This window comes from Myxocyprinus asiaticus, chromosome 7 (genome assembly GCF_019703515.2).
Source record: "Myxocyprinus asiaticus isolate MX2 ecotype Aquarium Trade chromosome 7, UBuf_Myxa_2, whole genome shotgun sequence".
In the NCBI taxonomy this organism is placed as follows: Eukaryota; Metazoa; Chordata; class Actinopteri; order Cypriniformes; family Catostomidae; genus Myxocyprinus; species Myxocyprinus asiaticus.
The window spans coordinates 22,398,786-22,542,964 of NC_059350.1; the positions used below are offsets into that span (position 1 = coordinate 22,398,786).

The 144,179-nt window shown below is 40.3% G+C and overlaps 1 protein-coding gene across 2 annotated transcripts; it reads right to left on the reverse strand.

Moving 5' to 3' along the window:
- Positions 1–17,471: 17,471 nt before the first annotated feature.
- Positions 17,472–100,594, reverse strand: LOC127444316 (cAMP-dependent protein kinase catalytic subunit PRKX-like). 2 transcript variants are annotated; one of them, XM_051703605.1, is made up of 8 exons: positions 99,911–100,594; positions 72,438–72,606; positions 71,001–71,264; positions 44,927–45,046; positions 37,952–38,047; positions 27,421–27,478; positions 20,247–20,324; positions 17,472–19,769 (listed from the first exon to the last, which is right to left on the reverse strand). In XM_051703605.1, the coding sequence occupies exons 1-8, from the start codon at positions 100,065–100,067 to the stop codon at positions 19,644–19,646; spliced, it is 1,068 nt and encodes a 355-aa protein (XP_051559565.1). In that variant the 5' UTR covers positions 100,068–100,594; the 3' UTR covers positions 17,472–19,643. The 2 variants fall into 2 exon arrangements, 1 of the variants encoding a protein (XP_051559565.1); XR_007897796.1 differs by lacking the exon at positions 27,421–27,478.
- Positions 100,595–144,179: the final 43,585 nt, after the last annotated feature.

Here is a 144,179-nt window from a genome sequence, read left to right on the forward strand (position 1 = left end):
ATATAAGTATACTATAAGACTTGAACAAAGCTAAGTTAATCTTATTCTACCGTGGCCAAATGGTGAGGTTAGAAAAACGTGGTCTCTTTGTTCTCAGTCCAAACGGAGGGAAAACTCCTTCAGTACGTGCACAGTACAGATGTCCCTTAACAGCCAGGCAGAGCTTAGCACAGAGAGGCCGAACTTCATCTGTCCGCTGGTTTTATTGACAAGATGACATCATCGGTCGTAGGCCGCTTTCGACCAATGGCGATTGAGACTGGGTCCATGGGCGGGACTTCGCATCCAGTTGTGAATTTGTGAAGGATCCTGGGAAACTGAGTTCAATGTCTCTCCTTTGATCATAGAACAAAGGGCCATGCGGTCTCTGTTGCCATTTTGAGTGGGCCAAGGCCCTACAATGCCTGTCTGTGAGTGAGAGCACGTGCACGAAACAAGATCGGTAGGCCTGTTTATTTTTTCATTATTACAAACCTGAACCCAACACAAAACCTGTCGGGTTCTCGGGTCCCGTCGGGCCCGGGTCGGTTGCAGACCTCTAAATCTGCCTAATAAACCTTATATCTAGAGGGGTCCACCGTGAGATTATTATTATTTTTTTTTTATATAAAAAACAACACCACCAATGTTCAATTCTGGTGACTTTGAGATAAGCATTTATTTATTTTCTCGAGTATGAGTAGCATTCATGTAACTACTGGCTAAAGCATTTTTTCCAGTAACCGTTCAGACAGACGTGTTTTTGCGCTAAAAAAGCAAACGACACAATGAATAGAGCAGAACGTAGGTGTCTTAAGATGCGTTTTTATCAGTTGAAGATGATTTTTAACTTGACACAGCATCTAAAAATGCATCGCTCCCGTGAGAGATGCTTAAAAACACAGTGAAACGTGATGCGGTTGTCAAAAGACATCCATCTAGCAAATGTTTACATGGAAAACAATTGAAAAACACGTTCAGTTTGAACAGCTCATTGTTCACATGACACAGCACTAGCTGAAGTTTCTCAAAGTTACCTCTCAAAAAACAGCCTTTTGTTTCAGTTGACTGTAAGTAAATTTACACTGCATCCAGCACTGTATTTTACATTTTGCAAGCCCGTTTGGTCAATTCACTGAAAAGAACTGACTCAAAAGAATTATTCATTCGCAAATTGGGCATTGTTAGTTCTTTTAAAGAGCCAATAGAAATACGGGACACATTTCATGATTGGTGAAACATTCTGAGAGTAAATATTTCTCATGTCAGTCAGAGCGCTCATGGTACGCACAGTGCATACAGCCGTACAGCTGCAGGCACCCCCGTGTTGGGCCTCATGTATTCAGATAGAAGACAAAGGTAGGTCTAACACAGTCGTAAAACCTGACTGAGGCCCACAAACAGTTATAAATCTTACTGATAAAAATCCGTGCCAAAATCAAACAAAGGGAGTCCAAAACAGACTACAAAGCCCATGAAGCCTTGCTCACTAAATGATTGAACTCTCAGCTCCTATTGGATGAGGCACACAACAGAACGGCCCCCAACCATGACGTCATCAGGAGTAGAAATAACTCTGAGACCCTTCCGGGCATTGCTTCCAGCAACTTTGCTCACCGTGTGTAGACTCAGCTCATCTCTGCTCTCAGGTGTAGCCTCGTGGCACAAGGAAGTAACATCCGACTTGAAACTGTGGCCATACAATCTCCATTTTGCTGGACGAGTTGAGATTACTCTGTGTTCCACCGAACACTCAAACGGATCTGAAGGAGACTGCCGAGCAATCCACATCTTCATCCGTTTGCCTGCAGAAGTGAAGAGAAAAAGATTTCTCTTCCCTCTTCAATCAAGTCGACGTCGCTGATTTCTCCGCCAGCCCGCCGAGAATCAGCAACCGTACCGCCCACCGACAGAGCGAGGAAACAGCCTCCCGTCATCACCCGAGCCTTGAGGAACTGAGCCGGAGTTAAAGGATGGATGAACACACATTCTACCTGCGTCCTCATACGATTCAAGTAAGAGGTTTATGTCTGGGCAGAGATAGAACATTATAGCGTGTTATTCTTGTGTTTCAAGGTTATTGCTTGTACAGTTTACGGACCGCCGAGTCTGCTCATTGCTGCTAATAATACTCAAGGTATTACTGTAATGTACTGTTATCATGAATGAGATCTGCTGTGTTGTAGTCCAACCACATTGGACTGTTGTGTATTTCCACAATCACGGGTGAGACCGGCACACTGAGTTTATCCATTAAAGAACCAAAGACCACGGGACGGTTTACGAGCAGTCCACCGTGTCTCTGAGTGATAAACTATCAGCTGCTTTCTCTCCCACGATTGCGAAACCGGCTTTGGTGCTGCCACTTTATTCTCTCTCTCTCTCTCGTACTAACCACACACACACGCGACCCCTCACAAACATTCTCAAACACACTTTTGGCTAGTAGATAACTTTGTGATAAAGCTCAGCTTTGTCCCTAAGTTATCGCACAAGCGGAGACACGCGGTAAATGGGCAGACGCCATTAACCGGCTTCACTCCACCCACATTCGCGGCCATATTCTCTGGCCGGAAATCTCGCGTGACGTACTCTCCACGAGGGTCACGTCCGCCATTTTGTGCACGTCACACCTTACACACACACACATTCACACACACACACACACACACACCTACCTTCCTCTCATGTGTTATAGGCTTATTTTGGTTACCATATCTAATCATGTCACTGTTTAGTTTGTAGTTGGAAGTTGGAAGTTTATTGACTGCATTGTATTGATTATTAATTGATATTACTGCATAAATAAACTTTGTTATATTTCAAATAGAAGTGTTTTGGTTTGTTTTGCATACAACTGTGTCCAATGCTGGCAGGGGATGTCAGTGCTCGGATTCAAGTTGGCATTACTGTATATAATGATATTACCTAAGTAGCGGCATACGCAGCATGTGGCCGGTGGATCTTATCCATGAGGTGCTGGAATGTGGCGGGGGCCCTGAACAAACCGAACAGAAGAGTGACAAATTGGTGTAATCCGAACTGTGTTCACCTCCGTGAGCTGGTACGGTGAGAGGTGGTCTCCACAAGGGACCAGGGTGAATGGATCAGCTTTGAACTTCACCTCTGGCCTGAGCTCTGCCCTCTCCAGAACTACCGTCGCCATGGACACGGGGACTGCCTCTCTCCACAATTTAAAGTGGTTGAGGTGGTAAATTTGACGTGCTCCGCCTCTATCTGTTCATTTAACTTCATAATCGAGACCCCCGACTCGCCGTGTAACCTCAAAGGGTCCTTGCCACTTGGCGAGTAATTTGGAGCTTGATGTGCAAAAGGAAAAGGGGAAACAGAGCCGGCGTTCTCATCAGAGCAAGACGTCGCGCAAATCGACCCCCGCTACCCAGTATTCTACTGGCAAATGTTCAGTCTCTGGACAACAAGCTCTGCGAGCTGAGAGCGCGGATTTCTTTCCAACGAGAGACGACAGACTGCTGCATTATCTTCCTTACAGAAACTTGGATGTCTGCGGAGATTCCAGACTCCAGCCATTCCAGCCACTGACCCCGCAGGGTTCTCCGTGCACCAAGCGGACAGAGCGAAAGACCTCTCAGGTAAAAGCAGAGGTGGTGGTGTATGTTTTATGATCAACAAATCCTGGTGTGATCAGAGGAATGTACATTCTATCAAGTCTTTCTGCTCTCCTGATCTGGAATTTCTCATGCTTCTGTGTCGACCATTCTGGCTACCGAGGGAATTCACAGCGGTCATTATCACTGCTGTGTACATCTCGCCACAAGCCGACACAGACCAGGCACTCAAGGAACTGTATGGGATTATAAACAAGCAGGAAACCGCGCACCCTGAGGCCACGTTCATTGTGACCGGGGACTTTAATAAAGACAATCTCAAATCAGTCGCACCAAAATACCACCAACACGTTAGTTTTAACACACAATGGGACCAGGTTTTGGACCATTGCTACTCTCCCTTCCAGGATGGCTACAAATCCCTCCCCCGCCCACCATTTGGCAAATCGGACCACTCTTCCATTCTGCTTCTGCCCGCTTACAGGCAGAAACTGAAACAGGAAGCACCCACCCTCAGAACGATCCAGAGCTGGTTGGACCAATCAGACTCTAATGCTACAAGACTGTTTTGATCACAACATGTCCTGATGACGACATCGAGCTTTACGCTGATAGCGTAACATGTTTCATCAGAAAGTGTGTAGAGGATGTTGTTCTATCTGAACCAGAAACCTTGGATTAATAGCAATGTTCGCGTGGCACTTGATGCGCGGACCTCCGCTTTTAATTCCGGGAACGTGGAGGAGCATAAACAAGCCGGTTAAGCCCTTGTATCAGAACAGCAAAACGTCAGTACAGGAACAAGATTGAAGGACAGTTTAACACCACCAACTCTAGAAGCATGTGGCAAGGAATTAACATCATCACGGACTTTAAAGGGAATTAAAAACTCCACCGTGAACACCGCTGCCTCTCTCCCAGATGAGCTAAATACTTTTTATGCTCATTTCGAGGGAAATAACACCACCCTCGCGGAGAGAGCTCTTGCAGCCGAAGCTACAGAGGTTAGGTCACTCTCTGTCTCTGTAGCGGATGTAACCCGATCCTTCCGACGGGTGAATATCCGCAAAGCCGCGGGTCCAGACGGCATTCCGGGCCGCGTCATCAGAGTGTGTGCGAATCAACTGGCTGGTGTTTTTACAGACATTTTCAACCTTTCCCTCTCTTTGTCTGTAGTCCCCACATGCTTTAAAATGTCTACCATTGTGCCTGTTCCAAAGCAATCCAAAATCACTTGTTTAAATGACTGATGTTCTGTTGCTCTGACCCCCATCATCAGCATATGCTTTGAGAGACTAATCAGAGATTACATCTGCTCTGTGCTGCCTCCATCACTGGACCCATTGCAGTTTGCTTACCGCAACAACCGCTCCACTAATGATGCCATTGCATCTACAATACACACTGCTCTCTCCCACCTGGAAAAAAAGAACACTTATGTGAGAATGTTGTTTGTAGACTACAGCTCAGCGTTCAACACCATAGTGCCCTCCAAGCTTTATGTGAAACTCCGGGCTCTGGGCTTAAACAGCTTGCTGTGCAGCTGGATCCTGGACTTCCTGTCAAGCAGACGCCAGGTGGTTAGAATGGGCAGCAACATCTCCTCATCACTGACCTTCAACACTGGAGCCCCACAGGGCTGTGTTCTCAGCCCACTCCTGTATTCCCTGTACACACATGACTGTGTGGCAACACACAGCTCCAATGCCATCATTAAGTTTGCTGATGATAAGACGGTGGTAGGTCTGATCACTGACAATGATGAAACAGCCTACAGAGAGGAGGTGCACACTCTGACACACTGGTGTCAGGAGCACAACCTCTCCCTCAATTTCAGTAAGACAAAGGAGCTTGTGGTGGACTTCAGGAGAAGAGATAGAGAACACAGCCCCATCACCATCAATGGAGCACCACAGGGGAGAGTCAGCAGCTTCAAGTTCCTGGGTGTCCACATCACTGAGGAACTCACATGGTCCATCCACACTGAGGCTGTTGTGAAGAAGGCTCATCAGCGCCTCTTCTTCCTGAGATGGCTGAGGAAGTTTGGAATGAACTGCCACATCCTCACATGGTTCTACACCTGCAGTGTAGAGAGCATCCTGACTGGCTGCATCTCCGCCTGGTATGGCATAGCACCACCCACAACCACAAAGCCCTGCAAAGGGTGGTGCGAACTGCCAGACACATCATCGGAGGTGAGCTTCCCTCCCTCCAGGACATATATACCAGGCGGTGTGTGAAAAAAGCTCGGAGGATCATCAGAGACTCCAGCCACCCGAGCCATGGGCTGCTCTCGCTGCTACCATCAGGCAGGCGGTATTGCAGCATCAGGACCCGCACCAGCCGACTCCATGACAGCTTCTTCCCCCAAACAATCAGACTTTTGAACTCTTGATCTCTCACAATCAAAATACATCAGCACTGCACTTTATTACTCTTATATCTCACACAGGACTGTCATAAATTATATTCTCTCTTAACAACACACTGGCAACTTACTATCAACCGACAGCCTGAATGTCAATACAGTACAATACAACCTACTGTACATTTTATATATACTATATATACTATTTTTATTGTATAATGTGTATTCTATATTGTGTGTATTGTATAATGTACATTGTATGTTATTATTTGTATATTGTGTTATGTGTAATTATGTGTATATTAGATTTTAAATTGTGTTGTGTAAATTTGATGTTTATTGTAAATTGGTATATGTCTCATCACTGTCACGACTACTATGTTGCTCAGAACTGCACCCAAGAATTTCACACACTATTGCACTTGTGTATATGGTTGTGTGACAATAAAAGTGATTTGATTTTGATTTGATTTAAAACCACTAGATAATGTAAAAATATTGGTATCATGCTTCCTATCAAATTAATCCTTGTGTGATGCCCTAAACACTGGAGTATAGCACCCCTTTCTAGCATGCATTGTATGCTTGTTATATTAATCAGAGCATAAAGGGGCACAAACTGCTAGCTTACTCCAATGATGCAAATGAATCAGCTTTCAAACAAAGGAACTTTTTCTGCTGGAAAATTGCACCTTTCTCATTGGTCATGCCAAACTCGAGAGGAGTGACCTCCCTCAGGAGTTAAAGGGCATTGTCGGAGTGACCTCCCTCTCTCCCCCTCTTCCCTCTTCTCTTTCTCCCTTCTGCTCATGGTTGCTGTTCGTGTGGGACCGGAAACACTCGGTCCGACTGCGAGGTCGCAGGCCGGCAGGCCTCAAACACGTCAAGCCATGTGTAACTTCCTCAACCATAACGGAGTCAAACTAACACCGCAAGTTCATAATTTCTTCATTCAGCGCGGAAGAAATTGATTGCAACTTCAACACCATCAACTCAAGGAACCATCAAGACTTTCTCCTGAGACTGCATCTGGGCACTCTCTCAACAGCCAAGGCATTGCAAGTATCATACAATTAACTAACTAAACAGAGGTTTAGTATAAGCTGTGAACCCCTTTGTTAACAAAGGTGCTTTGAAGTAAGAAACTGATGATTCTTTCAGATGGTTAAATTACTCTTGTCATAGCTTCTTTCGCCTGTTCTGTTCCGGTTTCATTCACTTTCACTTTTCCATTTCCCATGTATGCGTGATTTGTGTGTATGTGTTTGTTTAGATTAGTTATGTGTTCGTGATTTAGTTAAATAAAGCTTTTGTGTACATTCTTGCGAGTTGATTCTGGTCTGCTTGTACATCAATGTCAATTTAACAAGTTGATCACAGCTACATGCTAAGAAAGAGTTATTTTTCTGTGGCCACGAAAAATATACTTTTTGAGAGATTGACAGACAATCAATACTGAGTGTTCGCTGGACGAACAGATTAGTTGATTGTAATATTAATTCAGCTACATCAAGTTAATTCTATTGACTGATCCAAATATTTATAATTGATTATTACGAGTTATGATTAATTATTCATATTCCCCTTTTAAAGATAACTTGACTGTGGTATATTCTGATAAATAATCTCATCCCTGTTTTTAAAAGATGTCGCTTCAAAGCTGTACCTAAATATGTGTGTGTAACACTTTTCAGTGGAAAGGAGGAGGCGAGAAGCGAGGTTTCCCGGTTCAGGTAGGTGTTTAATTTATCCACCCTGATGCTTACAGTTTCACAAACTCAACAGCTTCACAGGCAAATATTTATTTAAACACTTTAACTTCATTACATAATCATCACAATAGCTTGTAGCACCATGGCCTTCCTTGTGCCAGTCTCTCTCTCTGCTTGTCTGCTGGCGGTGTGGCTCTTTTATGCCGCTCTCCCCGTGCTCACTGAAATTAGAGACAGGTGTTAGACATAATCTAGCTCAGGTGTATGTGCCCTTACCACTTTCTCTCTCTCCGGAGAGATGCTTGACCATGCCCCCACTGCCACATATCCCCACCACTCGAATCAAGCCGGGGAGGCATCCGGCCTGCCTACCACTCCCCCCCAATTTCTGGAAAGGAAGTCGGCGACAGCCCCGGTCTGTGGACCACCTTGAACTTAAACGGCTGAAGAGCTAGATACCAACGGGTGATCCGCGCGTTGGTGTCTTTCATGCAGTGGAGCCATTGGAGCGGGGCGTGATCGGAACAGAGGGTGAAGGCCCACCCCAACAGGTAGTATCGGAGAGTGAGGACCGCCCACTTGATGGCGAGACACTCCTTTTCCACGGTGATGTACTTAGTTTCCCTCAACGTGAGCTTACGGCTAATGTACAGCACCGGGCGCCCCTCTCCCTCCACCACCTGTGAGAGTATGGCCTCCAGCCCTCTGTCTGAAGCATCTGTCTGTAAAACAAAAGGGAGAGAGAAATCAGGTGAATGTAAAAGCGGCCCCCCGCAAAGTGCAGCTTTAACTTGTGTGAACGCCTGCTGACACTGCTTCGTCCACTGGACCGGGCCTGGAGCTCCCTTTTTAGTGAGATCAGTCAGCGGGCTGGTGACGTCCGAATAGTTAGGCACGAATCTTCTATAATAGCCAGCCAGCCCCAGGAACTGTCTCACCCCCTTTTTGGTCGCCGCTGTCTTGTCAATTTGCCTGTGGCCCAAGTGAAACCCCAGATACCGTACCTCCACCCGCCCAATCACTCACTTCTTTGGGTTTGAAATGTAGCCGGGGCTCCAAACAAACCAAACGGAAGTGTCACAAACTGGTGTAATCCAAACGGTGTGGAGAAGGCGTTTGTTTTCATAGGAAATTGGTGTCAAAGTGATCTGCCAATAACCCTCGAATAATCCAATGTCGAATAAAACCGAGCAGTGCCCAACCAATCGAGCAACTCATCAACGCGAGGCATTGGATACGCGTCAAATTTAGACACCGCATTGACTTTCCTATAATTCACACAGAATTGTACAGACCCATCGCTCTTAGGCACTAGAACAACTGGGCTGGACCAGTCGCTGTGGGATACTTCTATTACCCCCATATCGAGCATTGCATCCAATTCTTCCCAAACTATTTTCTTTTTGTGTTCGGGTAATCGGTAGGGGAGGCTACGTACCACGACCCCCGGCTCGGTCTTGATGTGGTGTTGAATGAGGGTCATATGACCTGGTAGAAGGGAGAATACATCCGCAAAATCCTGTTGCAACCTGGCAACCTCGGCGAGTTGACTCGGTGAGAGGTGGTCTCCGAAATTGACCGGGGTGAACTGTTTATGTTTTGAATTCACCTCGGGACTGAGCTCCGCCCTCTCCGGAACTACCGTAGCCAGCGTCACAGGGACCGCCTCCCTCCACAATTTCAGGAGGTTGAGGTGGTATATTTGATGTGTGCCCCCTCTATCGGTTCGTTTAACCTCATAATCGAGATCTCCCACTCATCGTGTGACCTCAAAGGGCCCTTGCCACTTGGCGAGTAATTTAGAGCTCGATGTGGGAAGTAACACAAGCACTTTATCTCCCGGTGCAAATTCCCTTAGCTGAGTTCCCCTGTCATACAGTCGCTGCTGTTGTTCTTGAGCTTGGAGCAAATTATCCTGTGTTAGCTGTCCCAAAGTGTGGAGTTTTGCTCTAAGATCAAGAACGTATTGAATTTCATTCTTACTATTTGAAGGTCCCTCCTCCCAGGCCTCTCACAGTACATCAAGCACACCGCATGGGCATCGCCCATACAGTAGCTCAAATGGGGAGAAGCCAGTGGAGGCTTGCGGGACCTCTCATACTGCGAATAACAGGGGGTCGAGCCATTTATCCCAATTTCTAGCATCGTCATGCACGAACTTACGAATCATGTTTTTGAGGGTTTTATTAAATCGTTCCACCAGGCCATCTGTTTGAGGATGGTATACGCTGGTGTGAATCGATTTAATGCTCAATAATTCGTACAGCTTGCGTAGTGTCCATGACATAAACATTGTGACCTGATCGGTGAGGATTTCTTTCGGAATCCCCATCCAGGAGATTATTTTGAAGAGTGCCTCCGCAACACTGCGTGCTGAGATGTTGCGAAGAAGCACTGCTTCTGGATATCGCGTTGCATATTCCACTAGGACCAATACAAAGCGATGTCCGTGTGCTGACCGTTCTAATGGCCCGACGAGGTCCATTCCAATTCTTTCAAAGGGGACCTCGATCAATGGAAGAGGGCGCAACGGCGCTTTTGGGGTGGCCGGTGGGTTAACCAGCTGACATTCACGGCATGCCGCACACCACCTGCGGACATCGCCACCAATGCCCGGCCAATAGAAGCGGGCTATTAGACGGTTCAGTGTTTTCCTTTCTCCTAAGTGACCCGCCATGGGATTATAATGAGCCGCCTGGAATACCATTTCCCGACGGCTCCGTGGTATCAAAAGTTGGGTTGTATCTTCTTTAGTCTGAGTGTCCTGTGTCACTCTATACAACCGCTCATTTATAATTGCAAAATAGGGGTATGAAAGGGCGATGTCCGTCTGGAGTTGTTGACCATTGATGACTCTCACTTGGTCGAAGGTGTATTTGAGGGTTTCGTCTCGCGACTGCTCCAAAGGGAAATCTCCCTCAGGGAATTCCATGAGAAGGGGAGGGGCTGCAGCCTCTCCCCCTCTCTCGTCATTATGATGTGGAGCTGTTGAGGACGGCCCCGGCTTCGCCTCCCCTGCCAGAGCATCGCACATTGCACATCTCCTTAATTTAATACAGGACCCATCCGCACAAATTCCCTTTAATAAATCTCTAAAGCCAGGCCAGTCCGTCCTCAAAATCAGCGTATGGGTGAGTCGGGAACTAACTGTGGCCTCCACTCTATGCTTTTTCCCCCAGAATTTAATCGTCAGAGTCACCACCGGATACTTGTGAATATCCCCGTGCACACATTTCACCCTCATCATTTTAGCTGTGCCCAAAGCCTCGGGTTGAACCAAGTGTTGGTGGATAGTGGTTTGATTACACCCGGTGTCCACCAATGCATGGTGAGTACCCCCTTGACACTTACCAGTGTCCGGTATGCTCTGGCCCGGTCAGGGGCAGTCTGCGGGAGGTCAGAGACCCGCCCAACCGTCCCCGGAAGTGGTCCAGGCCCCCGCACCTACAGCAGGCTGGCCCAGGTGCTATACCCGCACTTGCATCGGTGGGCGCCCCCACCTGAGAGGGAGAGCGGCAGGGCATCGGGGTAGGGGGAGGTGTCGCCTCCCATGCCCTGGGAGCTGGTCTCAGTGGCTGAAGTCCTCCTCGTCTGCACGGGGCAGGAACGGGCCCTGGGGAGAGAGCAGAATGAGAGGAGAGATGGGAGGGGGATGAGACGGGGGAAACACAGGGGTAGGAGAGAGAGAGTAGGAGAACGCCGCCACGGGAACGCCGCCACGCGGTCCTCCGCAAGCCGGACGGCTTCCTCCAGCGACGCTGGGCGGTGGCACTGGACCCACTCCACCGTCCCTTTTGGCAGTCGATGTATTAATTGCTCCAGTACCACCTGGTCGATGATCCTGTCGACGCCGCGGTCCCCCGCTAGCAGCCATCTTCGGCAGGCGTCGCGGAGCCGTTGGGCGAAGGCAAACGGGCGGTCAGAGTTCTCCAGCTTCAGGCTCCAGACGAGTTGAAGACTCTCTTCCGGACTCTGACCAACCCGTTGCAAGATGGCTTTCTTCAGGTCACCATAAGCCAGGAGGCTCATCACCGGCAGTTGTTGAGCCGTGAGCTGGGCTTCCCCGGACAACAGAAGAATAAGTCGGGCTGCCCATTGGCCGAGCGGCCAGCCCCAGATCTTGGCGGTGTGCTCAAACATGTTCAGGAATGCCTCGGGGTCGTCCGCCGTCCCCATCTTCTGTAACGCAGGCGGGGGCAATGGCGTGTGGGTGTCCGGAGTCGCGGCTGGGGATGCCTCCTGGCTGAGGCGGCTGCGGATCGCCTGCCGGTCCTCTGCTTGAGCGCATAAGAGCTCCACAAACCGGCGATCTTGATCTTGCCGGAGCTCAAGCAGGGTTTGCTGGTGGTTCCGATATAAGCCAGCGAGGGCTTGGAGGATCTCAGCCAACTCTGAGGACTCTACGGGGTGACTTCCGTCCATCTTCAAGCAAACTTTTCCCAGGTTTCGGCACCAGTGTAACACTTTTCAGTGGAAAGGAGGAGGCGAGAAGCGAGGTTTCCCGGTTCAGGTAGGCATTTAATTTATCCACCCTGATGCTTACAGTTTCACAAACTCAGCAGCTTCACAGGCAAATATTTACTTAAACACTTTAACTTCATTACATAATCATCACAATAGCTTGTAGCACCGTGGCCTTCCTTGTGCCAGTCTCTCTCTCTGCCTGTCTGCTGGCGGTGTGGCTCTTTTATGCCGCTCTCCCGTGTTCACTAAAATTAGAGACAGGTGTTAGACATAATCTAGCTCAGGTGTAAGCGCCCTTACCGCTTTCTCTCTCTCCGGAGAGATGCTTGACCACGCCCCCGCTGCCACAGTGTAATATTATTTTCAATAAGCCATGAGAATAATATTACTCCAATAAGAGAATTAATCATAATTCCCTTATTAAAGCTATTTCCTTACAATAGAAATTGTGAGTGGATACAACGAGACGGAGAATTTTATTCAGACAAAGAATCTAGTTATTTGTAATTTATCTAATTTATAATGGTTGTCGAACGTGACTAATTCCATTATAAATTTCCTTACATAATAATGTAGAATAAGGACAGTTTAATTTAATTCCTAGCTCACACAAATTTGCTACATATAATGGTGAGACAATGCGTATATATATATATATATATATATATATATATATATATATATACACACATACACATACACATAAAAAAAGGATTAAGAGAGGGCAGCAAAATGGTGGAAGTTAGGAAAGCAACTGAAATCATCATCAACATTTTGAATTGCCAAGAAGAACCTACTGACAACTGCACTTAATACCTGCACATAATACCTAGAAGGAAAGTAATGATAAATCTCGCTGTGCAACTTAAACAGTGCTGAAATGCATCTCTATAGATGCATTCATATCCCTAAACAATGTTGGGTATGTTACTGTACCAAAAAAGTAATCCATTCAAATTGCTATTTACTTCTCAAATGTAATTAGATTACTGATTACTTCATCGAAAATCTAATTACATTACTAAATGCTTTACTTTTAAGTTACTTTCTAAAATTCTTTTCACAGAATTGTTTGTTTTTCCATGCAATAAATTCAAAATAATGTCTGTGCAGTATTGCCTTTTGTTCTTTGTCACACATACACTCAGCACTGCATGATTCTCCCTTATAATGACTCAGCTGTCACAGAAAGGCAAATGGATGTACATAATAACACCATTCATTTTTTAAATGTATTCAACATAATGTATGTGTAACCCATGTAATGTATTTTAAAGTAATGAAAACACTTTACAAAAAGTTTGTTAACATTAGTTAACTGCATTAGCTTACATGAACTAACAATGAAAAGTTATTTTAAAGAATTCATTAACCTTGGTTAATGTTAATTTCAACATATACTAATACGTTTAAAAAAGTTGCTTAGGTCAACATTAGTTAATATATTATGAACTAACAATGAACTATGTTTTTCATAAATCGACATTAACCAAGAAAATAAATGCTTTAAAAAAAGAATATTTATTGTTTATTTATGATACGTTGTCTAATTCTAACAAATACAACCTTATTGTAAAGTATTTCACTTAATCAAAGTTCAACTGTTCATCATTTTAAATTTAAAATGTAATGTGCAGGGTTGGGAGGGTTACTTTTGAAATGTATTCCACTACAGATTACATAATACATGCTGTAAAATGTAATTTGTAATGTATTCCATTAGATTACTCAAGGTCAGTAACATATTCTAAATACTTTGGATTACTTCTTCAGCACTGGTAGATTTTTTCACTTGTTTTCACTTGTTTATTTTTTATGTTTGGGGGAAAATTAACCTATTATTTTCCCTTAAAGTTCTTTTAATATGTTCCACTGATCAAACAAAAACCCATTAGACAGATATTACACCCTCAGTTTTATCCCGAAGTAGCCATACATGTTTCAGGAATCCTGGCAGGGCTCAATTTGTACCCTGCAAAAAAAAAAAAAAAAAAAAAAAAAAAATTTATATAAATAAAATTACAACATATTGCTGACCAATTAGAAAATGTAATCATGTTAAAATTCATAGCATTTTTAATGTTTTTGTATATTTGGGATCCTAAGTAATTAACACTGTTTAAGGTGGATGTATGAAGCATGTAAAGTTCAGTATTTTCAGTATAATAATTTCTCACATGATTACGCAGGTAAAGTCATAAAATAGCAATCTGATACTTCAATGTTAAAGATGTTTTCTAAGCTATATGGGGTCTCTTAGACCCCCCCAAAATATGAGTGTTAATAAAGAGTTGAAGGATCAAGTGGTGCTGGATCTGAACAATGTAAAGCTCCTCCAGGAGATGGACTTTCAGCCAAATCTGTGATTAACCATCAGTGTTTTCCTGTGGACTGACATAAACTCTCAGATGGTGAGTTTTCCTAAGTACTTAAAGACATGTGTCAGTGAAAAACCTGCACATGAAACAGCTGCACAGAAAAAGTAGTGATTGGAGCCAAAGACAGACTTGAGTCCAGTATATGCAGGCAGCACGATCACGCACTACTCTCTTTCATTTGTCATGGGGGAACCCCTTTGTCAAAGACTGGAGTGTAGGGTGGGCTGAAGAAGATGAGGGCTGGTGTTAGTTCTGGGGTCTAATTGTGTTAGAAAGGTATAATTTGATAGAAAGGAATGCATGTATATAGTGTATGATTTTATATATTTGTGATGTGTATAGTTTGACATATTAATGTATAAGTGGTGTATGTGTTGGGAATGTTGGGAAGACAGTATGTGTGTGTGGTGTGTGTGGCAGTTAATTTGTCTTTCATGTCAAGTCATATGTCAGGTGTATAGACCTTAATCCAGAATAACAACATATTACATTTTTTACAGGCTTGAAAACGTGGCTGTGAGGGATAATCTTGCTGGCTGCTTGGCCAGCTGATGACAACTGGTGTCCTTTAAAAGAGACTGCTTTGTGTAGCCCACTGTGGCTTTCTTTAATGGTGTCCTGATGACAAGTTCTCTCATATATGTGTAATTCTGTGAATGAACTCTGTTATTGTAAGCAAAGCAGCATCAAAATGTATGTATAAATATTCTGGTTCTTATGAGTCAAGCAGCTCACACAGCCAGCTATAATATAGAATTTGTTTCTTCCTTTTATATCATGATGAGTTCAGCATTATGGACAGGAAAGCTTGTGATATATAATGGTTAGGTTAGGCCAGGTGGGGTTTCCTCTGTTATAGTATCTTATTGTGGGTGTGGTGTTGGTCTGATGACAGGACTCTTTGATGAAATCAGAACCTATAGCCGTTAAAGTGCACCAATCACTGCAGTTACCTGTCATTACAAGGTGTATGCCAACAGTTTTGTTTCTAAATGGAGGTACTTGGGGTGTTTTTTGACCTGTTCATTTTAGGAGGTGAGGGGTTGAGTGCGTGCCGTTTGGGTGAATAAGTTAATACTGGTAGGCTTTTCTCTCTGTTAGGAGGTAGATTCCACCACACTTAGCACAGCATTATTCTGGGTTCAATAAAAGTTTACCTGCTCAATCAACAGCATTTTTGAAATAATGTTGATTATCACAAAAAATTATTTCGACTTGTCCGTTCTTTTCTTTAAAAAAAGCAAAAATCAAAGTTACAGTGAGACACTTACAATGGAAGTGAGTGGCTTTAGGAGTTTTGGAGTTTTTTCCAGTTTTGGAGGCTTTAAAGAAATGTGATGCTTATAATTTTATAAAAACACTTTAATTCTTCTGTTAAAACTTGTGTATTATTTGAGCTGTAAACTCATTTAAATCATAATTTTACAGTCATTTAAGGGTTTGTTGACATGACATCGTAATGGCAAATTTTTTTTCTTTTTCTTTTAAAAAATCAATATTTTTATTCACTAAGGTTGCCTTAAATTGATCAACAGTGCAGTAGATAAGACCGTTTTAATGATATAAATTACTATTTCTGTTTCCAATAAATGCTATGGCATATTTACGTCATCCTGCTTTCTATTTATCAAAGAACCTGAAAGGATCTGTATACCATCTGTTTTTCAAACTAGAGACTTTGATGTACTAGATCCAGTTTGCTTTCTTCTTATTGTCTTATTGAGTTTCAAAGTTAGATATTTTTGGCCATTTTTTAAACTGAAATTGGACTTCAGAAATGCAAATGTATTCGATATTTCAACTCAAGCAGAAAAAAAAAAAAAAAACACTTCATTAAATAGTACATACATTTTCAACTGTAGTGTACTGTCCATTATCACCATCTGAAAGTCCATGTCAAGTTCCAATACAGCAGCACTGACTATGAAATATATTTTTCTATTAGCTAAACTCTTAAAAGTCTTTTTTACCCACAGTTCCACCACTATGGAAAAAGGGAAAATAGAGGAAATAATTAAATGCCACTGTCTGAGCCAAACAGTGTCAGCAGGTGAGTGCTGCATTAACAGTCCTAAGATTAAACAACAGCCTTAACATTTCCACTTTGCTGCTCCAGAAAATATATTTCAACAGTTTGTATTGAAATTCTGTTCGATATTTAGCAACACAAACATACACATATGAATGTCCACATGAATGATGAATATACACCAGATTACAGTCTAGTCTAGTGGTTATTGTTGTTTTCATTTTAAGAGAAAGGTATTTTTCTGCTTTCCTGTCACATGTGGAAATCTATTATACAGAACTGGGAATGTGCGGATGTGTGCGCACACATTCATGCCATACATTAAACTATTTCAGGTTGGGGACAGACGGCTATTGCAGGCATTCAGAACACCGTAAGGGAACTATTAAGTAAAATGAGTCTGTCCCAGCAGTGTGTCTGACAGGACTAAATGTCATTAAAATGTTTAAACTAGTCAATTTTTCAAGTAGCAAAGTGAAGAAAGAAAGTTATGTCTGAACACTTGTAGGGGTGAAGTCTGATCACAGGGGCTAGTGAGTGAAATAACCTTTTTAAAATGGAATAGTCTCATGGCACATTAATACATGAGATCATTCATCCACTTTTGCAGGGATGGAGTGACACCAATTTATTCTGTAAACTGCTGAGATTACATTAATACTTTATAAAAATAAACTGTAAAGGGCCCATTGCAGAGGAATACAAGCATATGAAAATTTGGCAAAATAGAATAACTCGAATACTTAATCGTGGGTATATAGGAAAATGAGAACACATTAAACTCTTTGAATCTTACAGTAAATGGTTTAATAATTTCCAGTAAGCCTGTCCTGTAGATTAAAAGGCCCCAGAGGCTAGTGTGAATCAGTCTACTTGGAGTGTATGGCCTAGTGCCATTAGACTGAGAGAAGTCCAAAGGTTCTCAACAAGTTTGGTCAGAGAAGTTATAACAAGTTTTGCCCACATGGAAAGTTCCATTTATTTTCATGGTTACAGGGAAGACTGCACTTGTACAATCTTAAATACTATCAATGTTCAGAAAGGAAAGGTGCCTACTAATAAACTAAAAAGTAAAATTAAAAATCAGTATAAAAATCCTATGCTAGGTTTGTGTCGATTTGTAAGTTCATAGAACTTCATTTCCGTTTTTGCTGTTGCAAATTATATAAAATATATTTTCTCAAAACAGTAAAAAAAAAAAAAAAAAAAAAAATCTAAAAATTGAGAATACAGCAAAATTATTCATACAGGATACGACACAAACATCAGAAAAAAACTCCCACAAAAAAAATCTTTACATGTACCACTGACTGTAGATGATAAAAGACAGACAATGCATCAGCTTTAAAGGATCATACTAGTCCATATGAAATCTGCAAGATGGTTTCCTTAGTATTAAATTGCATCTGCAATTTAAAATCAACAGTGTTCTAACAAAGCCATATTTTAAAGAAATTACCCCAAAGAAATGAATTTCAGTAGACAAATTACAATGTTATATCACTGATTCAGACAAACACAGTCAGGAAAATGAGAGCGGTTAGGAAAGAGGAAGAATTGGTTTAAACATACACAACGAAAACACGGGTGCAACAATTTTAAAGCATTTCACGCAATATTCAGTTCTCATCCCTTTACACAAAGCTTTGAATATGCCAAAAAAATTTCACATGTTTTAAAGGAATAGTTCACCCAAAAATGAAAATTCTCTCATCATTTACTCACCCTCATGCCATCCCAGATGTGTATGACTTTCTGTCTACTGCTGAACAAAAACTAAGATTTTTTAGAAAACATCTCAGCTATGTAGATCCTCACAACGCATGTGAATGGTGAATTTTGAAGCATCAAAAAGCACATAAAGGCAGCATAAAACTAATCTATAAGACTCCATTTGTTTAATCCATGTCTTCAGAAGCGATATGATAGGTGTGAGTGAGAAACAGATCAATATTTATGTCCTTTTTTACTATAAATTCTCCTCCCTGCCCATAGTTGGCGATATGCATGAAGAATGTGAATCACCATACACAAATGAAGAAGAATGTGAAAGTGGAGATTGATAGTAAAAAAGGACTTAAATATTGATCTGTTTCTCACCCACACCTATCATATCGCTTCTGAAGATATGGATTTAACCACTGGAGTCTTGTGGATTATTTTTATGCTGCCTTTATGTGTTTTTGAAGCTTCAAAGGTTTGGTACTCTTTCCCTTGCATTGTATGGACCTACAGAGCAGAAATATTATTTTCAAAATCTTTGTTTGTGTTCTGCAGAAGAAAGAAAGGCATACATATCTGGAATGGCAAGAGGGTGAGTAAATGATGAGATAATTTTCATTTATGGTGAACTATCCCTTTAAATTCCATTACATCATACTAAATAATGTAAACTGTGTGCTGAATTATCCCATTATCAATGCAAGGCAACCGTAGACAAGCACCGGTTTAATAAATCTGAAGTGTTTAAGCATTTTAACCAACTAGAAAATGCATACTTAACGAGATGCATCTTACAGAACAACAGACAACGTTTTTGAACCAAAACCAAACATTAATGCTGATTCATTGAAGTAATCAATACGTTTTGTGAGGTAAATCTTGATTAGGTAGGCGCTACCTCTACTTTACCTAGCATTCTGAGTCCAAGATCCTGGCAGGAATCTGTTCGAAAGCTCTTTGGATTCTTAAGTTTTGATATATAAAGAGACATACTGTAAGAGTTTTATGTGGTAAAAAGATTGGGGATCAACAAAACAAGTTCAGATAAATAATATTTTCTAGAAGAAACAAAAATAGTCAGGCTAAAAGCACTGATTCAGTAAGCTTTTCAAGCTATAAAATCATCACAAAAACATGACCATACACTTCAGGTAAGCAAAGACATTGTCTTGACCCACCACAAGGAACCTCGAACAGAACCTTGTTATTGCTGATTTAAACTTGATATTTAAAAACATTATATTTGCATAATATAAATAGAAAAAATGAAGTTATTCATTATTTAGCAGACACTGAAGCAGGCAACACATGCCTATATTGATGAAACCATGACCTTTAACTTAAAACTTCAGCTCTTTTTCATTTTTTTCCAGCCTTGTATTTTTACTCATTAAGAAAATCCTTTCAGAAGTTCTTGAAAATTTCCAGATCCTTAGATGGTACTGGCATGTCCTTCTTCCACTCATCCTCAGGATAGGTATCAAAGTTTGATGTGTCACCTTCGTGAGATACCTTTGGAAGAATAGGTGGCTGTCACAGGAGAAATTGTGAGTTAGTAAAGATGGTTCAGAGATCTTTGATGACAAAAGAAAACTTATAAATGTATGAATTTCATTGCATTATTGTGCTTGTGTTATCCATCTTTAAAATAAATGCCACTTGGTTTCGTATTTTGTTATACAATGCAAAGACTACATATTTTTAAGAGTGGCTTAAGTGTCCAAATATCTTTTTAGGTACCATGTTTATGCTTCCTACTATCCAGCCAGTATATATATCTCTGGGAAACAATAAAATATGTGCAATAGACCTTGTTGAATGTTCTGGTTATATAACAGAAAAGTATGTAAAATATTTAAAGAGATCACTTTTTAATGAGGCTTTAGCCATTGATGCCTGGTTGAGTTTTTATGATATGAAATTTTATGATAATGACAATTGGTATAAATATAATTTTAATTACAGGGCATATTCCATGATTCTACACAACATTATGATTGTACTTACCTTGAGTCTTCTACAGGGCACAAACTCCCAGTCTATAGACTTAAACCATCTGTGCTTTTTCACATCATCTGCTCCATTCTGGAAGAAAATAATACGAAAGAATGTGATGGCTTACTGCAACCATCTTAACAGAAATTTAGTGGGGACACAATCACCACATCAAATTTTAAAACATACATCTTGATTTTAAAACTTAAAATTGTGCTCCAAGAAATTGTGCTTTAATGAATAATGCTTATCAATAAAGTATACTATTTAAAATGAATAATTCCAACTCCAAATTCTTACTGGATCAGCCACATTCCAAGTAGTTGTAAAATGACAATAAATGCTCATTTTTGAGTACACATTCTATACAACAAGCCAAAGTTGCTACATTGTTTGTCAACCACAAACTCCTACAGTTAGAATAATGAACTACATTACTTGGCAGAAGAACTGTTTAATAAGATTATTATAACTTTACCTGTTTATTTTAAATAAAAAAAATTATTTATTCCCTTTTCTCCCCAATTTGGCATGCCCAATTCCCACTACTACTTACTAGGTCCTCGTGGTGGCACGGTTACTCACCTCAATCCGGGTGGCGGAGGACAAGTCTCCGCTTCTGAGACAGTCAATCCACGCATCTTATCACGTGGCTCGCTGTGCATAACACCGCGAAGACTCACAGCATGTGGAGGCTCATGCTACTCTCCGCGATCCACGCACAACTTACCATGCGCCCCACTGAGAGCGAGAACCACTCATTGCGACCACGAGGAGGTTACCCCATGTGACTCTACCCTCCCTAGCAACTGGGCTAATTTGGTTACTTAGGAGACCTGGCTGGAGTCACTCAGCACACCCTGGATTCGAACTCGGGACTCCAGGGGTGGTAGTCAGCGTCAATACTCGCTGAGCTACCCAGGCCCCACTTTACCTGTTTATTGAACATTAGTGTATTTTATCATATTGATGTTGCCATTATTTTATTAAAAAAATAAGCAACTCAACTGAGTAACAGTCATTTAACCACAGGTAAGTAGGTTTGGGTACCAAGAATCTGTTCTTATTCGGAAATGGTTCCATAAAAGAAAATTCAGTAAAAATTCCGTTGACTGTTCTTAAACATTAATTTTCCCTCCAATGCGGGCGGAACACCATACTAAAATACTCTAGCAGTGCTTCCTTCTGCGCAATTCAGCAACAGCGCTGCCCTGTATCTACTGTATCTACTGCACGAAACACACACTCCGACCAGTGTTGTCTGATTCCCAAATGAATGACTCTAACAAGCCGATTCTTTTGAATCTATAGCACGACCAATGCGGTTCCCGAAGGAATTACTGTTATGAGCCTGTTCTTTTTAAGGCCCGTGTATAATTTGTTTACTATGTTCCGGAACGGATTGCGCCATGCATAGTCTTTTGACTGCGAGCGAAAATATGAATGCGTTCAACGCATGCACACTTCGACTGCTCTGTGATACTCTTTTAGTACAGTCAATGGCTGGTGCATGTGCCGACGACGTGCACAGACAAGGACTGTCCACATGTCGAGAAAATATGGTCCACACGTGGACAGTCCACTCAGACTGTGCTGCTGATGAAATCTGCGTAAAGCATACTGTGTGTGGAGCAAACATCAACATGGACAAAGTAGTATACTTTGGCCTTTAGTGAATAAGGCAGTGCCGTCGTGACTTTGACAATGTTTAGTTAAAGATAGACCTACACATTTTTTTGGGTAATCTGTGGAGCTTTATAAAAATAAAAAATAAATTATGAATATATGAATTTAATTAAATATGTTAACACATGTTTTGTTTAGAATTTTTATTAAACTGTGTTAGAGTAGGGCCAATTATTTGATTGAATTTACAACCCCAATTCCGAAAAAGTTGGGACAGTATGAAAAATGCTAATAAAAACAAAAAGGAGTGATTTGTAAATTATATTCACCCTTTGCTATATTGAAAGCACTACAACTACACATTATATGTTTTACCTTGTTTTTTTTTTTTTCCAAATGTACAGTAATTTCAAATCAGATGACTGCAACAGAGACAGGGGCAATTTAAGACTAATAACAATTTGATGAGTTGAAATAAGACGATGTGAAACAGGAGATTTTAAACAGGTGAAAAAATAGCCTAGTCCTTCAAGAGTAAGGATCGTTCAAGACTTGTCAATTTGCCAACAGATGTTTCAGCAAATAATCCAGCACTTTGAGAACAATGTTCCCCAAAGACAAATTTGAAGGATTTTGGGCATTTCACCCTCTACAGCAGTGTTTACCAACCACTGTGCCGCGGCACACTAGTGTGCCGAGAAAGATTGCCAGGTGTGCTGTGGAAAATTATAAAATTCCACAAAATAAATAAATGTATGAAAAAAAAAAAAATAATAATAATTTCAGGGATCCAAACTCCTCACCTTTCGGAGAAATTCGCCATTTTGAAACCATAATCGGTCACTTTTGTGATTGTGAAGAGCAATGATTAATGTGCAAAAGTGACACTTACAAGTGATATTTATACGCGTTAAGGGTCTTTCACATGCGCTGCAGAATACATTGAAGTCTATGAAGTGACGCCACTTTACACCAAAGTGCTTTTCACACACACGTTTTTGCTTCACCAATAATGTCTTTGAGAGTACTAAGCAACAAGAAATATTTAAAAACTGTCCAAATTTGTGAAGACTTTGAATGTCTCATAATTTCTTTTAATTAAATATTACCTTATCGTTTACGAATATCAGAGACCCCAGTTATTGAACTAATTTAAATTCACCAAGAAAACACTTAGACCTAAACATAAACGAGTCCTTTTATTACTTTCTGCTATCAAAGCAACTGCAAGCTTTTTTCTCTCTTCCAAATACATGTTTTCAATGTTTATTGTGTGCACACCTCCTGTTTTTTTATGTGGCAAAATCGTAAAATCGCCCCTCTGTGACGCTTCCTGCAACTCTTGTCATGTGGAGGGCAATGTGGCGTTTGACGCTGGCGTTGAACGGAGCATTGACACCTCGACTCAACTCATGTGAAATGCGCTTTACAATGATGAAAGAACATTATTGAAACTCAAAATTATTATTATTTGTCTATTATTGTGGTCTTTTCTGATAATAGCCATGCTCAGCAGTTTAAATAGGCTACTGTAGGAAAATGATATTGTAGATCTGCTTTGTGTTTATAATTCTTATACTGAAATCAGTAGATTTGTAGCCATGCAAGTTTTAATAAAGGAGAAGGTAAGGACGTTATTGAAACTCACTATTATTAGACTATTATTGTTGTCTTTTTGGATGAAAAATAATGCTCAGACTGAAGGAAGACTATAGATCTGCTTTGTTCTTTTAATGCTTAAACACTATAAAGTCTCTTGGTAGATTTCGGTCATGAATGACTCAAAATGATTCACTGACTCACTCATAGCACATAAGACGCTCATTTGTCGCCACCTAGTGACATTTCCAGAAGGGGTCACTGCACTAATCAGTTAATAAAATTGAACAAATTTGTGAAACAGAAGCAAGCCTTACCAAAATACTCTTTATTTTGCAGCTAAATTAAGCACTGCTGACTTCTCTGGGCTCGGTCTCATCTTAGATGGAAAATAGAACAGTGGAACCGTGTTTTTTGGTCCGATGAGACCACATTTCAAATAGATTTTTAAAAACACAGACGTTGTGTTCTACGGGCCAAAGAGAAAAAGGACCATCCAAGTGGTTATCAGTGTCAGGTCCAAAAGCCAGTGTCTGTATGGGCCAGGGGTGTGTCAGTGCCCATGGCATGGGTAACTCACACATCTGTGAGGGCACCTTTAATGCAGACAGATATGTACATATTTTGGAGCAACATATACTGCCATCCAGCACCATCTTTTCCAGGGATGTCCTTGCATTTTCCAGCAGGACAACTTCAAACCACATAATGCCCGGATTACAAGTGCATGGCTGTGTGGGCAGAGAGTGCGGGTGCTAGACTGGCCTGCCTGTAGTCCTGACCTGTCTCCAAACGAGAATGTGTGGCGCATTATTAAGCACACCATCCGGCAATGAAGATCCCATACAATTGTGAATGGGGTTCAATTCAATTTCTAAACTTAATAAACTTGTGTCTTCATTGCCCAAATGCTTAGTAAGTGTTTTTAGAAGAAATGTTTATGTTTCACAGTGGTAAACACTCGACTGTCCCATCTTTTTGGAGCGTGTTGCAATCATCTGATTTGAAATTACTGTACATTTAAAAAATAAACAATGAAATTCACAAGGTAAAACATATAATGTGCAGTTGTAGTGCTTTCAATATAGCAAAGGGTGAATATAATTTACAAATCACTTTTTCTTTTTTTTTATAAGCATTTTTCATACTGTCCCAACTTTTTTGGGATTGGGGTTGTATGTCTGTAAAAAAGTCTAAAATTTTTCATAGCTGTTGAAATCTGATATTATCAAATTTTTTGGCAAAAGACTGCTGAGTGCAGTAAATGCAATAAAAATGGGATTTCTTATTTTCAAATATTTCTTCCTCAAAAGTAAGAACTGTTAATAGAACTGATAAAGAATCAGAATCATTAAGTGGAATCTGAATCAGAATAATTAAATTCCTTACAATTCCCATCCCTACAGGTAAGGGGGTTTTAGGCACTCCGATCAATAAGTCCTCTTGTGACTTGCTAGTTCACGTACATTACCTCAGAAGACCATTACTTCATTTAAGCAAAGAAAAAAAAAAGGCTTAAATTACAATTTATACTAAACAGCTGTTTCAGACACTTTATTTTCTGTCTTCTTGTTTCTTAGAGAGTAAAAAGAAAAGTAGGGCAGCACTGCTGACCTACTGAAGTCCTCTACAAACCTCTGAGTTTGGGCTGCGCATTACACTTTGGGACTATGAGAAATACATATTCACTTAAGTGAAATAACAGATATCTACACTTGTGAATGAGTGCTGCCAACAGGGCCTGGCTTGCCTAGGAAACAGTGCAAACACAGCTGTTACTGGGCTGCCTGCTCCTAAAAGTCAGAGGAGAACAGAGCATATAGGAATATAGAGAGCGAAGAGAATGAAAAAGAGAAAAGTGCTAAATTAACAACATTCAGCTTGAGAACTCCACCCAAAAGTGACATCGTCTGAAAATGGCTTGCCATATTTTTCTCTGACTCTGTTATATTGGAATGAAAGAATCTGAACTAAAAGAAAATGAGAAGAAATCATAAATTTGATAAAATGAATAATAAATAATAATAATAATAATAATAATAAAAATAGAAAATGCTCTTATTATTTATTTATTATATATGATTGCATTAGCATAAAAATGTAAGTGGAAAAAATATTTTACAAAATAAACATGAATTTCAGAATGCCTTAGTTAGTGGTATGATCCCCTTTTGCTTTAATGACAGCATGCACTCGTTTGTGCACAACCTGATGATCCATGTTATCCCAGCACTATATGAGAATGTTCCAAAGAGCATCTCGTGTGCTTAAATGGAAGCAAGGAAATTCAAACTTTTGTACAAAGGTTTTTAACAAGGTCAATGTCACAAATTTGTTTAAATTTGATTAGTGACTAGGAAATGGTGTGGAATCTTCAATTGCTCTTCTTCATTTTATGTATTTTTTCCTCCCAAAATCCTAAAAGTTTGCTTATTCCTAGGTTTAAATGGGATTTAAAATCCCCAATTTTCAATGTGGACTTAGACTTTTGAACCACACTGTTTGTTTCTAAGCAGAGCTCATTCCTCAAGTGCTGAGAATAATAATACAAATATTAACTGTAACGAATGGGAAAATAACGCCCAGACACAACCATTCACAAACTTCCCATGACATCACCGTCACACTATGCATCACATTATGCATGACAGAGCCCTGGTACACTGCTGCCACCTCATCTGGCACTAGTTATTGAAATATATCCTTTGAAAGGACAATTTAGAAAAGTAACTGCCATTAAACTGCAATGGTTGAATAAGTTACGCTGGAGATGCAGAAACATTCTGCACAAGAACTCTATCTGCAGTTCTTCACCCCACATACACCTCGTCTAATGGGGTTGGAAGAGTAGTATAGTGGGAGAGTTGCCCATGTCAAAATCACTCTCTAAGTCTCTCCAGGGCCTCATCTCATCCTCTCACTTAAGACAGGCATCCTCCTTATCATCATAACTAGAAACATATGTGGCCATCTGTGGCCTTTGGGAGAAAGATCTCATAGTACTCATCCAGGGTTTTATTATCTGCCATGTGCACAAACGTTTGGGTTTATAAAGATGCAAAACTGGTCTGGAAACTGTGTTCATCCTGTTGGATGATTTACGGATTCTAAACCTAAAGTTGGATACAAGATAACTATAAAGCACCCAACTGGACAAAGACATCAACATATCATCAACATATCGTCAACACAATGGGTCTCATTTACCAAATGTGACGCACGTATTTATCAGTTGGTCTTTTTTTCATAATTTAGAATACATTTTAGTGGGAAATTATTGATGAATCATGATTTTTGCATGAAAACATTTGAATGCAGATTTCACACTAAAATAATGACTAATCAGTAAGTTCCCACAAAAACGTATTCTACATTTATTAAAAATGTAAGACCAACTGAAACCACACATACGCAAAAATCACAAACTCCCGGTTTCCTTATAAAGATGGAATTAACACGGTATGAATTAAATTGTTTGCACAAATTATGCACTTCGCAATGGAAAAAAGAAAGTTTGTATACCTTATGACAGGGCTCAAAGTTTTTCCATGACAACTCAAGGCCTGGAAAACACAATTTCTAAATTCCATGTTTTTTTCAGGATTTCCATGATCGTACAAACTCTGGCATCCATATGTGCTTGTAGAATTTCTTCCATTTAGACACACAAGCATCTAATTCCAAAGGTATTAAATGGGGTTCAAGTCTGGTCTTTGTGCAGACTAGTTAAGTCAACAGTTTTTTTTATGGAACTCACTTTGTGCACAAGAACATTGTCATGCTGAAGCAGGAAACCTATTGCCCATTGTACTGAAAATTTTGTCCAAGAGGATTGTATGGCTGTATGCTTGATTTTGATATGCACCTGTTCATAATGTAAAGTAGCTGAAATACCTAAACCTGTTAATTAGAACCCCTTCTTATGGCCATGTTGTGTAGCTTCTGCTAACACCATGTTTACCTTCATGTTCCCAAGCCTTCTTGCCCGGTCAATCACCAGAAACTTCTTAATTAGGTCCCTAAATAAACAAAGAGAAGGAGTCTGAGAACATGAGAATCACTATCCCAAAGTTATATACTAAAATGGCACCTGATTTAGATACTAAATTAGTGCAATTAATTAAACATAACCTTTTACAGACCACTTAATATACAAAGTTTAACATCTTGTATAAACAGTAGCCATTTCAAATGCTTAAAAAGATAATTTGTTTAAAGCATTTTCATGCACAGTCTTACAACCATTATGCTTAAAGGTTTAGTTCACCCAAAAATGAAAATCCTCTCATGATTTACTTATCTTTAAGCAATCACAGATGTGTATGACTTTCCATCTTCAACATAAACGAAGTGAAGATTTTTATAAGCACATTTAAGCTCTATTTGTTCATACAATGCAAGTAAACAGGTGCCATTAAACTACTGGCTATTTGATGGTCCAAAAGGCATATTTAGGCAGCATAAAAGTAATCCACATGACTCCAGACAATCAATTAATGTCTTCTAAAGCAAATTGATAGGTTTGTGTAAAAAATAAATGGATAATTAAAATGTTATTAACTTTAAAAAAAACAAAAACAAAAAACAGACAGAAAGTCATGTGGCATAAAAGTGAGTAAATGATGATAGAATTTTCATTTTTTGGTGAACTATCCCTTTAAAGCTGAAGTATGTAACACTTTACAATAAGGTTCCATTTGTATTAATATACGCTAACATTTATTAATACATATTTAAAATAAAAGATTGTATTAGTTAACATTAGTTAATGCACTATGAACTAGCATGAACTAACAATGAACAATTGTATTTTTATTAACTGTCAAGATTCACTGTTGTTTGCTTTGTGTTTCTCCCATCATCTGTTCCTCCTGGACTACACTTCCCATAATTCCCTGCCCTCATCACTGCCAGCTGTCCTCAATTGTCCTCACCTGTGTTTAATTAACTCATTATCCCTTGTGTATATAATGCCCTGATTTCTGTTCAGTCCTTGTGAGCTGTTATGTTTATGTATGTGATTCTCTATTTCATGTTCCGGTTTAGTTCTTGTTTGTTTACATTTTGACCTTACTTCCTAGTTCCCAGTTTTACCCTGTTTTGTATTTTGATTCATTCTTTTATCATAAAATTCTTGCTGCACTTAGATCCAGCTCTCGTGACCTCCTTTCAGATATTACAGAACAACTCACCACACAAGTGGATCTAGCAGCATACTTCATTCAACTGGGCCACACGGACTTATCCATAAGAGAATACTCCCACATTTTCACCACCGTTGCCAGTCACACAGGATTTGATGATTCCACCCTAAAATCCATATACCAGATCAGACTCAGAGCTCACCAGTGGAGGGATTTGTCGGAGATTACACGTGAGAGGAATACATGAAGCTAATCTTAGAAACACTCGCTTCAGAGGATCCTCCTCTCTCAATCCCGATCCCGGTTTCCGAGTCTTCCAAGCCTGAATCCGCTCCATGCCATATCCCAGCCACATCAGAATCCACTCCAAGCCATGTCACAGCCACGCCTCCAACTGCTCCATGCCCTGTCACAGCCACGCCACAGTCAGCTCCACGCCAAGTCACAGCCAAGTCTGAGTCTGCTCCATGCCAGGTCACAGCCAAGTCTTCCGAGACTCCTTGCTCAAAGCCTCCCACGGCCCCAGTCTCCAAGTTGAATGATCCGCCACTGATATCGGTGTATAGGACCACAAAAACCCTTCCTCACAAATTGTCAACACCCGCCACGGCCAACGAGCCCACGCCCACCACGGCCAACGAGCCCATGCACACGGCCAACGAGCCAACGCCCATGCCTGCCATGGCCAACGAGCCAATGCCCACGCCTGTCACGGCCAACGACCTGCCAGTCTCGTCCATCCCAGAGCCAGTGTTGCCAGTCTCATCCGTCCCAGAGCCAGCGTTGCCAGCCTCGTCCGTCCCAGTGCCTGCGTTGCCTACTTCGACCGTCCGGAGTAGGAGGAGGAGAGGAAAGGCTTCCGTTTCCAAGTCTCTGCCAGTGTTCACGACCACAGAGGTCATTCCCGAGTCTTTGCCCATGCCCACGACCACAGAGATTGTTTCCAAGTCTCTGCCAGTGTTCACGACCACAGAGGTAGTTCCCGAGTCTCTGCCAGTGTTCACGACCACAGAGGTTGTTTCCGAGTCTCTGCTCATGTCCACAACCACAGAGATCGTTCCCGAGTCTCTGCCAGTGTTCACGACCACAGAGGTAATTCCCGAGTCTCTGCCCATGCCCACGACCACGGGTCATTTCAAAGTCTCTGCCCATGCCCACAACCACAGAGATCGTTTCCAAGTCTCTGCCAGTGTTCATGACTACGGAGGTCGTTTCCAAGTCTCTGCTCATGTCCTTGACAACAGAGGTTGTTCCCGAGTCTCTGCCCATGTCCACGACCACGGAGATAGTTTCCAAGTCTCTGCTCATGTCCACGACCACAGAGATTGTTCCTGAGTCTCTGCCCATGCCCACGACCACAGAGATCGTTTCCAAGTCTCTGCCAGTGTTCATGACCACGAAGGTCGTTTCCAAGTCTCTGCTCATGTCCTTGACAACAGAGGTTGTTCCCGAGTCTCTGCCCATGCCCACGACCACAGAGATCATTTCCAAGTCTCTGCCAGTGTTCACGACCACAGAGGTTGTTTCCAAGTCTCTGCCGGTTTTCACGACCACAGAGGTTGTTTCCAAGTCTCTGCTCATGTTCAGGACCACAGAGCTCCTTCCCGAGTCTCTGCCCATGCTCACAACCACAGAGATCGTTTCAAAGTCTCTGCCCAGGCCCAGAGAGGTCGTTCCCGAGACTATGCCCATGCCTACGACCACAGAAGTTGTTCCCAAGACTATGCCCATGCCTATGACCACAGAAGTCGTTCTTGAGCCTCTGCTCATGTCCACAACCACAGAGGTTGTTCCCGAATCTCTGCCCATGCTCACAACCACAGAGGTCATCCCTGATTCTCTGCCCATGTTCACAACCACAAAGGTCGTTCCCCGGACTATGACCATGCCTACGACCACAGAGATCATTCACGAGTCTCTGCCAGTCTTCATGACCACAGAGGTCATATTCCCAAGCCTGCTACAATTCCGCCTTCCATGGCTTCGCCCCTTGAGCCTCCCACGGCTCCGCCTGCCACGGCTATGCCTTTCAAGCCTCCCACTGCTCCACCTCCCATGGCTCTGACCCTAGAGCCTCCCACGGCTCCGCCTGCCATGACTCCGACCCTAGAGCCTCCCACGGCTCCGCCTGCCATGGCTCTGCTCCTCAAGCCTCCCACGGCTCCGCCAACCATGCACCCTCAGAGTCTCCCATGGTTCCAGTCTCTAGTCTGTGGTTGCCTCCCTGGCCACCTAACCCTGTTTCAGCCCTGTGGCCGCCAACTAGGCCTCCTGATCCTGTCCCTACCCTGAGGCTTCCTTGGTCCCCTGGCCGCCTGCCTGGTCTGCTCTGGTCTCCTGGGTCTCCTGGCCGCCCGCCTGATCTGCTCTGGTTTCCTTGGTCTCATGGCCATCTGCCTGATCTGCTCTGGTCTTCTGGGTCTCCTGGCCATCCGCCTGATCTGCTCTGGTCTTCTGGGTCTCCTGGCCGTCTGCCTGATCTGCTCTGGTCTTCTGGGTCTCCTGGCCGTCCGCCTGATCTGCTCTGGTCTTCTGGGTCTCCTGGGCGTCCGCCTGATCTGCTCTGGTCTTCTGGGTCTCCTGGCCGTCCGCCTGATCTGCTCTGATCTCCTTGGTCTCATGGCCGTCTGCCAGATCTGCTCTGGTTTCCTTGGTCCCCTGGTCGTCTGCCTGATCTGCTCTGGTCTCCTGGGTCCCTTGGCCACCTGCTTGATCTGCTCTGGTCCCCAGCTCCATCTTGGCCCTGCCTCCCTTACCTGCCATCCTTGGGCATCTGGAGCCACCCATTAAGGGGGGAGGGGGGGTGTTATGTCACAATTCAGTGTTGTTTGCTTTGTGTTTCTCCCGTCATCTGTTCCTCCTGGATTACACTTCCCATAATTCCCTGCCCTCATAACTGTCCTCGATTGTCCTCACCCGTGTTTCATTAACTCATTATCCCTTGTGTATATAATGCCCTGATTTCTGTTCAGTCCTTGTGAGTTGTTATGTTTATGTATGTGATTCTCTAGTTCATGTTCCGGTTTAGTTCTGGTTTGTTTACGTTTTGACCTTACTTCTTAGTTCCCAGTTTTACCCTGTTTTGTATTTTGATTTATTTTTTATCATTAAATTCTTGCTGCACTTAGATCCAGCTCTTGTGACCTCCTTTCAGACATTACATTTACTAACATTAACAAAGATTAATGATTGTAACAAATATATTGTTAATTGTTTGTTCATGTTACCTAATGCATTTACTAATGTTAACATATTGAACCTAATTGTAAAGTGTTACCGGTTAATTTTCTCGAAAACTGTAAACACTGTCTCTGTGATTCTATAAAAATTTGTTTTTAATCTATCTGCTTGTTTGATGAACGACGGACAGAGGGTGTATTCGGAAAACTATTTCAAAACATCTCGGTTACTGTTGTAACCTCTGTTCCCTGATGGAGGGAACGAGACGTTGTGTCGATGTAGTGACACTAGGGGTCGAACTTGGGAGCCCCAATCACCTCTGATATTTGAGAAAAGGCCAATGAAAATTGGCGAGTGGAATTTGCATGCCACTCCCTCAAACATATGGGTATAAAAGGAGCCGGCTTGCATTCACTCATTCAGGTTTGTGCTGAGGAGACAGAGTCCCGGCCATTTCAGCGGGTAGTTCAGTGTTGTGGCAGGAGGGACACAACATCTTGTTCCCTCCATCAGGGAACAAAGGTTACAACAGTAACCGAGACATTCCCTATCTGTCACTCACTCGAAGTTGTGTCGATGTAGTGACACTAGGGGTCCCTATACAAAACGCAACAACCAGCTGAACTGAGTTATGTGGATCGGCGGTGCAGATGCAGGCAGGCTACCGCGTGCCAGGTAACAAGTGCACACAGCCCCATTGTAACCTTCCCAATGCCCCACATAAGTCACATAGTACTTACAATGGGAATAGGTCGCATCAGCTGTTTTTACCTTTTCTCTCTTTTTAAAAAAAAATGAAAATTCACTTAGCTGGGACCAAGATTTATTTGCGCCGGGGAAGGTGTTCTTTCCCCATGGAGAAAAGGACACCACGGAGACCACATCCTGCCTGAAGGGAGGTTAACATGTGGAGAACACATCACATGGACTTACCAACCCGGAAGTACCACACATGGAAAGGAGTCCCACAGTAGGTCCTACCTGGAAGGGAGAAGCTCTACAAGTGCAGCAACTGGTGGCAGAGCAGAGCTCTGCCCAAGGGAAGACACAGGTTTACCGTCAGGGAAACCATACCGTGGAAAACACCTCATATGGGATTACCGACAGGGAACCACTACATATGGAGCACCTATCCCAAGTACAGGGGCTGACCTGACAGGGCATACTTCACGAGTACTGGGCCTGGCATCGAATTCCTCTGCCAAATTCACCTGCCGCAGGGTGCTGGGGGAGGAAAGACATCCAAGGTTCGCCGGTCCCGGGAACTCACGTGGACAAAAAAGCATACGTTATCCCCTCAGAGAGGGGAAAGGTGCTGAGTGCAAGTGGTACACCCAGCCAGCTGCCCACATATTTACCTGTTTGTACCCGCTAACACACGGGACGAAACTGTCTCAACCCGGAGATTGTAAAATCTCGCAAAGGTACTGGGTGTCGCCAAGCCTGCTGCTCTACAGATGTCTGTTAGAGAGGCGCCGTTCGCCAGAGCCCAGGAGGATGCCACACTCCTAGTGGAGTGTGGTCGTACTCCCAGGGGGCACGCCCTGGGGCCTGGTATGCCAAAGCAATGGCATCCATGATCCAGTGGGCAATCCTCTGTTTAGAGACAGCCTTCCCCTTCTGCTGTCCCCCAAAACAGACAAAGAGCTGCTCAGAGCATCTAAAGCTCTCTTTGCAGTCCAAGTAAACATGCAAAGTGTGTACCGGACACAGCAATGACAAGGCTGGGTCTGCCTCCTCCCGGGGCAATGCTTGCAAGTTCACCACTTGATACCTAAAAGGGGTAGTGGGAACCTTGGGCACATAGCCCGGCCGGGTTCTCAGGATTACGTGAGAGTATGCCGGATCGAACTCTAGGCACGTATCACCGACAGAGTACACCTGTAGGTCCCCAACCCTCTTGATGGAAGTGAGCGCAGTCAGGAGGGCCGTCTTCAATGAGAGGGCTTTTAGCTCAACTGACTCCAGGGGCTCAAATGGGGCTCTCTGTAGGCCCAGCAAAACTACAGAGAGGTCCCATGAGGGAATAAGTTGCGGCCTAGGAGGATTCAACCTCCTGGCGCCTCTCAGGAACCTGATGATTAGGTCGTGCTTCCCAAAGGACTTACCGTCTACCACATCGTGGTGTGCCGCTATGGTGGCCACATCCACTTTTAAGGTAGAGGGGGACAGCTGCCCCTCTAACCTCTCCTGCAGGAAGGAAAGCACTGACCTGACTGTGCATCTCTGTGGGTCCTCACCTCGGGAAGAACACCAATTCGCGAATAGATGCCACTTCAAGGCATACAGCTGCCTCATAGAGGGAGCTCTGGCCTGAGTGATAGTGTCTACCACCACCGATGGTAGCCCACATAGGTCTACCACATCCCGTCCAGGGGCCAGACATGGAGGTTCCAGAGGTCTGGCTGTGGGTGCCAAATCATGCCCCGTCCCTGAGAAAAGAGGTCCTTCCTCAAGGGAATTTGCCAGGGAGGGGCTGTCATGAGGAGCATGAGCTCTGAGAACCAAGTCTGGGTGGGCCAATATGGGGCCACCAATATGACTTGTTCTTCGTCCTCCCTGACGTTGCACAGAGTCTGTGCAAGCAGGCTCACTGGGGGAAACGTATATTTGCGCAGGCCCTGGGGCCAGCTGTGTACCAATGCGTCCATGATGAATGGGGCCTCAGTCAGGGAGTACCATAGTGGGCAGTGGGAGGATTCCTGGGAAGCAAACAGGTCTACCTGTGCTTTGCCAAATCAACTCCAAATCAGCTGGACCACCTCGGGGTGGAGTCTCCACTCTCCTCTGAGCATCACCTGTCGCAACAGCGCATCCGCTGCACGATTGAGTTCGCCTGGGATGCGAGTGGCCCGCAACGACTTCAGTCGCTGCTGACTCCAAAGGAGGAGATGGCGGCAAGTTGCGACATGCGACGTGAGCGTAAACCGCCTTGGTGATTTATGTATGCTACTGTTGCTATGTTGTCCGTCCGGACTAACATGTGCTTGCCCTGGATCAACGGCCGAAACCTCCGCAGAGCCAGCAATACCGCCAGCAACTTGAGGCAGTTGATATGCCAATGCAGTCGAGGTCCTGCAGCGCCATGACCATCTTGGGACTCGAGTCTGAAGCGGTCTCATATGCATCAACCCGAGCAGCGTAACCGCCGCTGAAGATACCATTTGCCCCAGGAGCCTTTGAAATTGTTTCAATGGGACCGCTGTTCTTCCCCTGAATGACTTCAGGCAATTCAGCACCGACTGAGCGTGCTCGCTCGTGAGGCGCGCTAACATAGTGACTGAGTCCAACTCCTGAGAAAAGAGATGCTCTGCACCGGGGAGAGCATGCTCTTTTCCCAGTTGACCTGAAGCCCCAATTGGCTGAGGTATCTGAGTACCAGGTCCCTGTGTGCACACAATAAATCTCAAGAGTGAGCTAGAATCAGCCAGTCATCAAGATAATTGAGGATGCGGATGCCCACTTCCCTTAGCAGGGCAAGGGCTGCCTCTGCGATCTTCGTAAAGATGTGAGGTGACAGGGACAGACAGAAGGGGAGGACCTTTTACTGGTATGCCCGACCCTCGAAGGCAAACCGAAGAAACGGTCTGTGACGAGGCAAAATCGAGACATGAAAGTACACGTCCATCAGGTCTACTGCTGCGAACCAATCTTGATGCCGGACGCATGACAGAATGCGTTTCTGCATCAGTGTTCTGAATGGGAGCTTGTGCAGGGCCCGATTCAAAGCTCGCAGGTCTAAGATTGGCCGCAACCTATCGGTATGATGAAGTAGGGGCTGTACAAACCCTTCTTCATCTCGGAGGGACAGACTCTATCGCGTCCTTCTCTAGAATCTCTAGACCGGCACCAAGGGGACAATCGTGCTTGACATACCTGCGGATGGGGCCTCGCGGCAGTAAAATGGGACCAGGCAGTAAAAGGTGCCTGCCACAATTTTGTGAGCTCCTCATGCACCTATGGGAAGAAAGGAACTAGGGCAGAGTGTGGCTGTGTGCGGCGCCCTGAGCCCAGGAACCAATCATCCAGCCGTGAACACTCAGGGCAGGGTGGAGGGTTCCACTCCAGCCCGATGCTCGCGGCAGCCTGGGCAAGCATGGCCGTCAGCTCCGCGTCGGCCTCTGACTGGGCGATCGCACCAGATGGTGGGAGCCCGGCCGAGTCCTCGGCATTAGACTGTAAATACTCCTTCTCCAATGCTGTGATCGATACCTCGTCATCTTCTTAAGTCCCGAATGAGACATTAAACTCACCCTGGGGCGAGCCACCTGACCCATCCATGAACTCAACCGGTGGAAACGAGCGTGCTGGGGAATGGGAGGTTCGTGGGGATTCACCCAGCAGAAATGCTCCCATTGAAGCCCCCAAATCGCCCCCAGCGCTAGCTGCCGTGGCCTTGTGCGTGTAAGCAGAAGGACCAGGGCAGGAAGCGGCTGGAGTGGCTTTCCCTCAATTAAAGAAAGAAAGCCGTAACCGCATCTTTGCCATGGTCATGTTCTCGCAGTGAGAACATGAGCCATCCACTAACGCTGTCTCAGCGTGACTATGACCCATACACGTGAGACAGCGATCGTGGCCGTCAGAAGCAGAAAGATAGGAACTGCACATAAACGGAAAGACATCTTTAAAAAGACACTTTCAGCCAGTGCTTACTCTTTTAAACTCAAGTAAACTCTTGTAGTGTGGCTGCCGAATTGCCCAGGGGCGTTCTCTGCACTTATCTGTGTGAGAAGGGATAACCCGCTGTAAAATGCGCCATATATCCAACAGCCTAGCACTTGTAGAGGTGAAAGGAAAGGCAGTGGAATTTAGCTTTCTGTGGGTCTTCACTTCGAGAAGAACATCAATTTGTGAACAGACGCCACTTCAAGGCATACAGCTGCCTCGTAGAGGGAGCTCTGGCCTGAGTGACACTGATCGGCTCCGAAGAACAAATCTGAACGAGTGAATGCAAGCCGGCTCCTTTTATACCCGTATGTCCGGGGGAGTGGCATGCAAATTCCACTTGCCAATTTTCATTGGCCTTTTCTCAAATATCAGAGGTGATTGGGGCTCCCAAGTTCGAACCCTAGTGTCACTACATTGACACAACGTCGAGTGAGTGACAGATAGGGAACAATGTTTGTTTTTGCAGTTTCGTTCTGTGGCGTAGAAATTACACACTTCAGCTTTAAGTTATTCAAAAATACATTCAAAATGCAAATAATAGTGATGGAATACACCTCTGTAATGAATATAGTTTACATTTCTGAATTATAATTAATTTTGATCATTTTTGAAGGGCTTAAAGTAAAAACATAATTGGTAACGTAACTGTTCAAAGATTGTAAAAAGAACAAGTCTCATTAAAAGGCTGAAATTTCTGAAAAATAAGTTTGGCATAATCCTTTATTATTTCAAAAAACAAATAAATCAGTTAAGTAGTGTTATATATATATATATATATATATATATATATATATATATATATATATATATATATATATATATATATTAATACTGGGGAAAAAAAAAGGTCACCAAATCAAAGCCAGAGTGGTGTAACCAACATGCAGGAAGCAGTTTCCTTAATGATATTTGAAATAAGTATATTTCCCTTGAAAAATATGTTCTCCTTTTTATCGTTTCAGACATTCTTTATCATTATAGTGTGTGTTTGTACAGCTGTGATGACTTCCTAGATGTTACAACAGGAGAGAACACGGCTCTGTATCATTAAGAGTTTTACAGCGGTACATTAAAGGATTACATTTTAGAACATCAAAAGGGGACAGCAGGTCATTTGTTGAATCCTTAATCCCTTTAGTTCAAAAGCACCTAAAGTAATAGTTTTGAGTAAGCAGACACACTTCTGCCTGTAATCTTGGGGATGCCTCCAGTCCTACAGCCATTAGTGTGCTTAGCTGACATGCTTAGACGAGTTCATTAGAGGGCATGTGTAAGTGTATGCGTAAATGCAAGTGTATCTGTGAGAGCATCTCCCTTAAAACTTAAATGTCTGCATCAAGAATAGGAAACGGAAACCTTTCACAAACTTTGTACACCCTTCCACACATAACTGTTGCTGAGGACATGACTTCACTAGACTTTGTGTTTTAGTTTATGTACAGTATGATATGGTCAAATATGGCATATGCCATTCGGTTGTGTTTTCTCTATCAAACTCACTTTACATAGAAATCCAGATGCCGCGGAAAATCCAGCTTTCCTGCCAGAATCTTCTGGTAGATGCCAAATGGATTATCATCAAAAAATGGAGGATACCTACGATAGAAAGACAACATAAGAATAAAGATTATGGTTTTTTTTGGTTTTATGGGATTTGTGTGATGATTCCAAGATGTCCAGGCCTTGAAAACATGGACCAACCAGAGAGAGACTGAAGTATTCTTTCTGCAGACAAAGACTTATTTAAGATCAACAAATTAATGTGTCAAAATGACACAGAGCAGGCAAAATGCTTTAAAGACGTATACTGGTGTCATCCATCTTTTTGACAGCTTAATGAATTCAATACAGTTCTGCTGCATTGCAAATTGTTGATTGCTTGGTTTCTATGCTGTGGAATGGCATTTGTGTAGTATGGTAGTATGCCATTTTGAATTTAGCATATGGCCCTGTCACAAATGGCACCCTCCGCCCTTGCGGTCTTCCTCTGAATGGAGACTTTGGTGATGTAAGCAAGTGCAGACCGATGGGGCGCTAGTTAGCAAGTCCATGAGGGGGCATGAGTGCTAAAAGTGTGCATTTTGCACAGACTTCAAGACTTCAATCAGATGATGCATTTTGTTTACATAATGTTTTTATGTACATGCAGTTTTACAAATTATTATTTGAAAAAGTCATGGCATTGATAATAGGGTAAAGGAACACATTTTAAAATCACTACTGAATGACAATAAAGTATTAGATAATTTAATCAAGAACCTCTCAAAAACAAAACGCACATGCACAGTACTGTGCAAAAGTCTTAGGCACATAAGATGCTTCACAAAAGCATTTGTCTTGAGATGGTTATTTATATCTTCAGCTTTAGTGTGTCAATAGAAAATATAAATGTTAGACTCCCACATTACTTTTGCAAATAGAAAATATTAGAATAGAAGAACAGGGAGCCCTGCAACAGATGTCATGGCCCCCACAAAGCCCCCCCACTGAACATCATGTCAGTCTGAGATTACATAAAGAGACAGAAGCAATTGAGACAGCCTAAATAGATAGAAGAACTGTGGTGAATTCTCCAAGAAGCTTGGGACATCCTATCTGCCAACAACCAAGAAAAACTGTGTCCAGGTGTACCTAGGAGAATTGGTGCTGTTTTAAAGGCAAAGGTGGTCACACTGAATATTGATTTAGCTTTTTTTGTTTACTGGACTTTGTATGACAAAGTGAAAAATGTCATTATTTTTGAAGACATCCTCACTATGCAACATTTTTCACAAGTGCCTAAAACTTTTGCACAGTGCTGTAACTACAGCAACAAAACCCCATCATTTTAAATCTTTAGCAAACAAATAAACATGATTCAGAAACATGGATGGTGCTTAGAACACAGTAAAATTTATAGAAAGAAAATACCACCATATATTCGCAAAAATAGTTATAAAATACATACAGCCACACTTCTGCAGGTAATATCACTGTTAGACCAAATGTTGCTATACCAATACATAAGCAATATTACAAGCTACAGCCATGTGCATTAAATTATTCTCTTCTGTCTTGATATTTTAGAGACTCTAAAATCCTCTTTGAAACAACAGTAGCAAAGGTTTAATGTTATGTTACTTACTTTTATGAAAGTAACACTTCCCCAAGAAAAACTATTCAATAAATTGAATAGGAGTAATTGCATATCTCTGGAAAATTAAATAAAACAACGTTTTGAACAAGTTCTACACATCAGAATTAAAAGTGATACTATATACACCTGATTAGCAAGTGATTCGCCATTGAGTCAATCAGTAAAAAACGATTATTAAAAAAAGTTGTAATCCTTGATTGACATCGCCTCATCCGCCATGTTTTTTCCTCCAGCTCGGAAACTACAGTCCACTGTGGTTAGTCGAGAGGACCAGTAGCGATGACTGTTGGGCAATAGTCCGCTGTGGAGCTCGCACTGATGGGAGCTCAGCTGAAGGGTGCACTGACGGTGCAAAGGGGGCACTCACGAGCACTCCTTTCAGAGCGCTAAAATGTCAAATGGGATGCCCTACGGTCTCGTGGACTTTGCGGGAATGCGCAAATAAAGGCCACAAGACCACAAGTCCACATCAAGTGTGCCATTTAGGACAGGGCCTATATCTGCAGTGTTGAGCTGAGTAGCTCCACCCACTGTAAAATCTCATTGGTCCAAAATTTTGTTCACATAACAGTACATTAATCACCATCTGTTTGGCTGTGAACTACCACGCAGCATTTTTTTGTTCAGTGTAGAGAGACGAATTGTTGTCACCTTCTCATTTGTGCGAGTATGTGATGTATGCTCCCTAATGTCTGGTAGAGTGATTCTTCGGCACATCAAATCAAATCAAATCACTTTATTGTCACACAGCCATATACACAAGTGCAGTGGTGTGTGAAATTCTTGTGTGCAGTTCCGATCAACATAGCAGTCGTGACAGTGATGAGACATATACCAATTTATATACCAATTTATAAAGTATATATAGTATATATAGAATGTACAGTATTGTACTGTATTGACATTCAGGCTGTCAGTTGATAGTCAGTTGTTAAGAGAGAATATAATATAATAATAATATAATTTATGACAGTCCGGTGCGAGATATAAGATTAAGGGTAATAAAGTACAGTGCTATGTATTTTGATCGTGGGAGATCAAGAGTTCAGAAGTCTGATTGCTTGGGGGAAGAAGCTGTCATGGAGTCGGCTGGTGCGGGTCGTGATGCTGCGTAATCATGCCGTGTAAACCATTACTCCTTAATTACAATCATTGAGCATCCACTGTCCAAGCAATGTGCTTGTGTTTAATGCCTATGGCGCAGAAAAAAGTCATTAAATGCTAGAGATAACTTGAAATACGCTAATGACCCTGCTCCTAGGTGACCACCTGAAGTCTCATGAGGGCGTAGAACACTGAAAATGAAGGAGCTTGAATGTCAGCAGTAAAGACTACTATGCAGTGACTGAAACAGAACAATGCTCAGAGTCACAGAACAGGAAAAGAGGACAGCTTCCAGTCCCCTTCCTTCCCTTCATTTGAAATTTGGTTTTATCTTAGAACAACCTTGTGCCATTTAATCCTTGATAACTCTGACCAGTTCTCAAACTGATTCACAAACCACCAGTGGTACACGGAGTTCACCAAAAATATACAATACAACAACTGTAACCATCTTCTTTTTCATTGCTATCTTTATTTTTCCATGTTTTATTTCTGATCTACAAAAATGTTTAATATAGCATTGTGCATCTAAGGCTCAAATGAATAGCCAACATTCTTCTGCAATGCTGTATGTAAACAGGCAAGGTTTTGACCGTTTTAAGCTGCTTGCTGTCGTGGCCACGCTGACTCTCTGCATATACAAATGCAAAAAGCAAAATTGTCTTTTGTTTACCCTTAAAATGTGAGCAGCATGTGGATGTTCTATTTCATGAAGGCAAGCTTCGTGAGTGGCCTGTATTTAACTTTTATAAACACTGGATTCAGCATTTTGAGCATGGTATCAATAATATCACCAGTCTGACAGATAAGTTTTAGGTGCTTCAAGACAAACAGAAGTTTTAAGATAGAATTCCCCAAAATATTAAAATTAATGTTTTGAATTGGACCGCAGAATGTACATTTTATTAATGTGAAACTATACTGAAATCCTTTCTAAATGTTCTCATTGTGGTGTGTGTTTTTCAGATCCAAGATCACTTGTACGTGCTTTCCAGAGATCTACAAAATGGCTAGTCAAGGCACAGCACCATGACTGAACTACAGGAATACTGATAGTAATTAAAATGTATCATATCACCATAAAGAGATAAAATGCACAAGCTTTTGAATAAAAACTCCAAAAAGGAAAATTGTCTTCATTTACTCACTTTAATGTTGTTCCAAACCCATTTGACTTTAAGCAATATGTTAGTCACTGTCACAACTAAAAAAAATAAATTAAAAAAAAATTCAAAGATTTAATTGATACTGAAAAACGAAGAGGGGAATTTTTGTGACTAGTTGGTGCTTGGATGTTCTCATCGCCCACGTTTCCACTATCGGGCCAGTGTGAGCCAGGGCTATCAACTGGTCAGCCGGGGCCAATAGCCTTGGACCTCGAGCCGCGAGACCAAAATCGTTCTGCATTCCCACCATCGGGGCAATAGCCCTACAGCATTGCGCTATAACCCACCCTTAATATGCTGCCCTGGTGCCAGCGTCACACACACTGCCTATTTCACAAGTAAGAGGGTAGCTCAAGCTGATGTATCATGTCTAGCTAGCCCTTGAAATTAACAGACTGAAGCTGCAGTTTGTTAGCATATTTTGGTCTTTTTTTGGTGGAAAGCGAGACCTGAGTCAGCAAAACTCTGCTTTTGACATTAACCCCGCCTCAATCCCCAGTTGGCCTTATTTGGCCCAACGGTAGTCGGTGAGCCAAAGGTGCTTGGCTGTTGGCCTCGAGGAAGCCCCGAGGAGGCACGATAAAGCCCCAGAAGTGAGAGTGAGAACGCAACTGGCCCTGGCACACACTAGCATGCCCTAATTTGGCCCGATAGTGGAAACACGGCTAATGATTAAAGGTGGCACTTGGCCTGTACATTTTGAGAACCACAGAGTTAGAAGAAATGTGTGTCCTTTTGAGTTAAAGACACCTAGCTGTAGCTTACTGAAATAAGTAAAATAAGATGGTTCCACATAATGGACTGAGCAGGACTGACAGTATAGAACTTACACTCAGCTATTCCTTCTCCTGGGTGATGGAAAAGAGAAATAAAGTGAAGGAGAGAGAAACAGACAGAGAGAACAGGAGTGACATATTAGTCTCTAGTATTACTGTAAGCCGTGGCTGGTGACAGGGTAAAAAAGAGAATTATGAAACTGAAACTGTTACATAACAGCACAGGTGAGGCCAAGATTCCAATGAGAATGAGAAAAGAGACAGGAGAGAGAAAACTATGAGGGGAATGGATTGTTATTATCTAGAAAAGCCGAATCTAATAACACCTTTTGTATTAAAACTTTCCTGCGATGTTAGAAAGGAAATAAAATCCCATTTCCTTTAATGACAGAATTTTGTAGGACTTATGATAAATGAATATGGTCTTCAGAAAAACAAAACACACAGAAAGTGCCTTTTTTTGTTTACCGAGTTGCCAGTTATATAAAACTTTGGAAGAAATGTTTACATCAAATTTACATGAATTTTGGAGCAAATCAAGGAGGTGTTCCATGTAGAGTCTAGAGAGAGACTTCAGTTTCCTCCTCAACTCTCAGAGGAACCTCTTTCACATGCACATTAACACAACCTCCCTCTCTGTCTTTCAAACACCCATACACACATTTACCTAGCTATCTATATGCTTATTAGCCTTGATTGTTCCTGAATTATAATTGGAATAAACTAGCCCTAACTCAATCCCTAAATCTAAAATACAACTACTGGCATTTTAGTGCATAAAATCATTGATCACCTCTTCATTAACCATTTTACCCTAATTTAGTCAGAAACACACACATACATACACACACACACACACACACACACACACAAGACATTTGCTCACACACACACACACACACACACACACACGCGGTCACTACCTTAAGGTTGTAAACTCTTTGATCGTCAAGCCCAGGAGGAGTATTTTCATAAAACTTTGCTACATTTCCATGAGAGAGAGAGTCACAAGACCTTTGACACATGAGTGACAACCAGGCAGACGCAAAGACCAGTGAAGGGAGCTTTTGTATGTCTGTGAGTGAGCTAAGCCATGTCTGCGTGTCTGTGTCTTGGAAAAAGAAAAGGTCCAGGTCTCTTTTTCTATATATATATCTCTCTCACTTATTTACAGGAGCCTTCAAAAGAGGTCTGGGATGAATGAGTAGGGTGGGTCACTTTTTCCTCCACTTGAGAGGCTGTGAAAGCTCTGGGGCAGATTTAGAGTCAGCAACACACAGGTGGGAGAATGAAGCAGCTTGGACGGAATACACACCACAGCATTTAAAATGACTGAAGGAGAAAATAAATGTTTATTTTCACACTGGCTTTAGAGTCCCTGTGACCAAATGAATGCTATTGCTTCTGCACAACAGATGTTACACTGAGAGTCCAGTTCCAGTCTATAGCTGTCCAGAAATTTGATTAAAAATCTAATCTATATTACCCTATAAAGCCAAAACACAGAAACTACGATAACACTGCAGTTAAAAAAATAAAAAAATACAAATAATTTGTTCAACCAAATGTGGATTATAAAATAGTCTAACTCCATTTTCTTTCTGACTCTGAGCACAGTCTGTCAAAGGACAACTCACAGTTTAAAAACTCAATTTCAATTTTCAATTTTGACAAAATGTGTAGTAACTGTGCTTTGTTTTTATCAGGATAGTGTCATTAAAAGAAACACATCTGTCTCCTGAGATACTATAAATGCAGCAGATTATCTGTGTGCATATAAATATAACAGTTTGTGCACACACTGAATATATGCTGCAATGATAACACCTAAGCAAATAAGGATAAATATCGAAATGAGGATAAATCTCAAGACAGCACTGAAAGAGGCCATCTGTGGTGAGAAATGCACAAGGAGCTTTGGGCTCTTGGTGCTAAACATCTAATACTGCACCATCGCCCTCTAGTGGTGTGCCTTTGACAATGTGTGATCTCACCTGATCGCAAGCCCATACAAACACCATCTGAGACACACATAATGGAATTTAATTTTTTTTTTTTTTTACAGTGAATCTATTCAAGACTTGTTTTGGTCAAGTACCCAATAGATCAGTTCTATTATACTTGGGGGGGAAAAAAAGCAGGAAATTTAAAAAAATAGAAAAGCTCTCCATATTTTCAAGTATACACATGAAAGTCACAGAAACATACTGTGAAGTCATTTTAACAGGTGGAAATAGGATCTCTGTTAATCCTTTTAAATGTTTATTAGGACGTGACCATAGTGTTGTCTTACCCTGCTAGCATTTCAAAGATGAGCACACCCAGAGCCCACCAGTCGACTGCTCGCCCATGACCTTTACTCTGGATGACTTCTGGAGCCAAATACTCAGGAGTACCACACAAAGTCCATGTCCTAGACAGAGAGAGCGAGAGAAATAAAAATAAGTCAAGTCAAATCAGAATATTTTTTTATTTGTATAGCGCTTTTCACAACACACATAGTTTCAAAGCAGCTTTACAGAAAATGATGCCGAAATAGAAAATTATGCTACATTGTCTTGAAGTCCTCTTTGAGTGGTTTAAATAAAAAAAGGTGATTAAAAATCATGCTTTAAACATTATTATTATTAAAAAGAGTATATGTAAGAATGAAAGATAAAGAGCACACCTAAAGCTAAAAATAATAGTCATACAGTTGCCCCATTAAGTGTTTGGACACTTAAGTCACACATACAAATTAAAACAGATGCATATCTTTTTGCATTATACGAGCAAAACATTTCACAAAAAGAAGCTTGTAAGGATTGAAATTATACCATATACAATATACAGTAGTGCTTGTTATGTCCCTCTGTCCACTTGGTGGTAGAATTTTCAGTTTTGAGTTTGGGTGCTTCTCATTTCTAATATTGTGCATCCTCGTTTCCTTTCCTCACTTCCTAGCTACACCCTCTTTGGAAATGTGGAAAAGATCCAAGGACTGTCAGGAGATGTGTCAATTATGGTTTATTTAAACTGCAAAGGTTAAACTTGAATTTAAAATATTGTGTCAGATGTGAAAAGGGAGGAGAATTAATATGTGCGTCAGGTGCTTCGACCAAAACGTTTTTTTTTCATAGGATGCTCTGGTGTTTCCTCATACAAGCGTCCTTGGGAAGCTTCCTCCGTCCTCTGTCCTTGCGGTGCATTTAGAGAATTGATACATCGTTTATGATGGCAGACTTTGATCGGTTTCCATGTCACGGGCTGTAGGACGGAGGAACGAGGAAACAAGGATGCAGAATTTAGGAAATGAGAAGCACCCTTTCTGTTTTGGTTTGGCTAGCCTGCTGCCGAATTTCCAAAACATACGATCGCAGAGGAAGATCATTAATGAGGAAAGTTCTACCTGATTAGCCAGCGAAACGTTCCTGCTTGACATTTTGCATGACGGTACTACCGTTTTATCAACCCCCAAGCATGAATTTCAGATGTAGGATGGCAGGGGAAGAGTGATTTATATTCATGAAGAAAGAGCTACATGATTAGATAAATCAGAGAAACTGACTTCAAACAAACCCTGCCCCTATACCTCTAAATGAAACAGGCTGTATCCAAAAACAGAAAAAAAGCTGCCTTTGGAGGCTGTATATGGAGGTAGGATGAAAATAAGTTGCTTTTCAAACTGTTCTGAGACCAGTTTCCTTAAGAGTTCCATTCCTTCAAAAACATTGCCGGTTAAGCCATTAACTGATTAGGCAGAAAGTCAGCTGCCTATGTTTTCGGATGCAGCCAGAGGCCAAGTTCAGAATGGCATACTACCATACAACTCTTACTATTTCTGCCATAGACAGACATAGCAGTAGTAAGAGTAGTATGGTAGTATGACGTTCTGAAATCAGCAAGAGTCTTCCCCTGCCATCCTACATTTTGGGAATCTGCAGCCTACTGGCAGCCTTTGCTGTTTTCCCTCTCTTTCAGTGAACTACAGATGCAATACACCTGTGCTAACTCATCAAGGGAGAGGAGCTCCCCTATAAATACACAGCAGTTAGACTTGTTAGAGGAGGAGAACATCCATGTGGCAACTGCTGTGTGGCTCTTGGCTTGCTGTTCTTGGTGTCTATGGAAATTTTTTGTCTCTTTCACACAATTTTGCTGATTAAACTACCCCCTTAAGCCTATATCTGGTCCATTCTTGCTGTTGTTGGTTGTAACATAACATCCTGAATGAGCCCCCAATTATGTTGCAACCAGCTACGGCTAGACGTAGGCCAGCCAAACACAAACTCAAAACTAAGGATTCTGCCACTAAGTGGACAGAGGGACATAACAGTGTTAAAATAATTAAGCCAAAAAGTATTCTTTCACTTTGTGGTTGTCAAATGTTAGTAGACTGTGTCCATCTTTGTGTGATGAACTCCACCGTGGTTACTCTGCTAGGACCAGTTGGTTTCAAGTACAGTAATTGCAAACATGGCTAAGCTAGTTCTGATAAAAGGAACTGTATCATTTCTTTGTAGATGCTATTTGGTTTGATATATTGTTGCAAATTAAATTCATACACTTAAGTGTTCAAAAGTATCCAAATACTTTTTGGGGCCACTGACATAAATATACAGTCCAGGTACTGCAGTGACTGCTTAGATATAAAACATTGTCCACCCGAGGTGTGTAATTACAGTACACATTGTGACAGCTGGCTATCTTGACCGGATTGTAGTGGCTGGTGTAAGGTAGAGATGGTATATCAACTTCAATTCAAGGCTACAAAAGGCATAACAGCTTAGAGCTAGAAGCCTGGGTGGGAGCCCACTACATGGTTTTATTTGTAGCAGAGGGTTTCTGATTACATGGAGTAGCTGTAGCTCTGTGGGGGTGAAATGACAGATCGTGTTTGTATGGGGCCACAGGGCTGGTCGATAAATGAGCCTGTTGACCTATCCTTCAGCAAACGGCTGCCCATTGCTCCTCTGTCTGGACAGGACTTGCAAATTTGAAACAAATTTCAAATTTTAAGATTGTATCAGTTGATATTAGACTGTCATTAAGGGGAGAATGAGAGGTTGACAAAGAAGAGTGATTTACACTTTGTATACAAAAAGCACTTGAGTGAACTGAAAAAAACTGAATACTTTTGCTCGAGCTTCAGTAGATCTTCTGATATCTCATGATTTCTGTCAGACCTGAGTCTGGATTGTCCAAGGCTGGCTTTAAAGTGCTGTCAGGTGCATGCTACAAGCAGTATTATGGTCCTCGTTTGAACATATTAGCAGGCGTCTTCCAGCGCAAAAACAAAAGACTTCACACTCCAAATACTTGTATACAAGCAAACATTTTTCCAGGAATCCTACCTGATAGATGTAGATTCTTCAAGGTTTCTCTTAGGGGAGGATACCATCACAATGGCTGTGTCTCGTTTGGAAGGCTGCGTGCTAGGTAGGACACGTCCTTTGAAGGCTACAGTATACCGAGTGTCCTCCTTTAAACAAGTTTCGTTTAAACGAGACGGCCTTCGTATGACAAATGGAAACGGAATGTATCATGGTTGCTATGACAGCACGCCACTCTTTAACAAGCGCGAGCGCTTCGAGCGAGAAGGTAACAAAGTCCCTTTAGAAGGGAAGGTATGAGGTACATTTTAGGAGCGTTATAATGATGTAAAGAGACTGTGTACTTTTAGTCTAATACTTTATTTTAATCATATATATTATATACCCTGCACCCATCTACTGAAATACTTCAACTTGGGAATTAACATTACTTGCATTTGAACATCATATTTAAGGGTAAATTGGCGTAATTTTTTTTTAGACATTTCCGCTGAAGCAAAGAATTGTGGGTTGTGAGTGCCCACGAAGGATACACCTCTTGCATCCTCCGAATTCCACGAGACAGCCTCGATGACGTATGCGGCCAACAAATGCGACCTCCGGAGGACGCAGCCTTCCAAATGAGACACAGCCAATACTATCATGATGACAGTGAACTTACAAGCAAGGGAGGCTGTTGCCAGGAAAAGGTTGCCTACCTTCCCACTTATCTTATTTCTTTTCACTCTCTTCCTTCTTTCTGCCTGCCTTTTCCATTATCTTTTTCTGCTCAACTGTGATTTTAGTTCTTCTCTTTGGAATAGACAAGATCAGTGCCAGTATATCAGTATGAACAGCATTCCAATGTGAGAGAGGTTTAGGCCCAAAAATACTCTATGCAAGTTTATGAACGCAGACACTTTATATTACGCAAGATCTATTTCATGCATCAATATAAAAGATCAAAACATCAGGACACATGAAGAAAAAAAATGTAGGCATGTTGTGTTGTCCAGTACTTTTATTCTATTTAAGCAACAACAAGCATTCATCAACATTAACATGAACTAAGGGTGTGTTCACACCAAAAAAAAAAAAAGATACATTTAGTCCTGGTTCGCTTAGCGTTCACACTGGCATTTTTAACACCGAACCTAACGATACAAAACAAAAGGCATCAGGAAATAGTCACAACCTAATTGGACAGCTTTTATGACGTATATTTTGTGACGGAACTTGCCGAACATCCAAAACATTGCTGGCTGCTGGGCGAAATGCGCTCGTTATATTTATATATGTATATATGGTGGTATTTTTACCAGCTGAGAACAAAGAAGAGCTAATCAAATGTGTAAAGCAGTCAAAACAGTGCCAGAAATTCCTCCGTTGCACACACAAACGAAGATATGCTGCAAGGATGGCTGACGGCGTGTTCCGACGCCTGTACCAAACTGTAATGGGCAACATAGCTCCTATGATGAGAAGAACCAGGTATGCTTGAGGTCAGTATTAGGCAAATTACTTCCTGTTTTTGGTCTGTTTAGATGTCTTTGATCCATGTTGCGTTCATATAATCAATCAAGCCGCACAAGAGTTCGTTTGGAAGCGGATCGAGACCCACTATTCTGGCGGTCTCGGTCCGCTTGTTTGGGGCGCACCAAGGTTCGGGTGGCAGCGTTCACACTCGCTCAAATGAACCACACTAACAGAGCAATTGCACCAGAGTTCGTTTTAATCAAACCAAACCTGCCAAGTGTGAACACACCCTAAGTTTCATTCCAAAGAACTGGACCTACATGCAAGAAACCACTTTTTAGAAAGTGGTTAAGAAAACAAGTTATAATTTTAAGGATTTTGTCACTAAGGGGTTTCTTGCAACCAGGCCCTGGGGCAAACAAGGTTTGAATATCAACCGTAATGAGATAAAACTGAAATACACAGATTTTTAATACTTCTGTGTACAAATTTGAAGGCTGCTTATTGGATCAATACAGGTAAACGTCATATTATGCGACTACGCATCACTTTACGGAGAGCTTACGACCTACTAGTTAAGTCTTGCCTTAAGAACAGGTGGTGCAACCAAATTAAGCACTGACTTAGTTACAAACTAACTAGTAGTTACTAAGCCCTTAGTGTGAACTTTACATCCTAACTTACGTGAGAACTTACGCACAACTGGTGCAACCCTGCCCTGGTCCTTTTTAAATTCAGGCTATATGCTAAAACTGCTGCTTCCTGCTGTCATAAGCTAATTGAGTTATCATTAACAAATCTGTTTAAAACCCTGTCTTTGCCTGACCCCAATTAAGCCTACAATAATAAATTACAATTTTGTGCCATCAGGTTGGATTTGGCACAAAATCGTAGGGATTACATCAGTCATTCTTGCAAGTTTACTGTCCATAAGCAGAAAAAAAAAAAGGACCGGCAGTGTCACGCGAGTGTGGTGGCTGGGAAAACTACTGCTTGATGAATGCCAGATGAATGTTTAATCGTTAACTGTCTGGCAAAGTTGTTAACTTGTTATCATGCATGGATATGTTTTCTGGTAGGGTTGTTGAAGCATATATTCACTGTCATGCTTTTATGAATCGAACATTACTCGGGGATGTGGTGTTTACCGATCATTATGTGTTTAATAGGCTACGTTTTCTGGTAAAGTTACTGTTACCTGTTTACTAATGAGTATTTTGTAACATTGATGTAGTTTTGAGGTTCTCCAAGTGTGGTTGTGTGCACCGCTGTTTTTTCATTTCTTTTACCCCAGTCGCAGAAATACACAAGATGTTGTCCATTGCCCTTTTAGCAGATATTCTGTTTAAACAGTGGAAAATTTTAAATTACATCCAAAAGCCACTATATACACAAGATACTACAAAGTAGTTTCCCATGAATGTATCCTCATCTCAAGATATTTATAATGTACAGATTTTATAGGACAATAACATAACTATACATATATATATTAGAGGTGTAACGGTTTAAATTTCTCATGATTCGGTTTGTATCACGGTTTTGGTACGGTTTGTTATTTGCTATGTTCAGAAAAAAAAAAAATAAACATATATATATATATATATATATATATATATTACTTCTAAATCCAAAGTAAGAATACTGGATTTGGTAACAAACACTTCAACAGGTTTGCCCTTAATAAAAATCATGGTTTTACTACAGTAACCATATTTTAATCATGGTATTTGTAGTAAAATCATAGTAACCACAAAATCAACATGGTTACTGTCATGGTTATAATATAGTAAAACCATGGTTACTATATGAAAACTACAGTATTACTGTTGTAAAACCATGGTTAGTTGTATCAAAATCATGATTTGTGCTGAGAAAACCCTGGTGACAGCAGTCATGGTTACTTCAGTCATGATTATTACAATATTACTATAGTAAAACCATGATTAATTTTCTTTAGGGACCTGAACTATATATATATATATATATATATATATATATATATATATATATATATACACTATATTGCCAAAAGTATTCGCTCATCTGCCTTTAGACGCATATGAACTTAAGTGACATCCCATTCTTAATCCATAGGGTTTAATATGATGTCAGCCCACCCTTTGCAGCTATAACAGCTTCAACTCTTCTGGGAAGGCTTTCCACAAGGTTTAGGAGTGTGTTTATGGGAATTTTTGACCATTCTTCCAGAAGCGCATTTGTGAGGTCAGACACTGATGTTGGACGAGAAGGCCTGGCTCACAGTCTTCGCTCTAATTCATCCCAAAGGTGCTCTATCGGGTTAAGGTCAGGACTCTGTGCAGGCCAGTCAAGTTCTTCCACACCAAACTCGCTCATCCATGTCTTTATGGACCTTGCTTTGTGCACTGGTGCGCAGTCATGTTGGAACAGGAAGGGGCCATCCCCAAACTGTTCCCACAAAGTTGGGAGCATGGAATTGTCCAAAATCTCTTGGTATGCTGAAGCATTCAGAGTTCCTTTCACTGGAACTAAGGGGCCAAGCCCAGCTCCTGAAAAACAACCCCACACTATAATCCCCCCTCCACCAAACTTCACAGTTGGCACAATGCAGTCAGACAAGTACCGTTCTCCTGGCAACTGCCAAACCCAGACTCGTCCATCAGATTGCCAGATGGAGAAGCGTGATTCGTCACTCCAGAGAACGCGTCTCCACTGCTCTAGAGTCCAGTGGCGGCGTGCTTTACACCACTGCATCTGACGCTTTGCATTGCACTTGGTGATGTATGGCTTGGATGCAGCTGCTCGGCCATGGAAACCCATTCCATGAAGCTCTCTTCGCACTGTTCTTGAGCTAATCTGAAGGCCACATGAACTTTGGAGGTCTGTAGCGATTGACTCTGTCGAAAGTTGGCGACCTCTGCGCACTATGTGCCTCAGCATCCGCTGACCCCGCTCTGTCATTTTACGTGGCCTACCACTTCGTGGCTGAGTTGCTGTCATTCCCAATCGCTTGTTATAATACCACTGACAGTTGACTGTGGAATATTTAGTAGCGAGGAAATTTCACGACTGGACTTGTTGCACAGGTGGCATCCTATCACAGTACCACGCTGGAATTCATGGAGCTCCTGAGAGCGGCCCATTCTTTCACAAATATTTGTAGAAGCAGTCTGCATGCCAAGGTGCTTCATTTTATACACCTGTGGCCATGGAAGTGATTGGAAAACATGAATTCAATTATTTGGATGGGTGAGCGTATACTTTTGGCAATATAGTGTATATAAAAACTTTTCAGGAGTGTAAATGTAAAATAAATTAAAATCTAATAAACACAGATGTTCAGAAATAATAGAATAAGAAAACTGCAAAATAAAATGAATGCCTACACTGGCTAAGAATTATCTAAACCAAGTCTATCTAGAAAGTTATCTATAAATTATCAAGTTTATCTAGAAAGTACTCATTGTATATCAAACAATTTGTGTGTATATTCATAAACCCCTGCAGATAGAGACACACCCTCTAGCGGGTCATGCTGAGCAGTGCAGCAATATGAAATAATTTATCATTACAATTCAACTAGCAAAGTTTGTCAAAATGATCGCTTGCTAGATGTTGGCTATAGATGCAGTACACTTGAAACACGTCACAGAACAAAGCAATAATTAGTGATCTATCTGAATCATCATGGCAAAAGGAGCGGCAGATGTTTGATTCTCCCATATATAGCCTCTCCATGATTTGAAATGAAGCACCCATAACTGTCATGTAACTAACACTTTTTTTTTTTTACACTTTTTTTATGGGTAAATACAAAAGAAAAGAGACCGGTCATCAACATGCACACGCCAAGGCCAGTTATGGTCTTAAGCCGGTGTATACCTAAATGATGGACGAAGCTGAGCTGCAATCACACTGTGTACAATGGTACTGGGAATATTACCACTGTCTTTTATATCAGTCTCTGTGTTGTTAACCTGTCACGTTCATTTGAAGCAAGCCACATGTGCAGCTGATCAGATCGGAAGCGGCATCAAGACAAAATCCGTGCATCACTTGTTCATTTCATATTCAATTAGGAATTAAAAATCAGAAAAACAAAAAACAACTTATTTCATTATTCGTTTACGAAACCAATATTAAAAAATAAATAATTACTTGTTTTTCATAATTTCGATTTAACGCTAAAGTTAAAAAATAGGAAATTGGAAAAATAGCCATGGGACACTGTGCATTTTGATTATTTGATTTCACTAATATATGGCTTGAATATTTGATTCGCACATATGGGTGGACCTGAAACACCCCTTTCTTCTGATTGTCTGTCGTCTTCTCAATGCTGTGAGACAGAATAAAAGTTCTCTGCTTTTTAATTGTTGAGATGAATTCATCTCAGTTAATTTTAAATTATTTACCATTTATTCTCCAAAACTCGCCACATTTATTGCAGCTGAGCTATATCTCTCATCAAGTAGCCAGACAGTGCCTACACATAACCGTAAAATGTTCACTAAATGCAGACAGGGTTTCGTCTTAATGCGATTCAGCATTAGTACAATCATTGCCACTCGAAGCAATTGATAAAGCGAGACACACGCACGTACACACATTATTAAGATGTTTATTAAGATTAATCCCTCACTCTGTATGCCAAAGTCTTTTCACAGTTATCCTTCTTCGTGCCACACAACTTGTTTTATTCATTTGTAAGTGGTACCATGCAGTGCAGCTGATTAGTTGGGCACTGGTGGTCCACACTGCACTGGAGAATCGGCTGCAGTTGGGTATGGCATTCGCAATTAGGGTGACCAGACGTCACTTTAAAACCGGGGTCAGTCCCGATTTTACTAGTCATGTACCGCGTCACGGTGGACTAGACGGGACACCTTTTGTCCTAATAATTAATCTAAGGCAGCTATAGTTTGAATGCTTTAAATAAGTGTTTTAAATTTACATCAATGTTTCGTGCATTTTTGAAATGAGAAATCATAAAAGATTATTGAAAGAATCGGTTTATTTTTATTTTTACATATTGCAGTTAGATGAACAATGCAAGATGCGGTTCAGGGAATATACAGACTTAGCGTAGGGTGCATCCAAGACAGATGAGCATTCATGCCAGTGAATTATAACAACTACAACAGTAAATAACAAATGATAAATAATAATAATAATAACAATAACAACAAATAAATTGGAAGATATTATTACATTTAATATAAGACAATAAGTATTTACATGGCAGTGAATAGTACTAATTTCAAGCTCAGGTCATTCCGACATCCATGTTTTTGAATGGGAATATGGGAAGCCTTTACCTACTGGGTCATATATTCAGCAGTTTTGTGTGCCTTTTATTATCGGACAAATGTGAAGTCTATGTAAATGCTGATTTTAAATGCACTGGTCGAGTTTTTGAGAGACGGGCATTCATGAACTTCCTTTAGTATAATTTCCATGATGAGCAAGTCCCTCACACCTAAGCTCCCAGAGCAGGGTAAAGTTAGTTTTAGGTTTGATATTTATTCGATATTCGGTTTCTCGTACCTGCGCTCTCTGCAGGCGGCAAGTTTGCAAAGATTTCGCACACTTGGCTTGATGTTATGGTATATAAATATAAATGGTATATAACTATAATACACAGGCATAAAACACTGCACAATGTGGCTGCAGAATTATGACTGAAAATGCTCCGATGTGCTTTCATTACTTAGTGTACTTAAGGGACCATCTGAAAATTCCACTCACTATTAAACACATGAGTGTCCAATCACTCATTCAGTTGACATGCAAGATAAACATAAACATTAAAAGTACACTTTTACATTCCAAATGTTGTAGTAGGTTGCCAGTTAAAAGACTGAGTTACTACAAGTGAGATTTTTACAGTAAGTCCAATAATATGAATACAGTATTAGATTATTTAAAATAAATAATAGTTCACCAAAATGTTATTTTCACATTCCAAAGGTTGTAGTAAGTTCCCAGTGGATAGACTGACATACTACATTTGAGATGTTTACAGTAAATCCAATTGGCCTTTATCACACTTCCACGGTCGCAGAGTGGAAGCTTCGCTTAGTAGCATAAACAACTTCCGCTGCAGTCTATTTTAATAGCAGTGCACATAGCGTGGAATTATTATGGCCTATTTTATGTACAATTCATCTCAAATACTTAATCTAAACAGACCTACCTCACCTTACAATCATTACTCAGGGATAATGAAGTATAAAAAAACTATGTCAAGTCAAGTAAGTTTTTTATTAGAGGAATGCAAGAATATAATACAAACAAGAGTACATTTACACATTAAAGAGCATTAGAACAAGACAGGGGTATGCAGTAAGTCACAAAAAAAAAACAACTATATTCCGAGTAAAGATTCTACGAGTATTTGTGATGATAATGATCACATTTCTGTCATGTACTTACTTTATATAATCTCTATGTATGATATAAGATCCATTTAAAAATGTTCAAATACAGAAATGTTTCCATCCCAGAGTCCGATTAAAGAAATTAACTGGTTTAATCGTTGTAAACGTGTAAACGTTATATCCTTGTTGTTTGAGAACGATAATTGAAGTGTCCACTCGCGAGTCGCGACCGAATGCAATGTAAATAAAACATAAAGATGAAAATGTCCCAGTGTCTACAACTGTATTATATTCACAAACGGGAGATGAGCATGCTGCAATATTGAAAACAACGATATTAAAACACTTAAACGCTGTCTCTTCGGACTTGAGTTGAGCACAATAATCCTCTGGGAGTGAGCTGAACAGCACGTTCAGCTCCTCGTGAACTAGGAAAACTTTGTGCTGATAATCACCTCGCTTAGATACTATTACACATTAAATTGCTAGATAACACATGGTGAAGTGCTGTGTTAATCCAAAGAAACAATTAAATGTCTGATGTTTACTGCCAAGTGCATCCAAGTTGGCTTAATTTATTTAGAAAAACTGCAATCGTCCATAGACAGATCGATGGGCGGATGTTTGGTACGCTACTATTCAGAGCCGGATGTGACGACACGCGGGCTGTGATAAAGGACCATAATGAGTACAGTATTAGATTATTAAAAAAAAAATTTAAAAAAAAAACAAAATCAACAAAATGTTATTTTCACATTCCAAAGGTTGTAATAAGTTCCCAGTAGATAGACTGATAAATCTCACCTGTAGTAAGTCAGTCTGTCCACTGGGAACTTACTACAACCTTTGGAATGTGAAAATAATGTTTTGTTAATTTTATTTTTTTTTTTTTTCATAATATAAGTGAATACTCTACATTCATATGCACAGCCATCACTCTGGCGATTTACTAAAACCTGTGAAATGTTATTTTTTATTTTTGGTTTGTTTGTTTTATTTTTTAAATAACAACGTTTTTTTTAGATAGAACATGCAAGTCAATAGTCAAATAAATGACTGCTCTGACGCCAGTGATGTTTTAGTTGTGGGTGGAATTTTCAGATGGTCCCTTATGCACCATAGGTGAATATCCAAAGATACTAATTTTACCCCGCAGTTAAACGTAAGCCTATGTCTTTACAATGTAGGCATATGCTTCTATAGTCTTATGAATATATGGTTATTTTCGTCATCTCATTTAAAACCATGCCTTTACAAACTGGAGCAACATCAAAAGACAGCAGGTTTATGTTTACACTGTCTGATAAATCTGGCTACTTGATGAGAGAGATAGCTCAGCTGCAATAAACGTGGTGAGTTTTGGAGAATAAATGGTAAAGACCTTGTACGTGGCTCGATTCATGTATCCTTCACAACGACGAATCTTCCCAATTCCAGCCTTGCTGAAGCACCCCCAGATCCTCACCGATCCTCCACCAAATTTTACAGTGGGTGCGAGACACTGTGGCTTGAAGACCTCTCCAGGTCTCCGTCTATCCATTAGACAACCAGGTGGAGGATTGGTGATGATCTGGGGATGCTTCAGCAAGGCTGGAATTGGGTAGATTCGCCTTTGTGAAGGATGCATGAATCTAGCCACGTACAAGGTTATCCTGGAAGAAAACTTGCTTCCTTCTGCTCTGACAATGTTCCCAAACTCTAAGGATTGATTTTTCCAGCAGGACAATGCTCCATGCCACATAGCCAGGTCAATCAAGATGTGGATGAAGGACCACCGGATCAAGACCCTGTCAAGGCCAGCCCAATCTCCAGACCTGAACCCCATTGAAAACCTCTGGAATGTGATCAAGAGGAAGATGGATGGCCACAAGCCATCAAACAAAGCCATGGTGCTTGAATTTTTGCGCCAGGAGTGGCATAAAGTCACCCAACAGTATGTGAAAGACTGGTAGAGAGCATGCCAAGGCGCATGAAAGCTGTGATTGAAAATCAGGGTTATTCCACAAAATATTGATTTCTGAACTCTTCCTAAGTTAAAACATTAGTATTGTGTTGTTTAAAATAAATATGAACTTGTTTTCTTTTGCATTATTCAAGGTCTGAAAACACTGCATCTTTTTTGTTATTTTGACCAGTTGTCATTTTCTGCAAATAAATGCTATAAATGATAATACTTGTATTTGAAATTTGGGAGAAATATTGTCAGTACTTTATAGAATAAAACAAAAATTTTCATTTTACTCAAACACATACCTATAAATAGTAAATCCAGAGAAACTGATAATTTTGCAGTGGTCTCTTAATTTTTTCTAGAGCTGTATATATTTGTTTAGCATGTAACCTCTCTTTATTACTTGACGGCCAAAGAAACATTTAGTAATTAAGGAAACTGTTTATTATTGTCATTGTCATTATTACATTGCAAATTTCGGCATATTATTTTCATGTTTAATAAAGTATCTTTCATCCACATCATTATTGAATCCTCTTTTTGTGTTCTTAATTTACAGTTTTATTTTGTACAGTGCATAGGCCTACCACGTTTTAATTGCATTATCCACTGAGGCTGTAGACTGTAATACATTTAAAAAAAATGAAGTCTCAGTGAAGTGCCTAGATGAGCGTAGTTCTATTTGGTGTTTTGACGTTGTGGTGATGTGGGCGTGGCCGAGCGACATCTGTGGAGAGTGAGGTTGGAAGGAGGAGAACGGTAAGGATTGAAACCTGTGGGAAATTATCTCTAACAGCTTTTCCGTTTCAGTGAGAGCTGGAGGGGGATAAAAAAGGTGTCTCTCTCTCTCCCCTCCGGCAGTCTGGACACCCTTTTTATCCCCCTCCAGCTCCCACTGAAACGGAACAGCTGTTAGAGATAATTTCCCACAGGTTTCAATCCTTACCATTCTGAAAACAGAATGCCATAGTTGCCATTGTTGACAATTCCACTGACTATGCAGTATGACGTACAGTTGAAGTCAGAAGTTTACATACACTTAGGTTGAAGTCATTAAAACTGTAGGTGCTACTGGTTGTTTAAATCAGTTTTACTATCAGAAATAATCAATAACTAATTGTTATTAATTATGGAATAATTAAATAACAATTAAATAATAATTAAATAGAATTTAACTCATTAAATTCTATTCTCGGGGCACCACTCTTTGAAAAGAGAAAAATGATAGCAAGTTACTGATTGAGTCTCACAAAACAAAATCTACCCTGTAGGTTGAGTATCTTAGTTGTTAATCAAAATAATCAAAAAAGGGAAAAACTAGTTAAATTATTGCTATACAACTCTAATAGTAATCTAGTTACAGTTAGTTTCTAACACCAATAAAATAACAGTACTCTGAGGTAACTTGGGAGTTCTTGACGTGGCAGAGGTTGGCTTCAACACAAACAAAAACAAACAGAAGTACTTATTATAATATAACAAGATTTATTATAATCAAGCAGTAGTGAACACAGCCAATACTATCCGAATATAATCCAAAAAATAAATCAAGGAAATCCTAAACTAACAGTGGAGCTATATGCTTGTGTGTGTGTGTGTGTGTCCAGATGTGGTAACAAAGGAATCAAAATGGAGGATCAGGTTCAAAATGGAGGGTTAGACCCAAAATGGAGCTGATACCACGTGAGGGTGGAAATGAGCGGACACACAAAGGAACTGACGAAACAGGCAGGAGAATTTTGTTCACCAGCCTGAGTTGAACATAAACCACGGCGCCGCTCACTCAATGAATATCAGTGAGAGAAAGAATATGAGAGCGAGAGAGAGAGGAAAAGTGCATGCAATTTAATTAAGGGTAACCGCTCGTAACAGTGGGACTGAATTACTAGTTCAGATCACTCAACAAAACAAACATAACCCCAAAAGAAAACTAAACACAAATCTCCCAACTCGAAACAGCGAGCAGAGTTTAACATACAAATATACTCAAAACATCAGCATTTAGAATCAAAAATACGATTTAGTTTCACAAGAAAAAAAAAAAAAATCACAGTTTCTAAACTAAATCTGCCCAGATATCAAGCCTTACTTGGGAAATCCTGTGTGATTTCAGTAGGGTTGTCCGTTGGAATTCCTGTTGCATTGAGCGGTCAGGAGAAACGGTCTGGATGGTCCCTTGTCTTACACACTTCAGCGAAAAGACGCTTCTCTGCTTTATTCTTCGGATCCAGCGATGGAGAAGAATGTAGAAGGTATTCAACGTTGAATGAAAAAGAGGGAGAAGGGAAACTGGTCGCATTTCCGTTTTTCAAAATAAATTCACTGTTGCTTTACAGTGAAACTGAACCGGTTGTTATAAGTATACTATAAAACTTGAACAAAGCTAAGTTAATCTTTACCGTGGCCAAATGGTGAGGTTAGAAAAACGTGGTCTCTTTGTTCTCAGTCCAAAACGGAGGGAAAACTCCTTCAGTACATGCACAGTACAGATGTCCCTTAACAGCCAGGCAGAGCTTAGCACAGAGAGGTCGAACTACATCTGTCCGCTGGTTTTATTGACAAGATGACATCATCGGTCGTAGGCCGCTTTCGACCAATGGCGTTTGAGACTGGGTCCATGGGTGGGACTTCGCATCCAGTTGTGAATTTGTGAAGGATCCTGGGAAACCGAGTTCAATGTCTCTCCTTTCATTATAGAACAAAGGGCCATGCGGTCTCTGCTACCATTTTGAGTGGGCCAAGGCCCTACAAAACTCATTATTTAACCACTCCACAGATTTAATATTAGCAAACTGTAGTTTTGGCAAGTCATTTAGGACATCTACTTTGTGTATGACGCGAGTAATTTTTCAAGCAATTTTTTTTTTACAGACAGATTTTTTCACTTTTAATTGACTATAATCACAATTCCAGTGGGTCAGAAGTTTACATACACTTAGTTAGTATTTGGTAGCATTGCATTTAAATTGTTTAACTTGGGTCAAACATTTTGGGTAGCCTTTCACAAGCTTCTCACAATAAGTTGCTGGAATTTTGGCCCATTCCTCCAGATAGAACTGGTGCAACTGAGTCAGGATTGTAGGCCTCCTTGCTCGCACACACTTTTTCAGTTCTGCCCACAAATTTTCTATCAGACTGAGGTCAGGGCTTTGTGATGGCCACTCCAAAACCTTGACTTTGTTGTCCTTAAGCCATTTTGCCACAACTTTGGAGGTATGCTTGGGGTCATTGTCCATTTGGAAAACCCATTTGCCACCCAGCTTTAACTTCCTGACTGATGTCTTGAGATGTTGCTTCAATATATCCACATAATGTTCCTTCCACAGGATGCCATCTATTTTGTGAAGTGCACCAGTTCCTCCTGCAGCAAAGCACCCCCACAGCATGATGCTGCCACCCCCATGCTTCACGGTTGGGATGGTGTTCTTTGGCTTGCAAGCCTCACCCTTTTTTCTCCAAACATAACACTGTTCATAATGGCCAAACATTTCAATTTTTGTTTCATCAGACCATTGGACACTTCCCCAAAAAGTAAGAGCTTTGTCCCCATGTGCACTTGCAAACTGTAGTCTGGCTTTTAAATGGCGGTTTAATGGCATCCTTACTGAGCAGCCTTTTAGATTATGTCTATATAGGACTCGTTTTAATGTGGATATAGATACTTCTCAGCCTGTTTCCTCCAGCATCTTCACAAGGTCCTTTGCTGTTGTTCTGGAATTGATCTGCACTTTTTGCACCAAACTACGTACATCTCTAGGAGACAAAAAGCATCTCCTTCCTGAGCGGTATGATGGCTGCATGGTCCTATGCATAATTTTGTTTGTTTAGATGAACGTGGTACCTTCAGGCATTTGGAAATTGCTCCCAAGGATGAACCAGACTTGTGGAGGTCCACAATTGTTTTTCTTAGGTCTTGGCTGATTTCTTTTGATTTTCCCATGATGTCAAGCAAAGAGGTACTGAGTTTGAAGGTAGGCCTTAAAATACATCCACAGGTACACCTCCAATTCAGTACACCTTCTATCAGAAGCTAATTGTCTAATTATCTAAAGACTTGACATTTTCTGGAATTTTCCAAGCTGCTTAAAGGCACAGTTAACTTAGTGTATGTAAACTTCTGACTCACTGGAATTGTGATATAGTCAATTAAAAGTGAAACAATCTGTATGTAAACAATTGTTGGAAAGATTTCTTGTGTCATGCACAAAGTAGATGTCCTAAACGACTTGCCAAAACTATAGTATAAAATCTGTGGAGTGGTTAAAAAATGAGTTTTGATGACTTCAAATTAAGTGTATGTAAACTTCTGACTTTGTATATCTAACTTTTGTTAACTGATCTTTTGTGCCGGGGTATCACTAAACACTGGCCATAAAAATCTAGAACTTCGTTTTGTATGCTGGGGCGTGCTGAACTTAACAGAGAAGGGGGACGTTTTTACATTGCCCTTGTTGAATATGTCAGTCATTATGGAAAGGTAAGGGCCATCTGGCTCAGGTAGGCCAGTTTCAAAGTCACAAGCAAGGGGAGGCAATTAATATTTTACTACAAACTCTGCTTATACGCTTAACTACTGCTAAATCTGGGTATAATGTATATATGGGGCTAGCTTTAACGAACAATCAGTCGAACAATATGAATGTTTGTGAATAACATGGTGATAAATCTGTGCAGCTTCAGCAGCAAAAACTTTGTTGTCACACCTCTAGTAAGACACAAAGTATTAACTAGTGCCCGGCCGATATTATCGGCCGATATTAGCCTTTCACTGATATATTGGTATTGTCGTATATTTTACCGATATGCGCCGATATGAAAACTTTTTTCAGAACATATAATGCAGAAAACAATGCTTTAGAATTGGTGTCATTACGTAGTTTGTCCAGCAGAGTGCGCTCCGACTCCATTGTTTACAGAGCTGAGCTGACGGTGGGTCTGCAGACAGGGCGGAGTTGAGCTGTATGTTGGTAAATTAACTAGTTTGTGAAATATATACTGGAAACTTAAACAATGACCCCATCATTTTCCCTTTTCAATATAACTAATAAAACATTAACCATGTCCCTGACAACCATGTCACTCATGTCTGTTTGCTGTTATATATTTCCAGCTATAGTTTGTCAGTGCAGTCAGTAATGTAGCAGACTGAAAGGTAAGAGAGCATCTTTTTGCAGCTCAGCAGACAACGGTGCAGTGGTGGATTGTGTCTGATGAGTGTTGATTTCATGCTATGTTGTTACGTAGTTGGTGAGACACAATGCTGGAAAGTAAAATAAACAACGTCCGTCTTTTACTGACAACGAGCTTATAGCTAACTAGCTAATCACGTAGCTACTTATGTTTCAATCCAAGAATATTTTGTGAAAAAAGTTTTAGCGCATCAAAATAAAGCTGATGGAAACGCAAATTATCGCTAAGTGTCGACATAATATTTTTCCATTTAACTCTAGCACATGAACTCTATGTTGATACATCAAATGTCGCAAAAAACTGGTTTGGAAACACTTTTTGTCAAGAAAATTGGCATTAACGCATAAATGTAGTGTCACATGACAGAATTTACCCCAATCGTTAGCCTGTGTTAATCATGACGACAAGGTATAGGATCCTTGAAAGCCAATTTATTGTACGTGATTATGGATTGATCTGAACGGCATAAAGATCCAATCACTGCAAACATGACAATCCCAGGAGTGCCAACACAAATATCTCGTATCATGCACACTGACAAGTAGACGGAGAACAAATGAATGGCCACTCTTTGCGATTAATTTAATCGTGGTAGCCATCCGTTTATTTATTAAATTTGCTTTAGACGGCAGTCACGGAATTAGCCCACAAAACAAAAAACATATCATTTCTGTGCACAAAGATGTTTTAAATTAAAAATAAATACACAATACTAGAAGAAAAGCTTCAGTGTGCTTTTTTGGAACACTAACAGCCCAATTATATTAAATTATTGTTTAGCTTACTTTTGAAAAAAAAATGCTGGCAAAATTCCCTGTATTAAATTAAATAAATTACCAAACGAAAAAAATTATACTTTTAGATCTATTTATGCCTTTTCTTTACACAAACTTAAATTAGCCGTACCCTGTTCTGCAGACGAATAAAGTCGGCTGAATGACATTTTCTACACTTCAATACTATAAACTATCAGAACTATTTGTCCAATGCGGGGTTCACTTTCAGAAAATGAGCTTTTGAACCTTTTAAAACTTTTAAATATTTTAAATCGAATCCTCTTTACCTCGGATCGCATTTGCTGAGCTTCTTCAGAAAATGTAAATTGCATTATGATGCTAAAATTAATTTTAGATGATAATCAAGTTCAGTTGGTCGGTAAAAGTTGTGGGACAAATATGCGGGACATAATGCAGTTGTGATGGCGATGCTTTAGATTAGATTATTGTTCAAAATAGCCTATTGAATACCAGGAATGTATCATATGTAAACCCTGATATTACACCGCATCAATGTTTCTTTAATAGCTGTGCACACTGCATATGCTCATCGATGGATGGTCCTTATACTAAGACCGAAAATTTCCCCCACTACTTGGTGCAGGTTGCCAGCTTGAACAGTGCCATGACGATTCGCTTTCGGGTCAGAACCGGTGGCAACCTGCGATAGGCGCAACATCAGGACCAATATTACAGTCCTATCAGAAGGGCAACAGCTCCCTTTTGATTGCAATTCCTCCTCTTCTGATTTAATTTATTTGTGAAATTAAAATGACAGTTAGCTGGTTCATTTCAATGAATTGTCTCAATACTCTCCTCCCCATTTTACAAAGACTTCTGAGGAAAAAACATTAGGGACATCTGGGAGGTGAATTAGCGATAAACACACATTTCTGTATGGAAACAGCTTAAGGGCACATTTCTTTTGGGATGAACCAAAACTTATGCGACAAAGTGTTTTTTTTAGGCATGACGTCATCACGCACACCATTTTTATCGATAAAAGGCCATTTGAATGGAAACAGGCAGAAGACGGCAAATTTCCCAAACTTTTTTTTACGCATTTTCAATTTGTCAATAATAAAATAGCGCGAAAAGTGGATGGAAACTATTGTTGTCAGCTGAGTGGAAGCTAATGAGTAAACGTATTCACCAAACTGTTTTGTTCAGGATTCACGAACACCACTGCTTATCTATTTATCTTGACTCAGCAGTATTAATATAGTCAGCATTTACTGTCATACTTAACAGTAATACTGATGTTTATTTAGCTATTTATTTTATTTTTATTTATTCTTTATTTTAATGGTAAGCATTTAACTGATACTAAACAGTGCTGATGTTTATATAGCTATTTATTGTATTTTTATTTATTCTTTATTTTCTCAGTGTTCATTTCTAGAATTTGTTGACAATGTATAATAACAATGTCATATTCTTTGATAAAAAATATTTGTTTAAGAAATCAGCCTTCTGAGTACCTTTGCATAGTCATATCGGTGCAAAATCGGTGAAAAATCCACATAGAAAAGGTCTGTTTTCATTCCAGCTCAAAAATTAAATATATCAGCCACCATATCGGTAATCAGTGAATTTTCGGTCTCAAAAATCCCATATCGGTCAGGCTCTAGTATTAACTAACTGCCAAAGAACTATATAGCTGTGGCGGGGTGAGCAAGAGACAGACAGAATGGTTTGTGGCATCAGGCTTAGAAGATGCATTTATTTAAGTAATAAACCACATAAAAGTCCAAAACAGGGAAAATAAAGTGTCCTTGGGGAAAAGTGCTCAAAACAAAGTGGGAATCTGGCATCCTCGCCATGAGACGGGGGCTTAGTGAAGGTCGGGGAGTGCCAATGGGATGGTTCAGGTTGTGAGCAGGGTCCGACGAACACACGCCCTCCCCTCCTGGTTGTGGGGTGTGAGGGGTGGCGGCTTCTTTGGCGGCCTAACTTCTCTGGGGGTCATGGTGAGTGTGAGGAGAAGGCAGCCTGGCTTACTAGCTCGTTCATTGGGTTCCAGAGAGTGGATCCGGCTTCTCATCTAATCCGAGCTAGTACTGTCCCCACTTTGCTCCTGGACCTGCGAGGATGCCAGTGTGCATGCACAAGGAAATAGAGGCCGGCCCCGGATGAGTGTCACGCTCTACATTTCAAGGCAGCGGTGATGAGGCTCTATTCACATCTGGTGCACTTCATCTTCCGCTGCCAAACGAGGCTTGTTAATTGCACCCCTCCTCCTCCTCCCTCCTGCCCACTCCTGTTGTGAGCCTGGCTGAAGAATGGTCCTAGAGGAGGCGGGACGACTCCAAAGCGAGGGAGAGGTGTGTTATTCTGCCACAATAGCCTGACCCCTTCTTGTAACATATGGCTGCACATCACACAGTTGGTGGTATTTCATAACAGAAAAATCATAAATTATAGCGATGTCAGTTATGGCAATCTAACTAATGCTAACAGTAATTATGGACAAATGTTTCTTTCGTTACCGAATCTGTCTTTTTAAAAGAATCTTTTAAGTGAACGAATCATTCTCATACACCTCCATACACTGACTCATATTTCTCTTTTATTGACATCTCTCCTTTTCGAAGCTCTAGTTGGAAATGCGAGTCTGCTTTGGTGACTTTTTATGCCTGTAAAGACTGATTATAGCAAGAGCCAACAGCATTCGAGTGCGTGCTGAAAAAGGAGCATATCATTTGTTTAACCCACTGAACGAATACGCTCCTGAACGAGTCCGAATGAGATGAGACGTCTCGTTCATGAACTAACTGAATGTACTGGTATGCTTGTTTGTGAACAAAATTAATAAATCATTCAGTCATCTCATTCGTAAATGTTGTTTGTTCAGTTTGGCATGCGAGTCAATTGCATTCAACTGGGAGAGAAATAGGTGACATGCACTAGGAGTGTGTCTCAGTCAGCTCCTTACAAAAAATCTAGAGTTCTGGCAAACTAGCCACAAACTTGCCACAAATTTGCTGCAAATGTTTGCCAGAAGTTTGCAGCTTTTCACTGGTAGTGTTGAACCTGCAGCAAACCTTTGGTAACAATGGACAATTTGCGGCAAGTTTTTTTTTTTTTTTTTGCCTTGAACTTTCGATTTTTGAAAGGCTTAAGCTCCCTATGTTGTGAATCAGTGTACCGTAAACACTAATTCGGGCACTGGCAAGGGTGTATATCCACTGAACATTGGGACACTTACGATTCAATCACCCGCGACACGGTAACGAGCTCATGCATTAAAACACAGCTGGTATTAATAAAAATATTGCTGTATAAATGACAATGTTGTGTATTTTCGTTGTAGATATTCAAAATGGTTGAACCAGTTCACCAAATCAGACGGAATTGCTTGGAACAGTTTGCGTTTCGAGTCAACACTGATTCATAAATTACTCAAACATAACTCGCTCTCAGATGTGCCTGACACTACGACTCGAAATGAGGCGATATCCGGAAGTCTGATTTTGCCAACTCTTCTTTGCAATGAACCACTCTGAGTTGCTCACAAATTGGACTGAACAATCCGGTCACAACAGTATACTGAACTGAAAACTGCCTCTTTCGGACATATCCGTCATACTGAGGACAGATGAGCTGCTGATGTGAGAATGTGCGCACTGTGCTTAGGTTTCGAGTGAGGGGGTAAAATGTTTCTTATGTATTCTGCAAAAAGCTGTAAGTATAACACATAAAACATACTAAAAATATGTTTTGGTCTTCATCGTAATAGTTGTATTGATCCGATCACAACAATTCTTAGGTCAACAGTACGAGCTCTCGAGTAACAGTACACTGAAGTGAGAACTGTCTCTTTCGGACATATCCGCAATGATGTGAGAGCCCTGATCTAAGACCGTGAGTGTACCGAGGATTTGATGAAATGTAAGTTTCTGTCATAACAAATAAAACATTCTGGAAATATGCTTATGACTTGATTTAGTTTTATAAAATACCATTTTATCAAAAAAAATGCAAAAACTTTAGCTGAGAAATGCAAATGAATTTCACTATGTAATGAGCTGTATAATGGTTTCTGTAAAAAAAAAAAAAAGTGCGAGCCAATAGCATTCGAGGGAGGACTGTGATGGAGCATATAATTGGTTTGACCCACTAAACGAATATGCCACTGAAATTCATTTAGTCTGAAGCGAAGAAACATCTTGTTCTTGAACTAACCGATTACACTCGATCGCAAAAAAACATTAACAGATCCCTCTGTCATCTTGTTCTTGAACGAGGATCTGATGACTGGCTGAACGAGACATATGGACATTATTGAAACATATAATTTTTGTTTTGGCTAGTATTAAATTGTTCTTAGCAGTTCACAAGATGATGTATGCTTTGTTGACATTTGTGGGGAAACACTTATAATGCTTAAACACTCTGCAGTGCTGAAGTCTCTTAGTAGATTTGTAGACCTGCAAAGTTTAATATAAAATATAATTAGACTTGTTCTGGTCGTGAATGACTCTGTGCTTTGGGATCAGTGCAATTACTCGATCAAAACATAAAATATGGTCATTTGGCACCATCTACTGGTAAAAAGGCATAATTTGCAGAAATTGTCAATGAACAAATCAATGAATGGATCTGAATGAATCTTTCTGGTGAAAGCATTCAAAGACTTGAGTCATTGGGATGAATCAAAATCCTCACCACTACGTGCCAGTACTGTCTGACATGTTTCCTCCCTCACCCCCAAACACAACCACAATAAGAGCCCTGCAATTCATCAGTAACTCTGAGAGAATAATGAAGAGAGAATAAAAGAAAAACAGAGGAAAGATGAAAAAAGCCATAATGGCATCTAAAAGGAATAATAATAATAATAAAAACTTGACGATGTCTGAACAAGGACCAGATTTCCAAACCTACGCCTTGTCCTCAACTTACACAATAATGGCCTCAACTTAAACATAAATGGCCATTGATCAATGTAAACAGCCAATAGCCATGTCCATAAAAACTAAATACAATTAGAGCCACCAGGTGGCACTGTCTCACTCTGCTCAGACTGAAAAAAGCCAAAGCTGTTGCTTGCAGTGAGTTTGCCTTCTCTGTTGCACTGGAGGCATTTTTATCGCCTGCAGTTTTTATATGTGGGTCACTTGCACATTAGAGTCATTCCTGCACCCCTTCCTCATGTGCAAAGAAACAGAACAACAACCCATTTGGTTTACACATTTGAGGGGTCAATCCGTGCTCTGAAACAGCACTGCAGTACTCCGCACTGCAGATGGATACACGCACATACAAACACACAAATACACACCCAAACACCTCCTTGTTCTTTTTTATCTGAATGGTACTATCAAGGGGCACTACCAGAGGGATTTTCGATTTCATCAAGGTTATTCTTAAATTGGTCCATGCCTCTCTCATTCTGAATTAATAATGGCGGGATGATAGATTCTTTGGGGCCAAACAGAGGTGCCTTTTTTTTTTTTTTTTTTTTTTTTTTTTTTAAGAGCTTCATATTAAGACAGCCTTAATACCTGCAGAGAAGCATTTTTTTTTTTTTTTTTTTTTTTTTTTGTCTTTTGTAGTTGAAATAAGATGTGACAGCATAAAAGGAGAGTAAATGAAGGAATTTAATCAGTTTTTTCTTAGGATGGAGAGTGGCATGTGGCAGATTGGTTCTCAACGTGTTCTTCAACTTCATTAAGGGGATATTTATAATTGGTCAAGTTCTGCATTTTTATTAATCGGATAGCTATTCGATTATAAAAAAGATAAATTGTAAAGTCCCTTCAAGATTCATTTGATTGCAATCTGATCACTTAAACATCTAAGAAGGTGGTTAGAGACACATACAAGTTGCGGCTCAGCCAAGTGTAAACACATCTGGTTATTCAGGCCACCTGCACCAACTTTACTCCAACCACACGGCACAATGTCAGCATATAAAAGTTTGGGAGCCTAGAAATGCACACATTACTGAACACCCATGGATGAGACACATGAATGGAGCAACAGCAAAACTTAAACATGAACTCTCAAACTTTTCAACAGCAAAATTCCTCTGCCTAGTTATAGCTTTATCACTGGAGTGAAATGTGCTTAATAGTGATAAGGAATAGTGGATTGGATTTATATCCATTTTGCAGACACATCTATTTGGCTAAGTGTAAATCACATAGGAAATCAGACAGGAATCCAATAAACATGTTAAGTGACTGATCTTCACATTTGAGAGTCAGGAAAATTCCACAAGATGCTGAGCTGAACTTGAACCCCCACAGAATTTCAAAATTTTTGCAATGCAAGTCTGATGGCTTACAAACACTATTTAAATTGACAATGAAAACACTAGGAATGTTAAAGCATCATGGAATTTAAGGAAAAATCTGAAGCACGCCTAGTCCCAAAATCAACTTTTATCGTCAAGGACGCACACCTCAAATGACTGCTGCTCTGCTATCTCTCTTCCTAGTTTATGTCCTTAAAAATAACTTCAAAAGATTTCAAAACATCAACAGACCTGTCTAAGTGTGTCTTGGGAATGGTGGGGAAATGAGTAGGACATCAACTGAGAAGACATCAACAAACAGCAAAAAGCATGATACCAGCAGTGGACCTCCATAATGTGTTGAGTGCATATTTACAAACATACAGTGGCCCAAAAATGTATTTGAACACTTAAGTCACATTAAAAATGTATGAATGTCAGAGTTGTGGTGCAGAAGGTAGTGCACTTGCTCCTGACATATAAAAGAGCTCTTGGCTCATGGAGACCCAGGTTCGAATCCAACCTGGGTCATGTCCAGGTCCCGATCCCTCTCTTCCCCACTTTCTTGTCTGCATTTACTGTCCTACATCATAGTGTACCAAGTGGCATAAGCAAACTTTTACATTTTACATAAAAAAGCTTGTTAGATTTAAAAAGATAAAACAACATTGTTGAAAATCAAGACAAAAAATTTAGGCTTTCTTGTTGTCAAATGATAATGGGACATTTCAATATTTAATGAGATGAACTAAACCTGTGGTTAGGGCATCAGTGTGAATTTTAGGGGAACTGACTTCATATACTGTATATACATTAAAAATGTCCAAGGGACTCGTTAAAGTAATCGCAAAAATGGCTCAGAAAAGTTAGTTCTGAAAAAAGGTATAGTTATTTGTTTGCTAATGCCACTTGGTTTGATATTTTATTATCTAGTGCAAAGAGAATCATATATTTTTAAGTCAATTTTAAGTCTGACTTAAGTGTCCTTTTTAGGTTTACTGTACATGTGTTTATGTGAGTGCATGTGTTTAAGACAACTACACAAATATTGTTTGTGAAGCTAACAAACTGCCAACATACCTTTCTGAGAGCTTTTTAGCAAAGCCAAAATCTGTCAGGCGAATGTGCCCCTCACTGTCCAGCAGGATATTCTCTGGTTTCAGGTCTCTGTAGACGATTTCTTTAGAGTGAAGGTACTCAATGGCACACACAATTTCCGCTGAATAAAATAGTCCAGTGTTGTTACTGAATCGTCCTCGGCTGCGTAAATATCTGAAGAGTTCACCGCCATTAACGTATTCCATCAGCATGTACAGGAAGCGATCATCATGGTGCGTCCAGAACCTAAAAAAAGTCTTCATTATAAAATAAATCTTGATTTCATTGTACAATGGTGTTACATATTTATATATGCCATGTGTGTCCAATATCATTATTACATATGGTGGATAAAGATCTGCTACCTGACCCAAGGCCGAAGGGACCCGACAAACCGTTGGGTTTCGGGCTTGGTTTGGGCCAGTTTTTCAAGTTTAACTTCGGGTTTGGGATGCATTTGTTGCAAATTAAAAAATGAATGCGCTCACTCACTCTCAGTCATAGACACGTGCCAACAGACTAGTTAGGGGATGTTCACACCAAACGTGTTTTTGCTCGTGTCTGTGCTGTTTTTCAATTGTCTTTCTCTGTAAAAACACAACAGATGGACATTTTTGACTGTTGCACCGTGTCTCGCTGTTTAATCTGGGTCTTGCAATGGACCACCACTTTTTTTTTAGACAGAGTCAAGTTCAAAAGAACTTACATTTTTAAAAGTTCTGAAACATTCTGTTTCATTCGGTGCACTGCTTCCAACCTTTTTTTAGCACAGGTGTCACAAAAAATTGACATAATGAAGAAATTCAAGTTGCAAAGTGGGCTTCATGCGATTGTTACACATGATTCCAGATTGTTCTTCACTGACAAAGTTTCACGCTTGATAAACAGTATGCCCATGTTTTTTTCCTACTGCTTTGGTGTGTGCAGGCCGCCGTACCTTGTTAGAACTGTGTATGGTTACTGTTACTATAGTACTGTCATGAATCTTGTCAATGATGCTTAAGGAAAATACAGTCTATTGCAACAAATTTACTGCCTTGGAGAAGAAATTATAAAGAGAGTATGTGATTTCGGGTTCAGGTTGGGTTCGGCTTAAAATTTTACAGTACAGGTCATTTAAGGTCACATGGGTCTCAGGTTCAGGCCTGGTTTGGGATTCAGCTTGCCACACAGTCATTAGGAACTACTGAATAAAATCTGTAACTAGACTAGGTTCCGGTCATAATGTCCATAATCATGGTTCATAGTATTGAAATATAGTATAATTCAGTGGTCTGAATTGTTTTAAAAGATCACAACATATCTTTTCCTACAATGATTTAGATTTTTTTGTTTAAATGTTTATACAAATCATAACATATGTTATTTAGCCTATTGTGTTCTATATGCTTTTTGTAATGTTGTTTTGAGTCCACTCACAGTCTGACGAGGAAAGGATGGTTCACCTCTGTCAAAACCTCTTTCTCATTATGGACATGTTGTTCCTGTTTCAGACGGATTACCTCAGGAATCTTCATCGCCTTCAGAGCAAAGAAACCTCTTGTTTTTTTGTCCTTCACCAGAAAAACCCTTCCGAAGGTTCCTGTACCTGAAACAGTGGGGAGTGAGGACAGTGAAAATGGCTACCATCATACAAAACTTATATAAAGCCTAACATATTCCAAAAACAAATACATGGATAAAACAGGTCTAATTTAAAGCTACCGTGTATTTTTTTTATTATGTTAAAATACTCTCTCAAAAACCTGCTCAACAAACAGAGACATTTCAAATGAAGAAGCATCTACAAACAAAGTGTTAAATTTTCTTTTAACCAATGGGTCCCAAGGGCATTTTTAGCGGACGCATGAAGTCAGTTTCCCTCAAGTTCACACAGATGACCTAGCAGAGTAACCACATCTTTTGTTTAATAATTTAAAACCTAACAAATAAAGTGAAATGTTTTGTTTAAAAAGAGAGCTTTTGCCCTCTTAAAGGCCCACGTATACTTAGTTTTTCTGTGTTTCGTATCAAATCACACCCAGTCAACCGCTTTGCCTTTCCGCTTTGTATAGTCTTTTGACCGCGAGCGAATACAAACACGTTCAACGCATGCGCACTACAACTGCTTTGTGATTAGTACAGTCAAAAGCAGGCGCATGCGCTGACAATGCGCACAGACGAGGTCTTTCCATTTGTTGAGAAAATCTGGGCCACACACGGACAGTCCGCGCAGAATGTGCTGATTATGAAATTTTAGACATGCATACTGTGCGCAGAGCGATCAGCAACGCGGACAATCAAAGTATACCTTGGCCTTTAGACTACCTGTTTGTTTGATCAATTAAAGATGGGGGGAGTGTTTTAAAAACCTGTTTCAGAATTCTTTTTGCAATTCCATTTGGTGCCACTAATGGCACAGAAATTACACAAGCAGTTTTAACTAGAAGGATTCATTTGACACATAAAATAAGGCAACAATCTTTCAGGTCATTCTAAAATATTTGCTCATGTCAGTTCCTATTCCTTGTAGTCTGAAGGACACCATAAAATTTGTAAAATTCTTTGTTACACTGATCTCTTTATTCCCCTTCTAAAATACTGAGACTACAGAAGCATGTTTATATTTTGTCTCCACAGAGCTCGGTTCACTACAGATGAATGGTGCTCAGTGCTGTGAGAGTAAAACTAAGTCTTTGGTTCCTACTGTATGGGGAAACAGGTTTCACTGAGTAACAGATCTAACACTACACACATATGATCACTGACGACGGAGAGATCTCTCCGGCGGAGAGAGCAGGGCATCTTGAACCACCCAAAAAATTACAGGCTCAGTCTCACCAGAGAACTGTTACAAGCCTGACAGGTCAATACCTACAAGAGACACCAGATGGACTATTTGGGCAAATACATCCTATTATATGCTTTCAGACCTAACCTTCACACTAAAAGCTAAACTAATCCTCTACGATAACCCAAACGTTAAACAAACATCAAATTGACAGACATGCCCTGTAATGTATATGTAAGGAGTTGCCATTCTCTGTAGGTACTATTAGCACTTGGGTGGGGAGGCGGAAAAACAGTCATGGAGTAGCATTTGTTATGGGGGGTGAAGTGGATCAAAGTGCCATGAGAGACAGCAAAGAGGCTTTTGTTTTATTTGCTTAACTCTGCCTTGGCATGAGAAAGACTGTCTAAAGTAGACCACCTAAAGGCCCTGTTTACAACTAGTATCAAGATCAGTCTCTGGTGATCTGATTACAAAGTGGTCAGTTGAGACACACTGAATACGTTTACATGGACACCAGAAAGCAGCTTATTGCAAGAAAGTGGCGTTTTCATTTACATACACTGTATAAGCCGCATACTCTTTATTCCCGTATACTGTAAATGCAGCTCAGTCAGTAAGCAGCTTTCTCCACAGCAACGTAATTTCCCCACGACGCCTGTGTAAATAACAAACATGCCATCCAAGGAAGACTTTGCCATTTTATTGTCTATTTTATTGCTTCGCTTTATTTTCAGATATTCCAGAGTTCTGATGTTTGTTTCCTTAACTTTTCATCACAACCTGAAGGTGAATTGCGCTGGGGGTTCCGCCACTGTACGAGCGCATATACGTAACGTAAAGGACAGTCAATATTCTACTTCGGTGTATAAATAGGTTTAGTTCTTAGTGTATGTGCTTTTCACACTGTGCTCCCATAAATGTTGAAATCTTTCTGCTGTGTTGACTTGTTGTTGGGCTCCATCCTATGACGTTAGTTATCCGGCCAGTTCACTCACAAGCACGCTCTTCAGAAATCTGTAAAAACGCTGCTTGTGTTTACATGGCTACATAAAATGTATTCTCTGGGAGAAACCCAGGTGTGTTAAATTGCTTTCTCTTAATCCCTTAAGTGACATAGGAAAACGGCTTTCTCGTTTATATGATGTTTCAGAACACCGCTTTTTGCAAAAACCTTGCAATAAACAATTTTGCATGTGAATGTAAACAAAAAAAAGTGCAAGTAAATGTGGTCATTTTGTCTGTCACTGCATGTTAAAATCAGGCGTTTAAAAAAAATAAAAGATTTTTTCTCCCAATTTGGAATGCCCAATTCCCACTACTTAGTAGGTCCTCGTGGTGGCACGGTTACTCACCTCAATCCGGGTGGCAGAGGACAAGTCTCTGTTGCCTCCGCTTCCGAGAATGTCAATCTGCGCATCTCATTCATCACGTGGCTCGTTGTGCATGACACCGCGGAGACTCGCAGCATGGGAGGCTCATGCTACTCTCCACGATCCACACACAACTTACCATGCACCCCATTGAGAGTGAGAACCCCTAATCGCGACCACAAGGTGGTTACCCCATGTGACTCTACCCTCCCTAGCAACCGGGCCAATTTGGTTGCTTAGGAGACCTGGCTGGAGTCACTCTGCACACCCTGGATTCGAACTCGCGACTCCAGGGGTGGTAGTCAGCGTCAATACTCGCTGAGCTACCCAGGTCCCACAATATCAGGCATTTTGAAGAAAAATCTATTATAAATGTACATTCTTCAACTGGACAGTTATTTTCTTTTAAGCCGCACATAACCATCAAAGTTTAAAACCCTTATGTTTGTGCAATGGTACAATTGAGGTATCTAAATGTAGCTAGTAGGCTGTTTTACTGTTTACATTACAAATCAGTGTTTACACTACAGATGCAATGTGCTCACATGCTTTTTCGACTACTTCCAAATGTTGAGTGATCAATTCACAAATCATTTTGTACCTTGTTTACACATATGTATTGTAGCACTGTCCACTTTTTTTTTTTTTTTAAATTGAAAGAAATAAAAAGTTGTAACTGAATGCAATTTAATAACACTAATTTAAAGAACAAGTCAAGAAATCTAAACTGTTTACTAAATAATTGTAAACTATTAATAAAGGGCTCTCTATCGATATCTGTAGTTGAAACATTAAATTGCAACTTATGGAGGAATATTGCTATGTTCCTACGTCAGTCATAGTTTGGTAATCAATTAATTTGACAGTTTGAGATATACCAGAGACAATTTAGCAGAGAAGGACCACTTCTATTAAAATGTATTATTGTAGGCTTAATGTAGTGACCTGTGGTAAAAGGCACGGTCACATTTACCTTTACACCGCGTAATTCTGCAGCAAAAATTAATTCATCTCAATGGGAATTTGTGAGATCAGGAATTTTGCCTTCAGTTGGCGAAGAATTTACCAACAGTTGTGCTCAAAAGTTTGCATACCCTGGCAGAAATTGTGAAATTTTGGCATTGATTTTGAAAATATGATTGATCATGCAAAAAAACTTTTATTTAAGGATAGTGATCATATGAAGCCATTTATTATCACATAGTTGTTTGGCTCCTTTTTAAATCATAATGATAACAGAAATCACCCAAATGGCCCTGATCAAAAGTTCACATACCCTTGAATGTTTGGCCTTGTTACAGACACACAAGGTGACACACAGGTTTAAAATGGCAATTAAAGGTTAATTTCCCACACCTGTGGCTTTTTAAATTGCAATTAGTGTCTGTGTATAAATAGTCAATGAATTTGTTAGCTCTCACGTGGATGCACTGAGCAGGCTAGATACTGAGCCATGGGGAGCAGAAAAGAACTGTCAAAAGACCTGTGTAACAAGGTAATGGAACTTTATAAAGATGGAAAAGGATATAAAAAGATATCCAAAGCCTTGAAAATGCCAGTCAGTACTGTTCAATCACTTATTAAGAAGTGGAAAATTCGGGGCTCTCTTAATACCAAGCCAAGGTCAAGTAGACCAAGAAAGATTTCAGCCACAACTGCCAGAAGAATTGTTCGGGATACAAAGAAAAATCCACAGGTAACCTCAGGAGAAATACAGGCTGCTCTGGAAAAAGACGCTGTGGTTGTGTCAAGGAGCACAATACGACGATACTTGATCAAAAATGAGCTGCATGGTCGAGTTGCCAAAAAGAAGCCTTTACTGCGCCAATGCCACAAAAAAGCCCGGTTACAATATGCCCGACAACACCTTGACACGCCTCACAGCTTCTGGCACACTGTAATTTGGAGTGACGAGACCAAAATAGAGCTTTATGGTCACAACCATAAGTGCTATGTTTGGAGAGGGGTCAACAAGGCCTATAGTGAAAAGAATACCATCCCCACTGTGAAGCATGGTGGTGGCACACTGATGTTTTGGGGATGTGTGAGCTCTAATGGTACGGGGAATCTTGTGAGAATTGATGGCAAGATGAATGCAGCATGTTATCAGAAAATACTGGCAGACAGTTTGCATTCTTCTGCACGAAAGCTGCTCATGGGACGCTCTTGGACTTTCCAGCACGACAATGACCCTAAGCACAAGGCCAAGTTGACCCTCCAGTGGTTACAGCAGAAAAAGGTGAAGGTTCTGGAGTGGCCATCACAGTCTCCTGACCTTAATATCATCGAGCCACTCTGGGGAGATCTCAAACATGCGGTTCATGCAAGACGACCAAAGACTTTGCATGACCTGGAGGCATTTTGCCAAGACGAATGGGCAGCTATACCACCTGCAAGAATTTGGGGCCTCATAGACAACTATTACAAAAGACTGCACGCTGTCATTGATGCTAAAGGGGCAATACACAGTATTAAGAACTAAGGGTATGCAGACTTTTGAACAGGGGTCATTTCATTTTTTTCTTTGTTGCCATGTTTTGTTTTATGATTGTGCCATTCTGTTATAACCTACAGTTGAATATGAATCCCATAAGAAATAAAAGAAATGTGTTTTGCCTGCTCACTCATGTTTTCTTTAAAAATGGTACATGTATTATCAATTCTCCAAGGGTATGCCAACTTTGCGTGGGGTTTAAGTTTGGTGAACTTTAACACAAATATTTACAGCGTTTAACCAATCGGAGGTTGTTTAGTATGGCAATGACCTCTGTTTAAGAAGGGCTTCATTTGTGAAGAATTTTGCTCATATTCTAACAAAACATTTTACTCTCATAAATCCTCCATAGTGTACCTTTAAGTAACAACAGAACCATTTTTTTTTTTTTTTTTCAAATAAAGCTAAACATTTTACCATTTTACATTACCAAACAAAGCTTTGCTCACAGTATTACTGGGGTAGTTTCTGACGACCTACATTTCCTTGTAGTACCATTGTGTCATGATGCATTTTTGTACTCGGATCATGGAGACACCCAGAGCTATGACACTGACGGATGAAATGAAATGGAATGTTGCCATTTAACATGTTTAGCTCACACAAGGCATCTTTGTTCAGAGACTACTATGTTGACATGGTTACACAAGCATGGCAGAAAACAAATGCTTTAGCAGTCAGAGGGGAGGAGAAGGAATTGGTAATATGTGAAGTAAGACACTTAGGATGACAAATTATTAGTTCTTGTTTCCCATTACAAGGGAATCTTATTCAGCTGGCTATGAATAAAAAACATTACATTTATTTTGCATTACTGACTGGCTGACTGTACATTATCCCACTTATTACAAAGATACTTAAGAAACACGGATATATAAAGTTGATACAGTGTAGGTCAGTGTAGGAGATTGGTTGCCAGTGACATCGATCAAATACACAGTTTAAATGGTCATTATACAAAAATATCTGGAAGCAGAATGCCGCAATTGACCAAAAATCTTCATGTGTGTTCAGCAGAAGAAAGAAAGTCATACACATCTGGGATGGCATGAGGGAGAGTAAACAATGAAAGAATTTTCCTTTTTGGGTGACATCCCTTTAACCATTATCAGCCCATGATTTTGAGACACTTCACAAAGACCTCATTTTGAATAACTAAATCTTAATTGTAAAGCTATATGTCGTAGGGAATGATACTTTTAATTACTTTATAGGTTGCCAAAATACTCTGCCATTGTTCACAACAATTAAATAGCCTTTTTTTCTGTCTACATGAATATCCAATAAAGTGTCTCAAATGGTATGATTTCATTCAGTATGTTGTCTGAAACCACATATTCCTGCCCATGGCTGTGTGGTTAGCTGTCTCTTGTTTAATGAAGAATTTAGGATTGCATTTTAAGTGTGATAAACCTTTCTGCCTTCGGAGTCAACTCACTAAAATGACTCTTTAGAGAGGCAGTAAAGGTTCTTTTTAAAAGCTGAATTTCGTGTCTCAGTAAAGCACCACATTTTCAGCCCTTCACTACAAAACCTGTGTTTTCGTAATAGTCTTCCATTGCATCTAACTTTATACTGATGGACAGGGATAACCTTCACTGAGCTACATAGCCTTGAGGTCATTTCAAATGCCTTAAAATTGCTAGAAAATGTTCCAAGAAGTATTTGCTCCTAGTCAACAAAAGAAAGCTTGAGCTGTATAAATCCATATTCAGTCCCTCTTCTGCCATGAATCAAATCAGAGCAAAACCCAAGAAAAAAAAAAAAAAGAGGAGTTCTGAAGATGATTTTCCTCATTATTTCAATGACAATTTAACGATAAAAGCATTCAGATAAGAGCTTAAACCATTCATCACAGGCTGCAAATCTCGACCACAAAATACTCAGCAAATTGGATTATTTATGCTGGGCCAAATGCTATAGTATACACTTCAGATCCTCCATATCCACTTTTAAACAGGAGATCTCTCAAAATGCTATGATTTTTTTTTCTTCCCCTAATCCACAAAGCAATTTCCTTGTAAAGGCTATACTGACTCCATTTCAGTAAATCAAAGATATGAGGAAAGATCCTTGCTTCTCAGAAACAGCACGCATGTAGGCCTATGTAGTCCAAAACAAAAAACCTCTGAGCCTGCTCTGATCATTATGTGAGAATAAAGGATTTATACTCGCCTCAGTTTATAAATATTATGCATTTTCCCTGTGGTTCATAGCACATGTAAACACAACATAGACATCACCATGTCTTGGGCACTATACACTTTTTCGGGGAAGGCAGGCATACATAGCCTGAGTCTCTCTCTAACAGGGCTATATATTTTACCTTTCAGATAAGATGTTTATAAATTTCATTTTCACTTCACCTTGTCATCAAATCATCAAACATGTCTGCAATAAAACTCCAAAGTTATCATGGTTTTACTACATTAACTTTATTATTAACTAAGTTTTTTGGAAGACATGTTGGAAATCCTTTTGAAGAGTTAGGGAATCTTAAATAATTGCCTATTTGCAGATGCGTATATGCAAGCCTTAGTGTCTGTGTGGTGATGAACAGGCCTACATGAAAATTTGGCAGGTTTCTGCAGAATTGGAATGGCAATCTTTCATAAAATGATATATATCCCCGTAAATAAAATTGTATTGGTTTTATTTCACTTTGTTACACCTGTGGTGTTCCCATTCTAAAGTAACCAGCCACTGGAAATGGATGGATTAGACTACAAAAAAAACAGAAATATTAAGTGTTCAGGAGCATCTCAATCCTTTAGATGAGGCACATATGTGGACATGTGCGCACACACACACACAATGTGTGCTGAGCACCCTTTTGTGCACCATATTTCCATGTACACTCTTTGAGGAATATTTCAAGATCCACTTATCATACGTTGTGTTTGAGGTTGTTTGAATCAGAATAGTCTGCTGTAAGATACGATATGTCATTGTCTATGTTATATGTATGTTTCAGGAAGTTACAAGGCAAACCTTACAAAAAGACACTCCTGTTTATTATATTTATGTGTGTCAGTGGGAATTTAATTCACTAATACTCACTGCAGTTTGGCCTCTGAGTAAAACAAATTTGCATTTTACTAACAGAAGCCTTTCCAACGATATGTAACACATGGCTATCTCATCTTTTTATATTTTTACCAACTCTGAATATAACTGTTGTGATAAAAAGTTTTTGCAAATTATAAGAACAAAACAGTTCTAATTTGTCAGCAAATTAAAAAGCTTTATTTAAAAATACATACTGTAGGATCAGCTACATGCATTGTAAAGTCCAGATTCTAAGCTTTAAAACAACACCTATTTTGATTAGATCAAGCAAGTGGTTATTAATTACATTATTATTATTATTATTATTTATATTGTCTGCAGGGAGTGCCCCCCACTAGCCATAAGCTCAGGGGGTGTATTCCAGAAAGCAGGTTATGCGAAGTTTACGGATAAGTTAACAGATATCCTCAGCTTTTGGTTCCAAAAACGGAGGTAAATTTCAGGGTATGTTAGTAGCCATAGCAACTTACTCTCTGAACATAACTTGCTCTGGAGTAGGTTATGTTCCAGAGTTAGTTTATTTCAGGTAGATGTTAGTTTGTTTCTGAGGCTGTCAGCGCATGCGTACCCTTTTAATAGCGGCACTGTGGGCGACAAAGTTCAGATTACGCACAGCATTTTACTTTTAAAGCAATGTTACAGTAAACTGCAATCTTTACCTCACAAATCTTCTTTTCTCCAGCATTTCCAGTCTCACACCGCAGATTTGCATTCAAAACTGAACAAACTGTGTACATTGTGCTTTAACTTTTAATGGGAAGGTTTTAATACTGTAATATTTTTTTAACGCAGAACACCTTGGAAAGTCCCCCACACTCTTCACTGTGAAGACAGGGCTTTATGTATTTATATTTATCCCTTCTAATAAATCATTTTTACTCTATAAATTTCATAGAATAAAATTATTATAGCACCCACATTCTATTTACAGTTCCTTCAGTCAATGAATATTAATGTTATTTATAAAATGACATTCCATATGTAGGTAATATATCCAATATGTAGGTAATGCCTGCCAATTAAAAGCTTAAGCAATTAATCACTCATTATTCTTCTTCACTTACTAGATAATATGTGATAATTTCACAGACCACAGATTAGAGATTTTATTTCTTATCACTCTAATTCATGTAGGCTACGGTACATATAAATGCACACATTTCCAGACTTGTACATTACTCTATTATCTGAAAATATAAATGAGACATGCTGTCATTTAGAGTCACCCACAGTGCTCTCATGTAGCTGGTGGTCAGGTGATTCAATGAAAAGATGTATCTTTCTGATGCTCAGCCTCCTCTACTCCATCAGAAACTGTACATGGTCCATCTCTAAATTACATTTTTGTTCTGCATTCCAATAGGGACCTTTTACAGCTTCCTATTAACAAGGAAGAGATGAGTTACTTTTCCCTAATGCTGAGATCATGAACATCTATAATGTATAGTCAGACACATGATCTTCAATTAAAACAACATAATTTAATTCCGTGTCAAGTTGGTGGAGGCAGATGGACCCTACTGTACATGACAACACAACATGACAAGTTTTAATGCCACATCAAATGAGAAAAGAACACAATGGACATGTAACTCCTATCACTGTCCACCTCTGTTACAGCAGATTTTCATCTTAAAATGCACATGAATAATCATGTGTGGCCTACTAAAAAACATTACATAAAATCAGTGGAAAATTACGACAACTGTGGGAGATCTTACAATTGAAAGATTCTATTAATACGAGACCATCAGCAACTGTGAGAAATTAAAGGTGATATGATTCTAAGTTTTTAGAAACCCCAACTGGGTACATCAAATGGTATTAAAAATAAAAGAAATACATTCAGTTCATATGATGAACATTCAGTTCACACGTAAAATAAAATTAGCATGCACAGATCATGGTAAATACCATTAAAAATCATCTTAAAATAATATATATATATAAAACCTATAGCCTATTATCATAATATTAATAGAATATGAATGTTAATACTTATAATGAAGTTCAGTGCAAACAAATAACGTAATGGTCAATCTATTAAAAATGTATGTAGTTGAGAGATGTCTAATATTAATGTTGAATTAAGCTTTTATATGTACGTTAGAACTTTATAGTTTTATTAATTTAAAAATTCACGCAATGATTCAGTATAATTTCTGTCAAGCAAACTCTCAGTCCTTAACCAATGTAGCTCCTATCGCTATTACGAGTGAAGATGAAGTAATGCTCGTTTGCAGTCATTAAAACTTAATGTTCTGCTTCACTGAAATATGGCGCGCCTTTCTTATTAGCGTCTGTTTCCATGGTGAATCGCGGATTCGGCGATCTGCTGAGAATGCCTTTCTGAGTTCACCGTGAACGCGCACAAACTCTGAGTTTCAAACTCTTGGTTGTGTGAACTAACCCCGCGCAGGTGTTCTGGAACCAACATACCCAGAGTAAGCAAGGAATGGGTTAATCAACCAAGAGTTCAGGGTATATGTGATGGTACGTTAACCCTGCTTTCTGGAATACACCCCAGTTCAATGATCATTCTGTGAATCCTTCAATGAATACAAATAAATAAATAAATAAAATGTAAAAAAAAAAAAAAAAAGAAGTACAAAACCTGTCATAATTACTAAAAAAAGAAGTTGACAAAAAGATCTTATGCACTATCTTGGGATATCACAGTCCACGTCTTGTCACATCCGTCTCCGATTAGTAGCCTAACCAAACATCTGCCCATAGATCTCTCTATGGACGATAGTCTGTTTTTATAAATAATTTAAACCACTTGGATGAACTTAGCAGTAAACATAATCCATTTAATAGTTTGTTTTTTGTTTTGTTTTTTTGCGCTTAACACAGCACTTTACCATGTGTGTCATCTTGCACTTTAATGTATTATAGTATCTGAGCGAGGCGATCAAATTTAATCCGGTTCATGAAGAGCTGCTGTTTAGGTTACTCCAAAACGATTAATGTGCTCAACTCAAATCCGAAGAGACCACGTTTAAGTCTTTTAATATCATTGTTTTCACAATTGCAACATGTTCATGTTTATTGTAAATATAATACAGCTGTAGACACAGGGACTGTTACAAGACTGGGAAGGACGAGACGAGAAAGTGGGGATCCAACTGCAGAACTATTTATTAAGGAACTCAAAAGATGAAGGAGAAGAAAACAAAGATGAAACTAAAACACTGGAGCAAAAAGGGAAATCAAACATAACAGCAGTTTGCTGGCTAACTAGTAACATCAGTAACTAGTAGCATCATAAACTAATGCAGTGTTTCCCAACCTTTTTTTTTGCCACGGCACACTTTTTACGACTAAAACATTCTACAGCACACCACTATCCTACATAGGCTAATCATCGTCAATATTTTTCCTTTTCAAGAACTTGTCCACGTTTTCTGTCCGTCTTAGTAGCGTGTTTACTTGTAATGTTTGAAATTCGGCTATGCAAAAAAAACAAAAAACAAACAAAAAAAAACAAGTCACATAGGTAGGCTACGCTGTGTGAGGTCACAGATGGCAAGAGCGCTAAATGGGTAATGAAAAAAACAACAAATTTGCTTCTTTTCTAATTTGCAGATTTGTTCTTGCAATGCCACAACACATTACAGGGATGCAAACTCATGAGGGGCGAAAAAGGTAAGACAATCACTGGTCCACGAACATTTTTTCTGGGGATATTTGTTTTAAAGAATAAGCTAAAAGTACCAATTCCAGCTATTTTAGTGATTCAAGTTTATTCAAGTTTACAATTGTGCAGAATTAGCTGCAAAATAAAGAGTATTTTGGTGAGGCTTGCTTCTCTTTCACAAATTTGTTCAATTTTATTAACTGATTAGTTCAGTGACCCCTTCTGGAAATGTCACTAGGTGGTGACAAATGAGCATCTTATGTGCTATGAGTGAGTCAGTGAATCATTTTGAGTCGTTCATGACCGAAATCTACCAAGAGACTTTATAGTGTTTAAACATTAAAATAACAAAGCAGATCTATAGTCTTCCTTCAGTCTGAGCATTATTTTTCATCCAAAAAGACAACAATAATAGTCTAATAATAGTGAGTTTCAATAACGTCCTTACCTTCTCCTTTATTAAAACTTGCATGGCTACAAATCTACTGACTTCAGTATAAGAATTATAAACACAAAGCAGATCTACAGTATCATTTTCCTACAGTAGCTTTAGTATTTAAACTGCTGAGCATGGCTATTATCAGAAAAGACCACAATAATAGACAAATAATAATAATTTTGAGTTTCAGTAATGTTCTTTCATCATTGTAAAGCGCATTTCACATGAGTTGAGTCGAGGTGTCAATGCTCCGTTCAACGCAAGCGTCAAGCGCCACATTGCCCTCCACATGACAAGAGTTGCAGAAAGCAACACAGAGGGGAAATTTTACGAGTTTGCCATGTAAAAAAGCGGGAGATGTGCACAGTAAACATTGAAAACATATTTGAAGAGAGAAAAAAGCTTGCAGTTGCTTTGATAGCAGAAAGTAATAAAAGGACTCGTTTATGTTTAGGTCTAAGCGTTTTCTTGGTGAATTTAAATTAGTTCACTAACTGGGGTCTCTGATATTCTTAAACGATATGGTAATATTTAATTAAAAGAAATTATTAGACATTCAATGTCTCTTCACAAATTTGGACAGTTTTTAAATATTTCTTGTTGCTTAGTACTCTCAAAGGCATTATTGGTGAAGCAAAAACGTGTGTGAAAAACACTTCGGTGTAAAGTGGCGTCACTTCATAGACTTCAATGTATTCTGCAGCGCTGACGCGAGTCATGTGAAAGACCCTTAACGCGTATAAATATCAGTCACTTTTGCACATTAATCATTGCTCTTCACAATCACAAAAGTGACCGATTATGGTTTCAAAACGGCTAATTTCTCCGAAAGGTGAGGAGTTTGGATCCCTGATTTTTTATTTTTTTTTCATGCATTTATTTATTTTGTGGAATTTGATAATTTTCCACAGCACACCTGACAATCTTTCACGGCACACTAGTTGGGAAACACTGAACTAATGTGCTAACAAACAAACAAGAACCGACCAAGACTAAGGGAAACATGAGGGCTATATATACACCCATGGGTAATGACAAAACATAGAACACCTGGGAACAATGATGGGGAACAGATGAGTGTGATCAAAATGGTGCAAAAGGAGGAAGTGGAAGTGTAGTCTAAAAGTCCAAACATAAAGGGAAGGTGATGGGATAAACACAAGGCAGTTCGTGACAAGGATATTTTCACCTGTATTATTTATTTACATTGCATTCAGTCATGTCTCATGAGTGAACACCTCCCCAATTATCGCACTAAAACCATGAGGATATTATTCCATGTTTGCAACAATGAAATGATTTCCTGTAATCAGACTTTGGGATGGAAATGTTTCTTTATTTGAATTTTTTTTTTTTTTTTATAACATCTTATAACATACATGGAGATTATAAAAAGCAAGTACATGAAAGCAATGTGATCATTATCATTGCTCATACTCTGTACAATCTTTCCTCTGAATATACTTTTGTTTTTGTTCCATACTGTATACCCCTGTCTTGTTCTAATGCTCTTTAATGTGTAAATGTACAGCTGCTTGTACTATATTCTCGCATTCCTCTAAAACGTATATGTATTTATACTAGGTGAAGTGCTCCTTGCTCATATACTGTACATCCTGTTTACAATTAAAAAAAATAACATGACACCGTTTTTCTTTGCCTCTTCATCCATGGGTAATGATTAAAAGATGAGGTAGGTACATAAAATAGACCATAATAATACGCACTATGGGCACTGCCATTGAAATGGCAGCGGAAATGTGATAAAGGCCTATAGATGCATTATTAACAATCTTAGTGGGCCGGTCATTTTTTGACCGGGAACACAAAAAGTGTTAGCAAAATGAACAACACAAGGGTTAAATATTTTGGCTAATTTGATGATGCTTTTTTTTTTTTTTTAAACCCAGCAGATTCCACCTGGGCCTGGTGATGAGTGCTGGTATATATATTTATAGGTGTAAACCAAGGGTGCCCAACCAGTCGATCGTGATCGACCAGTCGATCGCAGACTGCTTCCCAATCGATCGTGAGAGTAAACTGCACACTGGTTTACCCTCACTCTCTCTCTTCACCGTTCCCACATGTCTCAGATACTTAAAATATTAATCATAAAAAATTACAGCGATGAAATCAGGAGCTAAATTCGAAATCGCATACTAACATAGTACTCATACTATTTCATATAAATGTATGGCAGAAATAGCAAGAGTAGTATGCTAGTATGCTAATCCAAATTCTGCCAGGGTTTTAGCTGTGCATGCTGGGTATGGTTTGTTGCTATGGTTTTAGCTAGGCACATTACGTTATTAGTAGGGACTCGCTGTTACAGTGGAGAGGTTGAGAGAGCTGTGACTTCAGCAAAGTAAAACGCAACTATGGCAGAAGCCAAAAAACTGAAAACATATCATTCATTCAGACTGGGAGGAGGATTATTTTTTTGTTTATTCAAACTCGAAGTCCATCTGTCTCATTTGCAATGCAAGCGTGGCCTACGCACCTGAAAATCCGGGAACTGAAGGTGCAGTTAGCAGCACAGCAGTCCATTTTTACCAGGCCAAACACCAAGGGTTTTTGCATCTTATCGTGTCAGTCACGTTCTTGCAAAACATAAGAAGTCTTTCAAGGACGGTGAAGTTGTGAAAGAAGCATTCGTCGAGGCTGCAGACGCACTATTTGGTGACTTTAAGAATAAAAGTGATATCATAGCACCATGGCACTGTTACACGGCGATGCGAGGGAATGGCAGAGGATGTCGAGGAGCAGTTGAGGAAGGATATTGAACAGTGTGAATGTTTTTCTCTTCAATTCCACGAGTTGACTGATGTCATGGATGTGGCTCAGCTATGTGTTTTCATCAGAATGGTTTTTGGAGACATGGGTGCAAAAGAAGAGCTACTCACCATTTTGCCATTGAAAAGACACACTAGAGGCGAAGATATTTTCCAAGCTTTCATGGAATTTGTCAACAAGACCCAACTGCCCCTCTTCAAACTCATCTCTATCACAACTGATGGTGCTCCAGCAATGGTGGGCCGTACTAGCGGGTTCATTGCATTGTGCAAACAGAGTGAATATTTCCCGGACTTCCTTAATTACCACTGTATAATCCACCAGCAGGCATTATGTGGTAAGATTTTAATCATGAAAGAAGTGATGGATGTTGCAATGAAGATTGTGTGTTCCATTCGGGCCAGGAGTCTACAGAGAAAGTTATTCCATGTTCATTTGGAGGAGACAGGTGCAGAACACACAGACCTGTTGCTGCACACGGATGTTAGATGGCTGAGTAAAGGTACATTTTTAGAGAGATTCTCAGAGTTGTTGCCTGAATTCAAAGATTTTCTGAAGCTTTCAAAACATGCAGAATATGCCCAGCTAGAGGACTACCAGTGGCTATTGAATTTAGCGTTCCTGACCGATCTCACTGACCTGCTGAATGATTTTAATTTAGAGCTGCAGGGTAAAGATAAACATGTAATCAACATGATCAGTTCAGTGAACACATTTAAAAGCAAGCTACAACTGCTGTCAAGTAGGCTGCAACACAATGACCTGCGGAACTTTCCTCACATGCAGGCAGAACTTAAGAGTCAGGGCAAAGACTTTGTGTAGCTTGACAGTGCATGTTATGAGGAGCAAGTTCAGAGCATCTTGTAGGCGCTTTACAGACTTTTCATCCATTGAGCCTGTTGCCAGCTATCTGTGTTTTCCATTTGGCCCAAGTATCGATGTGGACTGTATTGCCTCCATAATTGTATCAATGTTCCACTTGGATAGCTCTGCTGTTGTGAATGAGATTCTCACACTGCAAAATGACATTGAGATCAAATCCAGGGCAACACCTGGCATGAATGGAGAGTTCTGGAACTTACTGTCTGAACAAAAGTATCACAGCCTCAGAAGATGTGCTTTCAACTTGACAATACTTTTCAGATCAATCTATTTGTGTTAGTGTGCTTTCTCTCACATGAAAATCATCAAGTCAAAGTACAGATATACAATGACTGATGACCACCTTGTGGCCTGCTTAAGGCTTGCGACCAGCTCCTACTGTCCTGACTATGAGAAACTAGTTGCGTCCTCCCAGTGCCAGAGGTCCCACTAAGGTAGAGAAATAACTTTGTCACTTTTCTAACTAGAACTAGGTTATGTTTTATTATATCTGATTAGGCCTACTTTTCTGTTTGTTTTGTGCATATTAAATATGTAGATACGCTATGAGTAGCGACTGTGGCTTTCTGTTTGAACTGGTAGATCTCGGCACACTGACAAATTTAAAAGTAGATCTTGGTTTAAAAAAGGTTGGGCACCCCTGATGTAAACACATTTTAAACAGATTCTCTAAAGAAGCTTGCTACTATAAAAACTAACAACAGAAAAGGTTTCAATACCACTGGACTGAGCATGACCAACAGTTCCTGTTGTCAGCCTGCTCTAGCTTGCTTTAAACAGGAATCCAGAATGGCAAGCTTACTCTTGTGAAAAGGGCATGTGACTAACAGTTTTGACGCAAGTTTACAGTGGAGATGTTGCACAAACTATACCACAATCAAAAGACAATCCTGAAAAATTGTTTGCCTGTTGACTATGTAATACCAGAGAACTGTGGCTAGGGCTGGGTTATTATAATTTAGAATATTTCACTTAATACTTTTCTCTCACTCTTTTTTTTGTTGTTTTTTTTTTAATTTGTCCTTTCAATTTTGCTTAGTTTTTGCTCTATTATTGTTAGTTTTAGTTTATCAGTAGATTTAGTTTTGGTATTTCAGGGTTGCCAAAGTCTATTAAAGATATCATTTGAGATATGTTAAGTCAAGCATACACTACACAACTTGCAGTAGGTGCTCTTCGACTCACAATCTTGCTTTTCATCATGCTGTTGAGCACACTACAGGACATAGTGCATCAACTACATGACCATTCATCTCCAACTGAGGCCATGTATTCATCACTGTTACACCTGGTTATCTCTTTTGACCACTTCTGTTCGGATTTCGAGGAAAGAGTAGCTGATTTCATTAAGACATCAATCATTACGTCTGTGTTTTTCTGAATGATAATAAAGTGACAAAAAGTAAGACTAGAAAGCACTAAAAACCAATTTTTTTTTTTACATTTTATTTTCAAATTGTATGCTTATTTCCTTTTAAATCCGCAGGTAACTGGCCCAAAACTGTCCGTTATAGCATAGCTGCCTTAACGTGATCCCGTTTCAAATGGATCGCATAAAATGCATCTTATAATTAAGATAACAAAATTAATTCACTAACTCGCTCAGTTTATTCTTAATAACATGTCAACAAAGTGAAAGAATGGCTCGACACCACTGGCACCATTTACAATGGATTAAAATAATAAAATTGTGAGTGATGATTTATTTTCTAATAATTTTTTATAATTGCTTCCTAATACCTTGCCCTGCTCTTTCCCTCTCTCTATATTTCATTGGATGTGGCTCATTGTCAGTCTCTCACTCATCAGGACGGTGCGCACTAGGGCTGTCAGTTGGGCAGAGAAACCAAATTCAAATTTTTACCTTAAATATTTTCAAAATTCGAACTAAATTAGAATTTTAAAGTCAACTGATTTTTACATTTATGTGGTTTCCTTAGTCCACAAGAGGGCGCATTAAATGTTATAAACCATAAAGCACCGTGTTATATTATTGCAAAGAACATTCCTGGCTGTTAAAAAAAACAAAAAAAACAAAAGAGCATTCCATTTTCAACTAATGTGCATAAAATGAATAAATAAAAAGTTTTAGTCAATCCATATTCTCAGATGTTAAGTCAAAAGTAAAATGGGGAGGGGGAGGCCGCTTTAATAGACAGTTCACATGGTGTTACACTTGCACTGATGCCACAGTATACAATACCAAACTCATGCTTCATCATAACAGCAAAATACCACATTGTTTTTTATTAATTACAGTTGTATGTATGGTAGCAAATAGCAGTGGTATTCAGCTGAATTTGATGAGCCCAGGCCAGGTGCTGTTCAAACAGATGGAACACAACAGAATGGAACAGAAGGTAAGGATATCAAGACACTTTTCCAAGTTGAACTCCTTTTCTAACAAACCATTTAAAAAAACTCATGTCTTCTTAATCTGAGAAACATTTATAAGAGAGCAAGATGCAACAGTCAAAGACCTCCACCTACTGTAAGTGGCTGTTCACACCGAATGCTTTTTCAACCATCCATTTGTTTTTCTATGCACGCTAGACGAATGTCTTTGTTTCTCTTTGTTTTTGTTTATTTAGCATCTCATACAGGAGCTCTGTTTTTTTGCTGTGTCTAATTAAAATTAATTTCAAAAAGCATCTTAAGACACTTGCTTTCTGTTAAACTGTATTTGTTGCACTGTCTCTAGCCTTTTTTAGTGCAAGAATGCAATCGATCTACAGTCATAGTCAGCACTTGGCACACATCCAAAATTCAAATGCACAGTTTTAGCATTCGAATGTGCATTGTTTTCTTAAATTCAACGAATATTAAAATTGTAATTTGACAACGTTATTGTGCAGGAGTGCACACACAACAAGATGTGAGATCTGAGACTTTTTGTTGCAGACCAGTCACCAACTCAAAATGTAAAAAGGAGACAAGCTTGAGTCACGTAGTGCACATTAGGCATTAAACGACGTTAACATTTCTCAGGGCCATTTAGTATTATCGATATCTAGTGGAATTTTCTGGAACTTTAATGAAGGTGGGTTATAAAGGTTTCAAAATGTATAATACATTTTATTTTAGTATGTTTTGGAGTCATGAAAATGTATTATAGTTTAGTTTAAGTTTTTTTTCCCTATTATGTAAAGTTTTATTTTTATTTAAGTGAACAGAATTTGTTTTAGTTTTTGTTAATAATATAAACACTAGTGGAGGGAATCTTTAACATGTTGAAACTTGTGCAAAATATTTGTGTACACATTCAGAACTGAACTGCTCTCCTCCTCACCCTGAGGCCTTTAAACAATGAGCTGTCCTTTCAGTTTCACACAGACCAACTTAGAGGCAGATAACATCAACACAACTACTAATAATTAAGCTATCAGGCCTTAAGAAGAATAACTAGACTCAATTTAGATGTAATGTGGATCACCATGATTAGGTCATGAAGACTTATTCAAAATGTATGGAACATAACACTGCTGTCACCTTGGGCTAAACATCACCAGTGCTAGTCTGGACTGACAAATTGGTGTTTTTCAAAGTGACTTTGGCCTGTAATTTAAGAACAGGTTATTCTCTTAGTCAAGATGTTTCATACGTGGCATGAGTAATAACCCTGTCAGTTTTTGCCTAAAATAACATGGCACTAAAGAGAACCAGAAAGTGCTTGCTGCACAGAGGAAGCAGCATGCTGTTGCCATACAATTCAAGATAAATAAGGGGGCCTGTCTTAAAATATGAACATTCTATTAACAAATAGATGTTGTTCACTTGTATAGTATTGTGCAAAAAGTCTTAAGCACATTAGATGCTCCCAGAAACATTTGTCTTAAGATAGTTATTTTAATCTTCTGCTTCAGCGTCAATAGGAAAATTTTAGATTTTCAAGTATTCCTTTTGCAAATAGAACAGAACAAAGAGACATGCAACAAATGGTTTGGCCCCCACAGAGCCCAGATCTTAACATCATTGATCGCGTTTACATGCACGTTCTTACTAGTGGTCAACCGATATATCACAGAGGCCGATAAATCGGCTGATATTCTGACTTATTTAATTATCGGCATTGGCCGATAGATTTTCCCGTTTGGCCAATTCTTTTCTTGAGGGCACCAAAAATCACCTGTTTGCATGTGAAGCGTCTGAGACATGTAAATGACCATCATGTGTTCATCATGACGAACATGCCATCGTGTTACTACAATAACAGACCAGTGTGGGGGTTTAGGTATCTCAGTGAGTAAAGACACTGACTACCACCCCTGGAGTCACAAGTTCGAATCCAGGGCGTGCTGAGTGACTCCAGCCAGGTCTCCTAAGCAACCAAATTGGCCCAGTTGCTAGGGAGGGTAGTCACATGGGGTAACCTCCTCGTGGTTGCTATAATGTGGTTCTTGCTCTCGGTGGGGCGCGTGGCGAGTTGTGCATGGATGTCTCCGCGGTAACGCGCTCAACAAGCCACGTGATAAGATGCACGGATTGATGGTCTCAGATGCAGAGGCAACTGAGATTCCTCCGCCACCCGGATTGAGGCGAGTCACTACACCACCACGAGGACTAAGAGAGCATTGGGAATTGGGCATTCCAAATTGGGGAGAAAAGGGCAGAAAAAAAAAAATGTAAATAAAAAAAAAATTATAGACCGGTGTGCAACACCGAGTCATTTAAACGGTCTGCATATCAGAGCCGCGGCAGACGTGTTTGAGCTCATAATGTTAAAATGCTCGCCTGATTCATTCTCCCTCTCTCTCCTTAACAGTTCCCTGTAACTTTTAACTGTCTTGTCTAATGATAAAAAAGCAAATATCAATAAAACTAATATCATATACCATCTGCAAATATGCGCATATCTCGTTTAAACAGATGTAATAACCAACCTCACACAACTTCAGCAGATCCATCATCCTGTGGAGTGCTCATAAATCTTCCTCTGAAGCACGTATTCTAACAATCTCTCCTCAACAGTTCAACTTTTCTTATGATTAAAAGACAAATATCAATAAAACTTCTATTTTATACCGTCTGCAAATATGAAGATATCTCGTTTAAAAAGATGTCATTCACGAAAATCTAGCGTTTTCTTCCCTTCGAGCGCTCATCGAATATCTTCCTCTGAAGCGCGTTTTCTATCAGCCAGAATCAAAAACTTCAGGATCAGGATCAAAAGTTCCTCTCATTCACAAATCATGATGGTCCGCCTGTGACAATCCAAGTAGGTGATCCAGTCCATTTAAAATGGCAGGAGATGGATCCGCACAAGCATGCGAGTGCAACTTCAAGGCTGCGTCCGAAACCAGGAAACTGCTGCATCCGGAGGCTGTATACGGAGGTACGATGAAAATAAGGGTCTTTTCAAACTGTTCGGAGACCAGTTTCCTTAAGAGTTCCATTCATTCAAAAACAGCTGTCAATTAAGCCATTAACTGATTAGGCAGCAAGGTAGCAAGTCAGCTGCCTACATTTTCGGATGCAGCCCAAGGTAAAAATGCTTCACGTGTGCTACAAGTAAATGTCTTATTTACTATGCACTGTATGTACAATTGTTTTGATTCTATATATTTTTTTGAGTAAATGCGATTGCTAACGTGGACATGCCTTCCATGGTTGCTGGACTACTGTGTGTACTGTTATTTCCTTCTTCCTAATATATCAACAATTTCTTCATGTGCAAATAAATTACTAAAATTTGATGACTAAACAGAAATCTGAAGAAACTGCTATTTATCATTTAAAATACAATATAGTTTGGTTTTTTTTAGCAATTTTATGTTTGTTATTTAATATATTGGCCACCCCGCTCTCTGGATATCGGCATCGGCCATTAAAAAAACCCATATTGGCCAACCACTAGTTTTTACACCAATTTTGCTTAATAAGCCAACAACATGCGTGGTCATGTAAACGCAATAAATTACTTTTCTTTAACGGTGTAAGGTCATAAATGGCTAAGAATAAACCGATCGGCATGGGTAGATTTTTGCCAATTACCTGATTTTGTGTTGCATGTAAACATGCACAGTACTGTGTATATATATATATATATATATATATATATATATATATATATATATATATATATTTATTAGGGATGCTCCGATCGATTGGCGACTGATCGGTATCAGACGATATTCATGTCCTATGACTTGATCGGTGATCTGTAATTTGGCCGATCGCATAAACCGATCGCTCATGTCACAAAAGACGTGTGGCTCCTTCAAGACATCAGCAGCACTGTCATGGCATCATGGAATGTGGGGAATACTGGCATCAGAGATATTCTATACTGAGATTACAACCTCACGCTTTTACCATAGGAGAGGGCGTAACGGTCAATTAGCGTGTTATGACAATAAGTCACCATTTGCAGATACTATACAAATGAATGGGGAAAGCCATAAAGTGGCACCTACCTGTCACAAAATAATCAGTGACTTCCCTTATAAAACAGCAATTTTATCGTAGTAAACGCCACACATAGTTTACTCAAAGAATTGTTTAGTGTAAAACATATTGAAGATTGGCAGACAGGCGGTCATTTCATTAAGTGATGAACTGTTTCCTCAGTAAAGCAGTTTATTCATTGTCGGGAAGCATCTCCTCCATAGACATCCATTCAAAAAAGAACAGCCTCTGGTCTCTTCACCAGTGTTCTGCCCAACATTGTAGGCTCCACCTTCAGATGGGGTCTGACTGCCATTTTGTTGTCAGACAACAAACTTGATTCAGCAGTTTGGACAGGTATGGCGAATATGAAAAGTTTGTGTACTATGCTGTTAATGTGCCGTTTAAAATGCGACAAGGCAAAGCAAAAACAGCGCAAGCTGTGAAACAGTCCATATTATCATTCATGGTGGCAGCTTCTTAGTCTCTGCTGGGCACAGACATCTCAGTAATAATGCGGGTTACAACGTGGTGTAATTCAAACACTTATTAAATATCTCCCGATTAAACAACATTAACAATAGTAGCACCAGTAGAGTCCAGAAACGTGCTCTCTTTCACTGCTTTCCTTCTTTCTCTTGCCCTCATGAGAGAGCGTGTGTTCCCCTCAAAGTTCAAGCAGCAACGTTTGAAAAATGAACCATTAATACAATCATCCAACTAAATGAAAAGGCAGAAAAGGAATTTATAAATATAATAATTATTTATACAATATTAAGATACCATAATCTTACGTCTGTTCTAAAACTCAATTCTAATTGGCTGGAATACGTGCAGTTCAAACCGTTGAATGCACAGGTAGTTCCAATCAGTTTTAATCATGTTCTATATTAATGTATCATCTCGCTGTCCTCCGTAATAACACACTGCGAGAGTTTTATGCCTCTGTTCAAATCAACTCTGGACACAAATATAGTGTCAGAGCTGGGATTAAACATCACATCATAAAACAACATCATCAATTCATACAGTGTCGTCTTTAAATCAACTGTGATGCAAGGTGGAGAGAAGGTAACAGGGACCCATCCAATGTGTCTTTCGCAGTCCGGCAAGACGATTTACATTGTAATATGATAAATATTCATATAAAATGGCTGATTTCCTCAACATGTGCACCAACCGCTAGAGGGCACTCCATGATCACATATTGCTGACTGAAGCTCTCAATGGAGACTGTTTCATAACACGCAGCCTTATGCTGTTTTGAAATCGAGCAACGCCACATCGGAATTTTATTCTTAATTCAATCAATCATGCAGCCTAAATGGATACCATATGGATGTCTCAGAGATCAAAGTCTGCAGGATTAGAGCGCTTTGGATGATTTTCTCCACATCATGAACATTAAATGCTTTTCCAACTGTCATATCAGCAATGCTGCTATTTTCTCATTAATGTGAAAATGACAACGAACAGGAATTCAATATTACATGTTCTCAGGAGTGCCAACCCTTCTACATTATGTTGCTATTATTATTTCTGGACTGAGTATTTACATTCACAGTTTTTAAAGATTGTCTGGTCTCCAAAAAACTATAATAACCACGCTGTGAGATTAGAATGGACAGATCTCTAGATCAAACAACCTGTAGATAAAGTTAACCGTTATTTTTTATTCTTTCAGTCAAATTTGCGCTGCATTAATTAAAAACAGCTTTACCTAATCAGTGCTAGCAAGTGACCATTGTATAAGGGGAAAAATCCACGGCTACCTGTGTGTTAAACGATTTTAAATGCACAACGTGGAGGCGAAGAACAACCCGTCGCGAAGTGGAGGTACATTTAAAATTGTGGATTATCCCTTACTTACATAATGCAAAAATAAAAGAGAAAAAAATAAGGAATAATAATAATTCTATGAAATAATGACAACGAATCAATAACCAAAAATGACACATTAAGTTTAATTGCACCTATGGGTTATCAGTTTGTCTTCAGTTTGACACTATGCTTAAAAACAAAAAAAAAAAAAAAAAAAAAAATTATATATATATATATATATATATATATATATATATATATATATATATATATATATATATATTATATCTTAATATAGAGAATATTTTGTTAGCCTATACTTGATTTAAAGTCTTTTTTTTTTTTTTTTAATAAGCCTTTTTAACTGTTTTTGTCAGCAAAAACTAGGCAAAGTGATATTACTAGGAAGAGGAAAATTCAATTAATACTAATAACAGTGCGTAGAAAGCTTACATACAGCCAGTTTTGACAGAGACCCTGATAAAAGGGGAAATTATCTGTATCGGGATCGGTATCGGCCAATCAGGTGACAAGAAGATCGGCAATCGGTACCGGCTGTAAAAATCCTGATTGGAGCATAAACAGCTCTGGGAACAATTAAGAGACCACTGCAAAATTATCAGTTTCTCTGGATTTACTATTTATAGGTATGTGTTTGAGTAAAATGATTTTTTATTTTTTTATTATTATTATTATTCTATAAACAACTGACAACATATTGTCATTTAGAGTATTTATTTGCAGTTGGGTGACTTTATGCCTCTCCTGGCGCAAAAATTCAAGCAGCTCGGCTTTGTTTGATGGCTTGTGACCATCCACCTTCCTCTTGATCACATTCCAGAGGTTTTCTATGGGGTCCGATCCTCCACCAAATTTCACAGTGTGTGTGAGATACTGTGGCTTGTAGGCCTCTCTAGGTCTCTGTCTAACCATTAGATGCCCAGGTGGAGGATCGGTGATGATCTGGGGGTGCTTCAGGAAGGCTGGAATTGGGCAGATTTGTCTTTGAGAAGGACGCACGAATCAAGCAACGTACAAGGTTATCCTGGAAGAAGACTTGCTTCCTTCTGCTCTGACAATGTTCCCCAACTCTGAGGATTGTTTTTTCCAGCAGGACAATGCTCCATGCCCCACAGCCAGGTCAATCAATGTGTGGATGGAGGACCACCGGATCAAGACACTGCCATGGCCAGCCCAATCTCCAGACCTGAACCCCATTGAAAACCTCTGGAATGTGATCAAGAGGAAGATGGATGGCCACAAGCCATTAAACAAAGCCAAGCTGCTTGATTCTTTGCACCATGAGTGGCATAAAGTCACCCAACAGTATGTGAAAGACTGGTAGAGAGCATGCCAAGGGGCATGAAAGCTGTGATTGAAAATCAGGGTTATTCCACCAAATACTGATTTCTGAACTCTTCCTAAGTTAAAACATTAGTATTGTGTTGTTTAAAAATGAATATGAACTTGTTTTCTTTGCATTATTCAAGGTCTGAAAACACTGCATCTTTTTTGTTATTTTGACCAGTTGTCATTTTCTGTAAATAAATACTCTAAATGACAGACAATATTTGTATTTGGAATTTGGGAGAAATGTTGTCAGTACTTTATATAATAAAACAAAAATGTTCATTTTACTCAAACACATACCTATACCACTTCTGGAGTCACGGGTTCGAATCCAGGGTGTGCTGAGTGACTCCAGCCAGGTCTCCTAAGCAGCCAAATTGCCCCGGTTGCTAGGGAGGGTAAAGTCACATGGGGTAACCTCCTTGTGGTCGCGATTAAGTGGTTCTCACTCTCAATGGGGCACATGGTAACCCAGTGGGCAATTGATGTTGAAAAGACATCAAACAGGTCAAATATGCAAATCAAACTGATGTCAAAAACTTCACGTCCATTTGACATCCACACACTGATGTCCTATTCTCAACCACCAAAAATGACACAAAAGTAATAAAATGTAAGAAAAGTTTTTGATGTCAGTTTGAGTTGCATATTTGACCTGTTTAATGTCTTTTCAACATCAATTGCCCTCTGGGATGTTGTGGATCACGGAGGGTAGCATGAGCCTCCACATGCTGTGAGTCTCTGCGGTGTCATGCACAGCCAGCCATGTGATAAGATGCGTGGATTGACTGTCTCAGAAGCGGAGGCAACCGAGAATTGTCCTCCACCACCCGGATTGAGGTGAGTAACTGCGCCACCACGAGGACCTAGTAAGTAGTGGGAATTGGGCATTCCAAAATTGGGGAGAAAAAAAAGAGATTAAAAAAAAAAAAACCTTACCTATAAATAGTGAATCCAGAGAAAATGATAATTTTGCAGTGGTCTCTTAATTTTTTGCAGAGCTGTAAATATATTATATATATATATATATATATATATATATATATACATACACACACACACACACATTTTACTATTGTGGGAGTACAAGAGAAGGTGTGTAATGAAACTAATTAAAATGTGTTAGAGCTGTGAGTGAACTGTGAGGTCTTCAGGTGCACGGGGAACAGAAAGAACAAATAACGCATCATATTTGGTATTCTGACTGGATGAAGCTTTAAATACAGCAAAATAACTATCATACATTACAGATTAGTACAAGTAAATAACCATTGTGAATTTTAACATTAGCAATGTGCTGATGTAATTGAAATACTGCACAACGATCTGATCAACAAATGACATTCTTTTATATGTATAACAGTTACAGCACTATGCGAAATATTTAATGGGTTTTGTTTTGTTTTGAATGTGATTTGGGCAGTTGGGCGTGTGGACTTTCTGTCTCCATTCTTTGAAGCACTGTTAGTTTAGAGAATGACTCATTTAAAAACACCTTCACATATTAAATCACATTCCTGTGATAAAAAGTATCAAATAACAAATGTGCACAAATAGCCTAAAACTTAATTCCATAGGCCTTGCTCTGTAAGGAAAGGAGGCAGGTGTACCTGACAGCTAATTTCTGCAGTCAACCTCATGGGAATTCCCAGGGCAACTTTATATCCTCCTAAAGCTCTGGTCTGTCTCTGTGTGCAATTGTGTAAGCCTGGAATCAACAACTAAACCCTGAAATACCACAATATTAAAGGCTCTTACACGGGGTTGTACATATTTAGGAGAACATGAAAATATAACCTAACAACATTTGGGGGAAATAGGAATCTCATTTGTTCACTGAAACACTGTTTTCACTTTATCTAGAAGGACCAACTTACCAACAGTGGCAATAGTGTCCAGGTCGTCTAGACTGTAGGTCCTGTGGGTGGTCAGGGATGCGGCCCCTGCGGTGGAACTGCCTGCGTCTGTCCTGCCACAATCCCGACCAGAACTGCTTTCATTATTTATTCCAGCTTTGCCTTTTGTTGTTGCCATCTTCTTCTGTGTGTTTTCCTATTTCTAGCCACAGTAATTTATATCTTCTATATATAAAGTTAAATCTCTCCCCTTTTGGAAAACGAGCTATCGATATTATACACATTGATCTGTTTCGGTCAAGCTACCATCTCCTTTGTTCGTACAAATGAGACCGTGACTCTCCGATATGATAACCAGATATTGTCAGGTAAGAAAACACTAGTAAACAGCAAGTCATTAACATATTAAACAATTCATGTTAATTGAAATGTCACTGATTATCTAGTTTATCACGGACGTCCCGGTGCAACTATTGCACGTTAACAAAGACAGGAGTGGACAGGATTCAAGGATTTAAACCTAAGTCTTACGAAAACAGGAGGTTTTCCGGTCGAATTTTTCAGGAGCAAGGATGGTGTCTGGAAGTTGTTTTCTGGTCCTCTGATGTAGATTTGCTAGATGTGATAGGCATTTAAATTATTAACTTCCCCCTTCCGTCTCAATCTAGAAACCTGAACCCATTTCCCTTAAAAACATCGCTCAGCGGCAAGGAAGCAGAGAAACGCTTGAAAACGGACAGACAGCGGCGTTGACGAATCATATGCAGCACACTTGCTGACATGACCAATCGAGCGATAGAAAAGGCGGAGCATTCCTTGACTGACAGCTCGCGCGCGTGTATGTATTATCCCCGTGGTTCGTAGCACATGTAGATACATCGTAGGTATCACCACGCCTTGGGTATGGGACACTCGTGGGAGGAGCATATGCGTTGTCGCCAGTCTCTCTCAGTGCCCACTCAGCCAGACAACTGTGCCCCCTCTGTCAAAATGTTGTTTAAACCAATTTTTATAATTTATTTATTATCTTTTAAATGTGTTTTACTTTTTTTTTTGCAAGCCTAAATATTAAACTAAATTGTAAAATAAAATAAAGCAAATTAATCTTTAAACTATTTGTAGTGACTAATTAAACATTTCAGGTGAAAGGTGAGGACAGAGTTACACTGTCTGGCCAACTGACTGCTCTCTTCTTAAAAAAATAAAAAAATAAAAAAATAAATAGAATATTGTTTTCTGCCATTCAGTCAGAGCTCCGAAGGTTCAAAGGCTAAAAGAAGGAAATTGATTAAGAAAAGGATTTTACTTAGGATAAGGATGAATGAATGATGTAAATAATGTAACTAAAAAGTGCAAGCATAATTGGAGAGATGTGGTCCTCAAGACAAAAGTTTTAACACCAGCACTCGATGCGTTCATTTGTTCAGAATTTCAAACGCCCCCATGGGTAAATTATCCTGGCTCTGACTATGCTCCAGTGGTTTAATCAATGTCTTCTGAAGTGATCCAGTTGTTTTAGGGGGAGAACAAACCAAAATATAAATCTTTTTTCACTGTACATCTTGACAGCAGTCTCCTTGACGATCATGATTTCAAGTTCGATTGAACACTGAAAAACATTTCAAATTGGTTAAAACTAAAAACGTTAGTAAACTCAACTTGAAGATAACCTTTGTTTCAACTCAAATAGTTACGTTTTACAAGTTGTTTAACCAATGATCATGTGTTGTTTCAACTTGATACTCTGAGTTAAAACAACTTACAATGTTACATTATCATTTCAAGAAAACTCACTTTATCTTGTCAAATAAACATACAATTGCTCACTATTTCAACTCACTTTCAAGTTAAGATAACGTAAACTATATTCATATCAATTGCCATTTTAAGAGCACTAATGTTTTTAAATAGTTTCTTACATTTATTTCTCATCTTGACTAATAACGGCAAGTTTGCCAGTTTCCTTATTTACACTGAATGAATTTACAACTTATCTGCTCAAAAATATAAAATTTATTTTAACAAGAACAATGTTACACAAGCTTTAGCATTGGCTTGGGAATTCATTCCTAGTAGGACAACAGGTTCTAATAAAGACTGGTTGTAAAAACATCCATTTCATCAAAATAATATCCAGGTTTCTCCAATGTTTTACAGAACTGGAGCAGTCACATTTGCAGAGTACGGTCAATGTGCTGAACTTTTCACCATGCAAGAAAGTGGCAACATTATAAAAATGTATCAACACAAATTAAAAAATGCAAACTCACATCCTCGCCACCTTTGTGTTACTCAACAGAAATGCAGCTCACTCAAGAAGGCGGCAACTTCTCTGTATTTCCCGCTCAGTACCACCCCTCCTCCTCCTCCCCCTTCCCCTTTTTCAACTTATAACTTATAGACATTAAATGAGTTAAATGAACATTGAAAACCCAGACAAAACTCATAAGTAGTCAAGACAATGGATTACTTTAAGTACATTTTTTTTTTAAACTTATAAACTTGAGTTCAATATCCAAAACTTGTCATGACAACTGTTGTTAAATATAAGAAATAAGTTAACATATCATAATTCCTATACTTCCTATAGAGCCATCTAGTGCCAGAGTTCCTCTGAAGGGGGAGCCTACAAGTTTAGCATAGACAGTACACTGGCAAGGAGACAAGAGGCTGTTCTTTTTGGTTAGATGTCTATGGAGGAGATGCTTCCCGACGCTAAATAAACTGCTTTTGTGAGGAAGCAGTTCATCACTTAATGAATTGACCACCTGTCCGCCAATCTTCAACACATTTTACACTAAACAATCCTTTTGCAGTGAACTATGTGTGGAGTTTACTACGATAAAATTGCTGTTTTATAAGAGAAGTCATGGATGATTTTGCGACAGGTAAGTGTCACTCTACGGCTCTCCCCATTCATTTGTATGGTATCCACAAATGGTGACTTATTATTGTAACACGCTAGTTGATCATTACACTCTCTCCTATGGTAAAAGCATGGAGGTTGTTATCTCAGTATAGAAGATCTCTGATGCCAGTATTTCCCACACTACGTGATGTCACGACAGTAGGAGTAGGAGTTAAAGGAGTTGCACGTCTTTTGTGACATGAGCCATCGGTTTATGTGATCAGCCAGTATAGAAGATGTCACTGTCCTGTCACTCTGTCAGTCAGGGTTTTTGTCTGACAGGACCATGGCATTATCGTCCCATGTGTGTCTTGTGTTTTCGGTCGGTCTTGTTTCATGTCTGGAGCATGGTGTCTGGATCCTGCCTTCTGTCTGGTTTGGTTTCAGTTTTGGTGTCAGGATCCGGACACTCAGGTTCCATGTCTTGTCCTGTATTGGCGTGAGTGTATTGTGCTTGTTATGTTGGTGGCATGCACTTACATCAATAATCTATGTCTGTCTCTCACGACCGGTCTGAGGTTTCGTGTTTGTGTGTGGCCGAACTTTCGCGCAGGTGTGCTGTCTTGTTTTTGTCGCCTGTTGTGTCCATCAGTGGCGTTTGCCTTGTGATGTATGCTCAGGTTTCGTGATGAATGTGTGGCATCACTTTGTTTGGCATTGCTACGCATTCCCTCATCTTGTTTGTTGGTTGGCATGGGCCTATATCGCCTAATTGTCTTGGCTATGTGCGCTCATGCCATTCAAGTGTTTTGATGTCTTGTGAGAGCATGTGGCTTTGTTTCTGTATTGCCGCGTGTCTCTCTGTCTTACGTCATACCCCGCCGCCTTGTTTGTCCATTATTCGTTTATTAGTCACACCTGCCCTGTCTTGTTAACCTGTTGATATCTCTCCCTATTTTAGTCTCCTCGTGTGTGCTGTCCAGTGCCAGTTCGTCATGTGTGTATTCTCACTGTTGGTTGATCTTGTTCCAGTCGATCCTGTTCCCCGTCAGTCAGTCCTGTGTGTTTGCCCCGTTTTCCAGTCCAGCCCATTTCCATTAACCTCTGCCCCAGTCTGGACACCTTTTTCCCCTATGGGGTAGTTTATGTTTGTTTTCCCCCTTGTGGGAGTTTTGGTTTGTTTTTTACTCATTTTTGTATTTAAATAAATTCCTTGCTTTTTGAATCTCTGCGCTTGATTCCTGAGCCTCTTATTCCTGACTAGCGCTCTGCGTATGCGTCAAGAAAGTGTAATTGATCTTGAAATCACGATCGTGTCTAGAGACAACAATGGCAAGATGTACAGTTATATTTTGGTCTGTTCTCACCCAAAACCAACTGGATCGCTTCAGAAGACATTGATTAAATCACTGGAGTCTTATGGATTACATTTATGCTGACTTTATCACCTTTCTGGAACTTCAAATGCCTTATCACCATTCACTTGCATTATATAGACCTACAGAGCTGAGGTATTCTTCTAAAAACTTTGTTGAGAATTTTCATTTTTGGGTGAACTATCCCTTTAAATAACCATGTTAATAAGCCATCCATGGTTTGACCTGGTTTGACCACAAATACTACAGATAACGTGGTTACTGTGCAATAACAATGTGCATTAACACAGCACTAATACTACATTTTAGGTTTACATAAGCTCTAATACACTTTTGCTATCTCTATGAAAATAACAGTCAGTGTGTCCAAATACTACTGAATAAAATTAAGTGTTAGAGAGCTGACATTAGATGGATGCAGTCTTTAATTTGAGCTGTTTGTGTAAAGCAGTAATGGTGACTTCATAAATGATTAAAAACCAAGACTTCTTGTATCCTTTTAGAGCTTAGTGCCACATAGCCATTCAATGTATATAATATTATTTGTTCTCTTTCTTTCTATCTATCTATCTATCTATCTATAGTCTGTCGTTTTTCTGAAGGAAACCCCAAGACACATTCCCTCATCTGCTCTTATAAAATACTCCATTAAGAACAGCTGCTCAGGAGAACTTCCGACCTACTCACACTCCCCGGGGCTGGCACATACACTGTGTTACTGTTACGCACTCACTGACCCATGTGTAACCTCAAGTGCCCATTTATGCACTGTTCTCTCAGTGACCAGCCCATTGGAGATTAAAGCCAGTTCATAGGCACCACAATGAACTTGTTAGACTTTTCAAATGTGACATTTAATATCCAAAGCATTTTGACAAACTTAAAAATGCTATTTTTTCCAGTTACATAAAACAAGCTCCTCTTTTTACCTTTATCTTAAATCTCTCTCAAGCAAATAGAAGCCTGTATATATGAGCCTCAACAGAGTGTTATTATAACCAGTGGATTCTGTGTAGACGGCTACTACCATTCCTCTCCAGATGAAAGTGGAGCATGTCTTAAGCTTATAGGCTCAAAATCTACTAACCGTATTTTTCAGTCTTCCTGATACATGTATTTTGTAACCTAACAATGATTGAGCCCTTTCTTTGTAGTAAGTAATGCAATGTCATATCATTCAGCCATCATTGGGAGAAGAAATAGACTGCTGGCTTGCATGGTTAGCTTGAACAACTCCATTAAGCCTTTCAGAAGCTGTCAGACTAAAAACATATCATATTCTCTGACAGAGTAACAACCACTGCCATCGCCAATGCCCTTGGAACACAGCATTTCTGAGTATTACAGTCAGCTTCAGTGCATACAATGTCAGGTCTAACATTTAGATGTGAACAGGCATTCTGTAAAACTGCTGCAACATACACGGCAGGTAGTTGTTGCAATCTGACATGTGCATACTGACAGAAAATGGTACAACAAGCCTTTGTTGCAGGCCCTTTTGTAAACATACATTTGTGTTTAAGTCAGTTATCTGTCAGTGAAAAATCTGTAGCCTATTTATAACAGACATATGCAGTTCTGATACAAAGGATCCCCAAATCTTAGCATATTTTATATGTATGTGTTGTCAGAGGAATTATATAATGAAGGGGTGATGTGAGATGGGGAGGTTTTCACTGTGGCATTAGCCAACTCAGATGTACATACACACTCACCAACACTGAACCACTCACCCTAATAGAAACTTAGCATCGATGTACATTTTTATGTCTTTTTTATGTGATGCAATCTTTTCTGCTGAGTAAATAGGAAGTGATAAGAGGGCAGTCCCAATATTTGACTGCATTCAAATGATCTCATGACTCACCAGAATTGCACCACACACATTGAATTTGTGTATTTCATATTCAAGATAAAATAAGTATGTTATAGGATATAAAGACAAATGAGTCTATTTAAACAACCATTTAAAACTCTTGAGAATTTACTGCTACAGTAGTTCATACAGAGGCAAAACCACAGTGTCAGCGGTGGGTTGGTAAACATGGGCCAGGTAGCCTCTACTAGTAAATTCCATAACTACAACATTCTGTTGCCAAGAAGCATCTGTTTCTATTTAGGATAGTCGCAAGCGGATCACATACTGCTTTCAAGTGGACCTGGGAAGCTCGTACCTCCAAGTTGGGCATTCGTTACTACAACATGTCACGCATTCAAGTGGGAAACAAAATATGGAAGAAGGCAAACTTAAACAAATACACAATGAACGACGGCAAAAGATCTTTTTCTATTGTACTATTGAATAAACATAAGTGAACAAAACAACATCACTTATACACAACATATATGATTTATTAATAATTGGTATCCAACAAATTATTAATTAATTTGCTTAAAACAAACCGCGAAGGGTGTGTCATTGACTGTCATATAAATCAAATTAATATTAAGTACAGAAGTTTAAGTAATTTTGCAAAATAATTGCTTCCCACCATCTTTCATGTCAAAATGCCCCTTCCAACGTCCCAACTCTGCAACTCGGGTATTATCTAGAATTCGGAGTTTCCAACTCGTTAATACGACTTTGCTTGGTCATTCATGTGCTCGGAACTCGTAATTACGATATTTCCAACTCCACTTGAAATGCACAAGAGTTGTAATTTTCCTGTGACTCCAGAGTAATCAGTCATATGGCATATGGCTATGGCTCAGGTTATTGGCTCAAACGTTATGCATTCCATTCAACTTGGAAAGTCGGAATTTCCAACTTCCTTCTAAGAAAAGTGCAATGGAACACCACTTGAAGTCAGACTTCCAACTTGAAAACTTGTGCAGAAATCTTTAAGTCCAATTTCACCGAGATGCAGGTGTGTGATGTCACACAAATATGTCAGCACCCAGGGAGATGAACAAAGTTAGTGATAAACATTCACTTTTGTTATTAAAATCGATAAATAAGTCAAAGCTCCTACATTACATGATATTAAAGCTTGTTTATCACGTTTGCAGAGAGATAGGTGTACAAATCATAGTAAATTATACTCTTTTTTTTTTTAATTATTATTATTATCCTGCACCTGTAGCACAAATGCTAGCGTTGCAGAATTGTTTGTAAATGGGTTGCTAGGAGACGTCTCAAGTGACAGTCAAACACCTGCTAAGCTAACAGGAGAGTTGCAATTTTGTCCTAACATGTAATCTGAACATCTGGCAATGGAATGCCTTTATGGTCGGAGATTGGAGATATCAAGTAGTAATATTCCACATCCATCTTTGAATGGAACGCAGCATGATCCTTACACAGAATCTAGAGTTCTGGAAAACTAGCCGCAAATTTGCCACTCATTATTTACACATGCAAATGAGCTTGCGATTTGCTGCAAATGTTTGACAAAAGCTTGCAGCTCTTCACCAGTAGTGGTGAACCTGCAGCAAATGTTTGCAAACAATGGACAATTTGCTGCAAGTTTTCCACAAAGCTCATTTACATGTGAAAATGATCAGTGTCGATTGTGCCACTAGTTTGTAGAAAATTTGCCATGAACTCTCGATTTTTGCAAGGTCCATGAGCGGACATGGCAAGCAGGTTGTGTACTCTTGGGAGTCATGCGCCAACCAAACAACTGTCATAAAAGGAATATTACGGGTTCAATACAAGTTAAGCTCAATCGACAGCATTTGTTGCATACACTGTAAAAACTGATTTTAAGGTTTAGTTGTATAAACTAGCTTTTTTGAGTTGACAGCTGAAATTTCATGCCAACTTAACTTGTTAAATTTTGATTCTATTAACTTGCACTTATGTTTGATTAACAATCGTATTTGCCATTTCAACTCAATTTGCCTGCTCCCAGCATGCATTGCAGCATGAATAAATAATGAGGTGTGTTGTAGGCTTATTTTTTATTTTTTTATTTATTTATTTTTTTGCAATTTGTGGACTTTGTTTGTGCTGTTTTTGTCTGTAGTTAATAGTTGTGTGATGATGTTAATAGCTTATATTTTATTTAATGGTGTTTGTTGAGTGTCACCATTACTGAGCTTTGTATTGAAAACTCTGTGCCTCCTATTTTAACAAAGTGTTGTTTAGCCTTTGATAGTGTTTATAATGTTCTTTAATCAGAACATAAACATCGAAATATTAGATACTACAATTAATCCTGGGAATCTTATGTGTCAAAATTGTTGAAGTTATTTGAATAAAACCTGGTAAATCCAAAATTCTAAAAATAAACAGTTTTGTGAATGTATTGAGATGACTAGACAAATTTTCAGGTTGAAATTTTTTAAATATTTTTTGTTAATGAAATTTGACTGAGTCAAAAAAGACAACTAGCTTGTTAAGTTGAGTGAACAATTTTTTTTTTTCCAGTGTACTGTCGATTACACAAAATTAAATTCAGACTTTTCTTTTAAAAGAGCGAAAATCTGGGTTACAGTGAGGCACTTACAATGGAAGTGAATGGGGCCCATCCATAAACTTTAAAATAAGCACCTTTTCAAAAGTATAGCCACAAGATGTTATTCATGTCAACATGATTTTAGTGTGATAAAATTGCTTACTAACTCAAATTTTAACCCATTAAATGGTGATTTCAACAACTTCACAGCTCAAACTATAAACAAGTTTTAACCAAAGAATTTATGTAAGAGCTTCACATTTCTGCCTTTAAACCATCCAGAAATTGGCCCCATTCACAGCCATTGTAAGTGCCTCACTGTAACCTCGATTTTTGCTGTTTTTTAAAGGAAAAGAGGGATGAGTCAAAATAATTTTTTGTGGTAACATTATGCCACAAATGCTGTTGACTGAGCTTAACTTGTATTGAACCCAGAATATTACTTAATGATGAATGGGAATGCTAACTGATAGCTACGCAAACAGAATGGATAGACTGGGCAAAGCACTCATCAGCTGAATGAATAAGGCGAGCAAGACAAATAAATTCACAAATGCAATGTTTTTTCTTGCTTGTGAACCAAAGTTTCCAAATGCTAGAATGATATATAGTAGTGTTAGGATCTCTAGTCTTATAAAAAGATGACAGAGCACCAAAAGAAGTGGGTCAAGCCAATAACTCTGCTGTCTGGTTTGACCCCCTCTAAATTTAGAGCCTTCTTAAATATAGTCTCACCCTGCACCCAGAGTCAAAGCTCAATCATAAACCTCATGCATCATGACCTAAACTATTTTAGTATGCAGACAAAATGTTGCTGCAGTTGTATATGCAGGTTTGTATATTTAAGCACCATCTGTAAGGAAAAATCCCATGACTGTCAACCTAATAGAGGGACGACCACCCTTTACTCTCCATCTCCACAACAGCTGGATCCCATCTGTAAATCTCTAAATTGTTGATTTAGAGACTTCTGTTGCATTTATTGAGTAGCCAGTGAGACTGTTTGTGTATTGCATGTGTCTTTGCTCTGTATAAATCGAAATCCATCCATCCATATGGGATGACAGTTGTTAGTATCAAAGTCAACATGATCTTCAGCCTCTGTCTAAAGAACTCTTTCTTCACTCTCAGTCTCAACATTTGTTCAGTTACCTCCCTGCAACATGTATACTCTACACATACACACAACAACAACACAAAATGTTATTTTTCAGCACAAATCTCTTGTAGTTCCACATATTATGTTTTGCTGTGGTAAATCCTCACAAAGACTCTCCAGAGAGCCTAAATGTCTGTCAATATTATAAAGTACATCCCTGATCCTTCAGTCATCTGCTTCAGTTTCTCATCATCTAACTCGCCAACTGTGTAATTTCTCATTAAGGGGTATCCCACACTTAAGAGTGGAAGTGTGACTACACATCCCTCTGTTGCTGTGTCTCTTGTCCTGACCATCTGTTCTGTGGTTAGTATTGCCCCCTAGCAGGTGTTGTGGTTACTGCAGTAAGATGTTTTCCATTTTGTCCTTAATTTGAAAAGGGAAAGACCACAGGCACAACAGTGACAACAGTGATAATCAGTTACTATATTTTACATTCTTCTATACACGCTATATTTTATATTCTGTATATACAATATATATAAATTACTCCCCATATTTTTTTTATTTTTTAAAAAAAAATTTTTTAACCTCACAATATTTATTTTGTGTATTGTCTATTTTGGTACCAAAAGTACTGTATACACTTTGGCAATATTGTAAATGCTGAAAACCATACATAAAAAGGTTTGAGTATGACTCTTAAAGGGTTAGTCTCCTAAAAATGAAAATTCTCTCATCATTTACTCACCCTCATGTCATCTAAGATGTGCATGACTTTCTTTCTCCTGCAGAACACAAATTAAGATTTTTAGAAATATATTTCAGCTCTGTAGGTTCATACAATGCAAGAGAATGGTGATCAGGCCTTTGAAGCTCCAAAAAGGTAATAAAGTCAGCATAGACATAATCCATATGACTCCAGTGTTTAACCTTTTAAACAATCGTCAAAATATTAATAACTACAGTCTTGACCAACACAAAATAAGTATTGTTTGAAAGCTTAGAAGCTCTACTTTCCAATGCATGCAGGCATTATGACCAAAACTGAACAAGGGACCCTTTTCACAGACCTGATATTTCGCATTTCCGCCTTCTTTAACAATGTAAATGTAGCAAACTTTTTTATGTTTCCAATTTTAAAAATATTAAGTGTAAATTTTGTACTTTGTATTATATTACCCTAGAATAAGTTTTTAAAAATCAGTTACCATAGCTGCAATGAGGCTTCAAACACAACTGCTGAGGCAGTGACAGAAAATTTCAACTGTTTCTTTCTTCTTACTGCTTGTATCCAGCACTATATATTTTTATTTTCTTTTACAAAGTTGTGAAAATGTAATCGTTGATTTTTTCTTTTGCTGTTGGAGCAAACGGGTAAGCAAAAATTACATTTGCTGTGGTTCCCGCATTCACCGCCATTCAAGTTTACCCAACTATGATGAGTTCCGCTTCACGAGCGTAGATGTGTGAAAAGGGTTCAGTGCTTTGAAATTGCAGACTAATCAAAAGTGTTCTGTTTTGATCATTTATATATATATATATATATACAGGTGCATCTCAATAAATTAGAATGTCGTGGAAAAGTTCATTTATTTCAGTAATTCAACTCAAATTGTGAAACTTGTGTATTAAATAAATTCAATGCACACAGACTGAAGTAGTTTAAGTCTTTGGTTCTTTTAATTGTGATGATTTTGGCTCACATTTAACAAAAACCCACCAATTCACTATCTCAAAAAATTAGAATATGGTGACATGCCAATCAGCTAATCAACTCAAAACACCTGCAAAGGTTTCCTGAGCCTTCAAAATGGTCTCTCAGTTTGGTTCACTAGGCTACACAATCATGGGGAAGACTGCTGATCTGACAGTTGTCCAGAAGACAATCATTGACACCCTTCACAAGGAGGGTAAGCCACAAACATTCATTGCCAAAGAAGCTGGCTGTTCACAGAGTGCTGAATCCAAGCATGTTAACAGAAAGTTGAGTGGAAGGAAAAAGTGTGGAAGAAAAAGATGCACAACCAACCGAGAGAACCGCAGCCTTATGATTGTCAAGCAAAATCGATTCAAGAATTTGGGTGAACTTCACAAGGAATGGACTGAGGCTGGGGTCAAAGCATCAAGAGCCACCACACACAGACATGTCAAGGAATTTGGCTACAGTTGTCGTATTCCTCTTGTTAAGCCACTCCTGAACCACAGACAACGTCAGAGGCGTCTTACCTGGGCTAAGGAGAAGAAGAACTGGGCTGTTGCCCAGTGGTCCAAAGTCCTCTTTTCTGATGAGAGCAAGTTTTGTATTTCATTTGGAAACCAAGGTCCTAGAGTCTGGAGGAAGGGTGGAGAAGCTCATAGCCCAAGTTGCTTGAAGTCCAGTGTTAAGTTTCCACAGTCTGTGATGATTTGGGGTGCAATGTCATCTGCTGGTGTTGGTCCATTGTGTTTTTTGAAAACCAAAGTCACTGCACCCGTTTAAGAATTTCTTCTGATTCCAAGAAATTTTGGAGCACTTCATGCTTCCTTCTGCTGACCAGCTTTTTAAAGATGCTGATTTCATTTTCCAGCAGGATTTGGCACCTGCCCACACTGCCAAAAGCACCAAAAGTTGGTTAAAGGACCATGGTGTTGGTGTGCTTGACTGGCCAGCAAACTCACCAGACCTGAACCCCATAGAGAATCTATGGGGTATTGTCAAGAGGAAAATGAGAAACAAGAGACCAAAAAATGCAGATGAGCTGAAGGCCACTGTCAAAGAAACCTGGGCTTCCATACCACCTCAGCAGTGCCACAAACTGATCACCTCCATGCCACACTGAATTGAGGCAGCAATTAAAGCAAAAGGAGCCCCTACCAAGTATTGAGTACATATACAGTAAATGAACATACTTTCCAGAAGGCCAACAATTCACTAAAAATGTTTTTTTTATTGGTCTTGTGATGTATTCTAATTTTCTGAGATAGTGAATTGGTGGGTTTTTGTTAAATGTGAGCCAAAATCATCACAATTAAAAGAACCAAAGACTTAAACTACTCCAGTCTGTGTGCATTGAATTTATTTAATACACGAGTTTCACAATTTGAGTTGAATTACTGAAATAAATGAACTTTTCCACGACATTCTAATTTATTGAGATGCACCTGTATATATATATATAAAAACAATTATTATATTATTGCTATCAGTAAAAACATCAAACTGATCAAATAGCCATGTGTCATACTGTATGCTGTTGGAAAGCTCTTAAAGAGTAAAATACAACCAGCCAATTTTTTACTCACAGACAAAAATATAACAAGTACTAGCTAAGAATGTCTTTGACAATTATGTTGGTGTTGCTTATATGCCGCGTTTTCACTTATAACTTCACAAAACATAAACGGAACATAAAATATTACATACCACTACTTAGAGGAGGTGATTATCTTTCGAAGAGCCCACAGACAGTGTAATCAGATGCATAGATCATTAGATAATCCACACGAAGCACAATGTTACATATGGCCACCAGGAGATGGCACCATATAAATGACACAATCTCAGTGATGCAGACTCATTGAGTAAAAAGGCACCCATTCAGTGAAATCTCATTACTTAAATCATGTCTCCATGCTATGCAAACCTTTAGTCATTGTTGTGTTTGCATGTGTTATTGGTTCTTATGTACAATTGTTATGTGTTCTTTGTTTTTGGGATGCTTTTGTACACATGGAGATGTTTTTGGACACTATGATAAATTATGTATAATGCTATAACTTTTGACTGCTTTATCAAATCAACACTTTTCTGTTGTGGAATAATACAAAAGCAATTTTTTTCTGAGCCAACTTATTTACACCCAAAGATATATAATGTCAAATAAGAAAAATAAAAAATAAAAAGTTATTTTTTGGCTCAATTTCTTTTGTGTAATTTTGGGTATGCCACTGAAACAGGGAATCTTTAAAAACACTTTCAGAGCTTAAAGGGTTAATCAATGTCTTCTGAAGCGATCCAGTTGGTTTTAGGTGAGAACAGAACAAAATGCAATTCCTTTTTCACTGTACATCTTGCCATCGCAGTCTCTAGGCTCCATCATGATTTCAAGCTCGATTACACTTCCTATAGTGCCATCTGGCAATCTGCACATTTGTCAGCACTAGGAAGTGTAATAGAGCTGGAAATCATGATTGTGCCTAGAGACTGCAATGGCAAGATGTACAATGAATATGGAGTTATATTTAGTATTTTATTACATTGATTAAACCACTGGAGTCATATGGATACTTTTATGCCGACTTTATCTCTTTTTCGAGATTCAAAGGCCTGATCACCCTTCACTTGCATTGTATAGACCTACAGAGCGGAGATATTCTTCTAAAAATCTTTTTGTTCTTCTGAAGAAAGAAAGTCATACTCATCTGAGATGGCATGAGGGTGAGTAAATGATAAGAGAATTTTCATTTTTTGGTGAACTATCCCTTCAAAGAACAGAAAGAGAGAAAGAGAGAGAGTGATGGAGAGAAGGAAAGTCTAAATTTGCTATAAAGTCTAAAATTTAAGATATTAATAAAGAAATAAGGAGGCAAAAAATATTTTTGATAAAAACCAGAAACTATGCCCTCCAAACTGACAGACAGCTTGCAGAAAACGCTTCACCGTTACACCAGCAGAACTTTTATTCGCTTCCCTTCCATCCTTACATGGATGGCACACTCCATATTGTAAATGAGCAGAAAGAAGCAATACAAATAAGATATTTATAAATCTGCAGAAACATACCTGCACACAAAACTGTTCATGCAATCCAATTATCAGTGGTGAACTGAACTGAAGGACTTGGATGTTAGGATGCTTTGTGCATCAACAGAACAAAAGAAATGAACAAAGCTCTGTGACTGCTGTTGATTAGAAGTCATGCCCTAAGGGGAAAAGTCACAGATGGCATTCTGCATGTTTTATAGGCACTCGCTCTGTCTGCTAGTGCAGGGAATACCAAGAGACCAACCAGAGAGAGGGAGCACCACCCTGGTGGAGAGAGAGTGAGAGAGAGAGAGAGAGAGAGAGAGAGAGAATTAAAAATATCTCTTGCAGGCATGATTAGAAATAACCCCCGTTTTATCGTTGATAGTGAGTAGGATTTATGAGTGTACAGATTGACTCATTCTATTGCTGTTGCAGTGGAGATGATCAGGGAAGGGAGGCTGTTGTTATAAACATGCTATGAACATAAAACTCAAGGCAGAAGTGCCACCCATAGTTAGAAGATAGCAGTGAATGCACTCAAAAGGGCTGACCATTTTATTGTCTGTATGAAAGCTACCATTTTCCTTTACCTCCCATTGGTCACCTCTGTATGAAAGCCTCCTGTTCTCGCTGTGTGTGTCCTTCTCGCTCTCCCTCTTTCATTAACTCTAATTCATACTGCCTGTATGTGGGAAGGCACCTCTGCTCTTTGCATTACACCACTGATAAACATGGGACAACAGGATTCAGTTCTGGTTTAACTGTCTCACTGCCAAAAGAAACTAAATTTTCTGAATGTTAGAGGAGTTTGTCCTGTGGGCCTGCTCCTTACACAGCCTCATTCACATCACACGCACACACATGCGCACACGCGCGCGCACACACACACACACACACCTCTTATTCTTACAGACACACATCACAGTCTGGGGTGTGATGGACACTAATGGTGAAACAGGATGTCAAGTAAAGTGTTTGCCTGGTCAAAGACAGGCTGTCAGAAAGATAAAAATATATCATGGGTTCTTTTCAGCAACAGTGGAAGTGGAAGATCTCTGTAACTGGCAGATTTAATTTTTTTTTTCATATAAAATCCCACAAAGGAAGATAGATTTCAGAATAATATTATTCTGTATATTAATAATAAAAGGAATAATTCACTCAAAAATGAAGATTCTGCCATAATTTACTCACCTTCAAGTTGTTCCAAAACCATATTACTTTTTTCCTATGCAGAGCACACAAGAAAAACAAAGTGCAGCACTACACGCAACAACTGTGCGCAACATCTTATTACATTTTCGTGAGAGCGACAATTCTAATTGCAATTTTCGTGCCAGTGCAAAGCGAAAGTGGGAGTGGGTTGGAGTGTTTGGGCTACTGTGGTTGTATGAGTGCAAACTGTGAATGTATTGTATGTAAATGAAGTGGCACAAAGCGCAATTCACTATTTTACTGAGAAATCGGTCTTTCAGTTCCAAAATCAGTTCCTGCATTTGCAGTTTGGAGATTCCACCAGCAAGTGGTAATAAAATTCATGTCTAAACCCAAAATACAGTGGAACATCAAATTATGTCCATGGCGATCACTGTTGTTTAAAAAACAAATATTTATGAGATTTATATTTATTCACGGTTTATTTTTTCATTTATTATTATTATTATTATTATTATTATTATTATTATTATTATATCTATATTTACAATTGTATTTATGATCTAATTTGTGTTAGTAATTTTCCACCTGTTATCGTAGAGTGATTTTTAAGTCACTGCAAAAGGGGCGGATGAAAAAAGTTGAAAAGGGTAAAATGTTTGGATTTGGGAAGGTCGTTATATACAATTTTTTTGACCTCTTTGTTATTTTGATTATATTTTCATTTTGTTTGAAGAGTAATTTGAATTTAGAAATATTTTTGGTTTAATTTGTCATGTTTCAAAAATGTATTTAATTTTTAAAAATCTAAATCAACCGGTAGAAGTGAAGTGCGTGCCCATAAAATCACTGTGAATACTAGACGATTTGTGTGTCAGTAGATGACAACTATTAATAATACTTACATTCTCTAAAATTTAACAGAGTATAAATTCAATTTCTGAGGAGAACCACATTTTGCATGCACATAAAAGGAGTGTGTCATTGTCATAGAAATGCCTGACATTCAACAAGGACACAGTTAACACATGCTCTCTGTTGATGATGCCGAAAAACTAATTAATGCGTTCATGACCTCAAGACTAGATTACTGTAATGCATTACTGGAAGGATGTACTGGAAGTTCAATAAATAAACTTCAGTTGGTTCAAAATGCAGCTGCCAGAGTGCTGACTAGAACCAAGAAATATGGTCATATTAGCCCCATTTTATCATCTTTATATTGGCTACCTGTTAAATTTCGAATTAATTTTAAAATTCTGTTAACTACATACAAAGCTTTGAATGGTATAGCTCCACAGTACTTAAGTGGTAAAAGTTCTTAACTCTTTCAAGGAGGAAGCAGGAGATGGCGAATCAAACTCAAAAGGTATTTTTATTTTCTCTCACTCAAAAGTTTCAAACTCAAATGTTAGCTGCACTGACACACACACACATTCAGGTCAAGTCATTTTAATTGGTATAGCTCTTTTCACAACACACATCGTTTCAAAGCAGCTTTACAGGAAATCATGCATTAACAAAAAAAAAAAAAAAAAAAAAAATGAAACTGTAATATCTATAATGTCTTACAGTGATCATTGTGTTTAAATATGATTGTAAAATGTGTATAGAAATTAAATAATTAAATAATAATTGTATTTAGAACCCCTGCGAGCAAGCTGAAGGCAACTGTGGCAAGGAACACAAAACACCATAAGATGTTGGTCAATGGAGAAAAATAACCTTGCAGGCTTGGCTCTCTCTCTCTCCTCCGGCGGTCTGGATCGCCTTTAAAATCACTCTCCGCTCTCACTGCAAACACAAAACAGCTGTTAGAGGTGATTTCCCACAGGTGCCAACCCTTACCGCATTCACTCTCTCGGCCTCGCTCTCCACAGACGTCGCTCGGCCACACCCCCATTACCAGAGTGACCTTCTACCATGCTATATTCCATCACGTTCATTACGATCACAAAATTCTGGCCTGATAATAGATCCTAGAATATCAAAATCCACAAAAGGAAATAGATCTTTTTCCTATTTGGCTCCAAAACTATGGAATAGTCTCCCAAACAGTGTTCGGGACACAGACACACTCACTCAATTTAAGTCTGGATTAAAGACTCATCTATTTAGCCAGGCATTCACCTAATTTATCCATCAACTCACAATTAGGCTGCTTTAGTTAGGTCTGCCGGAACCAGAAACATTTCTCAGAAACATTTCTCATAATCTATAACTCTGCAATAAATTGAATGGCATCTACGCTAATATTATTTTATTTGTTTCCCTGTCTCAACCTCGGGATTCATATCTGATCATTACCAGAACCGGCCAGATCCAGCTCCGTTCCTTCTTGGTGTCGGACTCCACTGCTACATGTCGCTGAGTGATGACGACAAACTACAGCTGGTGCTAGCCAGACATCACTTTAGTCTTTTACGATGGACTACAGAGGATGAACTGATGCCAACTCCAACTGTAAGACATCGGATACTTCATATGCCACTGCCTGAACCTTGGACTTAGGATGGACCCCGCCGAACCTCACCGAAATGACCTGCCGGTTGAACTGTGATGCACCTCATTGATCTCTGCCTGCATCACCTTTGTCTATTGATGGACTACACTCTTGAAATGGAATACATAGACTATCAATTAATTGCCAACAAAAGCCTTCATCAGCCAACTGACAAAGGACAGTGCATCTATGTGAACTTCTGCAGTTAATCCAGGATGGACTTCAAAGAAATTAGTCATTAATCTTACGGTTCATACAAAATCTTTGTTTAAACACTGGCCCTTAACACTTACTTAGTTTACTAATTTTAAACCATGACTTGCACTGCACACAAATAACTAATATTAGCTTTATATTCATGCTGTTTAGCCAGAGGGGAACAGGCCCCCACAGTGAGCCTGGTTTCTCCCAAGGTTATTTTTCTCCATTCACCATCATCTTATGGAGTTTTGTGTTCCTTGCCACAGTCGCCTTCGGCTTGCTCACTGGGGTTCTAAATACAATTATTGTTTAATTATTATTTATTTTTATACACAATTTACAATCATATTTAATCAAACTACACAATGATGACTCTTAAGACTTTATAGATATTACAGTTTCATTTTCTGTTAAAGCATGATTTTCTATAAAGCTGCTTTGAAATGATGTGTGTTGTGAAAAGTGCTATACAAATAAAAATGACTTGACTTAATGCCCAAAAGAACATAAGTCCACATTTCTATTCTTCTAATACAACCCCAATTCAGAAAAAGTTGGGACAGTATGAAAAATGCTAATAAAAATTAAAAGGAGTGATTTGTAAATTATATTCACCCTTTGCAATATTGAAAGCACTACAACTAAACATTATATGATGTTTTACCTTGTGAATTTCATTGTTTTTTTTAATGTACAGTAATTTCAAATCAGATGATTGCAACACACTCCAAAAAAGTTGGGACAGTCGAGTGTTTACCACTGTGAAACATCACCATTTCTTCTAATAACACTTTTAACTAATAAGCATTTAGGCACTGAAGACACGTGTTAAGTTTGTTAAAGTTTAAAAAGTGTAATTTTCCCCCATTCATCCATAATGCAGGTCTTCAGCTGCACAATTGTATGGGATCTTCATTGCCGTATTTTGCGCTTCATAATGCACCACACGTTCTCAATTGGAGATGGTCAGGACTGCAGGCAGACCAATCTAGCACCCGCGCTCTCTGCTTATTCGGCCAGTATGTGGTTTGAAGTTGTCCTTCTGAAAAATCTGGGACGTCCCTGGAAAGGACAGTGCTTGATGGCAGTATATGCTGCTCCAAAATGTTTACATATCTCTCCGGATTAATGGTGCCCTCACAGATGTGCGAGTTACCCATGCCATGGACACTGACACACCCCTGGCCCATACTGACACTGGCTTTTGGACCTGACACTGATAACAGCTTGGATGGTCCATTTCGTCTTTGGCCCAGAGAAGACGACAGCTGTGTTTCTCAAAAAGTATTTGAAATATGGACTCATCGAACCAAAAAACATGGTTCCACTGTTCTACTTTCCATCTAAGATGAGACCGAGCCCAGAAAAGTTGGCAGCGCTTCTGGACAGTGTTGATGTAGGGCTTCTGCTTTGTATAGGAAAGTCTTAACATGCATCTGTGGATGCAGCGGCGAATGGTGTTGACAAAGGTTTACTAAAGTAATCCCAAGCCCATGTTCATGATATCCATTACAGATGAATTATGTTTTTTAAGACAGTGATGTCTGAGGGATCAGTAATCACACGCATTCAGAAGTGGTTTTTGTCTTGCCCTTTGCGCACCGAGATTTGACCATATTCCTTAAATCTTTTAACTATATTGTGCACTGTAGAGGGTGAAATGCACAAAATCCTTCCAATTTGTCTTTGGGGAACATTGTTCTCAAAGTGCTGGATTATTTGCTGAAGCATCTGTTGGCAAATTGACAAGTCTCGAATGATCTTTGCTCTTGAAGGACTAGGCTGTTTTTGGAGGCTCCTTATATACTATGACACGATTGCCTCACCTGTTTAGCAACTCCTGTTTCACATTGCCTTGTTATTTTAAATCATCAAATTGTTATTAATCTTAAAGTGCCCATCTCAACTTTTTGGAGCATGTTGCAATCATCTGATTTGAAATTACTGTTCATTAAAAAAACAAAACAATTAAATTCACAAGGTAAAACATCATATAATGTTTAGTTGTAGTGCTTTCAAATATAGCAAAGGGTGAATATAATTTACAAATCACTCCTTTTTGTTTTTATTAGCATTTTGCATACTGTCCCAACTTTTTCGGAAGTGGTGTTGTACATTGCATACAGTCCATTTACACTACCAACTTCTTATAAATGTGCTGTCTTTGTTTATATCTCTGGTGCTTGATAGGGAATGGACTACTTTATATAAAAGGATCCAGATGGTGCCAGATTAAAACGTCCTAAATGTGCCTTGTGTGCATGATTTTATGAAACCCACTTGCACCTAGGCTCATGGTTGTATGAAAATACCAAAACTTCATGGCCATTCCTATTGACTTTGCGCTTGTGACTTATGGCAGTGTTTCTCAATCCTGTTCTGGAGTACAACTTACATATTTTGGATGTCTTCCTTATTTGACACACTTAACTCTGATCCAGGACCATTCTACTAATGAGCTAATCAATAGAATCAGGTGTGCTGGATAAAGGAGACATCCAAAATGTGTAGTGGTACTCCAGGAAAGGATTGAGAAACACTGACTTATGGCATTGCGCTGTGCTTAGCGCTCTTAAAATGGGGCCCGTTATGTTTAATATTAATGAGAGTTGTTAATTTTTCATTTTTTTGAGCCACGGGGCTTGTTTAAAAAACTAATTTGAAGCAATGTCACAAAATGGAAGGTATATCCACCATTAAGCATGTGAAGCCCACAGTGAGGACTGTAAAAGTGTGGCTTGAGGGAGCTGACTCCTCACTATGACATCAGTTTCAGCACACAGACTGAACAGAATTCGCTATTCAGGCCACGCCCTCATGGAAATGATTATTTATTTGTTTTATTTTATTTTTTATTTGATCCCCTTTTTCTCCCCAATTTGGAATGCCCAATTCCCACTACTTAGTAGGTCCTCGTGGTGGTGCGGTTACTCACCTCAATCTGGGTGGCAGAGGACAAGTCTCAGTTGCCTCCGCTTCTGAAACAGTCAATCTGTGCATTTTATCACATGGCTCGCTGTGCATGACACCGTGGAGACTCACAGCATGTGGAGGCTCATGCTATTCTCCACAATCCACACACAACTTACCACATGCCCCATTGAGAGCGAGAACCACTAATCGCGACCACGAGGAGGTTACCCCATGTGACTCTACTCTACCTAGCAACCGGGCCAATTTGATTGCTTAGGAGACCTGGCTGGAGTCACTAAGCATGCCCTGGATTTGAACTCGCGACTCCAGGGGTGGTAATCGGCGTCAGTATTCGCTGAGCTTCCCAGGCCCTCCCACGGACATTATTAACAACTACATCAACTTTGTTCTGCACCACATCAACAGGTGTGTAGATAAAGCAACCAGCCATAAAGTAATGAAAACATACCCAAACCATAAAACTTAAATGATAAACATGAAGGTTTGTCTCCTATTAAAACCATGTGATGCTGCTTTCAGGTCCAGAGACTGAGAAGCTTACAACTCATCCAGGGCCAATCTGAAGAGGGGTATTAAAGATGCAAAATCCAAATATAAGCTAGGAATAGAGAACAACTTTAACAACTCTGACCCCTGCTGCATGTGGGCAGGCATTCATGCCCTCATGGACTATAAACCACCTACCTTGACTAGAGACATCACCCTCCCAGATGAGCTCAACACCTTAGTTCAGCTTTCAACACTGTTTGCCATAAAATCTTTCTCACTCATCTTTCAGCCATAGGCATCTTCGGCACTGCTCATCTCTGGTTCAAATCTTATCTAGAAGATAGACAGCAATTTATCTCACATCATAATCACAAATCATCTGTTTTAAGAGGGATTCCTCAAGGATCTGTGCTGGACCCACTTTCTGTAATTTATGTTCTACCACCTAGGCAAATAATACAGAAGCACGGCCTTAGTTTCCACTGCTATGCAGATGATACCCATATTTATGTCAGTTATCGTTCCTCTACACCAGGTGTCAGCAACCTATGGCACGCGTGCCAGCATTGGCACGTAGAGGGGTAATCACTGGCACGCCAGCAATGGCGAGAGAGGACTAGACTATTTTATTTATATGAAATTCCACACCTGCATTCCAATCTACATCTTGATGCAATCCTTCCCCGTGATCACACAGAGTGTTTTCATGAGCTGAATGGGAGGAGACTGCAGTATACCCAACAGATTTGTGCAGTGCTTGCAAGCCATTTGCGCATCACGAGCTGGCAGCGCTTCACTTTCGGTTAATCACGCAAGTAAACGTGCCCGCTTTGCTTCGGTCGGACTGTGCTGATGACCTAACTGAAAACACCACTATTAATCCTTGAGATTTCCAACCCGATATACAGGTACACCCTGCTTAAGCCATGGTCACAATCAAAATAACATTAAATGATTAAAAGAGAAAACATAAACCCACATCATGGGGTTCAAAAATCTGAGTCTATTCATAATATAAATTAAACCTGGAAATAAAGTTTTAGGATTTTGCAGGTGCGATTCACCAAAAAGGGCTAATTAGTTGATCGGCTTGTCTCATCACACTTTAATAGTGTTTAGCCTCCCATTCAGCTGATGAAAACGCTGCCTGATCATGAGGAAGGATTACATCAAGATGTAGATTGGAATGCAGGTGCGAAAAACTTTAATAAAATAGCCTGCTCCTCTCCCGCTGTTGCTTGCATGCTAGTGATTACCCCTCTGTGTGATTTTGAAAAATGTATGACATAATATAAGAAATATTTAAGATTCCACACAATTTCGTGATCAGTAATGAAATAAGCAGATCTGTGACTAACTGTTAACTAATTTTGTACAAAAGGACTGGGTTTCTTTAATTATAGCACTTTCACAAGATGAAAATTCACATGCAGGATCATGATTATATCATAATCTTTGGGTTTTGCACAAATTTTTTCACTCAAACTGTTCATTTGTAATGAAAAATAAATAATTAAATTAGAAATATGCAAAATGGAAGCATTTTCACAAGTGGACTCAAACTTCGGAAAATCACATACATGCGTTAAAGTTCAATATGAAGAAGACGTTTTATTAGTAGGCCCCAAATCATTGGTATCTCGCTGCCTTAACCTTACATTATATGTTGATGGTATAACCATTAAGCCCTCTCTCGCAGTGTGGAACCTTGGGGTGATTTTTAAATGTCAAACTTATTTTCATTTTATAAGTGTTAGGGCTACATTCAGTAGCATAGCATCCATCATAATGACATATACTGTACATTACAGTGGATATGCTTGTATTATATATTATATTTTTATTTTTTGACTACTCATGCTTGAGCCTGGTGAAACCAATGAGCTCTAGGCTAAAGGTTCTACATGTCAATCAACCACTGCGCTAAAACAATTTGTTTAAACTTTGCAGATTAAAGTGCATACATTCATGCACAAGTTCACTGAACTTTTTCAGTGTGCCTGATATCAACATAAAGTGTCACAGGTGAGAAGCACACACATCTCTGAAGCTCAGTTACTGGTACTACACTAAAATAACTGACAATTCTTCTCTAATCCTAATGTTTATGCTTAATTAAATGCAAGTATAATTGGGAGAAATGATGTGCCACTTTTTTCACGCTTTCTTTTTGTTAATATATATATATTTTTTTTTGCACTTTATTATCATGCATTAACACAATGACGTAATGATTGATGTATGCAGTCATGAAATCAGAGACCCCTTCCTTGAAATCCAAACACAATTGTTCAAAAGAGATTTATTTTACCAGGTGTAAATGGCGATGGTGTCTTCCAATCCTCATCTTAATGCATCTTAATACCAGGGAATAAACAGATCACACACACACAGCTGGAGTGTGTGAGAGGGAGAGAATGAAGTCAAAACTAACGTACTAGGTTAAAATAATTTTCTTGTTTCTTTTTTCTGTCGGACAGCATTCGAAATGATCTATCAATGTTTCAAAAATCGGTAAATGAAGCGTAAGGGTAGTTCTAGCGGGAGACTCGTAGTCATTCATCATTACACCAATAATTAAATTAACCTCTTGGCCAATCACATATTAGCTCTCTCTTTAAATGTCTCTCAGCCTATCTGTCTTTGCTGTTTCAGTGCGCCAATGTGGCAGTCTATTCAAACAGCTCACCATGTCTGATGACTAATCTATTTCGCTCACTGATGAGCTACCACCTGCTCTTGATATGGTTTTAGTTCCCTGCTACTTACCTCCAAATCCTGATTATCTGGCTCCCTGTAGCAGCGTGTGTCTGCAACCTTCAGATTCTCAATGGGATCACTTTCCTTTCTCAAGAATTCTCGACTCGCTGGCTAATAAAGGAATCTCCATCAACACTGATCTCTCCAGAGCAGAAAATAATCAGCTCCCCCATAATATTTTAGGATGCCCCTGTTCTCTCCTAGAAGATGCCGCTCTCAAATCTGAAGCCCCTGCCACCACTCCCAAGTCAACGGGGCGGAAAATCAGTCTCCCCGCCTTGATCTCATGCCTGTAAAAGATCGTCCCCAGACGAGGCCAAAGTTTCAATGTCGGCGGATCCACACGACCCAGTTCTGGAAAGGCTTCATCTCTTAGAAACCTCTCGTACTCCAGTTCCAACCCATTTGGATTCAAGTCAAATGATTCCACTGTCTACAAATAGTCCTGCTGCGTTTCCCATTTCAGTGAGCCCTCCTCACATTAACGCTAGCCCTGTTTACTCCCTAGCAAGCTCCACCTCGTTCCGACATCAGGTAGGAGTTTTGTCTCACCTGCTGCAGCGCTCGTGTCATTGGCTGTAAGACCTCAGATTCTCCAAGCTAAAGACATTAACCTAGGTTCACTACTGCTCCCTTCTCCTGAAAGCGACCATCATTTGGTGGATTGCGGCAAATTTCTTAAATCTTCAGACCCCAGACTACTTCGTAATCTCCCCCTTTAAGTAACTTGTGATTGCTTTTGGGATTTAGAGTGACGTTCTGTGCAACGTTACCCCGAGCGCAGGGAAGAACTGGACTGCTATCGGGCAATGATGGCTGATTTTAATCAGTGGTACGGTGGTACATTGTTATGAATTTCATAAATATTTTTCAGCTAAATCCGCCATGCTCATCTCCCAATTTAATTCCAGAACAGACTGGTCCTTCTCTGATACCGAGCTGCTTATCAGACATTTTGGGGGACAACATGTACTCACCTGCACTATCTGCAGTGCTCATGGACACTCCTCTGAAATGTTCCCTCAGACTGTATGTGGTGCATCAGTTTCTAACTCTGCCTCAAGTGGCGATGCAGTAAGATGTTTAGATAAACGGGGTCACGCCTTCCATTATTTTAATGGCAGCCCCATCTGCAAGAATTTTAATTAATCTGTTTGTTCTTTACCTAATTGCACCTTCTCTCACATATGAAGCTTTTGCAAGGACCCTCATCTGAAATCTGTGTGCCCTCGATGCTTCCGTCTTTCCAAAGGATATTAGGGAGCTCCATCAAAGAAATTCTAATCCTTCATCCCTCTACTCCCATTAATGTTCCATCTCTTTCTCTTTATCTTTCCTCTAACCCTGACCTCATTTTCATTGATTACCTTTTAAATGGCCTGACACAAGAATTTCGGGTCAGTGTCCTTTCACCTCTATCTAATACACATGTATCTAAAAATTTACAGTCAGCTTTAAATTAACTGTCTGTCATTTCTGATCTTTTGGAGAAAGAATTTAGTAAAGGTTTTTTGATCATCCCATTCAGTTCTCCTCCTTTTTACTGTTTTCAAGTCAATCCCATTGGCCTAGCTACTCACAAATATTCGGATAAGAAAAGATTGATCTTCAACATGTCCACCTCTCGTTCAGGTAATTTGGCTAGCGTGAATGATATGATTCCCTTAGAGCCTTTTTCCCTCCACTATGTTTCAATCGATCAAGCTATTCAGCTGATTAAAAAGGCCAGACAGGATGCCCTCTTAGACAAGGCAGATATTAAAGATGCTTTTAAAGTCATGCCCATCCACCCCTCCGATTGGCCACTTTTCGGAGTTAAGTGGCAATCAAAATGTTATTTAATTTTCAGGTGTAGGAGTAGTCCACATATTTTTAATTCCCTTTCGGAAGCTTTATGCTGGATTCTCCTCAACATTTCCAAACTCCCTTTTGCTCTGCATCTGCTAGATGACTTGTTGCTCGTTGCTTTCCCTTCCGATCATAGCCCCTCTTTGGGAATTTTAATCAAGATTTTTCAAGAGCTGGGTATTCCCCACACTAGTGAAAAAACTATGGGCCCCTCCACATCCCTTATTATGCTCAATTTGCAAAAAATGCAAGCATCTTTGCCTCAGGATAAATAAGACTGGATCAAGTCAGTCTGCAAGGCTTTTTTATTGTTTCCTACCATCTCCAAACGCAATCTCCTGTCTCTTTTAGGTCACAGCAATTTTGCCATGTGCATCATCCCTCAATGCAGCTTCTTCATCTCCCATCTTCTCACATTAGCTCACTCCATAGAAAATCTGTCAGACAGCCTTCAAATCGACGTTGGCTGCTGCGCAGATATTCGTTTTTGGACCATGTTTTTAAATCACTGGAGCTACCCCATTGTCGTTGCCAGCATCCTGTGGGGCCCCCTTTGAGCTTGCAAATGAGTTGTCATTCATTGTGACAATTCAGCAGCCGTCGCTATTATAAATAAAGGCCAGTCTAATCATGTATTTATTTAGACGATTAACATGTCAGAGCATAAATAGTCATTTTATTCTCTCAGCAAAACACATTCCCGGTTTCACCAACTCCATTGCTGACTCCTTATCTCGATTTTGTTTTCAGGAGTTTCATCGTCTATGCCCATCAGCCAGCATTCATCCCATCCCATGCCCACGCCTTTCGGATCTCTTGCTGGATTAAGCCAATCCCTCCTTCCCCACTTAAAGTCAGTGTAGAGCCAAGAAGGGCGGGGCCGGACTGGAATGACACACGCCCGGTCCCCAATCAGCCTGATGGGGTGCACGAGGGATAAAGACGGCCGGAGACGACAGTTCGAGAGAGAGAGAATTGCAGGCAGCTGTACTGTGTGGTTTTTGGTTGTGTGTTTTTGCTTAAGTTGTTTATTAAATTATTATTTATATTCTTAAGCCGGTTCTCACCTCCTCCTTTCCACTGGACCCCCTTACACTGGTGCCGAAACCCGGGAAGGAGGAGGGATTCCCGTCGCAGAGTCCTCAACATTGCCATCCACCCAGGGGAGCACCGCTGCCATCCGACGGGGGATGGAGTAGCCCAACCACCTGGACACGGGGAATGGCCGCCGTCCACGAGGCGAGTGGGGACGGGACTCCCCGACCGCCTGGAGTGAGGGAGCCACTGCCGGGGGCGGAGGAGTGCCCTGCCATCCCCCGGGAACGCGGAGGGGTCGAGAGAAGACCGCCGTCCGCGGGGGAAGGAGGGAAGCGACTCCCCGACCGCCTGGAGCGGTAGGGCCACTGCCAGGGGTGGAGGAGTGTCCCCACGGGACGCCGGGAATGCGGAGGGGCGTTCTGTCCGCTGGGGGTCGGAGGTCTGACACCGGTCTGCCCGGGGAAGAGTGGCTGCTGTCCGCCTGAGAGGATGGAGGAGTGATCGAGGACCACGCGACGGCGCATCAGAGAACCGGTGAGTTTCTTTTTCTCTCTCTCCCTCTGTCGCTCCGTGTTGGCCTTTCCCTCGCCATTTTGTTTTGTTGTTTTTCCCCTCCTGTCTCCTCCCAGGTCGAGGAAGGCGGGGATGACCCGCCGGCAGTCGGGGCGCAAGGCACGCCCCCCCCTGGAGAGGAAGGGGGGGTGTACGTCATGAGGCAACGCCGGGAGGTGTGTAGAGCCGAGGAGGGCGGGGCCGGGCTGGAATGACGCACGCCCGGTCCCCAATCAGCCTGATGGGGCACGCGAGGGATAAAGGCGGCCGGGGACGACAGTTCGAGAGAGAGAGAATTGCAGGCAGCTGTACTGTGTGGTTTTTGGTTGTGTGTTTTTGTTTAAGTTGTTTATTAAATTATTATTTATATTCTTAAGCCGGTTCTTGCCTCCATCTTTCCACTGGACCCCCTTACAGTCAGCTAATGCATTCTGGTTTCCACTGTTTCTACTTTTATTTCCTTCTGTTTCAATGTCAGATTCCTCAAACCTTCTTCTATCACTAAGTTAGTGGCCAGTATTAAATTTTATGCTAGATGTCATTCACCTGACATCCCTAGTCTCCTTTCCAGCCCCTCTATTCACTTGCTTCTAAAAGGAATTAAAAAATCTTCTCCCTCTCTCCCAGATGAGAGGTTGCCTATAATGCCAGATACCCTTCATCTCATGATCTCATCCGTTAGATCAGGTTTCTTTTCCTCTTATGTTAACTCTCTGCTTGAAGCATTTTTTCTTTTGGCTTTTTATGGGTTTCTGTGTTGCGAAGAATTCACATCTAATGCTCTGTCCTTCCTGCCTTCTTGTGACCTTTCTTTTTCCAACATTTCTTTTTCTCCTCACTACTTTTCCCTTTTTCTTAAGCAATGGAAAACAGACTCCTTAGGGAGTGGGCATATAATAATTTTATCTAAAATCACCAGCCCTTATTGACCCTACACCTCCATGGTAGAATATCTCTATATATGCCCTCGAAATTCAACTGGTACTCCTTTATTCATCACCCAATCCTGAGACATCATGTCTCGCTACTGGTTCAGAACCCACCTTTCAGCCATCATCAAACACTGCGGCCTTTCTACCCATCTCTACTCAGGATTTTCTTTCAGAATCGGAGCCACCACAGCAGCAGCTCATTAAGGTCTATCAGAATCCACAATCCAAAAGCTCAGTTGCTGGTCTTCTTCCTGCTACAAGAAATATATCCGACCCAACCCTCAAATCATCAGTCAGGCGCACCTCTCCATCATCAGTAAGTAAATTTCATCATCCTCACATATCTGGTGGCGGCCTGGGATCACGTTTATTGCACAAACAATGTTTGCCCTAATCGCTAGGGGTCAAATCACAAACATTGTTTATCCTGGGGGCCTGGGTAGCTCAGCAAGTATTGACACTGACTACCACCCCTGGAGTCATGAGTTCAAATCCAGGATGTGTTGAGTGACTCCAGCAACCAAATTGGCCCGGTTGCTATGGAGGGTAGAGTCACATGGGGTAACCTCCTCGTGGTCGCAATTAGTGGTTCTCACTCTCGATGCGGCAAATGGTAAGTTGTGCGTGGATTGCGGAGAGTAGCATGAGCCTCCACATGCAGAGTCTCTGCAGTGTCATGCACAACGAGCCACGTGATAAGATGTGTGGACTGACGCCACCCGGATTGAGGAGAGTAACCATGCCACCACGAGGATCTACTAAGTAGTGGGAATTGGGCATTCCAAATTGGGAGAAAAGGGGATAACATTTTTTTTTGCAAGGATATTGCACAATGCTCACCCTTGTAGTGAATTACATCAGATAACTAATTTAGATCTTTGCACGCATTCTCTCACCATTATATGTAGTGAATTTGGTAGTATAAATGTACACGGGATGAGTTAAAGTGCCCATGTACCTCCATCATTATATGTAGGGAAACAGTATGTGTGAGCAAGGAATTAAATTAAACTGTCCTTATTCTACATTATTATGTAAGGAATTTTATAATGGAATTAATCGCATTCGACAACCATTATAAATTAGATAAATTACAAATAACTAGATTATTTGTCTGAATAAAATTCTCCACTGTTAAAATCGTAATACAACGTCTCACTGTATCCGCTCACAATTTCTATTGTAAGTAATTAGCTTTAATAAGGGAATTATGATTAATCCTCTTATTGGAGTAATATTATTCTCATGGCTTATTGAAAATAATATTACACATATTTAGGTACAGCTTTGAAGTGAAATCTTTTAAAAACAGGGATGAGATTATTTATCTAAATATACCACAGTCAAATTATCTTTAAAAGGGGAATATGAATAATTAATCATAACTTGTTATAATCAATTATAAACATTTGGATCAGTTAATAGAATTAACTTGATGTAGCTGAACTAACATTACAATCAGTTAATCTGTTCGTCCAGTGAACACTCAGTATTAATCGTCTATCAACTCTCAGAAAGGATCTTTTTCGTGGCCACAGAAAAATAACTCTTTCTTAGCATGTAGCTGTGATCAAATCGTTAAATTGACGTTGATTTACAAGCAGACCAGAATCAACTCGCAAGAATGTACACAAAAGCTTTATTTAACTAAATCACATAAAACGAACACATAACTAATCTAAACAAACACATATACACAAATCACGCATACATGGGAAATGGAAAAGTGAAAGTGAATGAAACCGGAACAGAACAGGCGAAAGAAGCTATGACAAGAGTCATTTAACCATCTGAAAGAACCATCAGTTTCTTACTTCAAAGCACCTTTGTTAACAAAGGGGTTTACAGCTTATACTAAACCTCTGTTTAGTTAGTTAATTGTATGATACTTGCAATGCCTTGGCTGTTGAGAGAGAGAGCCTGGACGCAGTCTCAGGAGAAAGTCTTGATGGTTCCTTGAGTCTATGGTGTTGAAGTTGCAATCAGTTTCTTCCGTGTTGAATGAAGAAATGATGATGAACTTGCGGTGTTAGTTTGACTCCGTTATGGTTGAGGAAGTTACACATGGCTTGATGTGTTAAGGCCTGCCGGCCCGCGACCTCACAGTCGGACCGGGTGTTTCCGGTCCCACACGAGCAGCAACCATGAGCAGAAGGGAGAAAGAGAAGAGGGAAGAGAGAGAGGGAGGTCACTCCGACAGTGCCCTTTAACTCCTGAGGGAGGTCACTCCTCTCGAGTTTGGCTTGACCAATGAGAAAGATGCAATTTTCCAGCGGGAAAAGTTCCTTTGTTTGGAAGCTGACTCATTTGCATGATTGGAGTAAGCTAGCAGTTTGTGCCCCTTTATGCTCTAATTAATATAACAAGCATACAATAGATGCTATAAGGGGGTGCTATACTCCAATGTTTAGGGCATCACACAATGATTAATTTGTTAGGAAGTATGATACCAATAATTTTACATTATCTAGTGGCTCTGTCATAAAGCATGCACGAAAAAGTATACAGTACAAAAGACACTATACGAGACAGTAATAATCATACACACAATGTCCTGAGGATATGCATGTTCATTTATAGAACAGTTTGTCTATAAATTAATGAAGAAAAGTCTGCTTTATGGGCTTTATGTGTCTTTCCTATGAGGGAATGGAGTGAGTAACTTTCCCCACATTCCATGTGGCTACCTTACCCCACCTGGAATGTCTCTGAGGTCCACTAGTTGCTGGACCAGTGTCAGCAAAAGGGGAGTAAGAGCAGATAATGATTAGTGGGAGAGCAGACATCTCGTAGTCTGCTTGGGCCTACTTGGACCTTTGCTTGTTATAGTCTTGAGACGTCTGTTGGATTGTTCATTAAATAATGAATAATTGTGTGTCTGATTGGTCCAGATGCTACATATATCCCCCCTTTCGAACATTATTGTCCGTCCTATAGACAATAGCGAGCGACGTCAAAGGTGCATAAAGATCAGATCCGGTACACAAGGCTGAAAGGCCGTGGTGGGCTCCCTGGTTGTTTGTGCCTCCTGGAGTGGTGGTTGTGCCATGGTGGATGGTGTAGACAGTAGCAAGGTTCAGGTCCCTAGGCTTATGCACCAGGTGTCGAGGCAGCAGGTGCCTTGGTAGTGTCACCTATCATCCTAGTACTGGTGGCAAGAGGGCAGCAGGTGGTCATTCACCCTCGGTTCTGCACCCAGTCACAAGGCGTCTGAAGTCTGCAGTGTCACTCTGCTCTGGTGGCGGTGCAAACTTGAGCTTTCCCGAGTTATGCTGGGCAAGGAGTCGGAAGTTTGTTCTTCCCAGTGCTCCTCAGGTGAATTCTGTTCAAGGAGCTCTTTTGCTAGTGTCAGCAGCTCCTGTAACTCAGAAGTAGGCGTGTACTGCTGTCTTTGTGCAGCCTCCATTTGGCACCTGTGTGAAGGATGCGGAGTGTAGATATTTGTATCAAGTTGAGTATAAATTAATCAAGTATAATCAATGTTAATATAGCCATTTTATTTACAATTATTTCTGATGGTCAAGCATGAATCTTAGTGTGTGTGTGTGTGTGTGGAGAAGCCTGTGTAGGAAAGGAATGTGCTCACATATAGTAAACTGCTCTCATGACTGCTGAGAAAATATATGTTGAGGTTCCTCCACAGGTGTCTCCTGTCCACTTCTTAAAATAAACAGATTGGAGTCAAAGAATAGGAATGGTGACATGTATGGAATGTATTGGCCACTCCTTGGTAGATGATATGTATATAAGCAGGTGCAAACCAAGTTGTTGTAGTTGTTGTGATGGTAACAACTCTGCTTTTTTATCTCTGATAATAAAGTCTATCTTCTGGCATCAAAACCCCAAGACTTCAAGAATGATGTTTCACAGAGGTGGAAGAAGCCACAACATATTGGCGACGAGGGTGGGATTGGATGGAGCAGAAGGGTGAAAAATCACAGTGGGCAGACTAGACAGGCAACACAAAAGCAGGTGGCCACCAAAGTGGTAAGCATTTTTGCTTATAATTAATTTGTGTTGCTTGCCAGAGTTTGCCCGTGGTGGTAAGGACACTCAAAAAGCTTCTCCAAATTTAAAGAACATAAAGGGTTTTGATTCCAGAAGAAATAATTGCATGCAATGATCTGTTTTTTCTGTTAAGAGGCCTAGATGAATAACAATAGTTGCGTAGATAAAGTTTAAGGAAGCCATAGGCAAGAGCCCAGTGGGAAATGCTCTGTTGTGTTGAGGAAGTGAATCACAGAGGTCAGGGTAGGCAAGAAGCCTAATAAATACGCTTTTCGTCGTGTTGAGGAAGTGAATCTGCGAGAAGGGCTGTTTGGTAAGTCACCTATGAGAGGTGGTAGAATAATTGCATTTTAGAATTTTATAGTATTTTTTGAGAGCTCTGTGTTTATAAAGGTCTTGTGTTTGTAAGAAGTGTGAACGTTTCTGTGTCTGTGAGAGTGTTTGTGTCTGTTTTTGAAAGTGTGTGAAGTGTAACTGAAGTACAATTGCGTATGAAAGTGAATGACTGAGTACAAGTATGAGCCCAGTAGAGGGATCGGAATGTATGATGCGTCCTTAAAATAAAAAGAACACAGAATGTATGTAATATGAGCCCTATAAATAAGGGGAGAAGTGTCAATTTGACTGTAATATGAGCCCTAAAAATAAAATAAAAAATTAAAGGGATACGATGAATGGAGTAAATGTTGCCTAATTAAAGAAGGTTTGTCTTTTATATGTTGAATGTATGTTGGGAATGAAAGCCTGTTTCTTGTGAAAATTAGGAAAGGAATTTCCTTTGTTAACACAGAGAAAACTAAAAACGTTCCGAGATATTGGCTTTGTAGGGTGTTTGGCCATTCTTCAAATTGTAGAATTTGTGATCCAGATAGAGAGACTCAACCTTTGCTGTGTAAAGAATGAGGAGTATATATGCAATTTACAGCAAAGAAAATCTATTAAGGCCTATTTTCAACCTTCCATCAATATATGAGGCAGAAGAGATCTGATGATTAGAGGCAAAGAGGGCACTTAAAAATTATTCTGGTTGTATAGTGGAGTTAAAACAAATGATAAAAAAATATATATGGAAGAGTAAATATAATACAGTATAAACTGACAATAGGAAAAATAATAAAAATGGTGAGACAACACTGCTGTAAAACAAAATGTGCATGAAAGCAAAAAGTTAACTCTTAGCTGGCTGAACTAAATTTAGTCTTGGGCTGTTCTTTTCATGCCATGAAGGAAGCCTGATGTAAGATTAACTAAACTTAGAAAAAGCAGCTGTTGTTGGACATGTGCCAGATCATAACTCCTAAACTAGACTGTAGCATAGAAATTGACTTGACTTCATACAGATAATTTATACATAAAAGTGGTATAACAATGCTTAGATTTAAAGTTCATATCAGAGTATCAAGTAAGAATATTGAAATTATAAAGAACTATAAAGTGATTGAATTCCATTTGGGAATCACATTATCTGGACAAACAATAAAGCTTTGAGTCCAGTGTATTGCATTAAACTAAAGTCAACAAAGTAATTGGATTTTAAACAAAGGTTGTATTTAAAATAAGTGTTATTATAGTACATAAGGTATAATTATGGCAAACACTCCAGTGGAAATACTAAAATCTAGAAATCCACTGTGTAAATAATTGATTGATAAAATCTCAAAGAAATGATAAAGCAAAATAAATAAATAATAAAGGGACTTGTATGAACGTTGTGTATTGAAGAGTGAAGGTGAAACAAATTAGAAAAATTGTTTCAATATATTGGCTTTGCAGATTATTGTAGTAAAAAATAAATAAAAATAGTAAGATATACGTTTATTCTCTAAATTTAATGATTAATCTAAATGAATGATGATAAAATAATTTTTCATTCTTTATATGCCAAGTAAAAATAACAGTGAAAGAAATAATGACGCAGCTTATCTAAGAAAAAGCTGCTGTTATTGTTGTTTGACACTATTTGGATACAGAGTGATCCTAAAAGTAAATTGACAACATATAGGAAAATGTATATGGTATAATAATTATTACAATTAAAGTGCATGTTATAGGACAGGATATGGGAAATTGGTTTATAAATACATAAAAATAATTGAAATTCTTTTGGAAGATCATGTTATTAGAACAAATAAATTATTACAAAAATTGATACATTGATACATTTTTCCTAATTAGGATTAAAATATCCATTGTGTAGAGAATTTATAGATAAGCTCTCAAGCAAATGGAAACAAAAAATAAAAAATGAACCAAGGTATGATGACAGAATGGCCTAAGGAAGGGACATTTGATGTAGCGTTGTGCGAGGAAATGGAATCTTTGATAAAAAATTATAAAAATAAAGATAAGAGTAAAAAATAAAAAGAGAGAAACAAAAAGGGCAGGTAAGAAGAGAACAAGAGGAGATTGAAGCAGAAGCAAATAATAGAAACACAAATAAATAGGAACATTAGAGAAACAGAAAAATTAATACAAGACACAGATAAGTTGGTGAGAAATAGAAGTAGACTATTGGATAGTAGGGAGAGAGAAAGTGAAGAGGAGTCACTGTTCAAAAAAGAAGGAGAAAATTATCTGAAAAATATAAGAAGGTGGGCACAGGGAAGAGAAAAGGATACAAACTAAAAACAAAAGTGCAACCATACAAATCAGAATCCTGTTAAATTGTTAGGGAGAGATGCATTATGTAAATTGGGAACGTTTTTGGGAATTGCAATAATGCTTGGAGGGCAAATGTTTTGTTGTGTACTTCCTTCATGGAGGTCATTAGTTATCAAAGCCATGGTTAAGCAAATGGAAATGCTAAGATGTCAAGAAAATGGGAAAGAGAAACTAAAAAGAAAGGTGAAACTGACTAATAAGAAAATTATATTTTGTAACTTGAGTATGAAAAGTAAACCTTAAATGTGAAAACTTCACATTTATGTGTCTGTTTTATGTTCTGTCTGGTCCAGTTTATGAGAGAATACAATTTCTAATATTAAATTAAACACTATAAAGTCTTGATATTTAAATGTAAGAACCCATGATTATTTGTTTTGTTTTTGATTTTCTATGTGTTTAAATATGTCTGAAGAACAAATTTACATGTGAGTTGCAACTTTATCAGGTGTAAACTTGATCAACCAACAAAACTAAGATAGGTAGAGTTTATTATTTTTGTTAGGGACTGTCTGATGGAGAGACTGAGACGGAGGGTTCCACTCTAGCCCGATGCTCGCGGCCGCCTGGGAAAGCATGTCCGTCATTTCGGCATCGGCCTGTAACTGGGCGACCGTCCCCGAAGGGGGAAGCCCAGCTGAGGCTTCTGCGTCCGACTGGACAATCCCGCTCTCCGATGCTGCGCTCGAGAGCTCATCATCTTCGCGGGCCTCGAACAAGAAGCCAGACTCGCTGTGCGACGAGCCGGCGAACTCATCCGGAAGCCCGATTGGGGCAGATGAGTGTGCTGGGGAATGGGAGGTCCGCGGGGGGATACCCGGCGGAGGCGATCCCATTGAGGTCCCCAAATCGCCCCCAGTGCTAGCCGCGCTGACCTCATACCCGTAGGTAGGAGGACCAAGGCGGGGAGCTGCTGGGGTGGTTCCTTACGAAAGCAAGCCGTGACCACAACGTTGCCACGGTCATGTTCTCGCAGTGAGAACATGAAACATTCATAAATGCTGCCTCCATGTGGGTCGCGCCCAGACACGAAAGACAGCGATCATGACCATCCGAAGTTGAGAGAAAACGACCGCAACCAGGAATAACACACGAACGGAAAGGCATCTTTAGAAAAACGCATCTTTAAAAAGACGTTCCGTGTGTGCGCTCTTTTAGAGAAATATACTCTTTTAGAGGGGAAAAACGCTCTTTCAGAAAATATACTCTCTAGATTTTCTGCCGAAGTGCCCAGGGGCGTTCTCTGCAGTGCACCAGTGCAGAGGAGGGAGAAGCCGCTGAAATGCGCCGTCAGATCCAGCAAAGGTGAGTGAACAGTGCTATTCAGCTCAATGAGCATGACCGTTCGGCTCCAAAGAGAAAATCTGAATGAGTGGTTGCATACCAGCTCCTTTTATACCCGTATGTTCGGGGGAGTGGCATGTAAATACCACTCGCCAATTTTCATTGGCCTTTTATCAAAGACCAGAGGTGTCTCGGGCTCCCAAGAGTGACCCCTAGTGTCACTACATCGACACCAACGTCGAGTGAGTTGATGATTGGTTTCTGGGCTCGCGGCGCCGCTCAAACCAGCCGTGCCCCGCTCCAGTGCCATTCTTCCCGGAGGTGCATGAGGAACTGACAAAGTCATGAGAGGCACCTTTTACTGCCCGACCCCGACTCCGCAGTTCCCCCGCTCTCACTACCCTCGGTGGCGGGGCGGCCAGGGGCTATACGGCGATTCCCCCAGTGGATAAGGTGCTCGCGGTGCACTTATGCCCGCATGGCATGGATGCCCTAAGCTCCCGTCCAAGCCCTGTAGGCTCATGTCGTCCCTGACGGCCAAGGCCTACAGCGCTGCTGGACAAGCCGCCTCTGCCCTGCACACCATGGCTCTCCTGCAGGTCCACCAAGCCAAGGCACTGAAAGAACTGCACGAGGGTAGTTCCGCCCCAGATTTGATGCAGGAACTGCGCTCGGCGACCGACTTCGCACTCTAGGCGACGAAGGTCACGGCGTGGTCTCTCGGGCGGATGATGGCCACACTAGTGGTCCAGGAGCGCCACCTGTGGCTCAACCTGGTTGAGATGGGCGAGGCCGACAAGACACAGTTCCTTGCTGCCCCCATTTCCCAGGCAGGCCTATTCGGCGACACCGTTGAGGACTTTGCCCAGCAGTTCTCGATGGTAAAGCAGCAGACAGAAGCAATCCATGCACATCCTGCCCCGGCGCGTCTCAAGACCCCGCACCCTGTCTGCTCATCGCCAAGGGCGTCCCCCTGCGGTGACTGCACCGGCTCCGCCGCAGCCCGCCCCTCCGGCCCGGCCCTGGCGTGGAGCCCACCGCAGGAAGCCTACGCCACCCGTCTCACAGCCGGCACCGAAGGACCCACGGAGGTCTTCGAAGTGCCCCTGAGATGGGCAACCCAGGGACGAGGGAACCCACTCACGTGGAGCTGGTAGAAAGACCACTCCATCCCCCGGTGGAGGGCTGGGTGGAAAATCTTTTGTTGCCTTTTTGTTTGATTTTGCCGCACGCCCAAGTGGCTGCGGTACCCAACAGTTCAGCAAAAGAGCGGCTTCCTTCCTCCCTGGGTCACATACCCGGTGTGTATGGTCGTCACCATGACTACTATCCACGGGCTTTATCTTGCAGGACTGGTGCTCCAGCGGTGCCCTTTCCGCCCCTGAGCGCCCAGCTGTGGCACAAATCCACCCCCAATGTGACAGCCTCCACGGATCGCGAGGACAGGCCTCTTCCTCCCCCGTCCCAGGCTGTTCCGGGGGTGGTCACAAGGAGCCAGGTAAGCGCTTCGATGTCCCTAGACTCAGCACGGCCACGACATGCTGTGGCACCTCGCGCTCCGCCGCGAGGCTCCATCTGCCGGTACATCCAATGACGTTGTCCCCTTGGTCCCCCTCGCATGGAATTTGGACGCATGGCTTGCGCTTCCCAATCCATCGCGGTGGTTGATCCAGACCGTCCGACTCGGCTACGCGATTCAGTTCGCCAGGCGCCCGCCCAGGTTCAGCGGTATTCACTTCACCTTCATCAAGGGCTGTTACCCTGTGCGCGGAGATCGCTACCCTCCTACGGAAGGGCGCGATAGAACCTGTCCCTCCAGCCGAGATGAAGAAAGGGTTTTACAGCCCCTACTTCATCGTACCAAAGAAAGGCGGTGGGTTGCGGCCAATCTTGGACCTGTGAGTACTGAACCGGGCTTTACACAGACTCCCGTTCAAGATGCTGACGCAAAGACGCATTTTAGCAAGCGTCCGGCATCAAGATTGGTTCGTGGCGGTAGACCTGAAGGATGCGTACTTTCACGTCTCGATCCTTCCTTGACACAGACCCTTCCTGTGGTTCGCGTTCGAGGGTCAGGCGTATCAGCACAAAGTCCTCCCTTTCGGCCTGTCCCTGTCTCCTCGCGTCTTTACGAAGATCGTAGAGGCTGCCCTTGCCCCGTTAAGGGAGGTTGGCATTCGCATTCTCAACTATCTTGATGACTGGCTAATCTTAGCTCACTCTCGAGACGTGTTATGCGCACACAGGGACCTGGTGCTCTCGCACCTCAGTCGACTAGGGCATCAGGTCAACTGGGAAAAGAGCAAGCTCCTCCCGGTTCAGAGCATCTCTTTTCTCGGTTTGGAGTTGGGCTCAGTCTCCCTAAGGTGCGCCTTACGAACGAGCTCGCCCAGTCGGTGCTGGCCTGTTTGAAGGCATTCAAACAGAAAACAGTGGTTCCACTGAAACTTTTTCAGAGGCTCCTGGGGCATATGGCAACCTCGGCGGTGGCCACCCCGCTCGGGTTGATGCATATGAGGTCGCTTCAGCACTGGCTCCAGACTCGAGTCCCGAGACAGGCACGGCACCACAGGACACACCGCGTGGCCATTACGTCGGTCTGTAACTGTCTTTTCAGCCCTTGGACCAACCTCTCGTTTCTACGAGTAGGTGTTCCCCTAGAACTGGTCTCCAGGCGCGTTGTGGTCACGACAGACGCCTCCAAAATGGGCTGGGGCGCTGTTTGCAACAGGCACGCAGCCACTGGCCTCTGGATGGGTCCGCGGCTGCATTGGCACATCAACTGCCTCGAGTTACTGGCAATTCTGCTCGCCCTGCGGAGGTTCTGGCCATTGATCCAGGGCAAGCACGTGCTAGTTCGGACAGACAGCACAGCAGCGGTAGCATATGTCAACCACCAAGACGGTCTGCGCTCCCGCTGTATGTCACAACTCGCCCGCCGTCTCCTCCTCCGGAGTCAGCAGCACCTCAAGTCTGGTTTCTCTCAGGGGAGAGTGGAGACTCCACCCTCAGGTGGTCCAGCTGATTTGGAGTCGATTCGGTCAGGCACAGGTGGACCTGTTTGCCTCCCAAGAATCCTCCCACTGCCTGCTCTGGTACGCCCTCACCGAGGCTCCCCACAGCACAGATGCGCTGGCACACAGCTGGTCCCCTGGCAGTCGCAAATACGCGTTTCCCCCAGTGAGCCTACTTGCACAGACTCTGTGCAAGGTCAGGGAGGATGAGGAGCAGGTCATCCTGGTAGCACCCTACTGGCCCACCCCGTCGTGGTTCTTGTACCTCACGCTCCTTGCGACAGCTCCCCCCTGGCAAATTCCCCTGAGGAAGGACCTTCTTTCTCAGGGACGGGGCACCCTCTGGCACCCCCGCCCAGACCTCTGGAATCTCCATGTCTGGTCCCTGGACGGGACGTGGAAGACCTAAGTGGCCTACCACCCGTGGTGGTAGACACGATCACTCAGGCTAGGGCCCCCTCTACGAGGCGCCTGTATGCCTTTAAGTGGCGTCTATTTGCTAAGTGGTGTTCTTCTCGACACGAAGACCCCCAGAGATGCGCATTTGGATCAGTGCTTTCCTTCCTGCAGGAGAGGTTGGAAGGGAGGCTGTCCCCTTCCACCTTGAAGGTGTACGTTGCTGCCATAGCAGCACACCACGATGCAGTTTACGGTAAGTCCTTAGGGAAGCACGACCTGATCATCAGGTTCCTAAGAGGCGCCAGGAGGCTGAATCCCTCCAGACCGCCCCTCGTTCCCTCATGGGATCTCTCCGTAGTCCTTCAGGGCCTACAGAGAGCCCCCTTTGAGCCTTCGCAGTCAGTCGAGCTTAAGGCACTCTCCCTGAAGACTGCCCTCCTGACTGCGCTCACTTCCATCAAGAGGGTAGGTGACCTGCAAGCATTCTCTGTCAGCGAAACGTGCCTGGAGTTCGGTTCGGGCTATTCTCACGTGATCCTGAGACCCCGACCGGGCTATGTGCCCAAGGTTCCCACCACTCCTTTTAGGGACCAGGTGGTGAACCTGCAAGTGCTGCCCCAGGAGGAGGCAGACCCAGCCCTGGCGTTGCTGTGTCCGGTGCGTGCTTTGCTCATCTATTTGGATCACACGCAGAGCTTTAGACTCTCTGAGCAGCTCTTTGTCTGCTTTGGTGCACAGCAGAAAGGAGCACTGTCTCCAAGCAGAGGATCACCCACTGGCTTGTTGATGCCATATCTATGGCATATCTCGCCCAAAACATGCCACCCCCGGTAGGGCTACGAGCCCATTCTACCCGTTGTGTAGTGGCTTCTTGGGCCCTGGCCAGAGGTGCCTCTCTAACAGACATTTGCAGAGCAGCAGGCTGGGCAACACCCAACACCTTTGCAAGGTTCTACAACCTTTGGGTGGAACCGGTTTCATCCCAGGTAGTGGCACGCAACTTAAGCGGATAAGCCCGGGATAGCCGGCCGGGTGTATCGCTTGCACATAGCACCTTCCACCTCCTTTTGAGCTGAAGACGTGCGCTGTTAATTCCCAGTAGTGTTCACAAAACTTGTTCCTGGTTGACTTCCTCTGAGCCCTGTGGCAGTCGAGTCTTCGGAGAGACTCACTGCCGGCCCAGTACACGCGCTAACTAAGAGCCCGGTTCTGGGGTAGGTGCTCCGCATGTGGGTGTTCCCTGTAAGTCTAACCCCATGCGATCTATATCTTCCGCTAATTCGTTTCCCTGCTGGCAAACTGCGTCTTCCTTGGGCAGAGCCCCTCTGCCCCAGTCTCCTTGTTGTAGTAACTCCTCCCCCATTGGGCAGGAACTACCTTGAAGGCTCTCCACATGGTTGGAAAGACCATGTGACGTATTTTTCCACTTAAATATCCCCCCCTCTCTGGGGCGAGGTGTGGTCTCCGCGGTGTCCTCCCCTTGGGAGGGACACCCCCCGACTAGACCTGGCGGCCCAGTCGGATTATCCCCCTTCTTTTTTAGGGAGTGGAAAAAGAGAAGGGGAAAAGAGGCCACGACTGGGTTAAGCCTGTCTCTATCTTTGGGTAGTCGACTTGTCCCCAAAAAGGGCCGTTCGACACTCATAACTGTGTTGGGGGAGGTTACGTGTCGACCTGATGTGCTGGCTATGAGGCACACAGCAAGTCTGCCCACCACACACCGCCAGTTCACGTAACACAGTTCAGCCTTGTGGCATTTTGTATAGGGACCCCTAGTGTCACTACATCGACACCAATGTCGAGTGAGTGACAGATAGGGAACATCATGGTTACTGGTGTAACCTCTGTTCCCTGATGGAGGGAAGAAGGCGTTGGTCCCTCCTGCCACAACGCTGAACCACCCACTGAAATGGCCGGACCTTATATCGGCTCCTCAGCGTAAAACCTGAATGAGTGGTTGCATACCAGCTCCTTTTATACCCGTATGTTTGGGGGAGTGGCATGCAAATACCACTCGCCAATTTTCATTGGCCTTTTGTCAAAGACCAGAGGTGTCTCGGGCTCCCAAGAGTGACCCCTAGTGTTACTACATTGACACCAACGTTTCGTTCCCTCCATCAGGGAACGGAGGTTACACCAGTAACCATGACATTTTGCTCAGATGCTCTGATATTTAACAAAATAAAAGTTTTTTTCCTTTTGGACATGCATAAAATAATGTTATTCGTGTTAGAAGTTCTGATTTGAAGATTTAAGAAATATCTGTGATGTATTTGAAAAAAATTATTGATAAATGCTAAGGAAATATTGGTCATGGGTAGCAGGTGAAACCCATGGAGAAACGTTAAGATTAAATTGAACATCGTAAATTCCTCAACTATGAATGTTAATAACTTCATATACATGTGTCTATTCTGATAGTGTCTTTGATACTAACTATGTTTTACCCATTCTGTTGTCATCATTATGTGTATGTTGTTTCATTAACTCATTCTGGAACCAGTCTCTCACCACTGCAGATGGCTGGGCCAGATGATTTATTGAAGTTATTAATACTGCAGTAGGAAGTCCGCAGGAAAAAAGACTGAAAATGATGTGGGCTATTATCTGATTGGCCCTCCCACTCTCATGATTGCTGGTAATCAATACTGATTTGACATTTCAAATGTGGATTCAAATTTCTCTGGATAAGTTGATTTCAGTCTTATACTTCCAGATTGCCATCCATGGGTTCAAGACCCATGTCTAAATTGTTCTGAGGGTCTAAATTTAAATCCAGCATCTAACAGCTGATTCATTGATTTAAAGAGTAAATATTACAAACTTGATGGCAAAGTTAGAGTTACCTATTGGATTGGTTACCCCCAAATTTTCCAGAGAGTACCCTCACTTTAAAGAAAACGTTAGTGGGTGCTACAAAGAGTTGATTGAGTGTCTTTTTCTAGTAAACTATTTCTATTTTGAGATGAATCCATTAAATTATCACTTTAGAGGCATACAGTTTCTGCACAATGATGTTTGTCTCTACTATTTAACTGAATAATTTGTCAGGAAATGCTAAGAAGTATAAGAGAATAATAAATGAAAAATCTTATTGTTAAATGATGATAAACATTAGGATATAAAAAAATAAGAGTCATGAGAAATTAAAAGGATGTAGTGTATTTTACTGAGCAATTATTTCAAAACACAAGAAAAAAGATTTATTTGAATTTCCAATGTGCCTCATTACTATATTTTGTTTAAAATTTTTAATTACTTTTCTGTTTGTTTAAAAAGGTTATTTGTGTTGCTTCATTGGATAAAATGAAAGTTCCTTCTCCTGAGACAGAGTAAGAAAAGGGAGAAAGTAATCATAAGAGATTTAATTGACTTAAAATAAAAAAATAAAAGGAGGGGATTATATTAGTAATAAGATGACAGGACTACAAGATAGGTGTTGTATAATTATCACTATTTTCACTGTTGAAGAATAATTTAAATTATTATGAGATTCTAAAATGAAAAAGAAGGAATAGCTGTAATGAGAATAGAAACAGTGTGAAGGAGTGGAATGTCCCCCTCCTTCCCCACCCTCTCTCTCTCACTCTCAGTATAAGTTCTTGAAGTGTGCTAAAGGCACATCTCTAAATTGTTTTATTTTATTTTATTTTGATTTTATTTTATTGTATATGGAAAATGATGTGATTTGATAATAATGTTAGATACAGTGATATGAAGGAGAGGTTCAAACAGCTTTCCTCATCATGATTAATGATTTTATATATTCAGAGGGCAATTTGAAGTTAAGGGTTTATACTAAAGACAAGAGATTCAGTTGAATGTTCATCTGAAAGAATAGATGCAGGTTCAAAACAATCTAGAGATTATTATTAAATTAAGCTTCCTAGAAGTTTGACAGAGGCTACCCTTTATTTTGTTTTATTCTGATATAGGTCTTTTGTGACATTTGCTAAAGGAGCAGAAATACAATCTAAATGGAAATTAATGATCTGTAAATAAGTTCAATTTTAGCATTGTTATTTTACTTTTAATTTGGACAATTTTAATAGATTGTTAA

Coding starts and splice junctions, on each gene's coding strand:
- LOC127444316 (XM_051703605.1), bottom strand. CDS start 100,067: ATGGCAACAACAAAAGGCAAAGCTGGAATAAATAATGAAAGCAGTTCT. Junction 72,607..99,910: donor GGACACTATTGCCACTGTTG/GTAAGTTGGTCC, acceptor CCACTGTTTCAG/GTACAGGAACCTTCGGAAGG. Junction 20,325..27,420: donor GAAGGCTTGGGAACATGAAG/GTAAACATGGTG, acceptor ATTTTCTTCCAG/AATGGAGCAGATGATGTGAA.